Source organism: Lygodium microphyllum, chromosome 6, assembly GCF_053477565.2.
Source record: "Lygodium microphyllum isolate KBCC chromosome 6, Lygodium_microphyllum_v1.1.10, whole genome shotgun sequence".
Classification (NCBI taxonomy): Eukaryota; Viridiplantae; Streptophyta; class Polypodiopsida; order Schizaeales; family Lygodiaceae; genus Lygodium; species Lygodium microphyllum.
In genome coordinates, this window is record NC_141140.1 from 101312919 (window position 1) to 101457097 (window position 144179).

General features: G+C 40.6%; 2 protein-coding genes across 2 annotated transcripts; both read left to right on the top strand.

Annotated features, from left to right (window-relative positions):
- Positions 1 to 2961: 2961 nt before the first annotated feature.
- On the top strand, positions 2962 to 63377 carry LOC148034873 (nudix hydrolase 1-like). The gene is made up of 2 exons (XM_087679807.1): positions 2962 to 3198; positions 62766 to 63377. The coding sequence occupies exons 1-2, from the start codon at positions 3009 to 3011 to the stop codon at positions 63053 to 63055; spliced, it is 480 nt and encodes a 159-aa protein (XP_087535933.1). The 5' UTR covers positions 2962 to 3008; the 3' UTR covers positions 63056 to 63377.
- A 16247-nt stretch (positions 63378 to 79624) lies between these two features.
- On the top strand, positions 79625 to 82360 carry LOC148034874 (ferritin-like catalase Nec2). The gene is made up of 3 exons (XM_087679809.1): positions 79625 to 80141; positions 81101 to 81329; positions 81710 to 82360. The coding sequence occupies exons 1-3, from the start codon at positions 79756 to 79758 to the stop codon at positions 82082 to 82084; spliced, it is 990 nt and encodes a 329-aa protein (XP_087535935.1). The 5' UTR covers positions 79625 to 79755; the 3' UTR covers positions 82085 to 82360.
- Positions 82361 to 144179: the final 61819 nt, after the last annotated feature.

Consider the following 144179-nt stretch of genomic DNA (forward strand, 5'->3'; position numbering starts at 1 on the left):
TGAAGCAAAAGTTTGAGATGAAGGATTTGGGAGAGCTGCGTTATTTCTTGGGCATTGAGGTGATTAGATCACCAAGTGGGATACAGCTCTTGCAGAGGCAGTATGGATTGGACATGCTGTCCAAATATGGGATGACAGGCTGTAAGCCTATTTCAGTTCCTTTGGAGCAGAATGTGAAGCTGAGCGCAGATGCAGGTGAGCTTCTGGAAGACCCTACTATGTACAGACGCATAGTAGGAAGCTTGATTTATATGACTATTACCAGGCCAGATTTGAGCTATGCTGTTGGATTGGTAAGTCAGTTTATGCAGGCTCCAAGGAAATCGCATTTGGATGCGGCTAGACGCATACTCAGGTATGTGAAGTCCACATTGCAGTATGGACTATTTTATGAGACTGGGGTTCAGATACAGCTGCATGGATACACTGATGCTGATTGGGCTGGTAGCATTTCTGATAGACGATCTACCAGTGGATATGTGTTCTCTTTTGGGAGTGCTGCAGTCACTTGGAGCAGCAAGAAACAGCCTACAGTTGCCTTGTCCAGCACAGAGGCTGAGTACAGGGGTGCAGCAATGGCTGCATGTGAGGTAGCTTGGTTGCATAAGCTACTTTATGATATGCATCAGTCTACAGATGGGCCAGTTGTCATTTATTGTGACAACATGAGTAGTATACACTTGGCAAATAACCCAGTCTATCATGCTAGAACAAAGCACATTGAGGTGCATTATCACTATGTGCGGGAGAGGGTTTTACTAGGTCTTATTGATCTAGTTTATGTCAGCACAGAGGATCAGGTAGCTGACATATTCACGAAGGCATTGGGCGCAGAGAAGCTGCGCAAGTTCAGAGACCTGCTTGGTGTGCAGGAATTGGGATTGAGCTCGAGGGGGAGTGTTGAGATATCGAGCTCCACTCGTGATACGCCAGGGTGACCGTTGTGTATTTATGTCACCGACTTGTCAGTTGCAGATGCGGTTGGTACACCGCCCCTGAATAATAGCTACATGATAGCTATCCTTATCTACTCTAGTTCGTGGCTCAGTTAGTATGCCACCTTAGTTAGTTGAGTTTGGTTTGAGACCCATATATAGGGTTCTTCTATTTCTTTGTACTTGAGTTCTTTTGGCTTACACAACTAAGAAGAGGAAAACTGTTTTTCAGCCTCCACCCTTGTGTGTCTTCCCCCATTGTGCAAGCAAGAAAGCTTCAAGCGAGACTCCTTCCTTCTCTCCCACAATCTTGACAAATTGTAGTTGCTATACTTGTTTATGATTGCCACATTTCTTTAGTGGAAAAGCAAGGGAGTATGATGCTTGCAGGTGGATGGGGATTTGCTAAGAGGATAGTAAGCCATCTTCAAGAGTACGGAGAACATCAATGAATTATTTGAGACAAGGAGAGATTTGGGAAGAGGATAACAAGTTGCCTTCAAGCATATGGAGAATAGCAGTGAAATATTGTAGAGGGTAGGAAGTTGCCTTCAAGAATATGGAGAATAGTGAACCGTGGCACACAAGAAGAGTAGACCTGCTGATTGTGGAGCATGGTAGAGAGTATGGTAGATCAGAGTAGAGATGGCTTTTGCTATGGAGTATGGTAAAGAATGGGGGTTGCCTTGTAAAGAGCAAAGTATACTAGAGAGAGAGAGAGTAGAGTTGCTTTTGTTGTGTTGTATGGTAGAGATTGGAGTGAACCATAATTGTGAGGTACAATAGAGGGGGAGGGCAGGATGAGATTGAAGGCAAGCATGCTAGTACTGTGTTGCTATGACCATCCTCCTTTTGTTGGGGAAGGCCTAGTGTTGATCCATGGCATCTCATGTGATTGTCCAAAATGAATTGAGTGCCTTGGATGTGGGATTTAGTTGAATTTGAATTGATTAGTGTTTAAATCTGAGTCATTTGAAAAGTAAGAAATAATGAGAGTGTTATTATGATGATGCTATGTATTGGTTGCAAAACATGGCGGCTGTGTATTGATATGAAGACCTTTCTCGTTTTTGCAGGTGAGAAGCATTCATGCTGCTTGCTGTGGGGACCAATAGAGTAATAGCAAGAGAAGAAAAACAAAGTGGGCAATTAGAAAGGAAATGAAGTTTTTTTGTTTAAGGTAACACACCATTTAGTGATCAAGCATGAAGGAGCCTTGGGTGTTTGTTGAGTGTCTCACTTTCACTAAAGGTATGCAAGTGGACCAACAAAAGAACATTCCACAATATAAAAAGAGTGTGCTGAATAAAATGTGATTTTCTTTTTTAAAGTAGTTTGAAAGGGTGCCATCATTGGGCCTTGACACTTGCAAGGATTTGTGCCATTACTAGCAATTGTTTACTAATTGGTCCCTTCACCCTAGCTTTGTGGTGCCTTACCATCGAGGATGGAGTTTGGAGAGCTTGGTATTAAGCCCAATCATGGAATGGTTCAAAAATTGGTGCATAAAAAAAAACTTGCAAGAGCATTTATTCAATCTGGCTTTGAAATGTTGTTCCGATGTGTGGCATCTTCCTAAGGTTATAAAAAGAGCATTTATTCAATCTGGTTTTGAATTGTTGTTCCATTTTCTTGGGAATGACATTTAGAGATGAGGGAAATTTCGATGTTTGGATTTTTAAAAGGTTATATAAAGAGCATTTATTCAATCTGGTTTTGAGTTGTGTTCCATTTTCTTGGGAATGACATTTAGACATGAGGGAAATTCGGATGTGTGGCATCTTCCTAAGGTTGTAAAAAGAGCATTTATTCAATCTGGTTTTGAATTGTTGTTCCATTTTCTTTTTTTTTTATAATGCGGTGTTATATTGAATTAATCCAAAAGAAAAAGTTTACATCTTCCACCAAAAGGGGAATGATATTTTCATTGGAATGATATTTAGACACGAGGGAAATTCCAATGTCCGGGATCTTCCTAAGGTTATAAAGTGATAGAAAGGTTCGCATTTGTTGACCCACAGTCCACTGTCGTTGTCTCAGATCAATAATTTTACTGCGAGGCGAGCCGAGGCTATGGCCGTCGAGCAAGGAGCTTCCTTGCAGCCTGTGCCTGCTGGTTCTTTCGATGCGGCGTTGGCCCCGCGGGTGGGCGTTGGCGTGGGGGTTCTCATCGTCAAGGCAGGCTCACTGGTGCTGGTGGGCCGTCGCCGTTCCTCTCTCGGAGACGGCCAGTTCGCTCTCCCTGGCGGTCATCTGGAATTCGGTATGTCTGTTTCTCTCTCTCAGTCACACATCTTCTTTTCTTTAGCCAGCACCACACCTTCTATGGCAGATGAGCTCTCTTTGTAGCCATCGTGGCACAAGTGCGGGTTTGCTTCATTAGCAGCAAAAAAGGGGATTACGTCGTCCACTACATTGGGAATGCAGAGACTCAGTAATCATGTCAATCTTGTTTCCTTCGCTTCTAAGGAGTAGTACGACTCACTGCTTTCTTCCACCCTTGGCCTGCTCAAGATTGTGATTCATGACGTCAGGTTCTGGCTCGAAGTTGCACGGCTTTGTCTTACTCCAAGGAACCTGCTTCATTATTCTCCAAAGTTACATGGCTTTTTTTGTTGGACATTTTTCTAGCCTTGATTTCAGGCTGCAGACCATGGAGATTGCCTTTGGCGCTGACGGAGATTGACATCTTCGAGTGGAGACATATGCAAATATTCTCTCTGCACCCGCACATATTTCTGCATCCTTATACAGCTTTCTTCACTGCAGATATTTTTGTGTTTCAATCTCTTTTTCTCTTTCTCTCTTCTCTCTCTGTTCAGTCTTTATCTTGGTTATTTGCTTCCGCATTGCTTCACTCTGATATGGTATCAGAGCATTGAAGGATTGACCTAGGGTGGACCCACCTGAAAAGGAGATTTTAGCGTGACACAAGGTTGCGTTTTAAGCGTTCAAGTGCGAGTAGGAGGGCTGTGCATCAAAACAAGACTGAGACGAGTGTGGGTGTGCGAGAAAGGAGAAGATATGCTGAAGTTGCTGCTGGTTTTTGCTGTTAGAGAAGGAAGAAGGCTGTGTTTTGGGCCCTCAAGTGCAGATTTTACCTTTTCATGAGTGAACAGGAGCCCTAGCAGACTGTATTTTCACAGTCAGAAGGGGCTACTTTTTGTGCAAGCATTGCAGGTGAAGATGTCTTCTGAGATTGAGACGGAGTTTCAGGTGATCATGGACCGAAAGGTGTCCGTCATACCGACTCTTCTATCATATCAAAAGCTCGATGGCAAGAATTACCGCATTTGGCGGGTCATGATGCTTGCCATTCTAGAGTCATATGATTTGGCGGAGCTTGTTACGGAGGCTATTCGTTGTTTTTCTTTGCAAGACGAGTCTAGACTCTCTGCTAGTGATAAGGTGGAGTTGGTAAAGGCTTAGGCACATTGGGATAAACTTGTGAGAACAAGAAGACAAAGTACAACCCTTAAACATTAGGGTTGTAAGAGGGTGTTCACATCTGAAGTGCGTGAAATATGATAAGTGCCCAAAACTGTGTAACATAGGCACATAAAATAAAAGGAATAAATTTGGGGAAAAAAATCTATTGTACGGAGAGTAAAAAGTGCCCTAGTGTCCTATTGAAGATTATCGATACTTCTTTGTGAGTGTAGGTGTGAGTTAAACCCAACAAACCTCCCTGGAGTAAAGAGTGATCAAAATACAAGGGTCATCCACCAAAGGAGATCAAATTTAAAGCCTCGCAAAAGGCTTCAAATTTGTCACGAGGAAGAGCTTTGGTGAAGATGTTTGTCGCATTACTAGTGGTAGGACAGTAGATAAGGCTGATATCTCCTGTATGTAGCCTCTCTATGATAAAGTGATAATGAATCTCAATGTGCTTCGTGTGTGCATGAAACGTTGGGTTCCATGTGTTGAGATATTTGCAATCACACCTATGTGGTCTCTTTGTATGAGGCAGTTTGGACTAAAGATATGCAGGTTGCAGGAATCCCATATGCACAGAGAGGAAAAACTGCTATTTATCTAGCAACTATAAAGCATTGTACTTGACTACCACTTTTTCATATATGATGAATACAATATCATGATGCTTTTCCATCTCAATTAGTGTCTTGGTCATTGTCAATCTCAACTCAAGATTGTGTTTATGAGTCTAAGCTTTCATCTTGGAACCTGATTCACTTGAGTAACAGTTGGTCAAGTCTTCAGTCTATGTCATCATGAACTTAATCTTCATCTTCCATCCACCATAGCTATGCTCTAGATCTGCATCTTTCGCATGGTATCAGAGCGCAACTGAGTATGGCTTAGCGGTAAATCCTAGCTCCAGCATTGCACAAATTGAAAGTTGCTGCCCATTCTGCGCCATATTTTGGTTGAACAGTTCGCGCTTCCTTTGCGTGCTGTGATTTGGTCTGTGTCCATAGGGCAACTAAAGTTCATTACCCAAGCTTTCTTCCCATCAAGTCTTGTGCAAAATGGTTATGTCCATGAATTGCACGAGCTGAAAAACCAAGCTGCTTTTTGCAAACCCTAAAGGGCAGCCATAGCCCTTGAGCTCAAAGCTCATAAGTCTATTCAATTTCTCATTCCTTTGGGCTCAACCAATAATTTGCAACTTTGATCTACTCAGTGTCTCATTCAAATCAGTAAGGGAAGTGAGAAATCAAAGCTCAAGAATCAACATCAAGTGCTTGAATTACATAGTATCTCTTGATATTAGTGTAGTGCTTCTTGGCAATTGTGTTTTTTTAACACATTCAAGGTCATCTGGATTGCTGGTTATTTTCAGTTATTAGAAGCTGATTCCTAGTTATACTCATGCCAAACATGGTCTTTAAGTGGATGCTTCTCATGAAGAGTAGCACTACTCTTGTTGCTCATTTCAATTACATAGAAGATGTTTTTAGTCTACCTGCAAGAGGAAATGGAGCTGCTTACACTCAAGTGTAATCAATGATTCCATCTAAAGATTTTGAAGACACTTTAGCTACCTTGGTTATCATGCAAACTTCAAAGATGACACCTTTGCTTGAGGGGGACATGGACATAAAGACTAATGCAACTAATGCAAGCAAAGTCAATAAAGAAGAAGACCAGGCGTAAGGGTGTGTTTACACCCGAGCACATTTAAAGGCACAAGGGCCTTTATTCCCAACAACCTCCCACCTAAAGGCAATGCGCCTTAAGAGGAGAAAAGAATCAGCTAAGTCTAGGTATGTACAAAGCTGAAATACATATATCTATCCAACTCCTATCATCTGCCGGCAATGAGCAAACCACTCTGCTGGAAGACCCTTCGTGAGAAGGTCTGCAAGATTATCATCTGTATGCACTTTGACAAGCTCAATGCTCTTGCTGTCAAGTACATCTCTAATGGAGTGATACTTTACTTGTGTGTGCTTTGTCTTTGCATGAAAGACAGGATTCCGTGCTAGCATGATAGCACTCTGACTATCACAATGGAGAACAGGTAACTTTGTAATGCCAAGCTCTCCCACTAGATGTGAAAGCCATAAAGCCTCCTTGCATGCCTCAGTGGCAGCCACATACTCTGTCTCTGTAGTAGACAATGCAACACACTTTTTAGCCTGGAGATCCAAGAGATTGCTCCTCCTGTGAAAGTAAACACATATCCAGAAGTGGACTTCCTGCAATCCGCATGACCAGCATAGCTTGCATCCGTAAAGGCAACAATAGATGGCTTCTGCTTCCCAATGCAGATACACAACTCCTTTGTGCCTTTGAGGTATCTCATAATACCTTTCACTGCATCCCAATGCTTCTTCCAGGGGTTGCCATGTATTTGCTAACCACTTCCACTGCAAAGGCAATAGCAAGATGTGTAGCAACCATAGCATACATCAAACTGCCAATAGCTGAAGCATATGGTATCTTGGCCATTTCAGCCTTCTCATCATTAGATGTAGGGCTGTCCTTTGCAATGAGTTTTACATATGGAGGCAATGGAACCCCAATTGTTTTCCCCCCCTCCATATTGAAACGTTGCAAAACCTTGCAGATATACTCTTGCTAAGATAGATAGAGTAATCCTTTCGACCTATCTCTGAGTATTCGCATGCCAAGAATGTGATTTGTATCACCAAGATCCTTCATGTCAAAGCTGCCATGAAGACTTTGCTTCAGTGAGTTCAAGGCATGAGTATCCTTGCCAGCAATCGGCATGCCATCTACATACAAAACCAAGATAATTAGGCTGCCATTTGCTGCCTTCTTAGTGTACAAGCAGTGATCCACTTGACTTCTATGGAAACCTTGAGATTGCATTAATGTATCAAACTTATGATACCATTCTCTTGGTGCTTGTTGCAGCCCATACAAACTCCTTTTGAGTTTATATACCATCTTTTCTTTCCCTTGTTCAACAAACCCTTCAGGCTGTTGCATATATATGCCATCATGCAGATCACCATGTTAAAATGCAGTCTTTACATCCATCTGTATAAGTTCCATATCTTTAGCTGCAACCAAGCCCAAAATGGTTCTCAACGTAGTCATCTTGACTATAGGAGAGAAAATCTCATCAAAGCCAATTCCATGCTCTTGCTTGTACCCCTTTGCAACCAATCTTGCTTTGCACTTTGGTGAGGAACCAGAAGTGACCTTTATCTTGTAAACCCATTTGCATGGAAGTGTTTTTTTCCCTTTAGGCAACTACATCAAGTCCCATGTGCCATTTTTCTCAAGAGATTCAATTTCTGACAACGTGGCTTTGTACCATTTCTTGCTATCTTGTCTGTCCATTGCTTCCTTGAAGCAAGACGGTTCACCACAGTCGGTTAATATGACATATTCAGCCACATTGTTTGCACCAGGAACAAATTTGTCAGGTTGTCTAGTAGCCCTAGACGATCTCCTAACCCAATGATCATTGTTTGCTGGTTGTTCATGCAAATTTCCATTTTCAGCATGTTGTCTTGGCATTTCAGCCTACAAATCAGCATTAATAGCTTGTTGTCCTGGCTGTTCCTGTCAAAAGTGGTGCAACAATGGAAGCATAAACATGTGCTGAAATAAACTGCTGATCACAAGACAAAAGAAAGGAAAGAGATAACACAATACAGATGAGAACTCAGATGTATGCTCGGGAAATGGAATCCATGTACTAAGACATGAGACAGTACAGATACAATGTGAGTCATCGGCTGTGGAGGCACTGGCACCTGCTCCCTCTCTGCAAGAACTGTCCAGTGATGAATGAATGAATGAATGGATGGAGGAGGGAGCCAGACTATATATAGGACAAATAAATGCGCAAAATATGACGGATCAGCCAACATTAAATGCTGGCCGGCTAGTTGCAAATAATGCCCAAACCATAATAAATAATGACAAATAAAATGCCTAAATAATCTATGTGCCCAGCTTGTTGAACCACAAGTCCAGACTCAACCATGAAGTGACTAATTTGCTAACACCCTCTCTCAGATCATAGGTGATCTGATACAATACAATATACAATGATAATGTTGCATCATAGTACATACAGCAATGGCTACCAGAGTAGAACCATGGATACCCAAGTAGTGGGTGCGCAAGCCACCACCAAGGTGCCTCGGAGAGAACCTGATGTCGATGTCGATCGTACCAGCTCCTAAAGATAGAGAAGATCATAGTAGCTCTCAATGTCTATCAACAATGCCCTTGATGTAGCATACGTGACCATCTTGTCACCAATGCCGCAGTGCAAAAATGACCATGGATTCCCCTTCTTTAGCCAGACCGCCAAAGTGTCCTCTCATGTGATCTCAAGACGAAAGCCACCCGCTCTCTGTCAAATAACCAGCCCATCATGAACCTGTATATCAATCCTAACTCGAGGATTTGTACCTGCTAGACTTTGGTTGATGTGTCAAGGATGTCCCTCTCTAGATCCTGTGCATTTGTATAGACATATAGATGAGGAACGGCTGCCCCATCTCACCACCCTCTCACACTCCCTCTCTGGCACTGGAGAGTCGTGAGGGATGTCCGCATCACCACCACTAGAAACTAGCTGAGGAAGGGGCGGGGCTACTAAGCCCTTCCCACGATCTGAAGAAGAGGATCCCTGTCGCACCTTGGACTTCGCCTTGGTTGGAGGATCGGAATCGGAATTTGAGACAGATAAGAACTTGTCGGAGGAGTCCACATCCTGCTTCGTCTTCTGCTCCTTTTTCTTCCTGGAAGGCGCTAACTCAGTGCAGTCCTTTTGTAAATGACCTTTCTTGCCACAGTGGTAACACTGGGCCTTCGACTTCTTTATTTTTAAAACCCTCTCTGAAGCTGCAAAAGTATCATTGGAATCTCCATATAGCATATCATCAGTGAAGGTGCACAAAGGATCCATCTGTAGGGGATTTAGAAATAAGTAGAGAAAAGAAAGGATTTGGAGAGGGAACACAGCCAAACCACGAGCACAGACTACAAAAAACAAGAGTTCACACAGTATAACCCAAAATCTGATCGAAAGAAGCCAAAATCTGCTGCACAAAGTCAAAAAATCAGCTCAAAACTGCTAGAAACAGCAAAAACGGCCTGTGTTGCCAGTCGCCCAGGCCAAAATAGTGTTGAAAACAGCAAAACGCAGGCTGCACACTGCATAAACATGTGTAGGGTACTGTTGCTAGTAGCCTGATGATGAAAACATAGGCAACAGGAGGTGTTGGACAGCAGGCGATGGCAAATCTGCAGAAAACGCAGGTCAAACAGGTCTCCTGTTTAGAGCTGCAGCCGCCTGATTAGAAAAGGGAAAAAGAGTCCTGAAATCAGCAATAAAACACAACAGAAACACAAATCCTAAAATCTGATACCATGTCAGAAGTGGTGCAGCAATGGAAGCATAAACATGTGCTGAAATAAACAGCTAAACACAAGACAAAAGAAAAGAAAGAGAGAACACAATACAGATGAGAACTCAGATGTATACTCGGGAAATGGAATCCATATACCAAGACATGAGACAATACAGATACAATGTGAGTCACTGGCTGTGGAGGCACTGGCACCTGCTCCCTCTCTCCAAGAATTGTCCAGTGATGAATGAATGAATGGATGGATGGAGGAGGGAGCCAGACCATATATAGGACAAATAAATGCCCAAAATATGATTGGTTGGCCAGCATTAAATGTTGGCCGATTGGCTGCAAATAATGCCCAAACCATAATAAATAATGATAAATAAAATGCCTAAATAATCTATGTGCCCAGCTTGCTGAATCACAAGTCCAGACTCTTGACTAATCTGCTAACAGTTCCTGCACATGTAGTGGCTCATTATCATGGGCAATAGCTGGCTAATAATTTACAGCATCACTTTTTGCATTTACAGGTTCATTTACAGCAGGTATTTGTTGCTGTACAACGGGCACATTTTGCTGTCCAAAAGGTATTTCTTCCCGGAATATAACCCTATGGACCTCCTTAGTCTTTTCGGGCTGTTTATGCATGCGATCTTCCTAAAAGATAACATCATTGCTGCGTACTATTTTTCTTTTCTCGAGATCCCACAATCTATATTCCATTTCACCCTCGTCACCATATCCTAGGAAAATGCATTTACAGTACTTTGGCTCAAGTTTGTTGTGTTTTTCTTTATGAATGTGCACAAAAGCCTCGCAGCCAAACACTTTCAGATGAGCATATGAAGGTGGCTTGTCCGACCACGCTTCTTGGGGAACTCCCCTCCCCAAAGATCTGTTTGGTGACCAATTAATTAAGTGAATGGTGGTCATAACAGCCTCTGTCCAAAAACCATGGGGTAATGTAGTATGAGACAACATCGTACGGACCTTATCCTATATGGTCCGATTCATACGCTCTGCAACTCCATTTTGGGGTGGATTATGAGGGGCAATGAGCTCCCTCTTATTAGAGCGAAGACACTTGAGTGTCTTATCTGTTTGATTTTTAGCCAATGCCAAGAATTTTTAAAATTTGTCAAGCACTTCATCCTTGCTACGAATAGGGTAAACCCATACCTTCCGTGTAGCATCATCAACAAAGGTGACAAAATATTTCTTTCCCCCTAAAGATAATCCTGGCATCTGACATACATTTGAATGTATTAACTCTAGAGGATAAGATTTTAAAGAAAGAGACTTTTTGTGAGATGTCTGTGCATGTTTATCGTAAATATAATGATCATAATGCTCAAAATCAGCATAACGAAGACAAGGGAAGTAACCCAAACGAGAAAGCACTAGCACTTTCATTCTGTTTGACTCATGTGTCCCAACTAGCCATGCCACAAAAAAACACTTGGTTGCTCGGTCACGGCGACAACATGGTCACGCACACTAGATACATGAAGTGGATACAAAGTATCACTCTTGCATCCTGTCACGAGGACGTGAAAATTTGATGCTTTGCTTATGTGTAATTGACATTTGATTAAAGGATTAATCAAATGTGCAATTAAAAGATGCACGTGTTGCACATGTGGGGTGCAAGCTATTTTTTCACAGTTTGAAGGCCGAAGGACCTTGTGAAAGGATGGGTGTCAAAGGCAAAAGTTGTAACAAGTTACAATTGTTAGATTCTAGGTGAATTTTGGTGTCAGTTTGCCCCTAGGACCATTAATGGGCCATTAAGTGTCAATGGTGACACTAGAGACTAGGCATTAATTAACGGATTAATGCTTGTCCAAGGGTCAATTAATGCATGGGATCACTTTGGGTTGCAAATGGCTCAGCCAATTAATTTTTGGATGGGCAAGGTCAATTTTTGAAAATTAATTCAGCCCTTAATCCATGCTTAGAAAATTGAAAATTAATTTAGCCCTTAATAATTTTCAGCCCTTAATCCATGTCTAGAAAATTGAAAATTAATTCAGCCCTTAATCCATACCTAGAAAATTGACCTTGCCCATCCAAAAATTAATTGGCTAGGCCATTTGCAACCCAAAGTGGTCCCATGCATTAATTGACCCTTGGACAAGCATTAATCCATTAATTAATGCCTAGTCCCTAGTGTTACCACTGACACTTATGGCCGATTAATGGTCCTAGGGGCAAACTGATACCAAAATTCACCTAGAATCTAACAACTATAACTTGTTACAACTTTTACCTTTGACACTCATCTTTTTCACAGGGTCCTTCGGCCTTCAATTGTGAAAAAGTAGCTTGCACTCCACATGTGCATCTTTTAATTGCACATTTGATTAATCCTTTAATCAAATGTCAATTAAACATAAGCAAAGCATCAAATTTTCACGTCCTCGTGACAGACCACCCACTTGAAATCCTTGCAATCGTCCTCGATTGCACTGTAATTTGTCAAAGCAAACAATATTGCATTGGAATTTTCACAAGACATCATAGTCAACACAACATTGGCCACTGTTGGCTAACTATCTCATATGCCGACCATTTGCTGAAAATTTCTAGCCAACATAAACATAGCATAAAGCTCAACAATTGTCCAGAACTGTTGCCAAAAGCTCATCGGATGCATCCCAAACTCTTGTTTCTCAATAGTGCTGACTACACAACCATAGTAAAGCATAAACCGAGCCGAAACTATGGCTGAATTGTCAATGGCATTCAATACACATGCTGCTGTCCATAGAACCAGCTGAATACCACTGAAACTAATGATTATACACTGAAAACCAATAGTCGGTAATCAGTCTCTCATGATCATAACTTGATGCAAATGTACAGTTTCAGAGTTGCAGTGAAAACCATACCCATCTGCATACATACCATAGTGATTAGTACATTGAATAGTGACCTCATGGTAGACATACTGTGAGCACAGTACCTTGGATGCAACTGAGATCCACTATACACGAGAGCAGTCCATTCCCGGAGGAGTGGAAGTGCTACCTCCCCCTTGAGTATCAGGTGGTACTTTGGACCCTTGCCCTGCTGAACTTGAAAGAGCCCGATCCAAAGTCGGCTCTAACTGAAAGGCATCAAGGTAAAGCTGCAACAACTGAGGATGGTCTGCCAAATCATCCTCTTTCATCCATTTAGCATCCATTGGTAAACAATTGTGAAACTTCACCCAATAGCTTATGGAAGTTTTACCTTTGATCTTTTCTCTTTATGTGCCAAAATCTGCTCGGATACCAATATCTCATTCAGCTCCTCTACATTGGACGGAATTTCAGCAGATACTTCCTTAGGCACATCAGCATAAAAAGGCCTTAACAAGCTCACATGAAAGGCATAGTGTATCCGCTAGTGTAGAGGCAATTTCCATGATAGCCAGCATTAAACGGAGCATTTGCATGACCAGCACTTATTCCTTGAGCCCCAAAAGCACGACGGGGTACCGATGCTTGCCCCTATACGTGATTTTGCACACCAGGCATCATACCAATGCCGCTATACATCGGATTATGCATTCCATGAGCCATACCCGAGTACATTGGGTTATGCAAGCTATGCATTGGTTGCTGAAAGTTATGGGGAGGTGTGTCATACATTCCCACATTCAGTCGCTCACCCACCATAGCATGAAAAATTGTGCTACCACCAGAGTAAGCTGGCTGCCCCAAATTCTCATGCAAACCTTGCTGTCCAAAAACCATAGGATTAGCATTTACATCATGAACTTGCATTTGCATTTCTTTCCCAATTGGCACCAACTGCTTTTCACCATGAGCATCTTTAGGAGCATCTTGAGAAGGCTTTGGCTTGTTCTTCGGTGCATCTTGCTATCCCAAAGTTCTAGAATAGGATTTTCTCTTCTTGCCCTTGTTGTCATTCGTAGGAGTGTTCAAAAACCGAGTAAACTAAGGATCTTTTGCCAATTCAACAAAGATATTGGCTGTTGCCCTCATTCGATTCTTAAATGCATCATTGAATTCTATTTCCCCTTGTTGATCATCATCCTCTTTTTGCATTGAGGGTCCAACATCTTGGCCATCAAGCACATTTTCAGCATGCTGTCCATGATTCGTGCCTTGTCCAAGATCAGGCATTGCATTTCCTTCTTCCCCATGTGAATGTGCATCATGAGAGGCATCATTACTGCTTGATTGCATCCCACTGTATGAAGACATCTTGCTGTAATTTCTCAGCTGAGCACAAAGATCAACACTAGCACAAAGCTTTGGCTTGCAATCAGGTGCCTTGGGCCCACCAAATCAAGAGATTTGATGTATCCCGGCAACGGAACCTTGAAACCAGCCTTCCTTCTTGGAATGGGTGGTGATAACCTGATTTAAGAGTTAATTACAGCAATAAATAAATGCATATAAAATGAAACACACACTTTACCATAACATTCTTGGATAGTAGGCTCCCTGTTGGCCCCAAAATTGGTGCCCCTTGCGGTATTTCTTTAGCTTTCATTCAATTGGAAGGAGTACAACTTGAGATTCTTCAATCTCCTCCTGCTAACCAATTGCTATTGCTGTCATAAATGACTAGCAAGCCTTTTGGGTCATTTGCCCCTTGATTCACCCAGGACGACTTCTCCAATTTGACCCTTGGCTGGCCAAATATTGTCCTAAATCAATTCGGGATGGGCTGGCTCCTGAAATCCCTTGATAATCTTCAATTATTAGCTGTTGATTTCAGTCCCTTGAGCCTTCAATCTGTGACACGGATCCCAAGGTGGCGACTAAACCCTAATTTCTGCTGTAAATTAGGGTTTACTGCAGAAATTACATATCAGCCCACCAAAAATGGCTGAAATCTCCTCCGAATGGCTGAGAATTGCTGAGAATGGTTGACCGTAGGCTGATGGAGATGAGAGAATGCTGTAAAGAGAGAAAATTCTGAGATTTGTCGCGAAAAACTGATCAAAATCAGCTGCTGCCTTGTTGTACCAGCCCCAAACGGATGCACCAACAATAATAGGAGCATCAGAGATTGTGATCTTCAGGAGAAAGTGCATCAGCAGCAATTGCCAGCTTCCCAAGGTCAAGAATACGCAATCTCCATCACCAAAATGGTCTCCAATGGCTGGGAATTGGCCCCAAAAGCTGGCAGCAACAATCCAACACCTCTTTCCAACAGCTCCAAAATGAAAAAAAACGAGATTTTCCTCTCCCTTTAGCCCTATTTAGCCTATAAATGGCTGGAAATTGCTGAAAATGGATTAAGAAAGCTGCCACTTGGCAAAACTTTCCCATGCAAGTGGGGGAAAGGCTAAATAGGGCTGAAGGGAGAGGAAAATCTCGTTTTTTTAATTAATTAATTCTGAAAATTAATTAAATGACTGGAAATTGCTGAAAATGGATTAAGAAAGCTGCCACTTGGCAAAACTTTCCCATGCAAGTGGGGGAAAGGCTAAATAGGGCTGAAGGGAGAGGGAAATCTGGTTTTTTTTCATTTTGGAGCTGTCGGAAAGAGGTGTTGGACTGTTGCTGCCAACTTTTGGGGCCAATTCCCAGCCATTGGAGAACATTTTGGTGATGGAGATTGCATATTCTTGACCTTGGGAAGCTGGCAATTGCTGCTAATGCACTTTCTCCTGAAGATCACAATCTCTGATGCTCCTATTGTTGTTGGTGCTTCCGTTTGGGGTTGGTACAGCAGGGCAGCAGCTGATTTTGATCAGTTCTTCGTGACAAATCTCAGAATTTTCTCTCTCTACAACATTCTCTCATCTCCTTCAGCCTACGCTCAGCCGTTCTCAGCCATTCGGAGGAGATTTCAGCCATTTTTGGTGGGTTGATCTGTAATTTCTGCAGTAAACCCTAATCTACAGCAGAAATTAGGGTTTAGCAGCCACCTTGGGATCCGTGCCAGAGATTGAAGGCTCAAGGGACTGAAATCAGCAGTTGATAATTGAAGATTATCAAGGGATTTCAGGAGCCAGTCCATCCCGAATTGATTTGGGGCAGCATTTGGCCAGCCAAGGGTCAAATTGGAGAAGAAGTCCTGGGTGAATTAAGGGGCAAATGACCCAAAAGGCTTGCTGGTCACTTATGACAGCAATAGCAATTGGTTAGTAGGAGGAGATTGAAGAATCTCAAGTTGTACTCCTTCCAATTGAATGAAAGCTAAAGAAATACCGCAAGGGGCGGCAATTTTGGGGCCAATAGGGAGTCTACTGTCCAAGAATGTTATGGTAAAGTGTGTGTTTCATTTTATGTGCATTTATTTATTGCTGTAATTAACTCTTAAATCAGGTTATCACCACCCATTCCAAGAAGGAAGACTGGTTTCACTTATGACAGCAATAGCAATTGGTTAGCAGGAGGAGATTGAAGAATCTCAAGTTGTACTTCTTCCAATTGAATGAAAGCTAAAGAAATACCGCAAGGGGCGGCAATTTTGGGGCCAATAGGGAGTCTATTGTCCAAGAATGTTATGGTAAAGTGTGTTTCATTTTATGTGCATTTATTTATTGCTGTAATTAACTCTTAAATCAGGTTATCACCACCCATTCCAAGAAGGAAGACTGGTTTCACACCCTTTGGCAATCACTCTAGATCCCTTATAGATCTTCCATTTTCCATCACCAAAGATGGTATCTAGCTGCCCTATGCTAATCAAGCTCTTCTTGAGCTGAGGTACATGCCGTACATGCTGAAGTGTGAAGACAGAGCCATGCTGAAACTGTAACTGCACACTGCCAATACCTGCAATCTCACATGCATAGTTGTCCCCAAGATGGATAACACCATGTCGACCCCCTGTATAGGCAGAGAACCACTCACGATGAGGGGTGACATGAAAGGAAGCACTTGAATCGAGAATCCAGGTATGCATGTCATCATTTGTACCTGCAAGTAAAGCATGTGGATCAAAGTGTGAAGAGACAAAGAGTACGTCACTCCCACTATCACTGTCATGAGTGACTACATTCACCTCTTCAATTTTGACACTGCTTTTCTTAGGCTGAGTGTCTTTCTTCTCTTCCTTGCTATCATCTGTCTTCTTGCCCTTTCCTTTCTCTTTCTTCCATTTGTAGCAGTCACATTTATAGTGACCCTTCTTGCCACAATGATGGCATTCAACATCTTTGCCACGTGATTTACTGCGTCCCTTGCTATCATATTTGCCTTTCTGCTGTGATCTGCCCCTAGTATGAAAAGCACTAGAAGACTTACTGAATGCATTGTTTTGCCGATTCATTTCTTCCATGAGTAGAGCACTCTCCACATCAGCATACAAAAGGATCACATTAGAATTGCTCATAGCAGTCCTGAATGTATCCCAACTCTCTGGTAGAGTGCAAAGCAAGAAAGTAGCCTTAAATTCCTCATCAATCATGAACTTCAAGGCAACCAGTTGGCTGAAAATGGAGTTAAACTTACTCAAGTAAGTAGACATTGCTGTACCTTCTTTCATACGCAAATCCATAAGCTTTTTCAGCCAATACACTTTGCTTGCAGCACTCTTTTGTGCATATAGTTCTTCCAGTTGAGTCCATATAGCATATGCAGAATCCAAACCTTCAATGTTAAATAGCAAAGCATTAGAAATCGATAGCTCGATGGTTGAGCGTGCAAGCTCATTTAACTCATCCTAATTGTCCTGTTCTATATCTACAGGCTTTGCCCCTTGTGTTTTGATCGGCTTTGCCTGCTTCTTTTGCAACAGGATATTGTAGCACTGCTTTTGCCAAATTGCAAAGTTATGTGCTCCTTCAAGTGCATGAGATGGTTGAGCGTGCAAGCTCATTTAACTCATTCCAATTGTCCTGTTCCATATTTACAGGCTTTGCCCCTTGTGTTTTGATTGGCTTTGCGTGCTTCTTTTGCAACAGGATATTGTAGCACTGCTTTTGCCAAACTGCAAAGAATCAGAAGCACCAAACCATGTGCTACAGCATTTCACAATTGATTACAGCTGTTCCGAGGGCATATTCATCGCATTACATGAGAAATCCCAAAATTTAGCTGCAATTTCTATTGTACTGTACCCACGGGGATAAAATTTGACACGCACGGTCAAAGGCCCTAAAATTTTTGTGCTCAAAGCATCAACCACACATCTGCATTTTCTTTGTCATGTATATAATAAGCCAATTTTGCCAAAATAGAGCAATTTCAGCAAAACCCCCAAATTTTACCAAGTTTTGATGTTCAAATTGCGTGAATTCAACCTGTATGTACATAAAATGACCAAATGCTGCATAGATTTTGCCCAAACAGCAAAAGCCCAAATTGCACGGGGTCCAATGTGCATCAATGTCGAGAAATTGGGTAAATTTCAGCCCAGTTTGTGCATGTACATGAAAAGCCCCAAATGTTGGGGACAAAATGTCACAAATTCCTGCAATTTTTGAGATAGATAACACTGTTGCATCTTGCTCATATCAAATCTGGACAAATCCCCAAATTTTCCAAGTCTTGCATGCTCTAATTTTAGTGAAATTGAAAGAATTTTACTAAAATGTGAAAAGCCCCAAAATTGCCAGGCAAATGTGCACCGACTTTGTAATTTCTGAGTCAGATTGTCCAATTCTGTGTTAAGATCCCAAAATTCGGGGAAAGCCTTAAATTTCTGGGCCTAAACCTGCATAGATTTCCACACTTTGCTTGTGCGTGTGAACACCCGGAGGAGAGGAGGTAAAAGCAAACTCAAAATTTGAAAAGAAAAAAAAGGATGTGACGGGGTCTGTTGACCCCGTTCGACCGCGCTGGACCATCACGCATCGACTGCTGCCCCCGTCATGCGCTGGCTACTGCCTCCATCACGCGTTGGACCTGCGTGCTGGTCGTCAACTGTTGCTGGCACCGTTGGTCTTCTACTCGACCTGCTCGCTGGTCTTCTGCACGACCTATGCTACACATGTCGTTTGCATGTGACCACTCTGCCTCACTTGTCGAGTGGACTTCTGTCAGTCCTACGACCTGACACTCCTTGGAAACGCGAACCTTGTAACCACTGCTCTGATACCAGTTTGTAGTGGCGGGTTAGGCACGAAGATCGAGACAGCAGGAGTTCCTTAGGCACGGAGAGACAAAGAGAGCGAGAGAGAGAGCAGAGTAGAGAGTGAGCACGTTTTTAGGTACAATGACGAGTGTACCACTTTAGGTTTTTTAGATAGATATATATGTGTAAGTATAAGTGCTAAGGGTGTGTTCATACTCGAGCACATTTAAAGGCACAAGGGCCTTTATTCCCAACAATGAATTTTTACCGACTTTTTTAGCCTTGTATTGCCTAGCCCAAAATACTCATGTCATAAGCTTGTAAACTCCTCATGTAGCCTTGTACTGCAGCCTTTGTACACTTTGTGAGGCCCCTGTTACAGCCTTTGGATGTCCACCATGTTTGTGGTATCCACACTTAGTCTCTTCTGCGACAGCCTCTGGTGTTTTGCCATGTTTATGGTGTGCCCACACTTTGTAGGTGTTGCTCTCACTAAAGCCTCTACACACTTTGTACTTTCTGGTTGTGATTGAGGAGGGGTGTTGAGATATTTGCAATTACACCCATTGTGGCCTCTTTGTATGAGGTAGTTTGGGATGAAGACATGTAGGTTGTAGGAATCCCATATGCATAAAGAGGGAAAACTGCTACCTATCCAACAACTATAAAGCATTGTACTTGACTCACTTTTTCATATATGATGAATACAATATCATGATGCTTTTCCATCTCAGTTAGTGTCTTGGTCATTGTCAGTCTCAACTCAAGATTGTGTTTATGAGTCCAAGCTTTCATCTTGGAACCTAATTCAATTGAGTAACAATTGGTCAAGTCTTCAATCTATGCCATCATAAACTTAATCTTCATCTTCCATCCATCATAGCCATGCTCTAGATCCGCAACTTTCACACCATGCCACTGCAATGGTACTTTGACTGTCAGTGAACAAAGGAGTAGGCTCTGTGATAGATACATCCAGATCAGCTAGCAAGCATCTAAACCATACACATTCAATTGTGATAGTGAAAGTTATCTTGTATTCAGCTTCACATGATGTGGCAACAGTGGATTGTTTCTTGCTAAGCCAAGAGATGTAAGATGAGCCAAGAAAGAAACAATTGCCATTAGTGGAGTGACGAGAATCATGATCACCAACCCAATCAGAATCATTGTAAGCATGTAAGTGCAATGGTCCTCCCTTGGCATAAAGCAATCCAAGAGTCTTGGTACCCTACAAGTAATGGAAAACACACTTGACAGCTTGCCAATGTAACATGTGTGACTGATGCATATATTTGCTCAGGGCTGAAACTGCAAACTGTATGTCTGGCCTAGTGTTGCATAGGTAGATAAGGCATCCAATTGCTGGAGCATATGTGTGGGTATCAAACAAGTCACTGTCATCATGCAATGACAACTTTAGTCCAGGTTCCATTGGTATACAGATTGGCTTGCAATCCTGTAAGCGAAACCTCTTAAGAAGTATACAAATGTATCTCAACTGTGATAAACCAATGTCTCTAGCATCATGAATGAACAGAATGTCCAAGTAATAGTGCAAAGGTCCCAAATTTGACATCTCAAAAGTTTGCTGTAAATTTTGTTTAAATGCTGAAATTTGATCAACATGTGTCCCTGTAAGCAAAAGATCATCAATAGATAGACATATGACCAGCAAGGATCCCCCCTCTTTACATACGTAAAGGGTAGACTCTAATGAGCTGTTTATGAACCCTTGGCTGAGTAAAAAGGCATCAATCTTTGCATACCAAGCTCAAGGAGCTTGTTTTAATCGTTATAAAGCCTTTTTCAGCTTACAGACCAAGTGTTTGGATCCCTCATTTGCAAAACCAATGGGCTGATGTACATACATTTCTTCTTGAAGTTCCCCATGTAAAAATGCAGTCTTTATATCTAGCTGATGCACAGTCCATCCATAATGGGTAGCCAAAGCAACTATAGACCTAATGGTAGTCATGCGGGAGGTAGGAGCAAATGTCTCCTCATAGTCAATGTCTTTCTTTTGTGCATAGCCCTTGGCCACAAGTTGGCTTTATATTTGTCAATGGATCCATTTGCATTCCTTTTCAGCTTATAGGCCCATTTTGTTCCAATGGCTTTCTTCCCAATAGGCAAAGACACTAAATCCTAGGTTTGATTCTTTATGATGGAATCAAACTCAGCTTGCATTGCTGCCATCCAATGCACACTATGTTGTGCATCCTAATAGGAGCATCCAAAATGACTATCTTTCAGTCTATAAATACCATGTAGGCATTTGTCTAGCCTCTTGATTGTGTACAAGCTCTTGTTGAATTTCAGATTCATCACCTTGCTAAATATTCAGATCAGCCATGGGCTGATTTTCTGCATTACCCAATGGAGTAGCTAGTTGAACATTAAGTTCACTTGCTGAAGCTCTAGCTATATCACCAAATGAAATGGGTAGCAGCCCTTCAAATACATCATTGGCAGCCTGATATGTGTCAAAACCAACAAGAGATAATTTTGATTTTTCATCAAAGACCACATCCTTACTGACAAATACCTTGTTAGAGACAAGATCATATGATCTATATCCTTTGTTCTCATTGCTGTACCCCACAAAAATGCATTTGATAGCCTTGTTATCCAACTTCTTCTTGAGTACCTTGGGAATGTGTGCATATGCAAGACACCCAAAAGTACGAAAATGGCCAACATAAGATTTTCAACTGTTCCAAGCCTCAAAAGGCGTGATATTCTTTAATGCCTTGGTGGGGCATCTATTTAAGACATGGCAAGCACACATAAGTGCTTCCATCCAAAAACTGTGACAAGCTCTTTGCTTTCAGTATATATCTGGCCATCTCCATGAGTGACCGATTCTTCCTCTTTGCAACCCCATTCTGCTGTGGAGTATAAGCAGTAGTGTACTGATGAACAATGCCCTGTCGCTTCAAAAAAGAATTCACCATAGAGGACATTTATTCCCCCCTAGGTCCAAATGGAGAGTCTTCACCCTGCTGCTAGATTGGTTTTCAAAAAGTGCTAGAAAGGCCAAAAATGCATAATACAATTTTAACTTTTTCACTAAAGAGTAGACCCAACAAAAGCGAGTGAAGTCATCAATAAAAGTGACGAAATAGTAACAACCATCCAATGACTTTGTCTGCATAGAGTCACATACATTTGGATGCACAATTTGTAACGTGGAAGTGACTCTAAAAGCAACATCACGGGGGAACGAAAATTGATGCATTTTTTCCAAAATACTGTGTAAGTGCTCAGGAGGTTTCTCCAAGAGAGGTAAGCCATTAAGCATTTGTGTATGTTGCAAAAGCATCAAGCTACCATAGTTTACGTGCCCCATGCGAGCATGCCATAACTCCGCCTGTAACATAGCGGGAGTAAGAGTGGACGATAAATAGGTTGATTGATCAATTGAAAGAGCATCCAACTCATATACTCCGTGACATAGAGTGCCAGTCAAAACCAAAGTCATGTGTTTCTTATCTCTCACTATGCATTTGACATTATCAAAGGTGATATGCAAACCACACCGTGCCAAAGAAGAAATTCTTCTTTATACTTGGCATAAACAAGGTATCCTGTAAGTAGAGAATAGAGCTATCAATGGTTGTCAGCACAATCTCCCCAATATCTCTAATAGGGTATGATGCATTGTTGGCACATTGTACAGACTTGCCAACCGGGGCTGCAATAACAGAAGCAAACAAATATTCGTGAGATGTGATGTGCCTAGATGCACCACTGTCAAAAAACCATGTGAGTGCATCCTCAGTAGAGCTAAATGCTCTATCAGCCCAAGAAGAGTCATAACTGCATGTGTAAAAACAATAGTCTCTGTCTGCAACAAAGGACGATGACTCAGTAGTAGTGGAAGGTGCATCAGAAATAGACATCTTTGACTCCTTCTCCTTGGCTCTACGCTTTCTACACTCAGTTATGTAGTGGCTTGGCTTGTTGTAATAGTGGCACTTGCCCTTCTTGGCTTGCATGTCCCCTTGTTTCGTATTGCCTTGTGAAGTGCCTGAAGTCCTAGAGCTCTACAGAGCATTCCTTGATTGGTTGGCCTTGTTCTTTTGCCATGCTATAAAAGCTTGCTTAGAGGCTATAACATTCACACCACTGTTCTTTCGTGTCTACTCAAGGAAAGTAAGTGGCTGTGGGGCAATCCTCATGGTGACGTTCAAGGCCGTATGAAAGGCCAAGTACGAGGGTGGCAATGAATTCAAGGTGGTAGATATCATGTGTGCGTTTGAGTAATACTCATCAACATTCATAAGCTGCTCATGCAAGTCTTGAATTTTATTTAGGTGATCTTGCATAGAATCATCCTCATCCATCTTCATTGTCTCAAGCTCTTTCTTCAAGAAAGAGATGCGAGTCGCATTCTTTCTAGCAAAAATTTGCTCCAAGGTCAGCCAAGCTTCTTGTGAAGAAGCTGCAAACTGAATGTGAGGGATAATAGACTGTTGAACTGCCAATGCAATCAACGGCAAAGCTTGTACATCCCGTGTATCCCATGCCTTTAGTGCTGTTGATCTCTAGGGAAATTGTTGAGATGGAGCAGGCTGAACAGGCTAAGCTATCCATTGTCCATGTCCTCTTGGAGGAGGAGTAGCAAGAGCCACAACTTCGGGCCTAATTTCTTCACTACTGATATTTGTCCACGTCCTCTTGGAGGAGGAGTAGCAGGAGCCACAACTTCGGGCCTAATTTCTTCAATACTGACATAATCCCAAAGATTCTTCGCAATTAGCACATTCTTCATCATGAAGAACCAGAGTGAATAGTTGTTACTATCCAACCTATCCTCCTTGGATATGTAAGTGAATACATCACCTCCCTGATTTGCCATGATAAACAATGCTAATCAGAGAGCAAAAGAGCAACGTCTCAAGCTGGACCAACCTAGAAATCTCAGAATTTCTAGAAATTACAGCAAGTACCTTGCTGTAATCAGCAAATTAAAGCACACTCTATCAAAATTGTTTGAAATGCATGCAGTCCAAGGTGCAATAAATGCTCAGCAGTACTATAGATGCAAAAGCCCCAAAATTTCTTGTCCCAAAATGCTCAGAATCAGTCTACTTCAGACTGAAGCTGTACTACATGTGCCAGTGTTTGATCAATATCCAAAATTTCTTTACCCACTTGCTAAGAAATCTCGGGCAAAAGCACCTCCTCGAGGAATAAAATTTAATTGAAAAATTGAATTTAAAAAAAAACCTATGCTAATCCAAACTTTTCGTTGAGCACTAGCGCTCAAGCTGGTGTTTGGCGGCATGTGCAGGTGGCGCGCTAGGGAGCTGGTTGGTGGGATAGGCCAAGCGGTGACTAGCAGACTAGGCATCGTAGGTTGCAGGGGTGGTGAGGACAGAGGGCCGACGGGCAAGTCGCAGGCGCAAGTCACAGGTCGCAAGTTGCAGGTGTGCAGGTCGGAGGCAGGCATAGGGGGTTAACTGGACTAGAGCTAGGCGGTGTCAGTGGCAGACGTGTTGGCAGCTGGCGGGCGCCTGTGCTAGTGTAGGCAGTGTGGGCGAAGTAGCACTGAGGCGTTGTAGATCAATAGGTCAGTTGGTGGGGACTCCTGGAGCAGGCGGCGACCTCTAAAGCAAGTGTTAGCTGGTGGTGCTAGTGAGCAGCTGACTAGATTAAAACCAGAGCTAGACCCAATGCTGTTGGTTGTAGAGCAGAGCTGGACCCAATGTTGTTGGTTGTAGAGCAAAGAGAGAGAAGACGGAGTTGAACTCAACTCTGATACCAACTGTGAGAACAGGAAGAGATTGAAGCTTAGCTGAGAGTGGAGTAGATAGTGTAGAGTGTGAGAGCGCGACACCCAATACAATAATCTGAAGTGTAAGATGCAAGTACAAAGTACAATCGTTAAACCTTAGGGTTGTAAGAGGGTGTTCACACCCGAAGTGTGTAAAACACGATAAGGGTCCAAAACTATGTAACATAGGTACATAAAATAAAGGGAGTAAATCTAGGGAAAAAACCTCTTGTACGGAGAGTAAAAAGTGCTCCTATGTCCTACTGAAAATCGTCGACACTGCTCTGTGAGCATAGGTGTGAGTCAAACCCAACAAAACTCAATGCTTGCATTCGCTCGTTTTTCTCTCTCATGTACCATAGTTGTTATCTCTCATATCGAGCATTTGACGGTGGCCGAGGAGATATGGCTAGAGCTTGATTAGATGTACAATTGGATGACCGTCATGAAGCGAGTTTCTTTGGAAGTGCAGATGCAGACCATGAGTGTCGATAAGTCATATTCTTTGCGGGAGCATATCAACAAGTTGAGGCAGCTTCAGATGCAGGTTCAAAATGCAGTGAAGATGATCACTTCTAAAGACATGGCGATAACTCTTCTTTCACAGTTACCACCCCGCTTCAATGGTTTTTATTCCGCCTTGATTGTTTTAGGGTTATTTGAGACTCTTTGGTGGGAAGAGTTGGTTTCTATGGTCTTGGACCAAGAGAAGCAACTAAAAGGGACCAATGCTTCTAAATCTAAGGCCTTGGTTAGTCAGTCCTATCAGAAGAAGGGAAAGGACCTAAAGAAAGAAGGAGGACAAATCTAAGAAGGACAAAGAAAAGGAGTCTACTTGTCATATCTGTGGCAAAACTGGTCACTGGAAGAAGGATTGCCTTGACGAGGAGAAGAAGGAGAAGGAGAAGAAGAAATCTTCAAAGGATTTTAGAGCAGTAGCTGCTCCCTCATTAGCTACTTTTTTCTACTTGGAGGTGGTTGAGGATTCGACCCTGATGGCTTTTGATGCTGCATTCATGGTCCCATACACTCGGGAGTGGATTGTTGATAGTGGTGTCTCCCGGCACATGACTCCTTCTGCAGGTGTTGCTCATTTGTAGCCTTCATATGGCCAAATTCTCATTGGTGACAGTTCGTCTATTCCTGTATAGGGGCGGGGAAACATGCATATTATTCTAGATGGATGCAGTGGTGCCCATATATCCGATGTACTTTATGTGCCGGCCTTGGGGTATCATCTTCTTTCAGTGCACAAGATTTGTGTCCTCGGCCTCTTGGTCGAATTTGATGAGGATTCTTTTTAGATTCTCGATTGTGGATTGAGATAGGTTCTTTCTTTAGGTTATGAGGAGAATGGAGTCTACAAGTTGCAGTCTTCTTTTGCCTTGACTTCTCTTCTTCTTACCTCCCAAACTCAGTTTGAGCTTTGGCATGCTCGGTTTGGCCACCTCAATTATGGTTACTTTTAGACGACATCCAAGGAACAACTTGTTCGAGATTTGCCGAATATTGTGGTGAGCCAGCTGCCTTGTGTATCATGTATCCATGGGAGCAAACTCATGATGCTGTTCCTAGCAAGGCTTCGAGGCGGTCTTCAGCACCCTTGGAGCTTGTTTCTACCGATCTTTGTGGACCAATGAGGACGAAGTTCCTTCAATAGAGCTTGTATTTCATGCTAATTGTGGATGATTACAGCACGATGATATGGGCTCATTTCTTGAAGCTGAAGTCAGAGGCTTTCTCCAAATTTGAGGATTGGTTGCTCTTTGAGGAGAAGTTGAAGACCTTACGATCGGATAAGGGTGGAGAATTTGTTTCTAATGAGCTTGCTCGTTTTTGTGCAGATCGTGGTGTTCGCCAGGAGTTTGCAAATACAAACACCCCTTAGGAGAATGGCATCTTGGAGCGGAAAAATCGTAGTGTGATCAAGATGGCCCGTACCATGATGGAGCATTGTCAGACACCTTAATGTCTATTGGATGAGGCTATGGCTACCGCAGTCTGTATCCTTAATTATTCCCCTACTTCCACTGTTGTTGATATGACACCATATGAGGCGTACTTTGGGTCAAAGCTAGATGTTTCTTATTTTAGGTTTTTTGGATGTGATGCCTATGTTCACATCCCGAAGACACAGTGTGACAAATTTGAAGTGACTTGCAAACGATAGGTGTTTGTGGGCTATAGCTCATAGTCTCAAGGCTATCGATTGTATGATCCTATTAAGCGGGATGTTTACGGAAGCCGTGATGTTCGGTTCGTGAAAGTTCCAGCCTCAAAGGGGGGGTGAGGAACACCTTGTTCTTGGAGATCCTGGTGATAGTTGGGCACTAGCGCCTGTTCCTATGGAGTTTGTGCCTTTTGAGGACTCTTTTTTGGATGAGGAGCTTCGTTCTAAGCCATCAGATTCATTAATTGCTCCCCTGCCATTGGTGGACCTTCCAAAAACTTCAGCAGATGAAGAGCGATGAGGCAAGATCCGGCCTCCTCCTCGTTGGGTTTGTGACACTCTTTGTGATGCAGGGATTGAGGGGGTCCCTACGGAGTGGTAGCTGCGGGATGGCCCGCGGCTTTCTTGGAGGAACCGAGCACACCATATTGTGCTTGTTTACACTAATTATTGTTTGATGACTTGTGTCATGCAGGATCGGGAGCCCACTTCCGTGAAGGAGGCTTTACAACATGATCATTGGTGGAAAGCGATAGAGTAGGAGTTGGAGTCGATTGAGGGAAATGGCACTTGGTATCTCGTGCCAAAGCCTCCTCATAAGATCATTGGAGTCAAATGGGTCTTCAAGACCAAGTACCGCAATGATGGCACATTGGACAAGCACAAGGCCTGCCTTGTTGCTAAAGGTTTTGCACAATGCCCAGGTATTGATTTCCATGATACTTTTGCCCCTACAGCTCGGATGGCCTACGTGCAGGCTGCAAGCCACACAGGTGCAAGTGCAGGTGCAGGTGTAAGTGGCAGGTTGAAGACAGGAGTAGGTCGCAACCATCTTCATGTTAGGCTTCAGCAGGTGACATGCAATTCCTGGGGAAGCAACGTCAACGTAGGTGGCAAGCGATGCAGGCAAGCGACATGTAGGTAGGAAGTGACTGACTGGTAGACAGTTGATGGGCAGTTGCAACAAGTCAATGCAGGTTGCATGTTGCATGACTTGTCGACATGTGTTTAAAAGAAAAGAAATTATTATTATTTTTTTGGTGCTTTGTGGGCTGTCACGTGTGCATAAGCACAACTTAACAAATATCAGAGATTTGGCACGCTTTTACAAGGGATTTTGGCGTATCCTTGAAGATTTTACTTGGCTGAGTAAAATTTGTGGAATTTTTCACTCTCTCGAGTCTCAAAAAGTGGGCCTTTTCACGTAATTGCAGAAATTGCAATGGGATAGATACAATTTCTTGAAAATTTGACACATTGGACCCCGTACAATTTGGGGCTTTTGCAAAATTACAAATTTTGGATCAAAATTGGTCTTGGTATGTACTTGCAATGCAATTTCTATGCGAATTGAGCACATTGGACTCGGACACATTTGGGGCTTTTGCAAAATTTGTGAGATTTTGCCAAAATTGGCTTGTGCAATCCATTCGAGAGTTATGTTTGATGTAATTTGAGCAGTTCGAGCAGAGAAATTTTGGGGCTTTTGACCGTGGGAGTCAAATTTGTGCTGATGGATGCGTTTGGAGCAGAAATTGCAGCTAAAATTTGGGGCTTTCTCATGAAATTGATGTATTAGCCCATGACACAGCTGCAATTGCTTGTGGTGTGCTGTAGCACACATTTTACACCTCTGAAAATTGATTTGCAGATCTGAAATTTCTGTAATTACTTAACTTTTCGTTGCTGGTTGGTACTTGCTTAGTACCTTGGTCATTTGTGTGATAGTTGGGCTCACATTTGTTGTCTTTTGAGTCACTTTTTAGCTTTAAATCATGGCTGGCAGCAATTTTTTGCACATTAAGAAGCTTGAGGGTGCACACAACTTTGCTATATGGTAGAAGCAGTGCTATAATGCCGGTGTGTAGAAGAAACAGGTGAAGCCCATAAAGACAAAGGGGGTAAAACGAGCAACCATGGATCCAGACGAGTGGGATGAGTTAGATGAGCTTGCATGCTCTACCATAGAGCTTTTGGTGTCAGACACTTTGCTCTTCAACATAGAGAAATTGAAATTTGCTTATGATATTGGCAACAACTTGAGGAGTTAAATGCTCAGAAAATTGCAGCCAACAAGATTTATTGGTTGAAAAAATTGATGGACCTTTTTACAAAGGAAGGTACGGCCATGTCTGTACATTTGAATGAGTTTAACTTTATTTTCAGCCAGCTGATTACTTTGGAGTTTCACGTTGACGAGGAGTTCAAGGCAACTTTTTTGCTATGCACTTTACTTGAAAGTTAGGACAGCAATGAGTAATTCTAATGCTATGTTGCTATATTCAGATGTGGAGTGCTCTTTACTCATGGAGGAGCTCAATAGGCAAAATATTTCAGCAAACAAGTCTTCCAATGCACTACATACTAGAGGTAGATCCGAGCAGAATGGCAACTCTGACAACTAAGCATGCAACAAGTCTTGTGGTAAAAATGTGGAGTGCGATCATTGTGGCAAGAAAGGGCACTTTAGGCACGATTTCTTTAAGTGGAAAAAAGAAAAGGGCAAAGGCAAAAACACTGATGATAACAAAGATGAGAAAAAGGATAGCCAATGAAAAGAGAGGAAGTCAGTGTAGTGAGTCATGAGAGTAAGAGTGGTAGCGATGTACTCTTTGCTTCTTCTTTTAGTGCATAGTCATTGATTGTAGATTCTGATGATGACATGCACACTTGGATTCTTGATTCAGGTGCTTTATTCCATGTAACACCACACCTTGAGCGGCTCTCTGACTATAGTGGTGGTAGATATGGTGTTGTACACTTGGGAGACAACTATGCATGTGACATTGTAGAAATTGACAGTGTTTAGTTGGCATTTCAGCATGGTTTAATGTTCACTTTGCATAATGGGAGGCATGTATTCCAGCTATAAGCACAAGGCAACTAGATGATGAAGGCTATCACACCGCTTTTGGGGATAGCAAATGGAAGATATGTAAGGGCTCTAGGATTGTTGCTAAATGCTCTAAAAGTGATACTTTGTATCCATTACATGTATCTAGTGTGCGTGATCTTGTTGTTGGCATAACCGAGCACCCAAGTGTGGCATAGCCGATTGGGGCACATGAGTTAAACCGGAATGAAAGTGCTTTCTCGTTTGGGTTATTTTCCATGTTTGAGGTATGTTGATTTTGACTAGTGTGATCATTGTACACATAAAAAGTTTTTTTCATCAAAATCTTTATCCTTTGAGTTGATACATGCAGATGTATGTGAGATGCTAGGGTTGTCTCTAGGGGAAAATAACTATTTTATTGCTTTTGTATAATCTGCTCCAAAATGGTGTCACAGAGCATATGAATAAGACCATTCAGGAGAAGGTCTGTACCATGCTGTCTCATGTTACATTATCTCATGGATTTTGGGCAGAGGCTGTTATGACAGCTATATACTTGGTAAATTGGTCACCAAACAAGTCTTTAGAGGGGAGAGTCCCTCGAGAAGTGTGGTTGGGCATATACACACTTGAGAGAGAGTTTGGTTGCGAGGCACTTGTGCACATATGCAAGGAACAATGCAACAAATTGGAGCCAAAATCCTATAAATATATTTTTCTAGGATATGGTGACAAGGGTGAAATGGGGTATAAATTATGGGATCTTGAGGAAGGGAAAATTGTACGCAGCAATGATGTTATCTTCCGAGAAGGTTGCATGTATAAATAGCCCGAAATGATAGAGAAAGTGAGAAGGTTTGTGTTCCAAGAAGAAATATGTGTAGGATAGCAAAGAGTGTTCGTTGTACATCAGCAAATACTTGTTGTAAATGACCCTATAAATGTAGGGAATGATGCGGAAACTGATTAGCAAGAAGTTACCCATGATATACTGTAGTTTCAGCAACAAAATGTGCCATTGGAACAACCAGAACAGGTAGGACAGCATGCCGAACCCTTTGAACTCAATGTAGATTTGCAGGCTGAACAATTAGCAAACATTGACCATTAGGTCTGTAGGTTGACCAAAAATACCAAACAACCAGATAGGTTTGTTCTTGGTGCGAATTACATTGTTGATTATGTCATGTTCACAGATTGTGGCAAACCATCGTGCTTCAAGGAAGCAATCGACAGAGAAGACAACAAGAAATGACATAAGGCTATGTTGTCAGAGATGGAATCTCTAAAGAAAAATGGTACTTGAGATTTGGTGTGTTGCCTAAGGGGCAAAAAATTCTGCCATGCAAATGACTTTACAAGATGAAGGTCACTTCTGATTCCTCGCCAAAGTACGAAGCACAACTTGTTGCAAAAGGGTACAAGTAGGAACATGGGATTGATTTTGACGAGATCTTTTCTCCTGTAGTCAAAATGATTACTTTGCGAACCATATTGGGCTTGGTTGCATGTGAAGATATGGGACTCATACAGATAGATGTAAAGATTGCTTTCTTACATGTTGATCTGCATGAGGATATATATATATGCAACAAACAGAAGGTTTTGTGACTAAGGGGCAAGAAAAGATAGTATCAAGGATTTAAAAGAAGTCAAGTGACTCATTGCTTTTATAGCAAGAAGACAGTAGATGGCAGCCTTATTATACTGATTTTGTATGTGAATGACATGCTGATTGGTGGTAGGGATGTTCATGCACTAGATATATTGAAGCAGAATCTACATAGTAGTTTTGATATGAAGAATTTTGGCAATGCAAATCATATTCATGGCTTGTGTATACTCAGGGATAGATCAAAAGGTCTTCTTTATCTATCACAATAGGAGTATGTATCCAAGATTTTGTAGCATTTCAATATGGAGGGGGAGAAAGCAATTGGTGTACCATCGTCTCCATATGTGAAACTTAGTGCAGAGGACACCCTACATTTGATGATGAAAAGGTTGAAATGGCCAAGATTTCATATGCTTCAGTTGTGGGTAGCTTGTTGTATGCTATGGTTTCTATACGTCTTGACGTAGCATTTGCAGTGGGAGTGGTTAGCAGGTACATGGCACATCCTGATAAAAAGCCTTCAAAAGCAGTGAAAGGTATCATGAGATATCTTAAGGGCACAAAGAATTTATGCATCTGCTTTGGAAAGCAGAAGGTATCTATTGTTAGCTTTACAGATGCAGACTATGCTGGCCATGCTGATTGCAGGAAGTCTACTTTAGACATCTATTCACCCTCACAGGGGGAGTAGTTTCTCAGATCTCTAGGGTATAGAAGTGTGTTGCTTTATCTACTACAGAGGCAAAGTATGTGGCTGCCACTGAGGCATGCAAGGAGGCTTTATGGCTTTCATGTTTGGTGGGAGAGCTTGGTATTACTGAGACTCCTATCCTCCATTGTGATAGTTAGAGTGCTATCATGCTAGCACGGAATCCTGTCTTTAATGCAAAGAAGAAGCACATACAGGTGAAGTATCACTTTATTGGGGATGTACTTGATAACAAAAGCATCGAGCTTGTCAAGGTACGTACAGATGATGATCTTGCAGATCTTCTAATGAAGGGTTTTCTAGCAGAACAGTTTGTCCATTGCCAACATGTGATGGGAGTTGGATAGTATATGTATTTCAGCTTTGTACATATTTAGACTTAGTTGATTCTTTTCTCAACCTTAAGGCATGTTGTCTTTAGGTGGGATGTTGTTGGAAATAAAGAGCCACCGTGCCTTTTATGCGTGCTTGGATGTGAACACACCCTTAGCACTTGTACTTTAGTACTTTGCATATAACGATTACAAAAACCTAAGAGAGATACAACTCTTTGTACCCACACGTCGTGCATCCCACTCTCTCTCACTCTCTACTGATGCTCACTCTTTCTCTCTCTCTCTCTCTCTCTCCACCATTGCTATTGCTGAATATTGAACCTTCATTGTGCATAGGCCACCATATTAGTGTCACCAATTGATACTTTTGGCTAATAAAATCTCTTAGGCCAATTTCTGGCACTAGATATCACCTAGTATGTGTGCAAAATTACTCTAGATAACTTTTGCCTTTGACATCGGTGATTTCCTTGGGTCCTTGTTTGGCTCGTAAATATGAAATAATCTCAATTTCACTTTACAAGTGCAACATATACTTAAATGTTTGATTAAAAATTAATCCTGATATTAAGTAAAGCAATCAAAATTTCATGTCCTCATGATAGCCCTCCCTCTTGAAATCCTTGCAATTGTCCTCGATTGCATTGTCGAATGCATCAAAAGCAAAGCACTGTACTGGAATTTCTATAAGGCATCATAGTAAAGACATCATTGGCCATTGCTACCAAACCATGCTGTTGTCGAACACATGTTGAAAATTGCCAATGAGCATAACCTAGCATAAGACTCACCAAGAATCTCAAAAGCATTGCTAGAATATCATAAGATGCATCTATTACTCATGAGCTTAACTTATTTGGCAAAATCAAACCATAGTATGGCATAAACCATGGCTGAAACATCAATGGCATCACAACACATGCTGTTATCCATACAATCAGCTGAATACCACTAAAATTTGATGACCATTTTATCACAAATTAATATAAGATAAACAATTTGTAATAATAAAAGCCAATGATCCAATGCTGATCATAACTAATACTACACTGAGCATAAAGTGGTGCAAATGTATAGTTCCAGAGCTGAAAATTATTAAACCATACCATATACATACCAAACATAGTGACTAGTACATTGAATAGTGATCTTATGGCAGACATATTGTCAGTTGTAATACCTTGAATGTATGCTGAATACATCCGAGATCCACTACATCTAGAGCCGTCCATCATTGAGGAGTGGTGGTGCTAGCTCAATCACGAGCATCAGGTAATACTTTGGACCCTTGCTTTGTGAATGTGACTGAGCCAAGCTAGCTCTAACCGAAAAGCATCAAGGTAAAGCCGCAATAACTCATAATGGTTTGTCAAGTCATCCTCCTCCATTCATTTGGCATCTATTGGCGAATAGTTTTGAAACTTTTGGTGAATAGTTCTGAAACTTCACCAAATACCATCTACAAACCCTACCCTTGATCTTTTGCTCTCTGTGTGCCAATATTTGCTCAGTTACCAATATTAGATCTAGCTCCTCAACCTTGGGCTGAATTTTAGCAGATACATCCTTTGGCACATCACCATGAAAAGGCCTCAGTAAGTTCATATGAAAGGCATTGTGTATCCGTTAGTGTGGAGGCAATTTCAGCCGATAACATACTGTCAGAGATCATAGCCTGTTTCAGGCAGGCAGCAGCAGGCAGCAGCTGCACAGTCCAGCTGCACAGTCGGACTGTGCAGTCGGACTGCCACGTGGCAGTCCGACTGCCTGCAGCTGATTTTTATCAGGCTGCGCCTTATTTTGGCGCCCCATCCTAGGCAGATTTTCGCCTATTTATTGCTGACGTTTTCAGCAGTCTGGCATTCATTCTCTGTCGCAGATTACAGACCGGTGCCGTGCAGATCTCTGTCTCTGTTCGCAGATTTCTGACAGCAGACAGTGCAGACTGCAGCAGACTTCGAGGTGGACAGCAGGTCGCATCGTCGAGGTGGAGACACGCAGTCCAGCGCACTGCGCCCGTGTATATCTTTGTATTCAGCATTCTTTATACAGCAGATCTTCAGTGTACACTGTCTCTTTCTCTCCCTTCTCTCTCTGCGTTCTCTCTCTCTCAGTCCTACGCTTCCGCACCGCTGCACTCTGACATGGTATCAGAGCAGTGTTTGAGGGCTGACTGAGCGCAGAATCAACCTGAAGAGGAGTTTCCATCGCGACACAAAGTTGCGTTTTTTTTTGCGTTTAAGGGCAGACAGGAGGGCTGCGCCTTGGAACAAGGCTGAAACGAGTGTGGGCGCACAGGAAAGGAGTACAGGTGGTGGATTTGCTGCTGTTTACTGCTGTTTGACGCGGAGAAAGTTTGAGTTTTCAACCTAAAAGTGCAGGTTTTGCTTTTTCATCGCCTCCGGCGGGTGAAGGAGCTTCGGGACGCTGAAGAGCCTTAGCAGGCTGAGTCTACTCAGTCAGAGGGGGCTGCTTTTGCGTTTGAGAAGGCATTGCAGGTAAAGATGTCTACAGAGATGGACTTGGAGTTCCAGGCGATTATGGACCGGAAGGTGCCTGTCCTACCGGCTCTTCCTACAGATCAGAAGCTCGACGGCGACAACTACCGCATTTGGCGCGTTATGATGTTGGCCATTCTGGAGTCCTATGATTTGGCGGAGTTGGTACAGGAAGATATTGACCGGCCCTCGGTAAGAGATGAGTCCAAACTCTCTTCCGATGCTCGTACGGAGTTGGCCAGGGCCCAGTCTCATTGGGACAAACTGAATGCCAGGATTCGATCCTTTCTTTTTCTATCATGCACTACAGCCGTGATCGCTCACATCGAGCACTTGACGGTGGCTCGTGAGATATGGCTGGAGCTTGATCAAATGTACAATCGGATGACCCTGATGAAGAGGGTTTCTTTGGAGGTTCAGATGCGGACCTTGTCCGTCAATAAGTCTTCTTCGCTAAGGGAACACATTAACAAGCTAAGGCAGCTACAGATGCAGGTTCAGAATGCGGGGAAGCCGATCTCCTCCGAAGACATGGCGATTACACTCTTGTCCCAGTTGCCGCCACGATTCGGTACATTTTACTCTGCCCTTATTGCTTCAGGGCGCGAGTCTACTCTTCGATGGGAGGAGTTGGTTCCTATGGTCTTGGACCAAGAGGAACAGTTAAAGGGACAGAATGCTTCCAAGACGGAGGCGTTGACAGGTCAAGCCTCTCAGAAGAAGGGGAAGGACCAAAAGAAGAAGAAGGGGGATAACAAGTCCAAGAAGGACAAGGAGATGGACAAGGACAAAGACTCCACATGCCATATTTGTGGAAAGACTGGCCATTGGAAGAAGGATTGCCCTGACAAAGACTCGAAGGACACCAAGAAGAAGGACACCAAGGATTCTGGAGCGGTGGCTGCACCCTCATCAGCTGCATTTCTACATTTAGTTGTCATTGAGGACGCTTCTCCGAATGCTTCTGATGCTGCGATGGCGGCTTCCCAATCTCGAGAGTGGATTATTAATAGTGGTGCCTCACGGCACATGACTCCTTCATCAGATGGTGTCGCCCAGCTGCGACCTTCGCGTGGGCAGGTTCTCATTGGAGACAGCTCTTCAGTTTCTATTGCAGGTCGGGGTAAGATGCAGCTTATTCCGGATGGACGAGGTGGCACCCATACTTCAGAGGTTTTGCATGTACCAGGATTGGGGTACCATCTCCTTTCAGTCCATAAGATTTGTTCCCTTGGTCTTCTGGTGGAGTTTGACAGTTCTACAGTGCGAGTCCTTGATCGTGAGTCGAGGAAGGTTCTATCATGTGGATATGAGGAGAACGGCATTTACAAACTGAAGTCTTCCATTGCCCTCTCTACTCTTCTTCTTACCTCACAGTCACAGTCTGAATTATGGCATGCTAGGTTTGGTCACCTGAACTATGACTATCTTCGGAAGGCGTCACGGGGACAGCTTGTTCGAGGGTTGCCGGATATAGTGGTGAGCCAGCAGCCATGTGTCTCCTGCATAAGGGGGAAGCAGCATAGGGATGCCATTCCCCACACCGCTTCGCGGCGGTCTACTTCACCGATGGAGTTAGTATCTACGGATCTATGTGGCCCTATGAGGAATGAGTCCCTGCGTGGGAGCTCGTACTTCATGCTGATCGTGGATGACTATAGCAGGATGACATGGGCCTATTTTTTGGCACTAAAATCAGAAGCTTTCTCGCACTTCAAGGATTGGCTTCTCTTTGAGGAGAACCGATCAGGCCGGAAGTTGAAGACCTTGCGATCCGACAAGGGAGGTGAATTTGTCTCTAATGAATTTGCTCGGTTTTGTGCAGATAGAGGAATTCACCAGGAGTTTGCCAATACGAATACTCCACAAGAAAATGGTATTCTCGAACGGAAGAACCGCAGTGTGATCGAGATGGCGCGCACCATGATGGAGCACCGACAGACCCCCCAGGTTCTGTGGGCCGAGGCTGTGGCTACTGCAGTCCACATCCTTAACCGATCTCCTACTTCGGCCGTGGAAGGGATGACTCCATTTGAGGCGTATTTTGGATCGAAGCCAGATGTTTCTTACTTTCGGGTCTTTGGGTGTGATGCCTATGTTCACATTCCCAAAGGTCACCGTGACAAATTCCAAGCGGCTTCCCGCAAACAGGTATTTGTTGGCTACAGCTCCCAGTCCCAAGGCTACCGACTCTATGATCCCGTCAAGCGGGATGTATATACTAGCCGTGATGTGCGGTTTGTGGAGGTTCCGGCTTCTTCAACGGGGGAGGAGCATCCCGTTCTTGGAGATCCAGGGGAGAGTTTGGCTCCTTCTACAGTTCCACTGGAGCCTGTGCCGTTTGATTATGATTCTGTTTCTGACACAGAGTCTACTGTTCCACCGGATCCTTCTGAGGAGTTACCACCGGTGGACATTCCAGAGTCTTCTACTGATGGAGAACGACGAGGGGAGGTTCGGCCTCCTCCTCGCTGGGCCCGTGACACACTCCGTGATTCAGGGATCGAGGGGGTTCCTGAGGAGTGGGGACCGCAGGATGGTCCGCGGCGGTCACGGAGGCACCAGGCGCATTCTTCGGAGCTTGTTTGCTCCAATTATTGTTTGATGTCCCGAGTTATGCAGGATCGAGAGCCCACCTCCGTGAAGGAGGCTTTACAGTCCGCCCCATGGAAGAAAGCTATGGAAGCTGAGTTGGAGGCTATTGAGAGGAATGGCACTTGGTCACTTGTGCCACGCCCCCCGAAGAAGAAGGTGATTGGAGTCAAGTGGGTCTTCAAGACCAAATATCTCAGTGATGGTACTTTGGATAAGCACAAGGCTCGCCTTGTTGCTAAGGGTTTTGCCCAGCGCCCAGGGATTGACTGTCATGACACCTTTGCCCCTACAGCTCGTATGGCAATCATTAGAGTTGTTCTTGCTTTGGCTGGCCATAGGAGATGGCCTGTTTATCAGCTGGATGTGAAGTCGGCCTTCCTGAATGGTGATTTGAAGGAGGAGATCTACGTTGAGCAGCCTCCTGGCTTTGGTTCTTCGGACGGGAAAGTCTACAGGTTGAAGAAGGCCCTGTATGGTCTCAAGCAGGCCCCGCGAGCTTGGAACGAGAAGATTGATTCGTTCCTCCAGACTCAGTTGGGATATCGGCGGTCCAAGGCCGATCCGCAGCTGTATGTTCACACTTCCGAGGATGGTTGTGTGCTGTTTGTATTATATGTTGATGATTTGATTGTCACAGGTGATGATGCACAGCAGGTCCAGGAGACAAAGTCAGCTTTACATCGGACGTTCGAGATGACGGATTTGGGGCTACTCCATTTCTTTTTAGGACATGAGATTTTTCAGTCTCAGAGGGGGATCTTTCTCTCCCAACAGAGATATGTACAGGAGCTCTTGGTGTCTTTTGAGATGGATGATTGTCGGGCCCTCTCTACTCCTATGGATCCGAACTGGAAGGCCACTTCCTACTCAGCTTCTCCTTTGGCGGATGCTTCCCGCTATCGACAGTTGATAGGGTCTTTGATTTGGCTTCTCAACACCAGGGTTGATCTATGTTTTGCTGTTGGGCTCTTGGCAGGGTTCATGAGTGAACCTAAGACGGTGCATTGGCAGGCTGCTCAGAGGATACTTCGGTATCTGAGGGGGACGTCTGATTTGGGGATTCATTACCCCGCAGGGACAGATGGGTCAGATCTTGTACTTGCAGGTTGGAGCGACTCGGATTGGGCCGGTGACGTGGACCACAGGCGGTCTACAACAGGTTACTGCTTTACTTTGGGTGCAGGTGTTATTTCTTGGAGTAGCAAGAAGCAGCCCACGGTAGCCCTTTCGTCTACTGAGGCGGAGTATCGGGCCGCGTCTTCCACCACATGCGAGGTTGTGTGGCTTCGGAGACTGTTGGAGGAGCTTGGGTGCCCCCAGACTCGTCCTACATTGCTGCGATGTGACAATGAGAGTTGCATTGCCTTGGCGAGGAATCCTGTTTTTCATGCCCGGACGAAGCACATTGAGATCCAGTACCACTTCATCCGAGAAAAGCTTTTGGATGAGACCATCACTGTGGAGTATTGCAAGACGGAGGATAATCTTGCGGATTTGTTTACGAAGGCGCTTCCTCAGGCTCTACTTCGGCAATATTCCAGATCCCTCAGGCTTCTGCCCTGTCCAGGCTCTGAGAGGGGGTGTCAGAGATCATAGCCTGTTTCAGGCAGGCAGCAGCAGGCAGCAGCTGCACAGTCCAGCTGCACAGTCGGACTGTGCAGTCGGACTGCCACGTGGCAGTCCGACTGCCTGCAGCTGATTTTTATCAGGCTGCGCCTTATTTTGGCGCCCCATCCTAGGCAGATTTTCGCCTATTTATTGCTGACGTTTTCAGCAGTCTGGCATTCATTCTCTGTCGCAGATTACAGACCGGTGCCGTGCAGATCTCTGTCTCTGTTCGCAGATTTCTGACAGCAGACAGTGCAGACTGCAGCAGACTTCGAGGTGGACAGCAGGTCGCATCGTCGAGGTGGAGACACGCAGTCCAGCGCACTGCGCCCGTGTATATCTTTGTATTCAGCATTCTTTATACAGCAGATCTTCAGTGTACACTGTCTCTTTCTCTCCCTTCTCTCTCTGCGTTCTCTCTCTCTCAGTCCTACGCTTCCGCACCGCTGCACTCTGACACATACATCATTGATCCTCTCCAACACTTGGAACGGCCCATAGGATCTCATACTCAGCTTTGGGCACAATCTCTCTTTGCCCTTCATCTTTTTAAGCCTTCCTTTTCGGATTTGTCCTTTTTCTCAGCCCTTATTTTCAAATCTTCCCTTTTCTCAACCTTTATCACTTTGACATTTGACTTGACATCACTATCTAGGAATCCTGCATCCTTTCCATGCAGCAATGTATTAGTTGTAATAGCAGTTTCTATAGCTATGACATATTGGAACAATGGATTTAATGCAAAAGTTTCCGAATTCCCTTCGGCAAACCACATACATACTTCTCCACTTGCTCATGAATGGGAGCTGACCGATAAGAAGTAATAGGTAGCAAAGCATCCCAAAACTTCATATTGTATTAGTTCGAGTTCTTACAATCTTTTGCATCTAACTAGCTCCATGCTGTCATTATGCCCACTTCAAATGTGCTCGTCAACTAGTTTGCAGCAAACATTTTCTTGAACTTAAACTAAGTAGAAGTTGCTCTTCCCTAAATTAGAAGTGCAGACTACTACTATAGTATATTTCCCTTCAAAAATGTGGTTGCCTTACGAAGTTTAGAGGCCACAGAAGCTATGGAACATGGAGTCCTTGGCTATCAGCTCGGTAAGAAAAGGAGTCATGTGGTATAGGCCATTAGGCTGCGGCTCACTGTGAGCAATCACTAAACCTGTCTGAGAGTCAAGGACCTTGACTATGGTCGTTTTAAAGAAAATTTCTCGCTCCAATTGGCAGAGTTGCTGAATAGATAACAAGTTTACCTCAAGTTGAGGGACATGGTATACATTGTCTAGCAAAGCCAGATTCGGGACCCTTGTTAGTGGTAACACTAGTGCAACCTTGAGCCTGGATCTTTAGGAGTTGTTTCCTATGCGGACCTGCTCGATTGCAAGGGCTCGGGTACGGAAGATGTCCTCTATAGGAGTCATGTGATATGTAGCTCCACTATCCACAATTCAAACATGTGATGGTGTGCTTAGCTGTAACGAGTGGGCCTTTGTGGTAACCTCGTCGAGAGGCAACTCAGAGATGTGGACAAGACTTGTATCAGATGTCGCTACGGAAACGATGTGGGCCTCTACAGACCAGTCAGACAAGCTCTCTGAAGTTGAGAACGTTGTCGATTGAGATGGCTGACCGGTGGTAGTGTGAGTCTGACCTTTCCATTGTCCCTTGCCATCACTGTGCCTCCTTTGATAGGGGTTGTCCGACTGAGGACCGGGGGTTTGTGACTTGGGTTTTGATGCTGTGTCTCTTTGCCTTTGATCGACGCTCCTTGTTAAAATGGTCGGTCTTTTGACAATGTTGATAATACCTATTCTTCTTAGGTACATTTGGCTACCCGGGTTTGAGTTGAGACTAGGAGTTTCCTTGTGATTTCGTTGCTTGATTTTGATTTTGATTTGAAGTTTGATTTGGTTTACCCTTCCCTTGCTGCCCCTTCTGAGGATGAGCAATAAGAGGCCCCTTTGAGGGATTATTCATATGAAATTGATCGAATAGCAGTGCATAAGGCAATAGTTGACATTCAAATTCATAGAATGTGGGTAAATTGGGCAAAGAAACCACTTGCTGCACTAAATTGAAGTATTTACACCGCAGCTTGTTAAGAAACAATGTGACTTGATCGTGAGAGGGCTTAGGAGTTCCTGTAGTGGAGAATTTGGCAAGGAGACACCGATACTCAGCCAACCTGACTTTAAAGTCATCCCAGTCAGAGATTTTGAAGTTCTGAACCTCATGGTCAAGATTTATTAGACGGGTCCTATCTCGAGTTGCATAGTGGTCAGTCAAGTGTGCCCATCACTTTGACGCTAAGTCAAAATGCTGAAGTTGAGAACGAAACTTAGGCAATAAGCCTCGTATTGGCTTGGCAATAGTAGAGACATTCCTAGCCTTCCATGAGCGGATGACCTCGTATGGAACAAGTGCGGGATTGGGTTGGGGTTTCAATCCCTAGACAAGATTCCATAGGTTTTGAGTTAAGACATGTCTCATCAAGTTGGACCAAGTTGTAGAATTTGGCGTGTTAAAATAAGTCTTGTCATTGAATGCATGTTGGGTGGAAGATGAGATAGAATCATGAGGTGTCGGGAATGTGGATTAAGCTTGGTGGTGGTGGTGGTGGTGGTGATGTCTAATGAGGAGGAGGAGAGGGAAGAGATGGATAGGTAGAAATAGGATGTGAGTGTCCAATGAGTGCCAATTGATATGGAGATATAGGAACATGAATGGTTCCAAAAGGTGCCGGTGGAGGTGGAGGCACTGGGACACGTAAGCCTTTTCCAAATGTTAGCTGGAACACAGGATAATGATAAGAGGGTCCACTAGGTAATGCCATGGAGGCAAACTGTGGTACCAATTGATCCACACTCGGGAGAGACTGGGGGGAATACCCAGGCTGCAATGATCCCAAAAGTGTAAGGAAAAGGTGGAACATCACTTGGCTAAGGAAGAGATAAGGTCTTAACAGCTGTGCCTAAGTTTGAAGGATCCCCCGGTGTGGTGAATGAAAACACATGTAATCCTACATGAGAGGCAACATGCGGTGTACTTAATGGAGGTTGAAAGGATATGGCAGCGGAATAAGAGGGTGGGATGGGAGGGAGATTAGATGGATTTGTGATAGATGTAGATGTGGGAAATAATGTGGATTCCTTTTGTTCATTAAATGCATTAAATTGAAAAAAGGATAATGAAGATGCACCTACTTCATTTTGACCTTTGAAAACAAAATTGTTTGAAGGAAAAGAAGAGGAAGGAGTACTTACAGTTTCTTGTTTCAATTGTGTACTTAGTCTTGAGTTTATAAAGAAATATGTGTCTTTCTCATTACTCATAAACGAGAAATTATTTTGCATACGTCCATGATGAAAATCATCCATACCAATAGGAGAAGGGGAATCATCATTAATAGAATCTGAAATGGTGGATATACCTGACACTGGAGAGAATAAGTATGAAGGCAATGTAGTGTACTCTATGCCAGTTTCCACTTGCGGATGGCCAGTCCTAAGTGAATGTTCGGCCCTTCTTGCATGGTCACTAGATTAGTGCACCAAATCTAAAGGGCGAAATTTAGATTGACCTTCTATCTGCTGCTCGGCTTTATGCATTAAAATGAGATCGTACTTAGTTGTAGTGATCTCGTAAGGTTGTGGAACTCCATGGTAGTCCAATGTTTGTCCGGCCATGTTAGGAGCTTGTGAAACAAGTTGTGAGGTCCACTTCGACTCGTTCCTCGATGGATTTAGCTCCGATGTGAGAAGTGGTGCAAAAGTAGTGTTCAAAGTCATCTGCCCTTCTGTTTTTTTCGTGCTTCTTGTGTAGAGCTTTCAGATCAAGGTCTAGGTTTCTCTCAGAGAACTAGGCTCTGATACCATGTGAAGAAATACCCTAACACAGAAGCACAAATAACACCGTAGAACAAAGCACAGACTGATAGAAGAACACAATGAGGGTTTTAAGGGTAACTCGGAGACAATGAATACAGAGAATGAATGAAGTGATATGACTATTGAATATATAATGCTCATGTAGCAAACACACTATGCAGTGAATGAACACTGTACCTTGAACTCTTGTATCTGAAGAATCAGGGCAGGACTTTGGAAAAAATCGATATTTTTAGTAAAGTAACCCTTATTTATTCAATCTATAAGTAAATGAGGTGGGGAGTATGTCGTACTCCGAACGGATGCTGAATCGCAGCAAGGCAACTTTTGGATGTTGAACACCAGTAAATGCAGCCATGGAAGGCTGAATTTGATGCGGACTACAGTGTGTAAGAGAGAGAAAGACTAAAAACGTAGGTGAGGAGAGAGAAAGACAAAAAATGCTGGTTGCAGGAGAGAAAACAACAAACATAGGCTGCAGGAGAGAGGACTAAAAACGCAGGAAAAACTAGCAGTAGCAGTCAACATGCTAAAATCAGCTCCGAATAGTGTGTGGTAGATTGGAAATATGCACCAGATTGTTGTAGACAGCAATGGCCAGCTTGGATTGTGATGTCCTCTACGTTCGGGGTGTGGACAGCAAGCTGAAATACTTGAAATATGCAAAAATGAGATTAAGGCTAAATGGAGGGCAGCATACCTATTTATAGAAAGTTTGGGCCCTCCCAAGTGGGTTTGTGCTTATGGGATATAGACACTCTAGGAACGCATTTCTTTTTAAATAAACAAGGTTTCTTCCTTAATTAAGCATGTTTTGGGGCTGTTTAAGTGAAGCTAATGTATTTTTAGCTCAATAGGTTAGACACCTAGTTACATTGATCTAGGTATATAAGGTGTAAGAGACCCAGTTTAGGGCATCTAGATATAATCAGGAACTGACTCTTCACCTTCCTCTCAAGCTTATATGTTGCAAGAGTTTTATTCTCTTTTCTTTGATAAGTTATCTTAGGAGTTGCCCCCCTCACGATCCTAGGATTTCAAGATCAAGTTAGTTCTAGGAATAGAATCTCTCTTAAAGGCACCCTACCACATGAGCACGAAGGAATTTGAGGAGCTCCAAACACAAATTCAGGACCTTTTAGAGTGAAGATTGATTTAGGTCAACTCTAGCTTGTTCAATGCTCTAATCTTATTGGTTAAAAGAAGGATAAGGCCTTGCGCTTGTTTGGATTATAGGGCACTCAATAAGCTCACCATAAAAAACAAGGTTTCCTTCTCGTGGATAGATGAGCTTTTGGATCAGCTTGCAGGCTTGGTGATTCCTAATAAGTGAGATTTGAAGTCTAGTTATATGAGGAGGAGAACCACCCTAAGAACAAGAATGATGGGCATGTCCAATTGCAAACTTACGAAATAAATAGCCTCCATGGTAGATGTAAGGAAGATTGTAACTTGGCCTTAGGAGAATTATATAAGGACGAGAAGCACCCAAAGAAAGCACCCAAAGAATAAGAATGATAGGCATGTCTAGCCAAAATCTTAGGAAATGAATGGCTTCCATGGTAGCTACAAGGAAGGTTGTAACTTGGCTTTAGGAAAAGCAGCCTCCATGTTGGTCCCTAGTGGAAAGCCCAACCAAAGAGGGAAATCAAGATGGGAGAGCTTAACCATATAGGTCTTTGCTCTCTTTCATCAAAAGGATAGAGCTTGGAGGGTCTAGTTCCAAACCAAAACCACAAGTAAGGAGCATAAGTATTACATGAGACCATAGGACATGCATATCTCAACTGGTTTTCATTGCAGCTTTGAAACTGTACATTTGCATTAGTGTCTGATCATTGGATGATCATTAGAGGCTGATTATTAGTTGCTAGCTTTAGTATATGGTCATTAGTTTTTAGTGATATTCAGTTGGTTGCATGTGAAGTAATGCATTGATAGTATGGCCATGGTTTATGTTAGTCTATGATTTACTATGGTTGTTTTATGAGGACACTTTTGAGACAAAGTTAATGGATGCATTCACAGTGGTTTTGACAGTAGTTAGAGCTTCTTTTTGGTTAGTTATGACTTAGTTATGAGGGTTGGAAATTTCAGCATGAGTTGGATAGTAGCATGTGAAGTAATGCATTGATAGTATGGCCATGGTTTATGTTAGTCTATGCTTTACTATGGTTGTTTTATGAGGACACTTTTGAGACAAAGTTAATGGATGCATTCACAGTGGTTGACAGTAGTTAGAGCTTCTTTTTGGTTAGTTATGACTTAGTTATGAGGGTTGGAAATTTCAGCATGAGTTGGATAGTAGCATAGTAGAACAATAGTGGCGGATGCTCTTTGACTATGATGCCTATGCTTTTCTTAGTTCAGTGTTAGTTTGCTGTTTTCACTTGGCAGTGCAATTGATGACGATTGCAAGGATTTCAAGGGGGTGGTATGTCATGAGGATGTGTATTTTTAATGCTTAGCTTTGACATTATTAAGTTGTGCATATGTGAAATACACATATAAAATGAATGTTAGTTAAGTGATGATCAATGGGGGAGGGGGAGATTGGCGAATGTTATAATAAGTTATGCTTAACAGGTACTAGATGGTAGCTCGGTGTCAAAACTTGGTCTAAAACCAACTGATGAGTGCTCAGGATCACTTGGTTGATGGATTGGCCTATCCAATTTAATTGTTGGCTAGTGAGATTGTCAGAAGGATGTGAAACTTTATTGCTTTGCTTAGCATTTGATTAAAAGCTAATCAAATGTGCAAATGTGACTTAAATATGTGAGGTGCATGTGAGGTGCATGTCAATTATTTCACAATGTGGGACTCAAGACCTGGGGATATCGGTTGGTAACAAAGGCAAAAGTTGTAATAAATTATGTCTAATAGGTACATTTGTTTATTAATTAATGTTAGTTCTGGGCCAATGAGTGCCTAGGATCACTTGGATGATAAATTGACCTGGCCAATTTAATTGTTGGCTGGTTAGATTATTTGTATTAGTTTACTAATTAATGTCAGTTTTGTGCTAATGAGTGCCCAAGATCAGGGTGATAAACTGGCCTTGCCAATATAATTGTTGGTTGGTTAGATTATTTGGAAATTCAATTTAGAAGGCTGCAACTTGGCAAAACTTGCCTATGCAAGTTTGGGAAAGCTGAATTGGGGTTGATGTTGTGAAGGTATGGTCGTAAGGTGAGCTGAGAGTGCAGGGAGTTGAGAGCAGTAGAGTGAGAGAGAGAGTGAGCACGACACTTGATGTTCGGTACAATGACTTGTGTACCACATTTTAGGTTTTGAATATAAAGTGTAAGGGTGCATTCACACCGAACACAATAAAAGGCACGGTGACCCTTTATTTCCAATAACCTCCCACCTAAAGGCAACGTGCCTGAAGGTAGAGGAAAGAATCAGCTAAGTCTATGTATGTACAAAGCTAAAAGACATATACTATCCAACCCCCATCATCTGGCGGCAACGTGCAAACTGCTCGGCTGGTAGATCTTTCGTGGGAAGGTCTGTATGATTATTATCTGTATGTACCTTGACAAGCTCGATGCCTTTGTTGTTAAGTACATCCCTGATGAAGTGATACTTCACTTGTATGTGCTTTGTCTTTGCATGAAAGACAGGATTCCGTGCTAGCATGATAGCACTCTGATTGTCATAGTGGAGGATAGGAACCTCTGTAATCCCAATCTCTCTCACTAGATGTGAAAGCCATAAAGCCTCTTTGCATGTCTGTGTGTCAGCCACATATTTTGCCTTTGTAGCAGACAGTGTAACACACTTTTGCAGCCTAGATATTCAAGAGATTGCTCCTCCTATAAACATAAACACATATCCTGAAGTAGACTTCCTGTAGTCAAGATGGTCAGCATAGTCTGCATCCGTGAAACCAACAACATATGACTTTTGCTTACCAAAGCAGATGCACAAATCCTTTGTGCCCTTAAGGTATCTCGTGATACTCTTCACTGCTTCCCAATGCTTTTTGCCAGGATATGCCATGTGTCTGTTAACTACTCCCACCACAAATGCAATATTAGGACGTGTAGCAACCATAGCATACATCAAGCTACCAACAGCTGAAGCATAAGGTATCTTGGCCATTTCAGCCTTACCATGATCTGATGTAGGATTGTCATCTGCACTAAGTTTCACATATGGAGGCAATGGTACACTAATAGCTTTCCCCCCCTCCATATTGAAATGTTGCAAAACAACAGCTGAAGCATAAGGTATCTTGGCCATTTCAGCCTTACCATGATCTGATGTAGGATTGTCATCTGCACTAAGTTTCACATATGGAGGCAATGGTACACTAATAGCTTTCCCCCCCTCCATATTGAAATGTTGCAAAACTTTGGTAATATACTCCTGCTATGACAGATAAAGAAGACCCTTTGATTTGTCTTTGAGTATACGCATGCCAAGAATGTGATTTGCCTCACCGAGATCTTTCATATCAAAGCTATTGTGTAGACTCTGATTCAAGGAGTCCAAGACATGAACATCGTTGCTTGCAATTAGCATGTCATCTACATACAATACCAAGAGAATTAGGCTGCTATCTGCTGCCATTTTGGTATATAAGCAGTGATCAACTTGAGAATGATGAAATCCCTGAGATTGCATAAATGCATCAAATTTGTGATACCATTCACGTGGTGCCTGCTTCAGCCCATACAGACTTTTGTTGAGTTTACATACCATGTGCTCTTTTTCCTTGGCAACAAAACCATCAGGCTGTTGCATATAGATTTCCTCATGCAGATCACCATGTAAGAAGGTAGTTTTTACATCCATCTGTATGAGTTCGATGTCCTCAGATGCAACCAAGCCCAAGATGGTTCGCAAAGTAGTCATTTTGACTATAGGAGAAAAGATTTCATCAAAATCAATTCCATGTTCTTGCTTGTACCCTTTAGCAACCAAGCGTGCTTTGTACTTGGGCAAGGAACTAGAAGTGACTTTCATTTTGTAAACCCATTTGGAGGGTAGCACTTTTTGTCCTTTTCGTAAAAGTACCAAATCCCAAGTGCCATTCTTCATGAGAGATTCCATCTCTGATAGCATCGCTTTTTGCCATTTCTTACTATCTTGTCTATCCATTGCTTCCTAGAAGCATGATGGTTCACCACAATTTGTTAACATGACATAGTTAGCCACATAGTTGACTCCAGGAACAAATCTATTTGGCTGTTTTTGCACTTTGGTCAACCTACGGACGCAGTGGCCAATATTTGCTGGCTGTTCAGCTTGTAAATCTGCATTAACAGCTTGCTGTTCTGCAGGTATAGATTGTTGTATAACTGGTTCAGGTTGTTCCAAGTGCACATGTTCTTGCTGAATTTGTGGGACATCATGGGCAAGATCTTGCTGATCATTTACAACATCATTCCGTGCATTTTCAGGGACATTTTCAGCAGGTATTTATTGCTGTCTAATGGGTATTCTTTACTGTCCAATTGATACATCCTCCCGGAATACAACCCTTCTGAATTCCTCTGTTCTTTTGGGTTGTTTGTGCATGCGATCTTCCCGGACGATGACATCATTGCTACGTACTAATTTTCTTTTCTTGGGACCCCATAATCTATACCCCATTTCACCTTCATCACCATATCCTGGGAAAATACATTTATAGGACTTTGGCTCAAGTTTGCTGCGTTCTTCCTTGCGTATGTGCACAAATGCCTTGCAACCAAACACTTCCAAGTGTGCATACGAAGGTGGCTTACCCGACCACGCTTCTTGGGGAACTCCTGGCCCCCCCCCCCCCAAAAGACCTGTTTGGTGACCGATTAATCAAGTGTACAGTTGTCATAATAGCCTCTACCCAGAAACCATGGGTTAAAGCAGCATGTGACAACATTGTACGGACCTTGTCTTGAATGGTCGGATTCATACGCTCTGCAATACCATTTTGGGGCGGATCATGAGGAGCAGTAAGCTTCCTCTTAATCCCTTTGCTGTCACAAAAGTCTTGAAAGGCTTTGGACACATATTCTCCACCATTGTCAGAGCGAAGGCATTTTAATGTCTTGCTGGTTAGATTTTCAGGAAGTGCCAGTAATTTTTTAAATTTATCCAAGGCCTTGTCTTTGGGACGGATTGGATAAACCCAAACTTTGTGTGTGGCATCATCAACAAAGGTAATAAAATACTTTTTTCCCCCTAAAGATAACCCTTGCATTTGATATACATTTGAATGTACTAACTCTAAGGGTGAAGACTTTAGAGAAAGAGATTTTTTGTGTGACGTTTGAGCATGTTTACCATAAATGCAATGATCACATTGTTCAAAATCAACATACCTCAAACACGGTAAATAACCCAAACGAGAGAGCACTATGGTCACGCACACTAGATACATGCAAAGGATAAAGAGTATCACTTTTGGACCCCTTGGCAAGAATGCAGAAGCCCTTACATATTTTTCATTTGCTATCTCCAAAGGTGGTGTGATAGCCTTTATCATCTAGTTGCCCTGTGCTGATCAAGCTCTTCTTAAGCTGAGATACATGTCTCACATTATGCAAAACAAACATGGAGCCATGCTGAAATTCAAGTTTCACACTGCCAATACTTGCAATTTTACATGCATAGTTATTCCCCAAGTGGACAACACCACGTACAACACCTTTGTAGTTAGAGAAATACTCATGATGTGGTGTGACATGAAAGGACGCACCTGAATCAAGTATCCAAGTGTGAATGTCATCCTTAGAATCTACAATCAATGCATGCGCATCCAAAGAAGAAGCTAGAAGTACATCACCGTCACTGCATTAAAATGAGTGACTTTTTTTTTTGCAAGTAAAATGTGGCTAATTATATTACTCAGAAAAACTGATTACAATAGAGTGCTCATGCTCAATAGACTAGCTGGAGCTGATGTAAAGTCACAAATACATCATATATACAAGCCTCTCAAGGCGGTCTGGGGGGGAAATGGGGGCAAGAAGCCATTGGGGGGGGGGGGGGGGGCATATCGCCAACTGGGGCTGCTTGCTTGCATCACGAAGAACAGACGCTGGCCGCCCCAAGTACACATGCAGTGACCTCGGAGCTCCTGATAAGCCCTGGACTCGCCTTGCACCTGATCCCATCAGCCGCAGAGGAAGTGGGTAATGGAGGTTCAGGGCTCTGCTAAGGTCGCATATGCTGAAAGTTTCTCTCCGCCGAAAGCCTCTTGACACCGCGCCTTCCATATATGCTATCCAGTAAGACTCCCTATGATCTCCCATACCTCCCAGCGGTCTGCTCTGGGCTCCAGTACCTGGCGGATGGGTAGAGTCTCCAGATCGGCCACTGTGCATGACCCTGCCTCGATCATGAATATCATGTCCTACATCCCGGCCTCATACAAAAGGTGACGGCCCTGGTTGACTGCCTGTCAACAGAAGGCTTCCCATGAGATACACCCAAGGCTGGGTACTATACGGCGAAGGATGCGGCATGCTCCTCTCCACACAAGCTGCGCCTCCTCACATGACCAAAGGCAGTGCTTTGGGTTTTCCAAAGGCTGTTGTGTGTAGTGGTTACAACCTCCCTCCTGCATCTGGGCAAGCAAACTTCCCACCGCCAAGTCTTCATAAGCCACCAGCCATAAAAAGTAGGACACTCTCCTCGGCCTCCAGCTATCCCATAGACGGCGCCAAAAGGTCCGTCAGAAGGGCTCCGTGATGCTGTGCTCTGCCTAGTGCTTGTTGTGTGACGGCGCCCAGTTCATATCCCCCTGTATTAATACATGTCTGCCAATCCTGGCAGTGTACTCTAGGAACTTGGTTGGCTTCTTGGCGATCGTAGAGGCCGGCCATAGCCACTCTCCTGGATTCCACTCCACTTCATCAAGTGGTCTGCCCTCCCAGATCCAAAGGCGCCACTCCCTGAGCTCCTTCCAAAAAATATAGGGGTCCAGTCGCCATGTCTTCCCCTGAAGGCCCACCACCCGAATCCTCCTCTACGAAAGGGTAGCAATCTCCTCATCCTGCTGTCCTTTGTCAAGGGCCAGACGTCCCCCCTCTTGAACAGCGAAGAAAGTCCCCTGCGGAGCGCTACCCACTCTACCTGCCACCTGAAGGGGGATACGTGCTGGTGAAAACCTAGCTGCCCATATCTCCCTGGGCTCTATTGGCTCTCATATCGGGGGAGCAAGCCACTCCCGAGGTATTGTTGCATCTATCTCTCTTCTCCTCAACTCCACTCCTCTCTGGCAACTTGATACTCATTGCAACACCTCGTCCTCCATCCTGTACACCTCCCGCTATGTCTTGATAGTACGAGTCGGGCCGGCCTCCCATCCAGCCCATTGGATGTGGAGGCGCTCACCTATTTGTGCCCCTTCTCGATCTTTGACCTGGGGGTTCTAGATAACCGGATGACGGTCTATTTCCTCCTGGAAGCCTTGGGGGCTCTAGATTAGGGCCTTGTGGAGGCCCTGCCACACGTGGAGTAAGCTGCGAAGGAAAGGTGATCTGGGGGGGTGATCTGGGCTGTCGTGAAGATCCATCTCAGGGACGGCCTCCACTCACCGCCAAGCCTCGGTCTACAATTCTCGAAGGCTCTCCTGCAATAAGATCTTCCAGGTCTGCCCGTCTGGTGTGAGACCGTGGATAACTAGCTTGCCTAAGAGGGCCATACTCTGATACTTTGGGTCTATGATCCCAAGCCCTCCCTCTGACCTATGTCGTATGATGGTCGCCCACACCACCTTGGCCCTGGAATCCTTGGAGCCATAAAACCCTGACCAAAGGAAATTCCACACTAGGCGACGAAGCTGCACTATGCACGATGAGGAGAAGCACCAACACGAGGTGATGTACCAGGCTGTCGCTAGGAGAACCTGGTTAACCAGCAGGGCTCGTCCGGCTAGTGAGAGGCGAACCGTGCTCCAATAGATCAGTTTCCTTCGAATAGAATCAAGGATAGGAAGAAATTGTTGGGCAGGAGTGATGTCGAGTCCCACCTGGAACCCTAGGTATCGGACGGTCTGCCCTTTGCTCACCCATCTAAATCCCAGGTGGATGGTCCACTCCGTGTTGGAGTCTGGGTCTGTGAGGAAACCAACTGACTTTCGCCAGCTGATTTTTACTCCCGCTGTAAAGCAGAACACATCAAGAACCAGCCTCACTCTCTCCAACATCAACTCTTCGTCCTCTATGTAGAGGACTGTATCATCTGTGTACTCTGAGTCTAACAACTCAATCTCCTTTCTCACTGGAAGTTGGAGGCCACATAATCCGCTCACAGGTGACTTGAGGAAGTGAGACATCGTCTTTGCGAAGAGTAGGAACAGGTATGGGGCCAGGGGGCAGCCCTGTCGAACCAATCTCTCCAGCCGAAACTCCTCCCCTCGCCTTTCGCCTATGAGAACCCTGCTGGTGGCCGACTTGTACAGGCCGGAGATCCCAGGAATGAAGGCTTGGGGGAATCCCAACCTCACCATGGTGCCTTCTAGGAAATCCCAATCCACCTTGTCATAAGCTTTCTCAAAATCCAAGAGTAATACTGCCAGTCTGTGCCCATTGTGCTGAGCCCACTCTGTCACCTCAAAGAAGGTAAATACATTGTCTAGGATGCTCCTATCCTAGACAAAGCCTGTCTGTGTGTCACAGATGATATCTGGAAGCATGGGGCATAGTCACCTGCCAATAATCTTTGCCAATGCCTTATAGGCCACTGACAATAAGGTGATCAGTCTCCACTGGGAGAGCTCCAAGTGGTCTCCCCCTTTGGGAAGAAGACTGATAAGGCCTGCTGAGAGACTCCTTGGCATGTGTCCTGAAGTGAAAATTTCCTGGAAAGCCATTAGTAGGGGGTCCTTCACCACTTCCCAGTAGGCAGTGAAGAAGGCCTTAGAGAGGCCATCCTCCCCCGGGCATTTTTGCCCATCTTGTGTATGGAAAGTCTCCCCTAGTTCCTTCTCTGTGAAGGGGGCTAGGAGGGAGTGTCCCATCTTCTCTGTGACGAGGGACGGGATGTGATCCCATACCCGTTGTCTACATCTCTGTTCTCTAGTTGGAGCTGTAAAAGGCGCGTGTAATAGTTGGTGTCAATCTCCATCACCTCATTTGGGCTAGAACGGGTCCTCCCATACTGATCCCGAAGGTTGCGTATTTGCTCTTCTGTGGTGCGGGGTTGGTGCGCCTGGAAGAACTTCCTACACATCGTGTCCCCTTCCGTGCCTAGAATGCTACTGAGATGCGGAAAGAGAACTCCGAGCGCCTGTCCTCTAGGCTAGCAATGGCTGCTCGCGCGCGCACCTCCTGTGCATGGAGGGTGGGATCCCCTGGTGCCTCCTGCAATAATCTCTGCATGGTTGCAAGGTCCCGCCGGTGTGCTCTCTCCTCCTCCCAACACTGCTGCTTGGCTTGTATGGTTGCCTCTTGGCAGATTCTGCTCGACTCAACTAGGACCTCTGCAACCTCCTTTGCTATCCAGTCCCTCCTGTCCCACTCTCTGGTTCAAATTTGCTCTGTCTGTCTCGTCACCTCCTCCCTCCTATAGATCGAGTCAGGGATCCGACAGGATCGTGTGTCTAGGGTAGATGCTGGGGGGTCAAGTGTCAGGAGAACGGGCAATGATCGGACAAAGTGGTGCCTGCCAACTGCTCAATCTGGCCTCCATGAGAGCCTCCCCACTCTCCCACATAAAACGTGTCCAACCACTCCAGTAGGACTTCACCTAGCCGTTTGTATCCCCAAGAGAAGTCCAACGGCCTCTCCCTCCTGTGGAAGGCAGGGTCTTTCCAGGCATCACGTGCTCCGATTGCGAGTAAAAAGACCTCCCATGCCTCCTGCTCCTCCCCAGCCATACCCTGGTAGTTTGTGCCTTTGCCCTGCTGGTCCTCCAAGGCTTCCAGGTTGTTGAAATCTCCTCCAACAATCCAGGAGTCCATCTTCGATCTCCACCCAAAACCTGCTACGTGTCCTAACCTCTGTAGGGGCATAGACATTGAGGACTCCAATACACGAGTCCCCAATATCCAATCTGATCCATAGAGCCCTTCTTTGCTACTATCGTCCCGTGGTCTCGTACACAGGCGGTGAGACTCGGGCCAATAGAGGTGCATACGCCTCCACTCTTTTCGTGGGCATCTATGGCGTGCTTCCAGTAAGTGTGCGAGCTGCTTGGAAATACCTTCCCAACCCGTTGGGCCTGGGTGGGGTTGAGCTTGTGCTCCTGTAGAAGCAAGATGTCGATCCGTCCGGCAAGGGCCGGTTGCAACTCCTGCCGAACAATCAACTTCCTGGAACCACGTGCCCCACTGTAGTGGAGATTGTTCACATTCCAGGATGCAAGGTGTAGGCTCATGGGGAAACTTGTGACTGACCGAATAGGCATCTGTTCGGTGTGGAGGCTGCCGATGAGGAGGAGAAACTATGGGGCATGCAAGTACGCTTTGCCGTAGGTCTAGACGGTGAACTCCAATCCCTCATGGTAGCCCTCGGCCGGACCATAGGGGTGATAGATGCTCTAGGTGGTACTATCAATGCATCTATCAGCCATGCTGAGAGTCGTGACTCTGTACACTGGTAGAAGTGCGCCGCCTGTGCCAGGGGCCACTCGATCACATCCCGCGAAGCTCTCCACTGTGGAGGGGCTCGAAAGACAATGCTCAAGTGTGGGACCTCGGCACCAGCCCACTAGTTAATGTCCATCATGCAGCCAAGCCATTGCTGTGCAAACAGTGCTAGTCCTTCTTCTCCTATCCATTGGGAGATGTGGTCCTCCATCTGACTCTTCAAACCCTTCTCTATCTGTGTCGTCGTCCAATCTCTTGAGTGCGCGGACTGAAAGAAGAAAGCGTAGTTTGGTCCATCTAGTGGTGCTAGTAGATGGACCTTGCCCCTCTTGGACTTACGAACCATGAAGATCCCCACCTCTAGAGGTAGTAGGAACGCTCCGCGACTCTCAGGTAGGACCATGGGCCACTGCGGAAGAACCATTGGCCACTGCGGAAGAACTCTTGTGGCAACAATTGTGCCTGCCTCAGTAAAGTGTGACGGGCGGAAGAACTGTTGGTGCGAGGAGGATGTGGGCGTGAGTGGCTCATCACCTTGTATGGGAGGAGAAGAGGTGGGTCTAGGGGGGATCACCTGAACTGGGGGGCGGATTGGGGAGGGGGGGATGCGCGGCGGGGGAGGTGGTGGGAGGGAAGAAGATCGAGGGATGGTGGGGGAGTCGGAGATGCATGGTGGGTGTGGGGGGGGGGGGGACTGGTGGCCTTCATAGGGGGGGCCGTGGGCCTGGGTCAGTGGGGGGTGGGTGGGTGTGGGATCTCAGGTGGGGTAGCCTGTGGCGCGGGTGGTGGATGTGGGGGGGGGGTGCGGTCCTGCCGGGTGGGGTGGGTAGGGGGGCTGTGGAGTGCTCTATCGAGGGGGCGTCACTCGCCCTCTTGCTCCCTGTTGTTGAGGCTGCGTTGGAGGCGCTGGCTGCGGCCCCCCTTGCCGTCTCCCTCTCTGTCGTCTCTGGACCCATGTGAAGTCGTCAGCATCCACCTATGGGCCTGTCGGCGAAGCCGCCTTGGCTTCGAAGCGCGTACAGTCTGCTGCTTGATGCCCAAAGTCATGGCAGCGCAGGCACTACTGTGGTTGCCTGGTCATAGTGATCTGCTGCCTAAAGGAGTGACCTCTTGCCTCAATCTCCAAAAACTTGGGTATTATCATGAGTGACTACATTAACTTATTCTATTTTCACATTACTCTTTTTGGCATGCTGGTTGTCCTTGTTTTCAGCCTTGTTGGCTTCATTGTTTTTGTTTTTACCCTTCTCTTTCTTCAGCTAAAAGTAATCCCTTTTGTAGTGCCCCTTTTTGCCACGATGATGACACTCTACATTCTTTCCATGAGATTTGCTGCATGCTCAATTTTTAGAACTGCTATTATGCTGAAATCTGCCTCTAGTGTATAATGCATTTGAAGACTTGTTTGCTAAGTTATTTTGCCTATTGAGTTCTTCCGTAAACAAAGAACTCTCCACATGAGAGTATAACAACTGAGCATTCGAATTACTCAAGGCTATCGTGAAAGTATCCTAACTTTCAGGTAGGGTGCATAGCAAGAAGGTATCTTTGAACTCTTCATCAATATGAAAATCCAAAGCAATCAGTTGATTGAAAATTGAGTTAAACTCATTCAAATGTATAGATGGCTATACCCTTTTTCATGCGAAAGTCCATCAAATTTTTCAGCCAATAAACCTTGCTGGCTGCACTTTTTTGAGCATACAATTCTTCAAGCCTTTGCCACATTGCATATGCTGAATTCAGCTTCTCAATGTTGAAGAGCAAGTTGTCTGACATTGAGAGCTCAATGGTAGAGCGAGCAAGCTCGTCCAAGTCATCCCACTCGTCTTGTTCCATGTCTGCTGGTTCGATTCCCTTTGTTTTGATGGGCTTTACATGTTTCTTTTGCACCAAGATATTGTAGCATTGTTTTTGCCAGATTGCAAAATTATGGGCACCCTCAAGCTTGTTTCCAGCCATAATTTGGAGTCCCAAATTGACTAACCAGTCACCAAAGACAAGCCCAAATATGACATAAGTGACCACAATGCACAAGAGTACCTACCAGCAATGAAAATCCCAAGATTGCAGAAATGTTCGGTTCTGCATATGAATTTTCAGAATTAAAAATGTTGTTTGCTGCATTCCTCAAGCAATTTCTGACACAATCAGGGACCAAGCCAACAATTACATGTGAAATCCCCAAAATTTCACTGTAATTTTTGCTCCAAAAGCATTACCGAGCACAAATTTGAAAATTTGGGTCAAAAGCCCCAACTTTTTGAGGATAATCTGTTCAAAATTGCATCAAGCAATTCTTGCACAAATTGATGAAATTTTACAAAAGTCCCAATTTTTTCGGGTCCGATGTGTACAAATTTCACTGAAATTGAAGAAATTTCATCGAAATGTGAAAAAATCTCAAAATTTCATGGTCATTTGTGCACTTATTTTGCAATTTTTGAGTTAGATTGTCCATTTCTGCATTAAAATCCTCAGATCCGAGAAAACCCCAATTTTCTTGGGCAAAATTTGACTTTTTCCCTTTGCGTGTGAACGCCCAATAACTGCAGAAGTTCAGGAAAAAAAAATTATTGATGACTAACAGGTCAAGTTTGTGACCTGTCCGGTCACGCGTGACCTGTTCAACAGATCGTCGCCAGCCACGTGAGTTAGCCTGTTTGGTTGTTGCGTCCTGCCCGTTACGTCTGCAGCCTTGTCATGGTGTCTGTCGGTCACGTCTGCGCTGAGTCCGGTTATGTGTCACCTGGGCCTAGTTGCTTGTAGCGTGTCGCCTACAACAGCGTGATCGCCTGCAGCCTGGTCGCCTACAACGTGTCGCCTACAACGTATGACCTACTAAATGCTACCCGTCAAGCCTGTGTGGAACTCTTGCGACACCTGCAACACCGCCCGTTGGTCCCCGATTGCCTCTCTTGCACCTGCTAAACGTTGATTATTGCTATCAACACCTCTCACTTGAGGTCGACTAACTAGCTTGTCCAACTTCGGGAAGTGTGCACAACCTGTGTGCTTTGATACCAGTTTGTTGTGAAGGTATGGTCGTGAGCTGAGCTGAGAGTGCAGGGAGTTGAGAACAGTAGAGTGAGAGAGAGAGTGAGCACGATACTTGATGTTCGGTATAATGACTTGTGTACCACATTTTAGGTTTTAAATATATATAAAGTAAAGTGTAAGGGTGCGTTTACATCCGGACACAATAAAAGGCACGGTGACTCTTTATTCCCAACAGTTGAAGGCTGAAAAACTCTAATTTTTGCGTTGTCGAGTTGTTGCGAAGAGAGGTTGAGTTGCTGCTACTTGCTTTTGGGGCCATTTCTTTGCCATTGGAAACAGTTTTTGTGAAGGCAGCTTCTTTGAATTTTCTCTTTGTACAATATTCTCTCTCTTTCTCCAATCATTTTCTAACTTTGCTCAAGTTTTACACCAATCTAGCAATTGGAGGTGGAGATTTTGGTGAATCTTTGTTGTAAACCCTAATTGATAGTAGAAATTAGAGTTTGATAGCCACCTCATGAAGTGTGGCCAAATTTGAAGGCTTCAAACTTGAATTTTTAGAGCTGAAATCGGTGTATTTCAAGAGGGTGAAGGTCAATTCCCTACAAATCAAGGAGTAAATTGATTTGAAGGCTTATTGGTTATTTATGATAGTAAGAGGGCTTGGATTAGTGGAGGAGATTGAAGAATCTCAGTTGTACTTCATTCATTTGCAATACAAGTTGAAGAAATATTACAAGGGGCACCAAGTTTTGGGGCCAACAGGCCATCCAATGTTCAAGATTAAGTGGTAACATTTGCATATTTAGTTTATGAATTTTATACTTATTGTAATTAGTGTTAAAATAGGTTATTTACTACCCTATTGGAGAAGGAAGAGTGGTTTCATGGTTTTGTTGTTGGGACATCATAAGATCCTTGACTTGGTGGACCTGAGGCACCTAATTGAAGGCTAGAAGTTTTGTGCTAGTGCTGAAATTGTGTTCAATTGAGTATTTACAAGAAGTATGTCATCTTACAGTGAGATGGGAGCAAGCAGTGATGATGTATCTCCTTTTGAAACTGCACATAATGAAGGGCATTTTTTGATGACATGATTGTCTACTCAAAGAATGAGACACAGTAGAGAAAGCATTTGGACATCTTGTTCAATAAGCTGGGTAAGCATAGACTGGACATTAATGACAGGAAGAGTGAAATTTTCTCGGACGAGATTAACTTTTTGGGGGACAGTGCATGTGCTGATGGTATTTATATGAATCTTGCAAAGATTGATTTGATTGTCACCATGATATATATTACTGTGTTAGATTCCATGAAGATCAGTATGTTGTTGATTTGCAATGGCAAGAGGCATGACCACTTTGTGCTTAGAGATATTTTTTTGATGATGCATGGACTATTGTGTGTCACAAAGCAATTGAGATCTAAAGTAATTATCGAGAGTCATGCTCCTCCTTAGGTAGGACATAGAGGGATTGATGCTACAGTTAGAGTAGTGGAGCATTTCCTTTATTGGCCTTCTTTGAGAAGTGATGTCAAGTAATTTATCAGGATATGCCCGCATGTTAGAAAGTGAAGTATGATAGGCAAAATATACCAGGTTTATCGCAATCCTTGTCTATTCTATATAAGCCTTGGTAGAGCATTGCTATGAACTTTATCTTTGAGCTTTCTAGGATACTTGTAGTGAATGTTGGGATATGAATCATTATTTGTAGATTCAGTAAGTATGTCCATTTCATTCCAGTAAGGAAGAAGATAAAGGTCGATCATATGGCACGCTTATTTTTGCAACATGTATTTCAGTATCATGGCATGCTAGAGTCGATTATCAGTGATCAAAGCCCTCATAGTTCCATTGGCAAAGCTCCATGTGAGGTTGTGGAAGGTGGCAAGAAAATGCCCCCTATTTTGCACACAAAGGACAAGATCTTTGAGGCTGATTGGTATGTAGAAAATATGGATGCAAGCAAAGGGTGATGCAGTCTATGCAAAGGTTAAGTATGCTCTTCAAAGGCCTCAAGAGAAACAAAGGAAGAGAGTTGATTGCCACAGATGTGCTTTGCAGTTTGCAGAGGGTGATTTTGTGTTGTTGCATTTTGAAAAGGTAAGACTGAAAAAATGAAAGGTAAAGAGAGGTTGTATCCAAAGTTGATTATGAGATATTATGGGTCCTTTCAAGTATTGGAGAGGATCAATGATGTTGCTTATAGGCCGAAATTGTCTTCATATTAGCAATACACAATGCCTTTCATATGAGCTTGTTGAGGTCTTTTCATAGTGATGTGCTTGAGGATGCATCTGTTGAAATTCAGCCAGAGATTGAGGAGCTAGATGAGTTTTTGGTATTCGAGCAGATTTTGGCACATAAAGAGAGAGATTAGAGATAAAGTTTCTAGAAGGCATTTGGTGAAGTTTCAAAGCTATTCACAAGTGAATGCTAAGTGGATGGAGAGGATGATTTGACAGACCATCCTCGGTTGTTGTAGCTTTACCTTGAGGCTTTTTAGTTAGATATGCTTGATAGGTACTAGGTGGTACCGGGTGTCAAAATTTGTATCCAAAGCTAAGTATGTGATATTATGGGTCCTTTCAAGTATTGGAGAGGATCAATGATGTTGCTTGTAGGCTGAAATTGTCTCCACACTAGCGGATATACAATGCCTTTCATGTGAGCTTGTTGAAGCCTTTTCATAGTGACATGCTTGAGGATGTGGATGTATCTGCTAAAATTCAGCTAGAGGTTGAGGTAGTAGATGAGATTTTGGTATTTGAGAAAATTTTGGCACATAAAGAGAGGAAGATTAGAGCTAAAGTTCCTAGAAGGCATTTGGTGAAGTTTCAATACTATTCACAAGTGGATGCTAAGTGGATGGAGAGGATGACTTAGCGGACCATCCTCGGTGGTTGTGGTTTTACCTTGAGGCTTTTAAGTTAGATATGCCTAGTAGGTACTAGGTGGTACTGGGTGTCAGAATTCGGCCTAGAACATTTAATTAGTCATTAGTGCCAGTGGTGACGCTAGGAAATTTGCATTAATTAACCAATTAATACCAGTTTCGAGCTAATAAGCGCTTAGGATCACTTGGGTGATGAATTGGCCTAGCTAATTTAATTGTTGGTTGGTTAGATTATTTTTTTGGACATAGAAAATAATTAATAAAGTTGTCAAATTGTATATTCTGAAAATTAGTAAAATGGTTTGGATAATACTAGAAATTCAGTTTAGAAGGTTGCCACTTGGCAAAGCTTGCCCATGCAAGTTTGGCAAGGTTGAATTGGGGTTGAAGGGAGAAAAAAAATCTCGTTTTTGCATTTTGGAGCTATTGGGAAGAGAAATTGGGCTATTTCTTTGCTTTTGGGGCCATTTCTCAGCCATTGGAGACCATTTTGGTGAAGGTAGTTGCATATTCTTGACAAAGGAAGCTAAGATCTCATAAATCTGGCACAAAAAAATGCATAAATGAAATGTTGTGCCTAGCCCACTAAAACACACCCAAACTTACTCATGAGCTGACTAATCTGCTAGCACTCTCTCTCAAATCATGGGTGATTTGATACAATATAGTGATACAATGATACAGGGAGGTGCCATTTGGGAGAGGATAGGAGGAGAAGAGAAAGAAAAGAAGAGAAATTAGAGAGAGATTATAGCTAGAATTCAACAAGACTGCACTTGGCATAAGTTCACATGTAGTGTAAAGACAGCTGATCACAGAAACAATTGCTGAAACCAAGGAAAACCGGATAAGACAATATGAAATCAACCAAAACTAGCTAGAAACAAACCAAAGACAGCAAAAACAGCCTAAAAATATCGTTGCCCATCTTGTAGAAAGATGGAAAGCTTGAAAACAGACACTGGGAATCAAAATGCAGGAGGCAGCAGCATTAAATGCAGTCAACGCAGGTTGAAATCTGATCGCAACAGCAAAATGTAGGTATTGATGGAACAAAAAACACAGGGTTATGGGGCAATAGGAACTGGTATCAACCAGGCTGAAAAATGGTCGCAACAAACATAGATGATCAGCAGCAGCAGTTCGCAGTCCTATACCAACAACAAACAGCAGTCCAGGAGCTAAAACAGGGATGTTTGTTGCCATGTTAGAGGTGGGTGCAGCAATGGAAGTGTAGAAGACTGCTGTCATAGATTGCACAACATGAGAAAAGAGAAACAAAAGAATATTGCAAAGGGAAAACTCAGAGATATTATTAGGAAATGGAATCCATATACCAAGACATGAAACAATCGGATACAATAGTGAGCACTGGCACTAGCTCCCTCTCTCCAATAGGACCTGCAAGTAATTGAGTATGTTGAGAAATGATTGAGGAGGAGGCAGTAGTGGCCAATAAATAGGCCACAATTGGGAAAAAGTTGGCCAGTAATAAATGAATAAAATAATCAAGTTGCCCAGTTCAATAATGGCTAAAACCTCATAAATTTAGCACCAAAAAATGCAGAAATAAAATGCTGTGCCCAGCCTACTAAAGCACATCCAGAGTCCAGACTCATGAGCTAACTAAGCTGCTAACAGATTCATAGCTAACCTGAAAACCCTAAACAAACAGTCCACCTATGGACAAAGTTTGAGTGCATGTCTGAGGGTTACACACATATTTCATGAGATTGCAAAAGACAATGTCAGATTGATACAACAGGAGTCCGGAGATCAGAAAACAGTGGAAGGAAGAGGAAAACAGCCAATCAAAATTGGTAGAAAACAACTCTCTTCTTCTTTGACAACCCTTCAGGCACAAATATAATTTCTAGATGTCCAAAATGAGGGAAAAACATACCTTGGTTTGTAATCCATACACAATAAACCCTAATACATTCACAAGACAACTTGTGCTCTTGGGAGGAAGAGGAAAACAGCCAACCAACATCGGTAGACAACAACTTTCTTCTTCTCCGAGCAACCCTTCAGGCACAAAGATAATTGCTAGATGTCCAAAATGAGGGAAAAACATACCTTGGTCCCCATTCCATAAACAAAAAACCCTAATACATTCACAAGACAGTCTGTTGTTGTGTTTGCAGGAAAACCCATGTGGGCTGTATATTGTATCATTGTTTATTGACTTAAAATTGGAATTTCAGGGAACTTAAGTCTAAACCTAACTATTGTGCCCATGGAGTTATGGCACATTTCTTTCTCACTGCAACATTTTGTTCCATTTCCCAGTAATGGTGCAAACACTTTGTTCTATAATTAGGAAGATGAGTCGTTCAAGAAACTTCATTCTAAGAGAAAAGACAGAAGTTGGTGGTTTCCTAAAAAACTAGGCTCACACACACACACACACACACACACACACACACACACGGAAAAGAGCTACTCTTGAAGCTGCAAGCAATCTGTTTTTCTCGTGGGTGCTTGATCTGTATGTATGCTCAAATTTGGAGGCTTATTATTGAAGAAACTAGCTTATTTGTCAAAATGCAGGAGAATCTTGGGAGGAATGTGCTGCACGGGAGGTTGAGGAGGAGACAGGTCTGGCTATTCAAAACATTCGTTTTGCATCTGTTACCAATAGTATCATGCTAAATGACAAGTGCCCATCACATTATATCACCATATTCATGCGAGCAGAGCTCTCAGATGAGAATCAAGAACCTCAAAACTGTGAACCCACAAAGTGTGATGGGTGGGAATGGGTTCAATGGCCTAATGTACAGCAACCTATTTTCAAACCTCTACAAGATTTAATAGATAGTGGGTACAAACTACATTGAGTTACTCCTAGAGACTAAACACGGGAGCTAGCTCATAAAAGAGAGTAGTAGACTGTTGGACATGGTAACATCTATGTAAGGAATCATGCTTTCTTGAGGAGGCTGTCTATGCTACATGAGGAGTATTAAACTATATGAAGATCATCGTGAAGGGGATATTTTTTGGCAGATTCTGCTCCTAGCGGTGGCTAAGGTTGGACTGTTCTCCAGTTCCAACTCTTCGAATCCATCGTCAGTGAGGAGACCATCTCTGTGTGCTTTCTTGCAAGCATGAAACACGTCTCGTTATTATGTCACTTTGAATCTATTGCCTTTTGACTAATATTTTAATTCTGATTTTCAAAATTTCCAGCCACATTTCTTTAACCTGCTAGGCACCTACCTGTATAGCAAAAAGTTTTAAGAGGTTCTTGTCTTCCTGAATGAAGAGAAATCTACAGGCACAATTGATAAGTGAAAATTGAAAATCAACTTGTTTGATTACCCCAACATGAGTTGCGACTTGCATCTATGATCCTCCATGGCCTTGAATGAAACTGAACTGTAAAGGATGTGTTTCTTAACAAAACTTATATTGACAGACATGCATGAGCTTGAGACTTGAAACATGTATGAGCTCGAGACTTGTCATTTTGACTAAGCATCCAACCATTTCCTCGTGTGTCGTGTCAACCCTTTGTGGTCTACTAGACCATGAATAACAATGAGCTTCTCACTGTTTTAGTTCTTGTTGTAAAAATGTAAACCTTATCAAAATGCCTTCTTACTTTATGGAGGCAGCATCATTACAGTCCTGCTGCTTCCTTTGTAGGATCATCTTCTCTAGGATGTTCATGCTTTCTCCAGCAACAGCCTGATAGTCCTCTTTTTTACCACCAAACACACTTTCATACTAGTCATTATGATGGCAATCATACCTGAGTCTTCATACAGAGAAGCGGCGTAACCAGCTCTGCTGTCGGGTGCATGTGTTGGACACATTTACTGAATCAAGGATTCTCTCTCTCTCTCTCTCTCTCTCTCTCTCTCTCTCTCTCTCTCAGAAAGACCACCACAATACACATCAACTTGTGCACTAGGGTATGGGCACAGTTGAGATTATGCAGGGCTTCCTTTCAGAAAGGGAGTACCCCCCGTTAATGATCGTACAGACTTCAGCGCATTTGCCCAGAACAAATCACCTTGGTTGGTCTGTAGCTTCAAAACGATGCAGCAAATTGCATAAATGATTGCGCCCACCTTAAACAGGGCGACAATAATAATTGAGGGTCCGATCAGCTTCACATGCTTGCTGGTGTGATTTGGGAGAGAATCAAAATTTTTGGGCAAACGTACCCCCTTGCAAATCGTAATCGTTGGTAGAAATAGTGACTTGATGGATGGCTGGTTAGCCAATGCTCTCTTTGAGTAGCACTATTAATTCTTGCTCTATTGGAGTTCTATTGGGTAGAATGTTGAATAGAGTACTGGCTAATTTGCATGGATTGATCAAAGAGAAAAGTTTCTTGGAAGGCGTGGCAAGTTCATTTTATAAATGATAAGGCAATCAATTAACACAAGAAGAATGATCTTGTAAGGAATGGCATGAACATGTGGAAGATGTGGTTGATGGCCACTTAGTGCTAGCTAGGTTGCTACCATTTTAGGATGTGAAGGAGATTGGGCACATGGTGCTCGCAATCCATGAGTACAAAGGCGTGATAGTAAACAGACTCTTCATTAATAAGACAACCTTGTGTTATAATATTTAATTGGTCTAATACATTTTTAACTTGTAAATGACCAAAACATATTCTAATTCTCAAAAATTGGAAATTAAAGCCATGCCAAAAAGAAACATCACATCACATGATGAACATGGTTATCAAACATGGATCATGTCCCTAATATTGTCATAATTTGACAAAAAGGACATTGATTTTCCATTCAAGCATGAAAAAGCATCTAAGCATTAGCATGTCCTCCTTTCAAGAACCATTATGATACAATTGTCTTTCTTCTTAGATGACTCTCTATCTCTCTGTACATGTATATGTCTCTTTACATGGGCAGAGAACTACGAAAGATATGTTGATGTAAATAAATGTGTATGCCCTTGAAATGTTCCATACTTTTATAAAAAGGCCCCTTCCATTGTAGTAACTATCACCTTTCTTTTTTGGTGGATCCTTAAGACCTTGCAAACGTAAGGGAGGATTGGTCCACATCCCTAGTTGCAAATGTGGCAAATGTCCTACGCTCACTTGAAACTAATGTTGTACTTGTCTCAAGCCCCTTCTAGTAAGTTTGTATGGCTCTATAAGAGTAGAAGGGATTTTAAGGGGCCAAGTCCTATAGTCCTCATGGGGGTGCATAGAAGACAGAGCAAAGTGTTCTCGGCAACTTGATCAGGCATATGGAAGAATAGACTCCAGGGGGCATGAAAAGAAACTCCCTTCTTTAGGCTAAATGCATTCATGTGGCCCCTAATGTTGAAGAAGCTCCTATTAAGAGGCTAAATGCATTCATATGGTCCCTAATGTTGAAGAAGCTCCTATTAAGAGGGATTATTTCTAAACACATTGCTATGTCTTCCCTGTCTTCTTTATGCAAGAGATTTGAGGAAAATGAGAAGCATCTATTCTAGGACTATCCTAGAAAATGGTTATATGATGCCAACTAGAAGGACTTTGGATTCACTATTGTCTTCTTTTGTGACAAAGCTAGTTTAGATGAAGCCAACCAAAAGCTTGTTTGCCTAGTAATTGGAATAGCTTTGAAATTTATTTGGCTAAAAGAAAATGATGTAGTCTTTGAGATGGGGTGATGCAGGAGATATATTCTACGGTGGATTTTGTGATTATATTTATTTACTGGGGCTCGTACACAAGGTGGATTCCTTGTGCGAGAAGCTGATAGGGATGCCTGTCCTTTTCGGGCGTCAGATTAATTTAATGTACATGTGGGTGATTTTATAAAATACATATTAAATTAATGGACGTTTATAAGTTTAGAGCGCGCATTCGAATTAAATTAAGGTCAAGACGATAGAGTTCCAATCTATTTAATTACTTTGTAGCTAAAGATTGCTAGGTATTCACTTTTGTTGGGTTTTATTTAATTATTTTTTAACAATTGTGAATGCTTCAGTTGTGATGTATAGAGCAGGCGACGATGGCGTTGGGTAGCACCGGGCAATAACGTGAATTCAAATGCGTAGAATAATTATTATTTTTTATGGACGCGTGCCTTATTACTAAAGGTATGGCATCAATATTTATTCAAGCAATTGACAAAATATTTATTATCTTGTATATGTATAGGCGCTTGGTTAAATATTTCATTATTTGATATTTGTATTTGGACACAACCCGACTTTTGGACGCCCAAATGCCTTACTTTATATTTAGGTAAAAGCAAATGCATGTTATTTGTAAAATGGACTATTTTTGAGCTTAAAGATAAATAAATCTATAAATACATGCCTTGTGAAGCGCTCACATAAGGCATGGGGGGAAATTGCACCCAATTTGTCTTTTTGTCTCATGTCATGTAAATTTCATTTTGCTTTTTACTTGTAATTATGAAGGTTTGTAGAGTTCTTTGTTCTTGAGGACCTTCCGGTATTCGCTATGCAAGCATACAACATTTGATCTATGCACAAGTAATATCAGAGTGAAGCCGAGATCAAGAGCTTTCAATCGCTTACCATCTCGCGCGAAGGCGAAGCTCTTAGAATGAACGGGCTCTACAAGCTGTCTCGCGACGAACTGACAAGACATGTGTGTTCTTGGCGGTGAAGAACCCCTTGCTGTACCCTCTGATCGCAAATGACCTCTCACAGAAGGCAGATGATGTTAGCCTGTGCTGCGCACTCTCACAGATGACTACTTATGAAAATCATTTACAAGTCGTTTTTATTCATAGAGAAGTAGACAAGAGTTTTATGAAGTTTGAGTTTATAAGCTTGAGAAGCTTAAACAGAGCTTAAGTTCTCCAAAATTCATGATCTGTGGTGGAAGAATGCACTCATAGGCGTTGATTCAATCAACAACGTGCCGCCGTCTTGCGCTGAATAAACGAATTGCTTAAGCTTTTTTTAAAAAGCTTAAAGCTATTAAAGCTTAAATATTTAATTATCAATCTCTTCCATGTTTATACCGTAGTATTCTCGAACCGGTTTGCCAGAGCCGAATATGGAGCAAAAATTAGATCTAATCATGATGTAGCTTCAAGAAGAGTGAAGGGCATGTTAAAACTTGTAAGCACAATTGGCTACACTTCAACAATCCACTGTCGATCAAGACGGAGCACAACCTAAAGATATTATTCGACGTATTATTGATGCGACATTAGATGCATAGGCTCTTAGGAAAGAGACCAAGATAAGTAAAAGAAATTTTAAATTTCATACTTTTAATGGGGAACGTGATGGCAAAATTGTTCTTGCTTTCATTAGTCAGTTTGATGACTATTTTCATGAAGAGCAATATGCTAAAAAAGATAAACTTAAATACGTCACTAACCATCTAGTAGACAGAGCATTATTATGGCGGATTGTTGTCCATAAGAGCGTTGATTGTCTCTCTACTTGGGAAGCCTTTCAAAAGAAAATTTTGTAGAATTTCCTTCCACCTCGATTCCATGAGAAAGCTATCAAACAGTGGGATCTCTTACAACAAAGAGATCATGAATCCATCCCGTAATACATTGAGCATTTTTGGAGTATCTTACTTTAACTTCGAATGCTTGAAGATGTTCTTGAGGCGACTCGCAAGTGCAAGTACATGTCCGTGTTTGCTTGGTCACTTCTATGCGGAAGTGAATATGTTTAAGTCAAAGACCTTGGAGGACGCGATTTCTTTAGCACATGATGTGAAGGATACAATTCATGGACGAGAAAAGTGTCTACAATAATTTTTGGTTAATGGTAACTTTGGTACAAAGCAATTTAATTCTAACTTCCAAAGATTCAATCAAAATCACTTTGCTCCTTCTTCTTTTTGTAAACCTTGGACTCGACCTCCGGCTTTACCATAAACTGATAATTCAAACCCTAAGCCTCCCCTCTAGCCAAATCCCAATATACCCAAACTTTTAGCCCTTACCAATAATGTCTCCAAAGCAAAGCTTATGGTTTGCTATAAGTGTCATCAGTTGGACACTTAGCAGTGAACTGTTAGTCCAAGAAGCGAGCTGTTCAAATCAATTACTTGGGAGCAATTGAAGATGAGGACCATGAAGATATGCTAGACTTAACTGAAGATGATGATATCGGTGATGCTTCAGATACTTTACCAAGTATGCCAAATCCTCATTCATTATTAACAATGAAATATTTTGTGCATGGTCAAGAAAAGATTGTTTTGCATAATGATGGAAGCACACATGATTTTATTTCTGCAAAGTTGGTAAAAAAATTGAATTTACCTACTGTTTCAACTCATTATCACATAAAGGCTGCATTCTTAAGCACTAGATACAATGGTACACAAGAAGTACACGATTTAGAGATTAAAATCGGTGATTATATTGAGCGTAGAAATTTCTTGATTGTACCTTTGCAAGCTAGTGATATTATTTTAGAAATGCCTTGGCGTCACAAATATAACCTTGACATAGATTATTCCACACATTCCATAAAAATTCATTTTAATGGAACACAAATCACATTACATGGATTACACACTTTTGATAAATTTTCCTTGCTTAGTCACATACAAACTAAATGTGCATTGAGAAAATGTAGTAAATCATATTTAGTATGGGTGAATGAAATTGAAGCTAAGGAAAATCAGATACATCGTAGGCATGTACAATTTCTTTCACAATTTAAAGATTGTTTTGCTACTGATTTACCACCTACACGTCGTGGGGTCAAAAGTTATTATTTTTGATCGTGATTCTAGATTTTGTAATAATTTTTGAACTACTTTGTTTGCTAACTTGGATACTAAGATTGATTTCTCATCTATATTCCATCCTGAAACCAATGGGCAAATAGAAGCTACTAATAGTACAATTCTAGATATTTTACATGTATACACAATCTCAAAATCACAAACGTGGGACATACATTTATATCTACTTCAATTTGCATACAATAATACACCACACACAGCTACTCATAAAGCATATTTTGAAATCATTTATGGACATAGATTGCCTACACATGTTACATCATTGTCGAATAAAGTTAAAGCTACTGATGATATTGCTAATATGCATGCTACTATTTTTTCTCAAATTAAAGGCATGATTGTGAAAGCCAACAATAATACAATAAACAACCTAATAAGAAAAGACAAGCCGTGAGTTTCAATATTGGTGATTATGTTTGGTTACGTATTGAAAAGAGAAGATTGCAAAGTGTTGAGAAACACCATGTTGTTAAATTAGCACCTAGGTTTTATGGACATTTCAAAATAATTCACAAGATCAATGACAATGCATTTAAATTAGATTTACGCAAACATTGGACGATCCATAATACTTTTCATATCAGTTTGCTATGACCTTTTAGAGGCCAATTACCTGTCCACCCTATTTATGAAAATCGTCCTTTGTTAGAAGAAGAAACTGAAATCCTTTAACCTGAAACTATTCTAGACATTGACTTTATGATCAATAGAATTTGTCGTAGATATTATAGATATCTGGTTAAGTTTAAAAATCATCATGTTGAAGAGGCCCAATAGATGCACGCTCGCGACCTAAGTGCTTACCCCTGAGTGCTCGCTCCATATTGAGCTTATAGCAATTGAGGAAAATTGCTATCCCGCCTCGGGGGTATGATACCAAGAGGCATATTCCACGATGGATTTCGTGATTATATTTATTTGTCAAGGCTCGTACATAAGAAGGTGGATTCCTTGTGCGAGAAGCTGACAGGGACGCCTGTCCTTTTCAGGCGTCAGATTAATTTAATATGCACGTGGGTGATTCCGTAAAACACACATTAAATTAATGGAGGTTTACAAATTTAGAGTGCGTACTCGAATTAAATTAAGTTCAAGGCAGAGTTATAACCTATTTAATTATTTTCTACCTGAAGACTGCTAGATATTCACTTTTATTTGGTTCTATTTAATTATTTTCTAACAATTGTGAATGTTTCAATTCATATGTAGAGCAGGCGATGATGGCGTTGGGTAGCACCGAGGGCGATAGCATGAATCTAAATGCCTAGAAGAATTACTATTTTTGATGGGTGCGCGTCTTATCACTAAAGGCGTGGCGCCAATATTTATTTAAGCGTATTTTTTTAAAAAGCGCTTGACAAAACATTTATTATCTTGTATGCGCATAGGCGTCAAGTTGAATATTTCATTATTTGATATTTGTATTTGGACATAGCCCGTGGATGCTCAAATATCTTACTCTATATTTGGGCAAAAGCAAACACAAAAGCAAAAGCATGCTATTAATTGTAAAGTGGGTTATTTTTGAGCTTAAAGATAAATAAATCTATAAATACATGCCTTGTGAAGTGCTCACATAAGGCATGGGGGGGAGATTGCATCCAATTTGTCTTTTTGTCTCATGTCGTGAAATTTTCCTTTTGCTTTTTACTTGCAATTATGAAGGTTTGTAGAGTTCTTTGTTCTTGGGGACCTTCTGGCATTCGCTACGTACACATACAACATCCGGTTTGCGCACCATGGGGCCTCATGAATCCCTAAATGAATGCCTAGATTCCTTGCTATATGACATTCTTGTGGTTTCGAAGCTTCTTAGGTGGGCTCATCAAATCTCTGAGCTTTTTTGGTAAAAGCTAAGCTCTTAGGCTTAAGGTTTGCTCGCATCACAATGATGTTGTAAATATTTACTTTTATTTCTTCAAGTCAATACAAGTATCCACATTATTAAAAAAACTATTATTTTCAAGACTTTTTAAGAACCACCTCATTTTACCTATAGGTAAAAACAACTATCTTTACTATATCATAATTCACAAAACTTCCAAATGTGAAACCGAACCTAAATGACACTTATATAGTACTCCCAAGGCTCCTAATTCTAGATATTTGAAAATATATAAAGCTACTCAAACCAAATATGAATTTTTAAAATATTAGTAAAATGAGATAACAAAAATAGCATCTTGAAATAGCACAAGTTGAATTACATATAAACAATATAAATATTTGCACGTGATTTAAGGTTATTTGCTTGGGTAAGTTACTCATGAATATATGTGTGCATCACATGGGTTCAAAATAAGGTATTTTTAAAATACCATTTATATATATATTTTTACAAACAAAAGGGTGTCATATAAAGGGGTTATTTACAGATTTAATAGAAAATGGATATGTTTTATTCAAGAAAAATTCACAAATAAGGATATTTATAAATAGGCCTTGAACGCACGTGATGTAGAGGATATACATATAAGAACTTCCCTCTTAGGTTTAGTAACTCCAATATGACAGATTTGCCACTTTGATAAATTGCCTATTCACCCTTTTTTTGGTTGCTTCATCTTGGCAATTTCATTTGGTCATGCTATGAGTATGTGATCCACATTTTGCATCCCTTGAAACATTTCGATTGCTTTTAAACTATAGCTTTATCTTTTATGTTTCTAAGCTTCAAGGTTGAGAGAGAGAGAGAGAGAGAGAGAGAGAGAGAGAGAGAGAGAGAGAGAGAGAGAGAGAGAGAGAGAGAGAGAGAGAGAGAGAGAGAGAGAATTTAACATTGCCAAATAAAATCATTTTCTCATTTTTTGTTTCCTTTTTGGATTGAGAAATTGGCTAATATGTTTTATTTGAATTAAAATGTCTATCTCAATGGATTCGAAATACTTTCAATTTATCATTGAGCTAAGCCACAATCGCCATGTACCAACTTCTACCCTTGCGGAGATCCCATAAAGAATTTCCCTTATTGGAATTGCATGATCTTTGACGAGGAATTGATATATTTGATTTGCATATGGTCACTCTAAGATTAGTTGATTGTTAATTTTGCAATTGTGCCAGAGGTAATTTCAACTCAAGGGAAGGGAAGGGTTGCCAAGCAAGAAAGAATCCAAAATTATTGCTTGTAAATCATGGTGGCATCTAAACACATTGAAGTTCCTTCTCACATGAAACAAAATGATCACAAAGTTATGCTTGAGGGTTCAAATGGATTAAAAATAGAGACTAGGCCAAGTCTAGCCATTTTATTCAACAATTCTAGAAATAGTCAAAATGTAAGCTAGAAAAGCATTAGGTGGCAATTAAATTTTTATGGGATGCCAAGAGGACTTCCTAAGAGCCGCTTACCAAGAGCAAATAAGATGATCAAGAGGGGAGTACTCTAGTCCTATGGGTTGACCAACATTAGCCATATGTCACTAGAAGGCTTAAAATATTATGTTGCCATGCAAAATACCCATATATTTTAGAAAAAAATCTAGCAATGGAAACCTATGGATGTTGCCCAAAATATATGCCACTAAATAAGGTGCATTGGAAGGCTATCATGGGTGTCTCCACATCCAAAATCATACCTTCCCCCATTTGTTTAGTTGTACATATATGATCCCAAGAAATTCAAGTAATGCCACAATGCATAAAGTATTTTTTCCACAACATTAAGCATATTAATCTCATGAATTCTTACAAGCAATCTTTGACTAGGGTAGTAATGGATATGTAGTATGAGGTCATGGGAAACGTAATCGTTTGGGGAACTCAAGGTGCACATGAAAGCTCATGAAATATGAGTTGAAATGCAATCAAGTAGTTTCTTGGGTAAGATTTATGAGAGGTTATTTGTGCATATTAATGTGCAACCATGAAGCTACAGTAAAAAATTTCTCATATGTCCATCATTCTACAAATATTATCCTTGTTAGCCTCAAGAATATGAAGGTGTGATGTGTCAAGGCTTGGCCAACTAATTGTTGTTGCAAAGGGAGAGACAAACCATTCATATCACCATTTCCTATTAGATGGGATAACATGGCATCACTCCTATGGACGATCCCTAATTGATAGTGTAGAGAAAGTTTGAGTTTTTTGGGTCCAAAAATTATCTTTTGCATGAGTTGGGCCATAAAAGACCAATCTAAATGATCAAAAACTTTCTCCGTGACCAATTTCACTATCATTATCTCTTGATTGGTATATTGAACATAGTTTATTGCCATTTGTAAATTGATAATATTATGCAAAGTATTTTGTCCTTTGATGAACCCTTATAAGGCAAGCTACACTATCTTTGGGATACGTTGATGGAATTGATTAGCAAGCACCTTAGGAAAAATCTTATATCTACCACCCATCAAGAAAATAGGATGCCAATGTTTTCGAGACGTAGGTGAGAGTAGCTAAGGTAACAATTCGATAACTTCCATTTTCTAAGAATTAGGCATATCCCAAGCACGCGCGCACACACACACACACAAAGAGAGAGAGAGAGAGAGAGAGAGAGAGAGAGAGAGAGAGAGAGAGAGAGAGAGAGAGAGAGAGAGAGAGAGAGAGAGAGAGAGAGAGAGAGAGAGAGAGAGAGAGAGAGAGAGAGAGAGAGAGAGAGAGAGAGGCCTTATAATCTTTGAATCATAGTACATTTTTTTGGAAAGACAATTAATATGTGTAGATGAAAAATATTTTATGAAAAGAAAAGGTTATTACTAGGAATATGGCTTGTATTGAGGCACAGCATGATTGTGAAAACAAGCGGATCGTAGATTGCATTTTTCTAGGTTTTTGACATTACTACATTTTATATTAGAAAGGCAATTAGTTTGTGCTTCTAGGATCTATAGATTTGGATCATGTTCTTGTAGGGATACACCATATACTTGGTGTTAGGTCTCAACAAACCATGAGTCATATCTTGCATATTTCCAATCGTTATTTCGTCAAAGGAAACCTATCATCGTATAAAACCCCTAACATGGTATGCTAGACTTTTCTCCAAGAGAGTACAATATTTGAGGGTGATTAAATCTTCTTCATGATGCTTAAAAAGATTGGACTATGACTTATAAGTTGAAGTGTTCAAACCACAAGGGAAAACCAAATTTTCACATGACTAATGCTGTGAAAATTGGGATATGAAATCAATTTGGTTGGTCATGAAGAGTTAATACCTTTATAAATCTTTTGAAAACCAGAACTTCTACATGAGCTAGAATCTTTGTATACTATTATGAGTATAGAAAACTAGGCATCCTCATTCAATGAATTTTTAGCAAAGTGGAAGGATCATCCCAAAAAATTCTTTCACTAGTCACGTAAGTATGGGCACTAATGGACATGTACTTGCACACTGAAATAGGCCTACTCCAAAAGGCACAGGTTGGGTTCAAGGATGCCTCTCTAGGACAATCATATGAACAAGAATCTACACATCAATGGGTAGGTATAGGCTAGATATGAGTGGCCACAGTCCAAAAGGAGGTTATACTATAGTTATTGGCAAGCTATCATATTTTCTAATACTTAATAGAGGTGTCTTCATTGACTACAAGGTTGATCTACCTATGCATCAAAAGCTCATGCAATTCTTCTTAAGAGTAGAATTTGAAGTAACTTGTGTGATCTCAATAATGGTTGTAAATTTAGATGGATTATTAGAGCTAATCAAGCCTCTATATTTTGGACTATAGGCACTAAAAGATTCACTAGTCATCAAATCATCAATAATTTTGCTAGAGGGAAATAGAAGCCCAAAGAGAAGCACATCAAAGTGACAGGTCATAAGTGTTATGAGACCAAGCTATAGGACAATTCCTAGTTTTTACACCTTACAATTAGTAAAAAAATGGGAGGGTGACATTTATAGAAGGCCTTGCATTGAGGTGCTTGAAAGTAGAAGTGGATTTCAAGCAAATCGTGCAAGAGGAAGACTAGATTAATTAAAAAATTGGGTAATGAAATTTTTTCAAAGATGTAATGTTTATTTATTACATGTTGCAATTAAATATGTCTAATTAAAAACTAATTTATTGTAAATATTAGTTCTTTGAACATTGAATATTTTGCTACATTGAAGTAGATATGAATAATTGTTAATATTGGACAAATAAATGGAATAGACATCTACAAGATCTTTTTGGTAAAGAGAAATGAAATGGAATATTTTAACCTTATTTGTATGATTCATACTACATCCACAAATTACAATTGACTTTTAGTAATGAAAAAATTTCAAGTGAGTTAGGAGGCCACAATTTTAGTCAAGATTGATGATGCCATGATAGTGAATATTTCCAAGAAATTAGAAAGAAAGAGTCATAATACTAAGTCATATGTATTCAATTCATTGGAAGTACACATTTTGCTAGTCAATATTTTTGTTATGGAAGTAATGTTAGTGAGACAAATATATGTATCATATAAATACAATTATCTTAAAATACAAATGTTGCACTTGTGTAGTGGTAAGTATGCTCTAATGGAGTTATGCACATTGAATGCTTAAGTTTCAAAAGTTTGTTAGACACTAAATGCTTTAACATTGAACATTTAGGTTGTAAGATTTTTATTAGGGAGAGCAAGGTTAGTAAGTCAAATATATGTTTATTAACACTACACTTTTCTTAAAGTTATAGTGTTGCATTTGTGTATTAGTAAGTAGGCTACATTGAAAATTTTCCACGTTGAACAATTAACCCTCAAAACTCGATTAGACACAATGATTTTGTGGATGTGCTATCAAGGTTTGAACCCAACAACTAAACTCAACCAACATTGAAACCATTCAGGTCATCGCCCTATTTGCTTGGAAGCTTCTTTTCAATATGGAGGAGACTTGGAGGAAGATTGCTCTAAGATTGACTGGCAATATTGACCCACCATCTTGACAACACGTTCCTTAGTTCTCTAGAAGGAGAACTATACATTACTATCACTTTATGAAAGTATCATTTTAAGTTTCTTTATGCAAAATAAATTTGATATGTTTGAGACAATTTCTTCTCTTGAAAGAGCCAACATTTAATCTCCTTAGATGGTAAGGTTGTAATAAGAGGCAAGTGCTTGTCTGTTAGCATCAGAGCCAACTCATTGTCATATATTCAAAGAGACCAATTCATTGGAAAGCATGTGGATTGTGTAGGAGATCACGTGTCTAGGTGTGGTGCAAACACGAAGAGATATTGGTGCATAGAAGTTAAACAATGTTTCAATGGGCTTTCTTAATGGAGGTGGATACTAGTTATATTGAAAGTATTTTTATACATGGCTCTTGTTATTGACTACAATAAGGTTAATGAATTATACATTATTCTCATTATTGAATATCATAATTGGTAAGTTTGCTTTTTGTTAGGGTAGTAACTTAATTATACAAGAAGTTTCTATGAGGTTGTAATATTCATGATATCTTAATGAGTGGTTTGATCGGTTTTACATTCTACAATGTAATATAAAGCATATAAAATCATGGCTACTAGAATGATTATTCTAGTAACTAGTACAACAATTATTTTTAATGCATAAATTCCATATATCAAGAAATCAAAGTCTTTCTATCCTTGTGACAAGAAGTTAAGCTCTAGTAACGTCTTTAAGATTACTAACATGGAAACAAAAATGTTAGGGTTGAATCAATTGTGATCGAGGCAACATTATTAAAGGCAAGTAACTGTAAAAGTAATTTGATGAAGTAACAAGAGAATAATCATTGGTAGAAGTAACTATAAAGGTAATCACAAGTGAAAGGTAACTATGCAACGTAATGTGTTATGGATAATCTAAGTAAAGGATAACAATTGAAGTGTACAACATCGAAGTGATGTCAAAGTGATTCGTATGGCAATTGCAAGTAAAGAATATCATTTCCAAACAAGTATAACCATGGGAAAGAAATGGAAAAAGTGATTTATATGAAGAATGACAATTGGAAGTGATTATAAGTGGCAACATTCTTAGTAACATGTTTGTAATTATAAATAACCATTTTACACAAGTTTATTGACTTGTGGTGGAGGGTTAATGAATGAAATGATTAACTATCCACATGCACACTCATGTTACTGTGGACCCACCCATTTGCATGACGATTTGAGGAGAGAGATTCTAAGTAGCACTACATGCAAGTCGATGGACTAGTGATTGCTAGTCTAGCAAGTTGACATTCAGATGTCATGTGAAAGTTGATGGAGGGAGGCCCCATAAGCTTGTTAGGTGAGAAATTAGATATATATATATATATATATATATATATACACATATACATATACATATATACATACATATACATATACATATATACATACATATACATATACATATATACATACATATACATATACATATATACATACATATACATATACATATATACATACATATACATATACATATATACATACATATATACATACATATATATATACATACATATATATATACATATATATATATATATATATACATACATATATACATACATATATACATACATATATACATACATATATATATACATACATATATACATACATATATACATACATACATACATACATACATATATACATACATATATATATACATACATATATATATACATACATATATATATACATATATATATATATATATATGTATATATATATATATATATATGTATATATATATATATATATATATAGAGAGAGAGAGAGAGAGAGAGAGAGAGAGAGAGAGAGAGAGAGAGAGAGAGAGAGAGAGAGAGAGAGAGAGAGAGAGAGAGAGAGAGAGAGAGAGAGTTGCAAGGATAACTTTAAGAAGCTACATAGAATTTTATCTTATAGAATATGTGATGAAAGTTTGATTTTAGACTTTAAAAAGTGAGATGAAATGTTTTTGAAATGAAACTTTCTTGCAAGGAAAATACATGGATAATGTATCGACCAACTAGAGTGCGACAATGGCTTACATTGTTTATAGATGTGCTCAAATTTGAGTTCTTACTTTGAAAGTGCTCACTATAAGAACTTTACACTACTCTTACTTTTTATCAATAGATATAGTAGTTACCTTTCTATTGATAGAGCAATATCTATGTTAACATTTGATGCGACCTTGTTTAGAAGTGTTTGAATGTTTCTACTCACACAATTAACTAATAATTTATATTAACATTAACTACTAGATAATGTGGCTCTTCAAATCTATCTTAAATCTTATATATATTAGAGTAAAGTCAATCTAGAGATTTTCCTCTTGTGAGTGGCAAAAAGAAACATGGCAACCTTCTTGTACCATAGAAACTTGATTTTATTGATTTGTACATGTAAATTTTCCTACATGTGTTATGGCTCCCAGTGCAAGATGAGGAGCCTAACCTAGTTGCCATGTTATTGATAGTTGGGATAATGAATGGAGTACCCTATCTACTTTTGATGGAGTTCAAGTTGGTGTCAATATCCTTGTTCATGGAAAACTAAGGTTGAAAGTAAAATGAATTTGAAAATGACAATTACATGGAATTTGCTTGAGAAATACCTAGAAATTTTTGACATAAAGCATTTTCTATAGGCTACAAAAAATGTGTTTTATGAAAACCATTTTTAGTAATAGGTACAACGACCTTTAACTCGCAATTTTAGATGGACTTTTGAAGTGAATACCATACAACTATCATTTTTATAACTAAAATTTTTGTAAAATTCAAGGTTTTAGACGTTCTTTTGTAAATTTCAAGGCTTTTTTGCTTTATTGTGCATTAAACCTAGGTTTAGTGTACTCCCACCTTTGAATTTGAAATATACATTTAAAACTAAAATTAAGAGGTGTGGGCACCTTCACAATTTGTGGGATTTTAGAGCTGTGTTGTGCTAGCGTTAATGGGGTTAATGGCACCCTTACATGACATGAGTTTCATTGTGGTCACACCTCCTTGCTCAATATAAGCTTTTTGTATAAAACAAGAAAAATGATTATTAGAAAGTTGTAAGAGAGTTTTGTTTGATTGGATGTTGCATGCCCTTCATGGACAAATGCGAGGCATTAACCCCATTCGCCTTGAGGTAGCACGGGCCTTTTCGACTGGTTTTGTCAGGGGAAGTGAGGGGTAAGAAAACCCAACTCCCATTCTCCACACTAGGTATGGTTGAGCACCGGGGGAGGGGGGGGCGAGGTCTCACTACCCCCACTCCCCTTGGGTGCAACCAGGCCCTTAGGATATCTAGGATATCTTGTCATGCTTGATGTCACGAGACTCTTGTCTCAAATCCAACAACCCCTGCACTTTATATATAAATATATCGAAATGGCCGTATAAGTTAGGAATATAAGTGCTTTTACCTCTGAAAAATTTCATTGGAAGGTGTTTGTTTGGGGAAGAAAGGTCTTTTGGAGGACTGGTGAGGGGTCGTTTAACGTTAGATAAGAGGATTCTGTGGAAGGACGGACGGATGGTTGGGTCAACCGTCCAAAAGAGAAAGAGAGGGACGGAAAAGGAAACTGTGGACTGGATCCGCTAACGTGCGGGAAAAACGAGCCGCAGGGGTGACACGTGGGAGGCCCCGAGGGAGGACGACGTGGTGGAGCGCTGGGACAGGGAAACCCCCTCCCCCCACGATTGAATGCACAGGAGGCGACACGTCAGCGGGGGCCGGGGGGGACTCTCTCTCTCGGCTATATAACTGCATGGATTTTCACACTGAGTGATAGACACTCGAGCCTGCAAGCTTTCTATAAGTAGTTGCTGCCACTTATACCACCGATTCATTCTTCTCTGTCTGTCTGTCCGTCTGTCTGCCTGTCCCTGTCTGCCACAAGCATAACTCAGCCATGAGAACCCCCCCGCTCTCCCTCCCCTACCTCCTCCTCTTACTCCTGCCCCCCTTCCTACTCTCTCCCTTCCCGGCCTCCGCCGCCAAGACTCCCCCCGCCCCCTCCCAAGAGCCCGCATGCCGCCTCCAGCCCCCCCCGGGATCCTTTGAACCCAAGCAGGACCTCACCCCTGACGACGCCAACCTCGTCCTCTTCGCCCTCAACCTCGAGTACCTTGAGGCCGAGCTCTTCCTCTGGGCCAGCTTCGGCTATGGCCTCGACCGCATAGCTCCTGAGCTCGCGGCCGGCGGACCTCCTCCCATCGGCGCCCAGGAGGCTAAGCTGGATCCTGTCACCCGGGACTTTGTCCAGCAATGGGGACTCCAAGAAGTTGATCATATAAGGTGCCTACCTATTTTATGTAGGTTTTGAAATACTCTAAAGTTTTGAGGTAAAATGAACACCACGAAACTCGACTACGTACGCCTCTCCTACAAATTTATGAATGATAGATTAATCCATATTAGTATCCCGTGATAGTATTTTTATTACTAAAATCTTTATCAGGACATGATATTAATAGTAATTATGACTTGTTATTGAAACATAATTATATCTTACAGCACAACGTCCATGGTTCCGGCTGTTTTTGTGCAGAAAAAATACATTATAATCGGTTCATTGTTCAAAACATATAACAAGCACTATTGTGACAATATTCTTGTCAATTCTCCAAACCTAATAACGTATAACATGCAAAGTTAAAACGTCAGCTGTAGCATCCACAGGCCCTTGAAGACTGTATTAGACAAAGTTGAATTTTTTACAGTAATTAAGAGTTGTCATGTAACTTGCAGGATACTTAGCAATGGCATATTGCATTACTAACATCTGTTTATGCAAATAGTCTAATATATTTTGAAAACCAAAATAATGGCAGGATACTTAGCAATGGCATATTGCATTACTAACATCTGTTTATGCAAATAGTCTAATATATTTTGAAAACCAAAATAATGGCTAAAATAGGCTAGAGTATACTTTGGAATGCAAATATAGTATTTCAGTGATACAAAGAATTAACATATGTATTGTCTGCTAGCATTCATATTGCCAGTGCATGATCATGGGTTGATTTATACAGGCAAAGTTATGATATGTATTGTCTGCTAGCATTCATCTTGCCAGTGCATGATCATGGGTTGATTTATACAGGCAATCATAACTTTAAATCAGAGGGCTATGATATGTTAAAAAATGGTGTCCAAAGCGTAGCATTGGTTAAGTTTGGTTGCTTGATTACCTATGGATATTTTAAATGATGTTATGGTGCAGAAGACTAATTTTCACTTCCCTTTGGCAGGGTAATAAAGGCAACGATTCCCAATGCCTTCCCAAGGGTGCAGTTGGATATAAGCAAAGCTGTGTTCGCACAGATTTTTGAGAAGGCTATGGGCTCGAAAATGTCGAAGCCTTTCGACGCATATGCAGACAGCCTGAGCTTCCTCTTGGCCAGCTACTTAGTACCATATGTGGGCCTGACAGGCTATGTTGGAGCAAATCCCATGCTCACCACGGCGACCGGGAAGCGGGTAAGCACTGTGATGACAGGAGTTAATTCTGCTGAAAGACTTGCGCTACTCTTAGATATGAAAATTATGAGCATGGACATTGGAAACAGCTGAATTTAACAAAAAGAAAATCATGCTCATCTATATATGTTTTACATTCATGCTGCTTTCCATGTGCTGCCCACGACCATGCTGCAGAATGATAAAATATTCACTGGAAAAAAATACGAGCATGAACACGTTTGAAATTACAATCATGAAATGTAACGGATTGGCAAAATTTGAAACAATAATGGGAGGCAAATTAGGGAGGGAATGTTTAATAAACATTGGGGTGGTAGGTGGTTGGTTGGTTTTTTTAAAAAATAAAATAAAAAATAATATGTGTGGGTTGGCGGCAGTTGGTGGCTGGGCTGTTGGCGGTGGAGTCTGGCCAGGATGCCCAGATCCGAGCCCTGCTTTACGAGAGGAAGAACGAGAGCGCGTACGGCTACACGGTGGCTGAAATCACGGACAAACTGTCACAACTGAGGAACGAGCTGGGCCACACGCTGGTAGTGGATGAAGGGTTGGTGGTGCCCTTGTGCTTAGGTGCCGCAGGAAGGACACACGGCAATGCGCTGTCGGGCGATAAGTATTCCCTTGGCTATGCCCGGACCCCCGAACAGATCTTGGGCATTGTCTACGGCACCGGCAACCCATCCGTCCCAGGCGGATTCTACCCCAAGGGGGGACGCGGCTACTACGCTGAGCTGTACCTCCACCACAAGCCTTGAAATACATTTTCCACATCCTTCCATGAAATTTTATTTACTTTTTACCATACATAAAAGGGACCGACCTTTCCTTTGTACATGGGACGGGTGCTTCTCCCCCCCACACCATCATCATCATCATCATCATTATCATTAACCAGCTTCAGCTTTAATGCTGCTATGGCCTTCTGTTTGTTTGTTAATTGATGTGCCTACTGTTTCTGTAGTCTGTAACACTCTGCATGTACTTGTCCTTCTGAGAATAAAACTATATACATTTTGAGGGTTTTGCCGAAATCCCATCATCCATCACCATTTCACCTGACACAGCAAACCCCATCATCTGTTAATGATCATTTCACCAGTTTTTGATGCTCTGCTGCTATGAGATCAGCCTTTGCTGGGTAGTCCATGTGCTTCTTGTGTCGTGCCCTTTTGGAATGGAACCATCCCTAGAATGTCTCATAATTATCTGGAAGGTAATATTATGACGTCGAAGGAACCACCAGTAGCGACATTGACCGGTTGGTGATCTTTAATAACCGATTGTGAAAATAGATTCGTAATGGCACCGGTAGATAAATTGAGCAGTTGGTGATCTTCAAGAACCAATTGTGAAAATACATAAACTTATGATGGTCTTAAAAAGTAGTACCGGTTGACGAATTGAAATATTATGAGCACCAAGAACTTGAATGGTGAATATATACACACAATTATGTATAGATCTTCAAGCAGCACTACTCATGATCTTAATGTATATCGACGGTTACTCTTGTTGAAGAAGATATTGTTCAATGTATCTACCAATTGTGAAAATACATAATGATCTTCAGAGGAGTTGTGAACCGAGATTACTACTGAGCCTTTAGAATATAGATTGAAAAATTATGATAGCAATCGTACTTGAATAGTCATGAAAATAGATGGAACGATCTTTTCGAACTGTTGGAATTTGTAACATGGAAATGAACCTTGGAATATGAAGTACTTTAAAGATATCTTAAATTGGATTAAATTTTCCTGAAGTTCAGAAGGTTGTAACATCGAAGTTGCGATGCCACAACAGTAGCAAGATGTTCTCCCATCGATGTTTAATGTTTCAAAGATGCTACAGTCATTTATAAATAAGGTTCCCATCCAATTGCATTTATCTATAGATAATGGTTCTGATTTATTGGCAATCTCTGTTAATTACAGCATCGACATTTCTTCCCAGAATGCGCTTCATCAGCTCCGATTTCAAAGGGTGCTGATCAATTCCTTTTCAGAGAGGATGTGCATTGTCCATCAATTTTATTTGAAAGTATTGAAAGATGTGGAGACTATTTAGAGAGAGAGAGAGAAGTATTCCCCATCGATTTTTATGTAGCGGCGACTGCTTTTCATTTTTTGTTGGTTCCAAGTTTCCTATCAAATCCCGTCCTTCGAACTATTTAATTTGATTTTGAAAAATGCTCCTTTTTGTCCTTCAATGAAGGGTGTAGTAAAATCAATTTGTTTCAAATCCTTTCGTTTGAAAGATTTATAGCATCGTTTTTATCCAAATAATCTTTTTTTAATTTGAAGTAACGTGGGTACTACTAAATTAATTTGTTTCAAATCCTCACGTTTGAAAGATTTATAGCATCGTTCTTATCTAAACAAATCTTTTTTTTTTTTGAAGTAACGTGTTACTTCTAAATTTTATAATAATAAATCGGACATTAACACGTCCAAAAAAGTCTTAACCACCCAATATTTGATGAGACACCCAATATTTGATGAGAATGACAAATCTTTTTTTTTTTGAAGTAACGTGTTACTACTAAAATTTATAATAATAAATCGGACATCATAACATGTCCAAAAAAGTCTTTAACCACCCAATATCTAATAAGAATGAGATTTTAACATTTTAATTTTGCAATTAGAATACTCCTCTAAAAGTACAAGAGGAAGATCGGAATATATGATACCACCACCCATTTTTCGTAAGATATGTTCAAATGAGTGCGAAATTTTTTAGTAATATATATCTTGAAACATTCATTTGGGATACTTATATAACTTGGGATGGTAAAAATCCTCATTCTATTTATTTGAAGTAAAAAAGGTTTTGACAAGAGTCGGAAATAACATGTGCAAAAAAGTCTCACTCTAGATTTATAAAGCACCTAGGTGAGAATGGACCCATTGGTCATGACAATGACCATATACTGATGTAGGAAATGTTGTCATGAATAATTTCTTATGATCACTTTGTAGGAAATCTTGTACTCACAAATGGTTTTAGTAGTGGACCATGCATTTAACGTAACGTCGTTCATATACATGGAGTGAGATGTTACACATGGAGTGATGTTGATTGTTTGATGTATGGAGCAATGTTGTATTGTTTAATGATCATGTTTGCAAGAAATCCTCTTGTTTGCAATGAGACCATACATTTGAAGTAATATTGATTCTTTGTGATAATCTTTGTGGAAAGTGTCATCCAACATGATTGTTTGAACCCATGGGAGACGAGCAATTCCTAGTCGTATTCATGGTTTCCATGGGATATTCAATGGAACACATGAACACTTTCTAGTCACACATGGTTTGCATGGGATATTCTTGTGTGATGATTCATAAATGCTAATGTACGTGACATTGGTCCCTAAATTTGGTTAGCATGATTGGTAGAACTCATGGATGAAACCATGAGTGATATTCCATGGAGTACATGAACATTTCCTTGTCACACTCATGCTTTGCATCGGAATGATTCAAATTTGTGTCACAATCATGGTTTGCATGGGAATGATTCAAATTTGTTTTCATGATTTGTAAACGGACGGGATGTACAATAGAACCCACAGAACACATCGAGACATAATCCCCACCTCATGATTTGTACAAGATGTTCTATCTTGTTGATAGAACAAACCCATGGAAAGCATGGGATGTTCCATTTCATTGGTAGAACTCATGAAAGACTTACACTTCCTAGTCCCCCCTCATGAGGGGCTCATGCCATGGTTCATGAATGTTAACATAATGTTTGAGTGACTAAAACCACCAATGTGCGTACATGGTAAGATGGATGTGAAGTGCATGTACATAGTAAGGAATGAAATTGCCATGGTTCACAAATGTTAACGCAATGTTTGAGTGACTACAACCACCAATGTGTGTACATGGTAAGATGGATGTGAAGTGGATGTACATAGTGAGGAATGAAATTTTCATATATTTGTGCAACATGATTTACTTGTTTCCAGTGTTATTGAATGCTACAATAATTGACTAGTAAGTTGTTAAAAAATAAATGCACACAAAAGTTAAAACATAAATGCCAATGCTAAACTTAAGTCACATGCTTATTTAATACTAGGCAACAAGAATATTGAAAATAGATTACCAAGTGTTTTGAGTGCATGTTGAATTGTTTATTGATTGGCCTCTAGTTGAAAGCTAGAATATTGCAAATAGATTACCAAGTGTTTAGAATGTATATTGCCAAGGAGATGAAGTAGAAATTTGGATGAAACAAGTGAAGGTATCTACTTATTAAATACTTAGTCACAAGCTTATTGAGCACTTAAGCCATTAGGATCTAGGCCACTATTTTAAAGCAATTATTTTATTTCAACCATGGGTCTCATGGGGAAACTTACATAATAAACTATTGTAAAAATTTGAAGTATGATGTTGTGAATTTAATTTAGGGGTGTATGCATCTAGAAACACTTGTTTATTGACAAGGTTTTCAAAATGCGATGAAGCAGATTGAAATTGTTGTATTATTGGGGCTAATTTTGAGGGCAAATGAGCATTTACATTAGTACTAAGTGCTCTGCTTGGTCTCCTCCTAATGCTTTGTATCGAAGTACCACTATTGTTATCTTGGTGATTTGCAGTGAAGCTCAATTTAGTACTTCTCTATAAATGTAGCAATATATTTAAATATTTTTTAAATGTAATTTTAGGGTGCATCTAAAATTAAACTAAGAATGCTATTCAAATTCTTACTTGTATAGGAAAATGCAAGCAATATCCCTACTTAAAGCAATATCAAAGTGCAAAGAAAGGATTAGTGCATAATATAAATTTATGTATCTCAACAAGTAAAGTTACATACATTTATCTAGTAACATAGATTCATTGTCTCACATCAAATAGAAAATATAACATCATTTTTCAAAGTGTAGTTTTACTTGTTGAAAACTTCAATATCTAGAAAGAAATGAATAACATTGTCCATTACGTACATAAATTTGACTTATATATCCATCGTTCTAAATTACTTTATATTAATCATTGGAAAGATAACTTCCTCTTTCTCCTTGAATTATTGAAAGCTAAAGTGGGTTGAACAACATGCAAGGGTAATGTGCCATGTCCTCTGTCAGAATGTGTTATAAGTATCGATTATTATTTTTGAGTCGCTTTAAGCATTTCAAAAGGAAACTACCTTGAAGATGAGAGAATAAAATAAAAACAAATAAGCAAAGACACCAAAGATAATAACTTTAATGATAGTGAAATTGAAATAACACTTGATGTGGAGAATTTAAATTCAAATAACTTTTAAGATAAAAATACAAAATCAAAGAAAATATTAAACATTGTCATTTTTAATTGTTTAAATCTTTCGAGTTTGTCAATGGTAAAATTAATACTTAAATGTGAATATAATTAGAGACAAATAAGTACTTAACAAATAAAACTAATTTCAATGAAGCACCATTTGAAATTATATATGAGCATGTTTTGAATGTCATAAGAACTAAATACTTTAAGTAGACAATGAAAGACGTTATACAAACCAAACCAAATATTGATAGATTGTTAAAATAGGAAATGATAGATTTTTGTAGAACTTCCTTGTATACAATGGGGATGATAGTATTTATCATATACTCTTTATCACTAAACAAGACCTTCAATCCATGTGGTGATTTTACTTGAGAGAAACTATATATGAATATGTTCTAAAGGTTGAACAACATGCAAGGGTAATGTGCCATGTCCTCTGTCAGAATGTGTTATAAGTATCGATTATTATTTTTGAGTCGCTTTAAGCATTTCAAAAGGAAACTACCTTGAAGATGAGAGAATAAAATAAAAACAAATAAGCAAAGACACCAAAGATAATAACTTTAATGATAGTGAAATTGAAATAACACTTGATGTGGAGAATTTAAATTCAAATAACTTTTAAGATAAAAATACAAAATCAAAGAAAATATTAAACATTGTCATTTTTAATTGTTTAAATCTTTCGAGTTTGTCAATGGTAAAATTAATACTTAAATGTGAATATAATTAGAGACAAATAAGTACTTAACAAATAAAACTAATTTCAATGAAGCACCATTTGAAATTATATATGAGCATGTTTTGAATGTCATAAGAACTAAATACTTTAAGTAGACAATGAAAGACTTTATACAAACCAAACCAAATATTGATAGATTGTTAAAATAGGAAATGATAGATTTTTGTAGAACTTCCTTGTATACAATGGGGATGATAGCATTTATCATATACTCTTTATCACTAAACAAGACCTTCAATCCATGTGGTGATTTTACTTGAGAGAAACTATATATGAATATGTAAATTGTCAAATGAGGAAATGAGACACTATGATACTATTTGTAGAACTTTCTTAAATACAATATTGATGGTGTTAATTACCATATTCTCTTTTTCACTAAGCAAGACCTTCAATCCATGTGGTGATTTTACTCAAGAGAATGCAACGTAAAGTTTCCCATGAGTAAAGTTTGGAGTCTTTAAATATAGCTCCAAATATGATAGTGTCTATCCTTGAAATTATTATTTGTTGTTACAAATGCTAAATGGATAGGAAATTGCATATGTTTCATTGAGAAAGGGAGTTGCAATGTAGCTGGGATAAATACTCTTTTCCCAACAGTGGTTCATGTTATTATCTTAGCCTCACTGTCCTTTTTGTTAACTGCCTTACATATAAGTCTAGTGCAATTGCATAGACCTTTCATAGGATTTCTATTTTCTAAGCAACATTATTGGAGCATTTATCTTTTATAGAAAGACATGAGGAGGAATACCTTTGCCAAGGGTAGGAGAATTAAGAAATTCCATAGAGTACAGGAAGGAGTTCTCATCAATCCCCACAATAGAATCAACACTATAATATTGTTCGACCTCTCTTGGCAACAAGTGCAATGCATGATTATTTAGCATTTTCACCCCACTATTTCAACATGCAAGAATGGTATGCTGTCACAGCGTGTAGGGTTGAAGGTCACCGCAGGGGTTTGGCAAGAAAATAGGACAAGATAGATGGAGATGTGTCTTCAAGAGATAAGTACATTACAATGAATGTTTGAAGGTTCAAGGGGTACTTCATGGTCAATCACAGGGGTTTGAGAGGGAAGAATGTATGGGGATTCAAGAGCAGTCTCCAAAGATGGGAGAGATAAAAGAAGGGTTGAAGGTTTCAAGCCAAGTTCTTGAAGATGTTAATAGAGCTTCCAACTGAATAGCATGGTGAAGGTAGATTCAGGGAGAGGAGTAGACGGAAGAGAAGGAGTTTGAAGAAATTAAAGAGGTAGAAGAATACTCCAAAAAAGAATTAGAAAATGTAGAAGCCTAACAGAGATGAAGCTTGTCAGTTTATTCCTGCATTATGAGAAGATAAAACTCTAATAGGAAAAAATATGTATAAAATAATACCTTCCTCTACACTACTCAGATCACCAATCTGATGCTTCCATTGGCTCCGAAAGGGGGGTAAAATACCAGGATACCTAGCTAGAATTCTGACAGATCACTCCTTCATCTCCCACTTTGGAGTGCTATTCAATGTTTGAAAACAACGATCGCGCTCTTTCGCAAATCTCTCTTTTTACATAAAATCCTCTCAAATTAGCTAAAACTACATGCTTTCTTTTACATGTTATCATAATATAGAAGTTGTCTACAATTTTTATGGATTTTTTACAACAGATAATATCTAAAATATCAAAAATTGGCTAAAACTTGTCCAAAAATCTAATATTTTTGAACCATGGACATTAACACTAATGTCTAAAATGGCATTGGCTCTCTAAATCAATAAGAAAGCCACACTCTAATTTTTTTTACACGGTGTGTGCGTAGCGGCATGACAACACTCACTAAAAAATGACCTATGATCGTTTATGCTATCCACATCTTGATAGATACATTTAACCAAGTCCTGCATTGACCCCCATTTAATACCATTATGGCTAGAATTTATAGCATACCATCATTATTTGAAAAACATTTTCAATCTCCAATGTTTTATAGCCATTCGATAAACTGATGCCTATTCACTGTTACTCGCATGCTCTGTGTTAGTTTCAAAACCTTGATGTGCTACCACAAATTGGAACAACAAAGAGTTGCACTCACAATTCCTCACAACTACCCTTTGGTATAGCATGTAAGATTTGCCTAAAATCTCGACCAAGAAAAACAACCTCCAAATGGCTTATCACTATGCATTATTGATGCCAGGAGGCATATTCCATGGTGGATTCTGTGAGGTTTTTCGATGGATTCCGTAAAACTACATTTATTTGGCGGGGCTCGTACATAAGGTGGATTCCTTGTGCGAGGAGTTGATGGGGACGCCTGTCCTTTTCAGGCGTCAGGTTAATTTAATGCGCACGTGCATGATTCCGTAAAATACATATTAAATTAATAGACGTTTATGAGTTTAGAGTGCACTCGAATTGAATTAAGGTTAAAATAGAGTTCCAACCTATTTAATTATTTTGTAGCTGAATACTGCTAGGTATTTACTTTTGTGGATTTTATTTTATTATTTTCTAACAATTGTGAATGCTTCAATTGATGTGTAGAGTAAACAACGGTGGCGTTGGGAAGCAGCGAGCGATGACATGTATTTAGATTACCTAGAAGAATTATTATTTTTGATGGGCGCGCATCTTATCACTAAAGGTGTGGTGTCAATGTTTATTTAGATGCACTTATTCATTAAAACACTTGATAAATATTAATTATTTTTGTATATACATAGGTACTCGGCTTAATATTTCATTATTAGACATTGCATTTGGACACAACTCGATTTTTGGACGTCCAAATGCTTTACTCTTTATTTGGGTAAAAGCAAACACAAAAGCCAAAAGCATGCTAATTGTAAAGTGGACTATTTTTGAGCTTGAAAATTAATAAATTTATAAAGACATGCCTTGTGAAGTGCTTACACAAGACATGGGGGGAGATTGCACCACCAATTGGTATTCTTGCCTCTTGTCGTGCAAAATCTATTTTTTCCTTTCTCTTTCCTTTATGAAGTTTTGTAGAGTTCTTTGTTCTTGGAGACCTTTTGACGTTCACTACATGTGTATACATCACCCGATCTACACTGTCGGAGGGGTTTTTGTTGAAAGGTCGTATCAACCGGGGATCAGAGGTAGAAGGAAGTGGAAGATAGGAGATGGAAGATATGAAAAAGAATAGACAAGAGATAAATACGACAAAGACAAAGCACAATGAATTGAATCAATATGTATTGACAGAACCTGAAATCCCTTGTCTGGTACTACTCAGAAGTAATCTCCAGGCATTAGATCTCCTGGAGCTCCTTCGTAGATAAAAAACGTGGATCAAAATAACAACTCCTTCTCTACTACTCGGAACCCAAATTTGATGGCTTCGTTGGCTTCAGAAGGGGGGTAAAACCGCATGACACCTAGTCAGGGATCTCCCAGATCACTTCTTCTTCTTCTTCCTCCAGTTCCAAGTGCAGTTTTCAGTCTATCAATAGCGATCGCGATGCCTGCAATTTAAAATCCCATAACTAGCTAAAAAAGCAACTTGCTTTTTGCATGCCATCCTAATCTAAAAGATTTTCTGACTCTTTAGATTTTTTAAAAATAAATAATATCCAAAATATCTAAAATAGGCTAAAATTGTCCAAAAATCTCGTATTTTTGGACCATCTATGCCATAGACTCTAGCATTAATGACTTAGATCATATTGACTCTCTTAATTAATAAGAAAGTCGAATGATGATGCATTTCATACTTTTTCACACTGTCCGCATAGTATCACGATAGGACACAAGTAGTATCAAAGCGAAGCTGAGATCAAGGGCTTCCAATCGCTTATCATCTCGTGTGAAGGCAAAGCTCTTGGAATGAACGGGCTTTACAGACTGTCTCACGGTGTTTCGTGACAAACCGCCAATACCAGCTTAAAATTATTACTCTTTTTCTTTAAATCTTAAAGTTTTAAGCTTTACTAAGACTTCAAATTCAATTTTAAATCTCCTCCGTAGCGGGTGTTTGTGTTATTCCCAAACCAATTTCGAAACTCCAGCAAGCCTCTGCTCACACCTGCAATTTGGTAGAGTTGATTCATAGCAAGCAAGCTGTCACACATAGTCTATGCGGAAGAATTTTTCACTTGGAAGAAGACCGTCATCAATTGTCGTATCGGAAAAAAAAAAAGCAAGCCTTGTAAACCCAAATTTGAGCTACGCTCATCCTTCTAACGAGATTTCGAGTGTGTGAGGTTGTTTGAGATTTTTACAGGATGTCCAATCAAAACATGGAAGATTTTATGGGCGAAGGTGATTTGCCAGAGTCGACTTTGGAGCAAAAATTGGACCTAATCATGATGCAACTTCAAGAAGAGCAAAAAGCACGTCAAAATTTGCAAGCACAACTGGCTATACTTCAACGATCCACTATTGATCAAGACGGAGCGCAACCTAAAGATGTCATTCGACGTACTATTGATGCGACACTCAATGCACAGACTCTTAGAAAAGAGGCTAAGATAAGTAAAAGAAATTAAATTCCGTACTTTTAATGGGCAACGTGATAGAGAAATTGTTCTTGCTTTCATTAGTCAGTTTGACGACTATTTTCATGAAGAGCAATATGCTGAAAAAGATAAACTTAAAGGCATTACTAACCATCTAGCAGACAAAGCATCATTATGGTGGATTATTATCCACAAGAGTGTTGATTGTCCTTCTACTTGGGAGCCTTTCAAAAGAAATTATTGCAGAATTAGAAAGCCATCAAACAGTGGGATTTCCTAAAACAAAGAGATCGTGAATCCATCTTGCAATACACTGAGCATTTCTGGAGTGTCTTACTTCAACTTTGAATGCTTGTGAAGGGGAGCTACAAAGCTCTACCCCGAGACCTACGAACTGCTTATTGATCAAGCATTTCAAGCCGAGCGGCCATGGCTACCTCTCACATAGCGACACGCAATGCCTACCTTAGGGATGTAGTGAGCTTACCTTGATGCTCGATCGAGTTCCCTCCTCTCTCTTGCACTCCGGTAGCTCCACGATCCTTGCGGCAAGATCAAGCAACCTCAATCCCTCTCCGTCAAGCTCCATCCTCCATAGCCACGTGAGAAAAGAGAAGAGAAGAGAAGAAGAGAAGATGAAGAGAGAAGATGGGGAGCTTCTTCTCCACGATCCCTCACTCTCACACATTCACTCCCTCACTCACTCACACTCCCTCAATCCCTCACTCAAGCACAAGCAAGAAGGCAAGAAACAAGAGAAGAAGAAGAAGAAGCTTTGGCCACACACAAGAATGATCTTCTCATTCACTTTTGAACTTTATATACATGCCCTACTTTTTGGGCGATCATCCCCACTTTTTACATAGTTGGCCATTAGCCTAGGCCCTCTTTTCCTATTTCCCACCATTCTAACTTATCCCATTCCCAACTAGTGCATACAATTTGCACAGGAGTGAGCCTAGCACTCTTTTATAAGGATTCGGGGCGCTTTCACAATTAATGGTGCGCTTTTACTCTTTTCTTTTCTCGAGGCGACATTGAGGCCTTCTGGAGAGGTCGTCATTCAAAATTTTCAGGGTCTAACTTCTAGCCGAGGCACCTTTTCCTTCCTTTGTCATGTGCCCTTTTGGTTATCTCCTTTTTCCATTTTCCCACTCCTCTGTGCTGCGGTAAACATTACCCCCTCCTAGCTGAGTGTCAGTCCCATGGCGCTGTGGTGGGGAGTAGTGGGGTAGTTGGGGTTGTTGCTAAGTGGAACTGGTGGGTAGATCACCACAATCAAAAGATGCTGTTGTGAATGAGAGGTGATGGAGTTTGATTAACGATGATCGGGAGAGATTTTGGTGTGGTTTAGACTTCATGAAGATGCTCGGCATTTCTCACACAGTTGTAGCTCCCATTCTGCGATGGGCTGATAAAGGTTTTGCATGGGCATCTCTAATCCTATTCATTGCCAGCCGGCTGTTGAGAACCATGTAGCCATGCATCCCATGTTGATCCGAAAGCACTTAATCAATAAGGAATCCGCAGGTCTAGGGGTTTGAATATACATTTGGAGAATATGAGATTCCAAAATCTATACCAATGGTGGGTCCATCATTGAGTTTTCCTTTTGCTTGATTTGGTTCAGTCATGGTAGCCATCAACAGGCAGATGGTCGGCTACATCAAGCATGTTGGTCCATCCAACCATCGGAGTATGAAAAAGCTCCTGCAGCTGTTGTAGTGGTGTCATGTCCGACTCATGGAAAAATTCCTGGTCATTGGCGGATGTCGTGGATGGTCTTCTTTAGCTGGGTAGCCATTCACTGAGTCACGATCATAGCCTGCAAGAGAAAGTTGTGCACTCCTTAAGGGGTGTGTCTGTCTCACGGTCTGGTATAAGTGCATGTGTAGTGGAACTGGGAGATGGGTCTAACCTTGGGTAAGCCCTTGGTAATGTCCCACACTTGAGGACCCAGTTCGTGTGTTGTTGGAGGTGCAGTGCAAAACTTAGGGCGACATGTCTGGAAGTCCTGCCCTTGATGTGCCCTAAGTGTGAAGTGGGGGAGGGGCTAGGTGTAAACCCTAGGTGTAGTGAGTGAAGTGAGCTCTCGTGCTTTTTCCTTTTCTTTTTTTTCTTTTTCTTCTCTTTTTTTTTTGGAAGAATTGCATACAAGGAAGATGTCATGGCTAATGCCTATCACCTTCAGCTGGATTACGAGGCGGTCGCAAGCATTGGGATAGGAATGCGTGACTTTGTAGATATTCTTTAATACCGTCCCGGGCCTTCAGAGGTGTGGATGACAAGAAAGGATGATTGCACCTCGTCAAGTGGGTATCACATATATCCTCTAAGATTTCTAGGCAAAAGGAGGGAAGCAGGGTTGCCCTCGTCATTAGTCTAGTTATGGCTCTACTATCTATCCCTAGGTTGATGTAAAAAAAGAGTGGAGGGAGGTGGGCTTCCTCGGCTGTGGGTCTTTGCATTAGTAGAAACTTGATAAGCCTAAGATAATTACATGTAGTTAAGAAGGTTGGATCTGGGCAAGAAGAAAAATCTGCAAGGAAGCAGTTGATAGATGGGAGGAGATTCTCTAACCTAAAGACTAGGCATTCCTCGGGGCTCCGGGAATTAACATTATATATCTTAGGAAAGTCAAAATCCCCATGAATATTTCGATCATAGTCAACTCTATGCCTACGGGGGTAGGGCATGTAGATGGGGTCGTTGCATTCTTCAGGGAGTGAGCTACAGAAGGCGGTCCAAGCATCAAAATTGGTATCCCAAATCCTCCTTCGCCACTTCGACTGTGCCTCGTAGCCTTGGACGGTTTTGGGAACCCTGTTTACCTTGTCTTGCCAGTACTCTTTAGGCTCTTGCCTCCATCTGGTTATTATGAGACTACTTTCCTCTATCCACCTATTTGCAAGATCATTAGCCAGATCCTTGATCTTGGCCAGAATACCTAGAGGCAAAGCACGGTCCAGAGAGTGTGGATAAGCAAATGAAAGTTCAAACGGCCTCATCTGGAACTCCTGTTGATGCCATATGACCAATTCCTGAGGCCAATTGATAGGATGGGGATCCCCCCGTAGTGGCACAGGCTCTTCAGGGAATTGTCTTGGCAGTGATCGTGCTCTGCGTTGGGCTTCCTCTGCTAGTTCTTGTCTTCTTCTTCTGGCTGCCACAATGTGCTCGGGCATATGGGCATCTTCGGGCTCTTCAGGCGGGAGGGTTGGTAGAGGCGGACTGGGCATTCTTTGTTGCTCTTCTTTAGCATCCTGCTCAAAGTTCGGACCCTCTTCGACATTCTGCTCGACAACTGATGGAACAGCTTGTGGTGGTGGTGGTGGCTGCTCATGCTCTTCAAACCCAAGTTCCTTAAGCTCAAGAGTGGAGAGGCCGGCACGGCGTAGGTAGTGAAATTGCTGCTCTTTTGTGATTCCTATGCCTGTTGGAAGCTCCCGTTCTTGAAGGCCATACTTTAGTGCTCGAGTGGTCAGTTCTAGCTTCCTTCTTACCTTCTTCACTGTATCATTGCCCTCTGCATGGGTGACATGTAGTACTGTGCTGAGGAAGGCTTGCCTTTGTGTGTTGGCACATACATCAGCAGCTTCTGCCCTGGACTCCGCAAGCACTCTCTCGCACTCAGCCACCGCCAAGTGTTCTGTTAAATCCCTAACTCTTTCAAAATTGTTTCTTTTCCACTCACTGGCTCTCTCGTCCATCTTCTTTCTTCCCTCCTCCAGCTCACTTGCCAAGGTTGTCACAACCTACTGCTGCTCATTTGTTAAGAACCAGAGTTAATTCCTTTCCCTAGATTTTCGAGCCAGCTGTTCTTCAGCAATTTCTTTTGCCTGATTTACAATGGTGAATCTTTTTTCTGTCTCAGCAAATAGCTTTGACTTTTCTTGCACAAGCTGCTCGTGATTTTGGATCTCTGCGAAGTGCAATCTTCCTTGGGTGAAGGCCATGGCCATGAGGCCCTCTATGTATCCCTTGGTAATCTCCAATGCATCTTGCAGTGGTTGTGCCTCATTCTGCAGCCTTTGTGCTTCTGCTGCGGGAACTCCCGGCCTTTCCTATTCTAGGAACTCTATTTCCCTCTCCAATCTGTCTTGTTCTTCAAGTTCATACCATAGCCGAAAAGCTATGGCATCTTCTTGTTGCTCACTTGGCTCGCCCTCCTGAGCTTCTATCTGTTTGTACCTTTCCAGTTCGGCAGTTCTCTGTTGCAAGTTAGCATACTGCTGCACTAGTAACCTCAAGCTTCGTTGTTCTGCCACCAGGTTTTGCTCTTCATCTTCCAGCCTTTGTCTTAGGTAGCTCTCATTGTTCTGGGCTTCCTTGGTCTTTGCTTCCAGCTGATCTTGTAGAGTTTTCACTTCCCTTCTTCGGTCGGCTCCTTGCTTTGAAACTTCTAGCCTCAAGGCTGTCGAAGTTTCCTTTTCTTTCTCTAACTCCACCAGGGCTATCTTCTTTTCTTCTTTTGCCTTGTCCAATTGTGCTAGAAGCTCAGCCACATAAGCGTCATAGTCGGCACCAGATGGCATGGGAGTAGGTGCTGTAGTGCTAGAAGCTCAGCCACATAAGTGTCATAGTCGGCACCAGATGGCATGGGAGTAGGGCCTGTAGTGGTTGATGCCTCTAGCTTCTATCATTTTGGATCTTGCCTAGACTCGGCATCTACGCGGCAGGTGGGCCTTTTTGCTCCGGCTTCTGGTACAATTTCAGCCACTTTACTGACAAGTAGCTGCATCATGTTCATCAATTGGGCCGTGTCTAGAGAGGGCATGGGTTGCAGGGTGGTTGTGGTTGTGGTGTCGGTTGGTACTGGCACAAAGGAGGAAGGCAGGGGGTGCAGCAGGGACTTGCCCTTGCCTACAACTACTGGGGCCATTTTCACACTGCCACTTGCTTCAGCTTCATGGTGGGGACTCAAAGGATCGATCTCTCCTTCCCCATGGGTTTCTTTAACAAATCTATGAGTGGCCTCTACCAACTCAGCAAGTTCTTTCATTCTTAGTTCTTTGGCTTCCTCCTCTGTCCTTCGTTGCCTCTCTTCTTCTACCCTCTTTGATTCTTCTCTAATTTTTTTGAGTTATTCCTCTTCTTTTTTCCTTCGTTTCTCCTCCACCCTTCTTGACTCTCTTTGAGCCCTCTTCATCTTGGCTCGCTCTTCTTTGCTTAGTCTTTCTTTCTTCTCCTTCTAGCTCTTGTCACTCTTCTTTTGCTCCCGTGGTTTAGCCGCTTGAGTAGGTGGTACCTCCGGCTCTCCTTTGTCGCTTATTATCCTTTCACTCGAGCCTTCTTCCTCGCGGTGATGTGAGCTTTGATGCACAGCTTGCTCTTCATCTACACTACATCCTTGATAGCTTCATGGATGATTTCCATCAGGACACCGCCATATTTGATTATGGAGGCTTTCAAGCAGGCTTTTTCCTTGCGGATCGCGTATTAGAAGTAGGAGATTCCCCACCAGCTGGTACTGCGGCTGGAGCCAGGAGCGCGGCTGAACTCTTGATTGTTTTCTGCACAAAACCGTTCCAATCCACCTCCTCTGGAACTCCTGCAGCGATGCTCTCTAGTAATGGCACCCTGATTCTGTTCATTAAAGCATTGTATCTCTGTCCTGAGAAAAGGGTGTGGACCATTTGAGCTTGCATCTTTGTTGTGGGGTCTGGAATATCAGCCAAACTGATTCCATCCACTGTGTGCACGTCATCTTTTTTGACTCCCATCATGGTATATACATCTCTTCTTGGGCGCCTCTCCTTCTTGGACACAAGCCCCAGGGCTTTCACGACAATAGCTGCATTAAGGGGCACTTGCACCCTTCTTTCCTAGTCACTAGTCCTTACTGTGACCATGCCTTGGCTTCTACCTTCATCAAAGCTCTTTAAAAAGTCAGCGCACATGCTGTAATCTACAGCCTGTCTGACCTTTTCCACATACTTTTGGAGGTTGCATTTATCCACCAACTCCTTCACTGCCGGCTCTTCCAGGATGGCATTGTCTAAATTCAGGGTATGTTTGAACATGAACTGGTGGCTAAATCCACGTGTCTCAACACTGATCCCATACTTTGTTAGCTCCTCTTTAGTGAATGGAAGTTTACCCCCCCTTTTCTTGTCCTGCCATGGTAGGTGTCTGTCATTACACCATGCCAATATTAACGTTATGAATTGACTCATCACTAACAAAAATCCAAGAAAGAATACGTGTGACAATTTGCCGTGCTGCTTCAGAGGTATGAAACTTGGAAATAATTTAAAAATATCATCTATTTCCTCCTTGCATTCTTTCCTATTTAAATTCAGTTGATCATTTTCATCCATCACTACACCTTGCTACATCACTTGGCTCTCACTTTGCTCCGCTCCCCTCCCCCTTAAGTTTTAAAGGAATCCTTCCTAGGATTAGCAAGGGAAGAAGGAGGACTCACATGGACTTTGTGGGGCGAGTTACTTGGCCAACAACCAACTATAGAGGTTAGGGTTATAATCAAGCTGGGCATGACGATCAAGTTCACATGGTCGTATGGAAGCTTGGGTGATATAGGTCAAGACATCATGAAAGATGTCCCCGGAGTTGAGGCGGCTAGCAACGTGCAGTTCCTCTTCCGTAAGGAATTGGTCAATGCAAGGGTGAGAGCGGAATTTAGGTGACGGGAAGTGCTTAAAAATAGCTAAAAATTATGAATATCAAGGGAAAAATATTCACCTTCAAAGGCGGCGGCTCGATCTAGGACGATTTTAAGCGTCAAAGTGCTTTAAAGGCGCCCGAGCGACACTTGTTGATTTTTCATAATTTTTCAGATAGTCGTGCGGGTTGACACGAGCTACTGGCCAATGCGGGGTGCTAAGCCGGACGCCCAGGATTTTTCAGAGCTCAATTTCGAGTCCGGACGGGGAAATAGCCACAAAGTGGGCAAGATTTGAAAAGGTGGACCAAAGTTTGGCCAAAGTGGGCATGACCCTTGGGAGCCCAAGAAATTTTATGCAACATGAAAGATAGCATTGAATCGTGGTGAAAAAAAGAAGAGGATGAAGGCGCCATCACGTCCGATTTTTGCGCTCCATGGATGATGATGCTCCCTCCTGCTTGTGAGCAACCCCCCCAATCGACATTGGGCATTGATTCTCCTCTGAACCCTGACTCTATCACCGCCCTTCGCTCGCACAATGATGCTCTCTTTGAAGATCTCTGATTTCAGTCTTTCTCTCTCCTCCCTCTCTCTCTTCTAAAGGCAAGTTCATGTGGGAAGAAGAAGGAAGAAGAAAGAATGATGGAGGCTTGTCCCACATGGATCGGATTGCTCCACGGGCTGGAAATGGTGATTTGTGATTGTGCTAGACATGAAGTGCTGCTGATTTCCAGATTTGCAGCCATGGATATGAAACCCGAAACACGCAAATAAGCGGTAATTTAAAATTTTCAAAGAAAATTTGAGATTCTATGGCTTTTGATTGATGAAATGTCGTTCATGTGGGCTAAAAATTGTGTATGTTGCTGTTTTTCATGAGTTCTTGCTGGTCATAATCAGGAAAATCAGAAAAATATGCATCATGTGGTTCAAAATAATATGCTAAAACACGTAAAACATGAAAAATCAAGGGAAAATGATGGTTTTTCGGCATAAAAATGGGAAAGTAAATAGGAACATCAACTAAACTTTCATTTTTCTGCAAGAAGGAACTAAGGGCCACAGCCCCTAATCTGTTCTTAATTTTCAGTAATTAAAAAATGGGAGAAAATGGAAAAAATGGCAAGAAAAGGGTGAAAAAACCCTAAAAAATAGGGGAAAAATACATTTTGGGTTTCGAAAAATAAGGATAAATAAGAGCAATGTTTGTGAATGTTTGTGGGGATTGTTCAACCCCACCTTCTTGTTCTAGTGTGTCTTTCTCCATTTTTTCCACATAAAATGATGGTAAAATACCCTATAAATCTATCCAACGATGCAATATTTAAACAGGGAAGGGTAGAGGAGTTGAAATATGTCTAAATGCCGTGTGAGATGATGGGAAAGTTGCTGATTTCTATGCATAGCGTTTAGGACGGATGATAATTAAAATTAAGAGCTTAGTAGCACGAGGATCACCTCGGTGCTAGGCCCATGCAACGAAGCACGAACGGTAGTTGGAAACTATTAAAAGAATATTTTGCACTTATGCACGATGCTGTTTTGCTAAATGTTTGAGCATTAGGCATCCACCAAATGCATAGAGCATGAAAAGAATTTAGAAAATATCAGTGACCAGCTCCTGGACATGCATTGCAATTGGTTTATTGGAACCTGACCTACGATGAGAGGCAGTGAGGTACCCATGCTGTAGGCTAGTCGTGGGGTCTAGGGGAAAGAGAAGTAAGGACAATGGTACATTCCTGGACACGCTTATTTGGTACCTTGAGCGACTTTTGTGCGAAATGTTTAGATGTTGAGCGACACATCGAGGGGCCAATCCCCAAGGTGTAGGAGAGTTGCAGAGGGTTGACGGCATTCAGCCGTAGGAAGAACCCCATGTGTATGCGATTCGAGCCTTTTGGCTATGTGAAAGGGACTTCCTCTGAGGAGTAATATTGGGTTAGGATCAGTTGGACTACAACGTATTACAAACGCAATGTTTAGGAAGGCAGAGATTTTGATAGACGCTCCTGGCCGCGAGGCCGAGGGGTTGTCTTGTGCGTAGTGACGAGGCCCGGCTAGTGCATGAGCCAGTGCCGGCCCGTTTTTAGGTCCATCAGTGGTGCGTTTGCCGGGAGCCGCTTAAAAGTGGCGGTTCTCGAATCCTGGTTGTTTAGGGACCAACTAGCAGTTTATGCCAAAGGATACTGAGATTGATCCGTTATTTATTGATAAGCATCGTCTAGCAGAAATCCAAAAGCAAGAAAGAGACGAAAGAGCTAGGCGATGTGCTAAAATTTTTAGGAGATATTCTCCTAAGCGTAGCGGCGCTGAACCCTTACGAGGGAGTGGATCTAGTGGTCTTGGGGCCACAAGCAGTAAGTTAGGAGAAGGTGGAAGCTCTAGTGCTCCCCTTCCTTCTATAAGCCAGTCCACGTCAAGTACGGGAGGTGTAACCCCACTGTCCCCTATTCCTAGTGCAAATCCAATCCTTGTCATGGCGCAGCCTATTGCAATTCCAGCAGGAACGACGGATTTGCCGGCTCTAGGTTACCCGCTACCCATTTTTAATGGGTTAGTTGAGGAAGATGCAGAACTCCACATTAGGGAGTTTCAAAAGCTGATGTTTAATTGTCGCATTCAAGAAAAAGGACATTTAATGATGTTCTTCAATATGACTCTCAAAGGAAGAGCCGCTATATGGTATCATGGTTTAGAAGCCGGAACCATATTGAATATTGATTCATTTTATGGAGCTTTTCGAAGGGAGTTTGCCCCTGAAAGGGGTGGACAATATTGGTTGCGTGTACTTAACGTGACCCGCCAAGAACCACACGAGGATATTCGTGCTTATGCGAAGAAGATAAAAGAGGTTTTCCGTAAGTTGGACACCTCTATTCCTATCCCCGCAGCTGCCCAATTGCAATATTTCCTACATGGTTTGGACTTTAATATCCAATTGCAGTTGAGTAGTGTCCCCTTGGGGGATATAGATACTGCCATTACACGAGCACAAGAGGTGGAATCCCGACTACAAGCAGCCTATGCTTCTCGAGGCAATTCGAACATGGGTTTAGTATTGGGAAATAACGTGGCAATGGCCAATGGCAGTAGTGGTCAAGGGATAGCGATGGCTAACCCTAATGGGAGAGGGAACATGATACAGAATGTCCCGTTATTACCAGCTCCCCCTAGCATGTCGATGCCTACGGACAGTCAAATGATTCCAAATGGTGGAAGCCAGGCGGTCAATTCTAACACCATGCCTGTGGCTCAACAACAGTGCCTAATCGAATTGTTAGGCCGATGGAATGACATGGTAATGACCAAGGCTATGAGTCGAGTTCTTCCAATGTTCTTGGCGAGGTTAAGGACATGATGAAGCATTATACCGACATGATTACGGAGCAGTATCGGCAAACAGCCGTTGATGTCAACTTCCTTAAAAAACAACAAAATTTGATAGGAAGTAGATACCCAGAGGAGGGTGCACCGTCGAGGTTTAGTTGCAAATGGTGTGGTGGGCAGCACTATCCAAGAAATTGCCCAAATGTTAAGTGCGACATTTGTGGAAAATCTAGCCATTTAGCAGCTACTTGCTGGAGTAAGATCAGTTCCCTCCAGCGAGGAAGTCGGCAACTAGGGCCTGTTAATCATCGTGCCCAAGGAAATGATTCCCAGCGAGAGGACGGGCCTAAACAAATACTTCAATGACCAAAGACTACAGTGGAGGAGCTACCAAGTGGTAGTGGGGTTAGTTTGATTGAGGCTGTACGCATTAACGATGCTGAAACCTCGAATTTGCAAGCTGTACTTACAAGAGGTCAAAAGGGTAGAGAGGCCGACAAGGATAAGCCTGTCGACGAAAACCCTAAACAAGGCGACAAGGGAACGCAAGTTTTGGATCCTGCCATGGAAGGGGGACCTTTGAAGCCCGTAGAGAGTAAAGCCAATAATGAACCATCAAAGAAGAAGGTGAAAGTTAAGAAAGAGGCAATAAAGCCGGTTCAGCGACCTAAAGAGCGGATGGTTTGGCGTGAAAAGCGAGCTCTATCGAACTATCATGAATTCGATTTGGCGAGCTCTCTTTGCAAAGTCAAGCCGGATGTGAATCTCTTATAGCTTATTAAGCTTTCCCCAGGAGTACGCAAGGAATTTAGAAAGATCCTACGTACCGGGTATATCGTAGAACCTTTGGGTATTGCGCGAGTTGGTGATGACTGGTTCGAGCATGCTGAGAAGTATTGCCCAAGGGTTGCAGCCTATGTCGACGGGATATTAGTAGATTATGCCATTGTCGACATGGGATCATCTGTTAACATTATGAGTTATGAACTGATGGAAAGGTTGGGTCTTGCGATCCAGAAAGATACCTCCACAATTCTCAGAATGACAGATGATAGTTTGAGACAGCCAGAAGGCTGCATTACTAAGGTCCATGTCACTGTTGCAAATGTAGAATGCCTGTTGGACTTTAGGGTGATTCGTTTTGCAGGCCGTCCAAGTTACCAAGTATTACTCGGACGACCTTGGATCTTGCAAGCGGACTGCCAAGTAGATATACCCGCCGGTCGACTAATATTCGGTAGAGGTGCCCAGCGTGTGGTGGTTGATGCTTATCCTGAGTCCCCGCAGAGTGAGAGAGCTCCTCTATCTTCTACAGAATTGGAGACACTAGAAGATTTATCTGCCAGTGAGACATCATCGAGTGATGAGTCTAAAGAGGGATCCACCACGGAAGACATCTATCAGATCACTTTGAACGAGCCGATAGAGGGCCAAGATCATATAAGAGATGCAGATGTTATCGAGCTAGACCTTGGTACGCTTGGTGATTCACGGCCAATCAAATTAGGTTCTATGCTCAGCTCAGCAGAAAGGGAGGACTATGTGGCCTTGATCCAGGAATTCCCTGATATCTTTGCCTGGAGTTATGATGAGTTGAGAGGCATCCCTCCTAGTCTTGCTGTTCATACAATTCCGTTGAAAGAGGGCAGTCATCCTGTACGGCAGAAAGTAAGGCGTATGCCTTTCGAACTGAGGGACGGGCTGTTTGAAGAGTTACAGAAGCTTCGAAAAGCGGGTTTGATTTTTCCTGTGCAACACACGGAATGGTGTTCGCCAGTTGTGATTAGAAAGAAGAAAAATAATCAAATCCGTTTATGTGTAGACTTTAGGGAGCTGAATAAGCAGACAGTTAAGGACTAGTACCCGTTGCCTTTATTGACCAGATTTTGGATCAATTAGCGGGTAGGGAGATATATTCGTTTATGGATTGCTTTGCAGGATACAACCAAATGGCAATTGCAGAAGAGGATAAGTTGAAAATAACTTTTATCACTGTATTTGGTACTTTTGCATACCATGTGATGGCCTTTGGTTTATGCAATGCGCCTGGTTCGTGGCAATGAACAGCAGATAAGACATTCGGTGGCATATCCCCTGAAGAGTTGAAGGTGTTTATTGATGACTTAGGGGCCGCCACCGTGAGAGTGAGACAGTTGATCATTTTAAGAAAATGCTTCGAGCGCTGTAGACAATTCTGCATCGCCCTAAACCCGCGGAAGTGTGTTTTTGGAGTGCCTTATGGGCTGTTGCTGGGTCATGTGGTCAGTTCGGTAGGAATTGCGACAGACCCTGAGAAGGTTAAAGTTATAGTTGCCATGGGTCCACCACGCACTCCGAAGGAAGTTCATAGCTTTCTGTCTTCGGTTGGTTACTACCGTAGATTCATCAACGCCTTAGCAGAAAGAACGTTGCCGCTTACAAATTTATTGTCCTTTAGCTGTTCGTTTGTATGGGGTGACCCTTGTAAGGTAGCATTCGAGGATGTGAAACAGGAGCTAGCAAGAGCGCCCGTTTTAAAAGCACCTAAAAGAGGTGAGGTGTGGATCTTCTATTAGATGATGCTAGGCCTACTCCTTGTGGATGTCATGCCTTGGTTCTGTCCTAGGGGAGGGGGAGCATTGTGCTGAGTTTTATTATATAATTGTTTTGTATCAGTTTGATGCTTCTTTGGTTGTTTATGTGCAGATATGTTCGTGGATTCGACGGACTGAGTCGCCCTATCCCGTGGTCGCCAATGAGAGCGGAATTTAGGTGACGGGAAGTGCTTAAAAATAGCTAAAAATTATGAATATCAAGGGAAAAATATTCACCGTCAAAGGCGGCGGCTCGATCTAGGACGATTTTAAGCGTCAAAGTGCTTTAAAGGCGCCCGAGCGACACTTGTTGATTTTTCATAATTTTTCAGACAGTCGTGCGGGTTGACACGAGCTACTGGCCAATGCGGGGTGCTAAGCCGGACGCCCAGGATTTTTCAGAGCTCAATTCCGAGTCCGGACGGGGAAATAGCCACAAAGTGGGCAAGATTTGAAAAGGTGGACCAAAGTTTGGCCAAAGTGGGCATGACCCTTGGGAGCCCAAGATATTTTATGCAACATGAAAGATAGCATCGAATCGTGGTGAAAAAAAAGAAGAGGATGAAGGCGCCATCACGTCCGATTTTTGCGCTCCATGGATGATGATGCTCCCTCCTGCTTGTGAGCAACCCCCCCAATCGACATTGGGCATTGATTCTCCTCTGAACCCTGACTCTATCGCCGCCCTTCGCTCGCGCAATGATGCTCTCTTTGAAGATCTCTGATTTCAGTCTTTCTCTCTCCTCCCTCTCTCTCTTCTAAAGGCAAGTTCATGTGGGAAGAAAAAGGAAGAAGAAAGAATGATGGAGGCTTGTCCGGCATGGATCGGATTGCTCCACGGGCTGGAAATGGTGATTTGTGATTGTGCTAGACATGAAGTGCTGCTGATTTCCAGATTTGCAGCCATGGATATGAAACCCGAAACATGCAAATAAGCGGTAATTTAAAATTTTCAAAGAAAATTTGAGATTCTATGGCTTTTGATTGATGAAATGTCGTTCATGTGGGCTAAAAATTGTGTATGTTGCTGTTTTTCATGAGTTCTTGCTGGTCATAATCAGAAAAATCAGAAAAATATGCATCATGTGGTTCAAAATAATATGCTAAAACACGTAAAACATGAAAAATCAAGGGAAAATGATGGTTTTTCGGCATAAAAATGGGAAAGTAAATAGGAACATCAACTAAACTTTCATTTTTCTGCAAGAAGGAACTAAGGGCCACAGCCCCTAATCTGTTCTTAATTTTTAGTAATTAAAAAATGGGAGAAAATGGAAAAAATGGCAAGAAAAGGGTGGAAAAACCCTAAAAAATAGGGAAAAAATACATTTTGGATTTCGAAAAATAAGGATAAATAAGAGCAATGTTTGTGAATGTTTCTGGGGACTGAAGCATGAGGATTTTCCTCAGTTCAACCCCACCTTCTTGTTCTAGTGTGTCTTTCTCCGTTTTTTTCACATAAAATGATGGTAAAATACCCTATAAATCAATGCAACGATGCAATATTTAAACAGGGAAGGGTAGAGGAGTTGAAATATGTCTAAATGCCGTGTGAGATGATAGGAAAGTTGCTGATTTCTTTGCATAGCATTTAGGACGGATGATAATTAAAATTAAGAGCTTAGTAGCACGAGGATCACCTCGGTGCTAGGCCCATGCAACGAAGCACGAACGGTAGTTGGAAACCATTAAAAGAATGTTTTGCACTTGTGCACGATGCTGTTTTGCTAAATGTTTCAGCACTAGGCATCCACCAAATGCATAGAGCATGAAAAGAATTTAGAAAATATCAGTGACTAGCTCCTGGACATGCATTGCAATTGGATTATTGGAACCTGACCTACGATGAGAGGCAGTGAGGTACCCATGCTGTAGGCTAGTCGTGGGGTCTAGGGGAAAGAGAAGTAAGGACAATGGTACATTCCTGGACACGCTTATTTGGTACCTTGAGCGACTTTTGTGCGAAATGTTTAGATGTTGAGCGACGCATCGAGGGGCCAATCCCCAAGGTGTAGGAGAGTTGCAGAGGGTTGACGGCATTCAGCCGTAGGAGGAACCCCATGTGTATGTGATTCGAGCCTTTTGGCAATGTGAAAGGGACTCCCTCTGAGGAGTAATATTGGGTTAGGATCAGTTGGACTAGAACGTATTACAAACGCAATGTTTAGGAAGGCAAAAGTTTTGATAGACGCTCCTGGGCCGAGGGATTGTCTTGTGCGTAGTGACGAGGCCCGGCTAGTGCATGAGCCAGTGCCGGCCCGTTTTTAGGTCCATCAAAGGGTGGGCTCATCTAAGTGTATGTTGCGTGTAATGGTCAAAATCCTAAACGAAAGAGGTGCCACATAAGTAGAGTCGTGTTCAATTATTTTGATTGCCCTTGTTTGCTCGGCATTGGTCATGATGCGGCAGCCTTTTTTTTCCCATTGGAGTCGCAAGGCATACCACAGTTGTAAGAATGAAGAATCAGAGCTGGCAAGCTGCGTGAGCTCCTCCAGTTCTTGTTCAGGTGCAGAGCGAGCAGGCTTGTGGTACGAGGTAATTAGTCTTCTGAGAATGGCTTGCTCCTTTAAGATTTCTCCATTAGCGATTAATTCGGCGGCAATTTTGGGGAATTTGACGGTCATAAATTCGTAGTCTTCCCAAGTGCATGGCAACACACGAATGTCAGAAGCAAGGGGTTCATCGAGAAGTCCTAGGTCAAGCCTCTCATAGCTCCTAGCAAATGTGGTGAAGGTGTTATCTAATGCCTTGATGCATGTCACTACATTATCTCCCGAGGTCTCAGCAAGATCCTTGGCCACTGAAAGAAAAGATTGTCTTTCATACGAAGGACTAAGACCTACTGGTGGTGATGGTGCAATTGGGCTAGACATTGGTGACTCCATTGATGGCGTCACAGATGGGACTTTGCACTCAGAAGCACTTTGAGATGTTGCAGGGGGATCTAGTGGCATAGGCGGTGTGCTGCATTCTATCTGAGTCGGCATGGGGGTGCTCAACTCCTTTGACTTGGATAATTCTGGGGCATCTAGCTTTGGGCGATAAATATGTTGGGATTCATTAATCACAACCGGTGCTGGTCCAGCTTGCTTTGTAGCCTCGACTCCGTATGTGCAAGCCTCTCTAGTTGGAGTGAGGTTGCTTAGAGTTGAGCCTCTTGAATGTCCACTCTTAGGCACCCATATCATGGGGTTGCCCTCATAGTATCCTTGTGCTCGCAAGAGATCTTTGGGGATCCATCGCGGCATGGTCGTGCGCCTACGTTGATAGCATCTGAGTTGCCTCTTAGGCTGTGACTAATAGTTTTTGCATTTAGAAGCACGTTTTTGCGGTTTACAAGGAGGTGGCCCTTGTTGTTTTGGCACCCATATGAGCGTGGACTCCTTGGCCTTGTGAATGGCCTTGGTGGGCTTGGTTCTAGTAGTTTGAGCGTGGGATGAGATATCACAAACCTTCTCCCTAGGCTTGGTCATAGGCGTGGTCGTAGGGGTCTCTATCGGTGGCTTTGCAATTGTAGAAGGATCAAGATAACCCTTGCTGAAAGTAGTCACTATGCGCACATTGCCTATAGCAAAATGGATGCAATCTAGGTTATAGTCCACATTGCAGTTCATCTGCCTTTTAAAAGTGCGACCTAGTAGTGACTTATTACCGGCCTCTTTAGTGTTTGGCAACACATAAAAGAAGACTGGTATACTTTAGACAACCACTTTGCATTTTCCTAAGAGTGAGTAAGTGTTGCCCCCAAATGGGTTGAGTTTAGCGTTTGTGGGCTGTAATTTAGGTTGACCAATGCGTGTCCAATGGTCATGCGTCATGATATTATAGTCGGCGCCTTCGTCGATCAAGGCATCAAAAGAATACGTCTGTTTTGCAGTGACCGTGATTCGTAAGTAGGCAAGTGCCACTGCTTCTTCATCTTGATCTGTCAGTTCAGTAATAGTGGCCACGCAAACGTTGACAGGGGCTTCAAGCATAGGTGGCTCGTGCAACGGATGGGAAGGATGATAGTACTTTTTCATGCGACTGCCATTGAAAAATCCTATTCCTTCACCTTCTAGCATCTCCAATTCAACATTGCCTGTTCTACTAATTGTACGTACTCGGAAAGGTCCTAGTCCTTGAAATTTCATTTTATGTTTGTGACCCTTCACAGAGTATAGTAGAACAAGGTCCCCTTGATCAAAGTTGCGTTGTTTGACATGCTTGTCAAACCACATCTTTCTTCGTGCCTTCTCACAAATCAGAGCATGGGTGGCTAAGAGTCGAGTCTTCGTGAGACGCTCTAACTCCACTAAGCGGTTGGTCCAAGCCTCTCTTCCCTCCCAATGCTCTTGGGCTGCTATCCTTAAGCTAGGGACAAAGAACTCTAATGATAGAATGGCCTCCGTTCCATAAGTCAGCCTAAAGGGCGTCTGTCCTACAGCCGTCTTATAAGCTGTACGATAGGCCCACAAGGCCGCCATTAATTTGTTATCCCAGTCACTTCGTGATGTGGATACCAGCTTCGTAAGCATGTTGACTAGGATTTTATTTGTGGATTCTGCTTGGTCATTTGCTTGAGGGTAATAGGGCGAGGACCTTCTATGAATGATTAGGAAGGTCGAGAGCAGGTGGGATATCACTTCATTAATGAAGTGCGTATCCTGATCACTTACTAGTTCAATTGGACAACCAAAACGTGAAAGGACCTGCTCCCACAAGAACTTCGAATTGGCAAGGTTGTCATAATGAAGATCTTACCTCTCCTCATTAAAGTGAAAAGTAATATTCAATTTGAATTTTGGTGGATACTCGATTGCCTCCCTCCATCGTTTCTCCATCGTTTCTCTCTTCTTTTTTTCTCCTCCTTATTAGTCTCTTCTTTGTTTTTGTTCTTGCTTCTAATCATATCCTTAGCTATGGATCAATCACCCAATGATCTCTGTAACTCAGCTATGGATAAATCATCTAATGATCTCTGTAGCTCTCATAAAAGACCTCTCTATCATCTTCATATTGAGTTGGACAGTGAGTATGAACCGATAAGAAAGAGAATAAAATCTATCACGGTTACAGAGTCTATGAAACATATACTGAGGTTTGAAGGAAAGAAGAATATTAATCTTTGGTTAGATGGAAAGCTATATCCCAAAGATCCTAGCAGAAATAGCACTCCTCCTTTCTATAATAGCTCCTCATTAATGAGGTTTATTGGTGATGGCTACAATGGATTTTTAGGTTATACACTTAATCTTGTTGCAGAAAAGGATATCCTTGGACTAGAGAATCATCTTTTGATGAAACACAATATAGAGTTGTTGCAGAAGCTAGAGGATTGTCAGCAAAAAATTCATTCATTGGAAAAGCGTATCAAAGCTTATCAACAAAAGCAAACTTTACTAGGCCTTCGAAATCGACAAAGAGCTCTTAAAAATATTGAGAATCTCAAACGAGGAGGAGGAGGCTGTGGTAAAAGAATCCAAGCAGCAAGGTATATTTTTTTTCACTTGAAAAATCTTAAATATGGCTTTATTTAAACTACTTGCATTGATTTGTGATGTTAATTTTGCTTAGATCTCTTCTACAACCAAATGCAAGTGAAAGAGATTCTTTAAAAGCAGCTCAGTTTTATTATCATCTTCTTCCTTCAGTAGTTTCAAAGGATATTTTGGAGAAGAAGAAATTTAAAAAGGCAAAGAAACAATGCTTGGAGTCATTTGTGAAGGATCATTCTTTGGATTCTGAGTTAGTACAGAAGACACTGGATAGCATTAGTATCAGTCGAGATGCTTATATGCAACTTTTCCAGCTTTTACAATCAAATATGAAGCAAGGACATGTACACAATTGCATACTTCCGAAACCATTTGTGGTTAGGACTATCAGACAGAGAGTTAATAACAAAGTGATGGAGATTCTAGGTGAGCCTTTTCATATCAAGGCTAGCTTCAAGGGCAAGAAAAAGGAGGTTACATTCAATGAATTTAACAATATTTTCCTTGACTTGCCCACCCTACAATGCTTAATGATCAAATTTTATGACTTGTCAGTAGCAGAGGCACAGGGAGTGGCTAGATTTGTGATTAAACTTGATGAAAGTGAGATTCTGAAATGTAAAAAATTGGAGAGAATCTCTATCACCTTGATGAATAGAGCACTTTCGTCAGGTCATTGCAATCACTCAACATCATTTAGTGTTCAATCTGAATATAACATCTGGTGGCTAGGAGCATTTGAGGTAGATACTGAGAATTTTGATATACTATATTGGGTTTTTCATCAAACATCAATACCTAATGTTATTCAAAGGCAACAAGCAGGAGAAGAGATATTTGTTGAAGGATTAGGGAACTACAGGATTGAGTGGCACATAGCTGGTGACCTAAAGACACTCAAATGTATGTATAATGTATCAAAGGGAGCTAACTCGAGATCTCCTTGCTTATACTGCATGTCACCAGCTGTAGAGTTAAACTCAAGCAATTGGAATAGAGCTCCCTCTAGGCACAATAAGGATCCACAGTTTAAACCAGTCTTGGACATTCCTTTATCGAATGCCCATATTTGTACACTTCATGCACTTTGCAGGATAATCGAAAAGCTTGTTCATCTCTATATAGGATTTGCATGGAAGTTGAAGCCATTATCAACTAGAATAGATGCTATAACAAAGGTTGAAAAAGTTATCTCTGCAATTGGTTTGCATGGTGGCAATGTTGTTATTGAACCAGATCTTCAAAAGTCTAAGGATGGTAATTGTGTCCCAAAAAAACCATCTATTGGTGGAGTGAAGGCTAGAAGGTTTCTAGGCTTTCATGGGAGACTTGGCAAGATAAACTCGAGAAATGGTGGCTCAACTATTAAATTTAATCAGTGGAAATCCCTACATAATGCAGTTAAGGATCACACTGATAATGGACAAGCTCGAAATAGAAAAGCTAAAGTTTGGGAAACACTAGACAAAGTGTTTTTTTATTGTGATAAGACTGAATGGAATGATGATGATCTCAAAGACTTTAAAAACCAATTGAACCTTTTCAAAAAGGCGATGACAGAAGCTTGGGGTGATCAACACTTTACTCACTATATGGTAAGAAGTTTGTATATGTTTGTTTCTTCATTGTCGAACTCATATAATGTTTTTTAATAACTTTCTTTATTTGTTGACTATGCAGCATATTCTATACAACCATGCTCCATACTTTATTAAACAATATGGATCTCTATCTATCTGGTCAACCCAAGGTATGGAAAAATCACATTATCAAGCAAGAACAAAATATTTCAGACATACAAGACATGGAGGTGGAAGACACAAAGCCAACAGTTTATTAGAGGTCTTTCAATGGTTCTATCGACAAATTTGGCATAAATTCAAGCTTAAAGATACAACCACATCAAGCAGTACATCATCTTTAGCAAGGACTATACAAATTGTTACCCAAAGAAGAAAAGATAGATATTTAAATTCTTGCGCAAAGCAAATATTTACAGAATGGTTACAAACCAAACAAAGAGTTGGGAAAAGATGGGTTTCAAGAAACCCTTAATCTTTGGCATCTTCTAGTCTGATTGTGTTGTAGAAGGGTCCTTAGTTTCAGGCACCTCAACAAGGCCTTCAGAGGAGTCCTTGGTTTCAGGTAGCTCGACAGGGCCTCTAGAGGAATCTTTTGTTTCATCCCACTCAATAAGACCTCTGTATTTCAAAAACTCTTGTTTTCGATAGCCTGGAAGAAGCTTCAAATTCTTGCTATATCCTACATAAGAGAGCAAATAGGAGCCAAGAACTCCAAAATATCCAGCTCTAGATCCACTGTATCCAGGCATGAAGCCAAAAACTCTTATGGCTTCTTCCTTCTCCACCAAAATGATCTTGTCCAAACCTCTGCTGAAAACTTGAGATCCAATTACCTTTGAGATAGCTCTCAAAGCCATTATTTGGTAGACTTGGAGAGCTTGACAATCTACTATGATATATTACAATTGTTTGATTGTTTAAGTTTCCAATATAATGGCCAAGGCTTTGATTTTTTCCAAGCTTCATTGGCCTAGAGCCCTTGGCCCTTCCAAGAAAGTTGTCCAGATCTTCAATCTCAATCTATAGAACAAACCACAACAATACAAGATATAAGATATTTATCTATAATGCATAATAAAGTCTAACATAAACTCAATGGGTAACTTCAAATTATATTTCATACCTTAGGGTGTTCATCTTCTTCAAGAAGACTATCATCATAAAGATTTATTGAACTCTTGGGCTTCTCATCTGATGGAGACTTCAATCTCTCTTCATACCCTACATCATCAATATGAAGTTTCTTCTGGACCTGCAAGAATTCTTCTTCTGTAGGTAGCCCCCCCTTTTCGTATTCTATGATCTGATTAATACATGTATGTAAGGCTATAGAGCTATCTTGGAAATTCTCTCCCTCAACATCAAGACTTGCTAGTGGTTCTTGTTCATAACCTATAAAATTCATGTCATTTTTGCCCCAACCTGCAAGGATTGCTAAGCAATAATCTTCTCTAAGATCAAAAAGATGTTGAATATCATTTAGCAACACATATCTCTTCTTGTTGATAAGATAAGTGGGAAATGTTGGAACACAGGCAAGAGGACTTAGCAAAATATCACTAACAGAGACATTGTTTCGCGTTTCACTGGTCAAAAATTGCAAATGAAGAAAAGAAACATGAACTATAAATAAATTCTATGGAAACACACAAATTGATGATAAAATCATTTTTGGAAAAGCTATGCTGCTTCTAAAAGATAGAAAGCACATAACATCTCTAATTGTTCAAGTGTTATAAAACATTCTTTCTATATTAATCAAATTTATTTTGTTAAAATGCTTGTAATAAAAAAATTTTGTTACCTATCAAAGATTGTTGAACTGCTCTCCACACAGGAAGCAAGGACCTTGAAGGGAAGTCGAGACGAAATTTTGGCAGAAAAGAAGACAATGTCGGAGAATTAGCTTTGAAATGCTTTTATATTGACCGTTAAGGATGTGGTGATAGTTCCAACGAAAAAGTTTGTGTAATAATGGAAAAATACGTGTACACGTGTCTCACTTAACACAGTGTATTAAACTCCTCAGAAGACGTGCGCACTCTCTTTTTCCAAAAATACGTCACACGTGTGGTACATAACCCTTTTCCAAGTTAAAAAAAATTCCGGTAAGCGAGAGTACGTCACACGTGTGTTATTAACACTTTGCGAAGAACGTTGAGTCCATGCAAATTCACCGCCTTCACCTTTCATCGCATTTCATCGCTACTCCATCTTTGTTTTTGGTGTTTCTTCCGGTCTCCAAGCATTTCCTTCCAATCTCCAAGCATTTCACTGCTTCCCCAACAAAGCAAACCTTCGAGCATATTATCGTCTTTAGGTTGAGATTGTGAAGAACAAGCTAAAAAGAAGGTATGGTTTCTGCATCTTGCTTTTCAATAACAGGCTCCATTCAATGCATTGTTTTGATACTTTTTCTTAATCCTTTATGTTATTATTAGCTTATGACCACTACAAAAGAATTTTTTCCACAGTGAAAGCATTCCTTAATATTGTGGATATTTAAGGAAATCTTCAAATTTCTTTCCTAATTTTGTGGATATTTTATGTAATCTTAAAAGCTTTTCTTGGATCAAAGCTCTTTTTTCTTGGTTTTGTCAATTTTTATGCTATTCATGAGCTATCCAGTGAAACGTGAAAATAAGGTACTTCAAGCAGGTCTCCTGGCTTAAATTCGCGTTTTACTGGACACAATGGACAACAAGTCCGATGAGACGCGAAAAGAAGCAGCTGCAAGGAGGCGCCTTGCTTGACACTCGCGTTTCACTAGACAGCTCGAGAAAAATTCAGCTGATACGTGAAAACGCCATGCAGCATAGATAAATCTTGTCTGGGACTCGCGTTTCGCTGGACATGCTGGAGAAGAAGTAACATATCTTTTTTTGGCAGATGGCTAGGACTAAGGCAACAGCAAGAAAAGAGAAGATTGATCCTAGGGATTTAGCATCAAAGATTCATCAGTCTTCAAAGCCTCAGAAGCTCTCTAGAAAGTCAAAGCCAAGGAGAAAGTTTTCTCAAAATTTCAGGTGTCTAAGGGAGATTCGGAAGGCAGTAAATGCTCTTGACAATGCAATTCCAAAGTTGTCTTTTCAGAGGCTTGTCAGGGAAATTTGTGACAGATATAGTTTGGATAGTTTCAGATGGACAAGAACAGCTCTTAATTGTATACAAGAAGCTATAGAGGATTTTCTAGTTGAGTTTTTTCAAGATGCCTACATTTGTGCTGCTCATGCTCATAGGCTCACACTCATGGACAAGGACATGGTGATTCTTAGGAGGCTAAGATATAGATTTTCAAAGGTCCTTGAGCCAATTCCCCTCACTGATATGAAGACATTTAATATCCTTAATGTGCCCCCAGCTAGAAGAAAGAAAGATGATTCTGGTCTCAGGGTTGAGGTCACCCATGAGAAGGATACAAGGCAACATGAAAAAGAGGAGAAGGCTAAAGAGGAACAAGCAGATAAATGGAGAGAGTATAGGAGGCAAAGGGTTGAAGAAAGGGAAATAGAGCAACTAGAGTCCTTTGAAAATGAGCTAGCCACCCTTCTTGAAGCAGCTAATCCAAAAGGATTCAGTGTGTTTTGTTTCTTACCTGGTGACTTAGGCAAAAGAACTGAGGTTATCTCCTTTGATGCTGCATGTGCTCAGATTCTTAAGGATAAAAGAAGAGAAGTAAATGACAGTCTTATTCTTGCTGGCCTAAGGTATGTCCATCCATAATTACTTATACTTTTTGATATTTTTTTAGCAATAAGATTTTTCTTGTTTATACTCACTATTTCTATGCCTTTTCTAGGTGTATAATGCATGAGTTTCCTTTGGATATACAACAAAAAATTGAGGTTTTTGATCCATCTATCTCATTCTTTATGAGGAATGAGCTTGATACAAGTTTTATTGAGCACTGGCTCAATTTGATTGACTTCGATACTTTGGAGCTGCTTATAATTCCATATAATGAAAAGTAAGTGATTCAATATTCTATTAGAGTTTTTGAGATTTTATCCTACTAATTTGTTGAGATATGATTGCTTTTAGTTCTCATTGGAGCTTGATTGCAATAGACCTTGTGGATAAGCAATGCTTTTTAATCAACTCTATGAAAGGAAGCCATGGAAATGCTAAATTGTAAGTTATATTATCCAAGGGATCCTTGATATTTCAATTCTTTTTTTTGTAAGTACTCTAAATTTCAACATATTTTATATACAGAGGTGCCAAAAGATTAATTGAAGAGCTAGAGAAAAGACCCCTTATGCCATCTGATTTGCTTGCAACAATGCAATATAGACAAGTTGCGGTAAGTTATTCATTAAAATAATTGAAACATGAGTTTATTCTATGAACTACCATTCGTCCTCTTTATAGTTTTACTTTGTGTTGGTGGTTGCAGTGTCCCCATCAGGATGATAGCCATTCTTGTGGGCTGGAGGGTGATTGCAAATGCTAGAAGAATGGTTAACTTTGTTTATCTTAATGATGATAAACATGTAAAGGTAATATGAAAGATGCTAAACTTTAAGATAGATATTAATTGCAAATAGTCCATTGATGATAAAAATATAGTCTATTGTAATAACAATAATGAACTAAAACTCTTTTTTCTATAAATGTGTGACAGTTTTCGAAGGATTGCTATACATCTGAGCATGTTTGGTACATCAGAGCAAAGCTCTTGAAGTATATAATGGTCAATTGTATACAACCAACAACAGAGATTGGTGGGGATTTGCACCATGAAGGAGATGCGGTGCCTATAACCACGGAAGGCAAATCCACAGCTTCAACACCTTCTATACCCAAGACATCAAAGAAAGGCGAAAGGACTCCTAGAAAGGATAGTTCTCCAAAAAAGAAATAGCTTTGCCATATCGTCTTGTAAGCCTTCATATATAGAAATTTGCCCTTCATCCCTTGTATATCTCATAGAGATGGCAGATAGATATCTGCTACAAAATTTGTACATGTATTTTATATTGATAGTAAAGATATCTTTTCTTGAATGTCATTGCAGTGTATTTTATTTTCTCTCCTTTTCGATATCTGCAAAAAATAAATTACAAATGTTTGTTAGTTAGAAAGTGAGATCTTGATATACATCTAAGTAGATATAATATGATATGAAAACTTACTCGTTTCTTGTCAAGTTGGAATACAAAGGAGCATGGTAGTTCAATGTCTTCATTTTGCAAATCCATCCTCACTTGATGTAGCGTACATGATTTTCTGATCTTTAAGATTGCAATAATATCCTCGTTGAACCAAATATCAAGATCCACTATAGGATCCTTGCTGAAATCATTAAGATTCTGGTCTAAAGCAACTAGACTACTACCAACAAAATGCCATCGACTATAGTAAAAGCTAAGGATAAAATTTTGAGTAGCAATCATATATTTACAAGCTATAGAGTCTTGATCTATCTTACATATAATTTTTCCTTCTGTCCTTGTATCCCATCCTTCATCAACAAATTGTATGATATGATCATATGTTAGTCTCTTCACTGAAAGCATGGTTTTTGTTATTCTTATCTCCATATTAGAGAAGAAATCAATAAATATATTAATAGGCATAAATAAAGTAACTTTGCTTAGCCTACTTGAGATATTAGATTTTAGTGCTTTCTGGATCTCAGAAAATATCTTACATCTATAGCCCTCACTAGTAGCTGGACTTGGCAAAGGCCACTCAAAGCTTGAAAAATCTGGCAAAGGAAGGAGTTTTATTGATCCCCATTGGCAACGCCGCATAGGAATAACATAAGAATGGTCATAAAAGAATATTCCATTCTCTGCAAGCTCTGTCTTCTTTCTACCTCTATACATTTCTTCTCCAATTGAACCATGTATAACATCAATAATATCAATTATAGATTCCACTGGTTGCCATTCCTCGAGATTAGAGGGATAGACATCTACAAGACAAACAAATATTATAATGGAAAAACCTAAACCATGTTTAAGAAAGGAAAAACTTTAAGAATCAAATTCTTACAATTTGGTCTATGCATTGGAAGCTTTGAAGATCCAGGTTTCAAACACAGCTCTCTATGCATGAACACATGTTGCACTAGTACCTCTTTGATACTATTCTTATTTGCTCCAAGCTTAAAATCTCGGATTCTGCCCTTCCAAGCAGAGATAAATGAGCTCTCATGTCTTTGCCTTTTTCCACGTTTTGCTTGTTGCATGGTGATCCAACTACCTTTGCTAATGATAGTAGGAATCCATCTTCCATCAGTTTGGAATGAGTTAAACACTGGTTGTGCCTTTGCAAGCTAGTGATATTATTTTAGGAATGCCTTGGGGTCATAAATATAATCTCGGCATAGATTATTCCACACATTCCATGAAAATTCATTCTAACGGAAAACAAATCACATTACATGGATCGCATACCTTTGATAATTTTTCCCTTCTTAGTCACACACAAGCTAAACGTGCATTAACAAAATGTAACAAATCATACTTAGTATGGGTGAATGAAATTGAAGCTAAAAAAAATCAAATGCATCCTAGGCATGCACAATTTCTTTCACAATTTAAAGATTGTTTTGCTGTTGATCTACAACCTAGTTTACCATCTACACATCCTGAAGATCATAAAATAGACTTAATTGCGGGTTCTCAACCACCATGTAAAGCACCTTATAGACACAATTAGATTGAACAAAAAGAAATCAAGCATAAGTTGAAAAGCTGTTGAACCGAGGACTCATTAAGTCTAGTAGTTTTCCTTTTGGTGTACATGTCCTATTAGTTAAGAAGAAAAATAATACCTATAGGATGTGCATTGACTATTGTGCCCTAAACAAGATCATTGTTAAGAATAGATATCTGATCCCTAGGATAGACGACCTTATGGATAAACTACAAGGGGCCACTATTTTTAGCAAGATAGATCTCAAATCTGGATATCATCAAGTACGATTGGACACACTTGACATTTTCAAGACTACATTTAGAACTCAGTTTGGTCATTATGAATTTATTGTTATGCCTTTCGATTTGACCAATGCACCAGCTATATTCAGTCGTATGATGAATCGTATATTTTTGAAGTATCAAAATTGTGTGATTGTTTTCTTTGATGATATATTGGTTTTCAGTAAGAATGAGAATGGGCATTGTGAACATCTATCTTTGATTTTTAAATTGTTGAAAGAGAATCAATTATATGCTAACCTTGACAAGAGTGAACATTTTCAAATCCAAATTGAATACTTAGGTCACATTGTTTCTTCTGATGGTATTTGTGTTGATCCTAAAAAGATAGATGCAATTTTGAATTGGCCAATCCCTAAAAATGTGCATGAGCTATGTTCTTTCTTAGGTCTTGCCAACTTTTATAGAAAATTTTTGAGAAATTTTTCATTACCTGCATTGCTTTTTGACGAAATTGTTAAAGAAAGGTGTTGCGTATCATTGGTCTGACAATCAGCAAAAGCCTTTTGATTTATGGAAACATGCTTTAACACATGCACCTGTTTTGCAATTACCTAATTTTAATCGACCATTCTTTCTAGTAGTCATCAGTGATGCTAGCGGATCAAGAATAGGAGCTGTCCTCATGCAAGATTCACATCCCATAGCCTATTCTGGTTGGAAACTTAAACCCTCTGAATTGAAGTATTTCACCTATGATAAAGAATTGTAAGCATAGTTCAAGCCTTATGTCAATGAAAACATTATCTAATGGGATCCGAATTTATGATCAAAACTGCCTAGCAAGGTACCAAATATCTCTTGAGTCAGCCACAAATTTCTGACTATCATATTAAATGGGTTGCTTTCATTCAAAGTTTTCATCCACTTATCCAATATTAACCCAGAAGAGAGAATGTTATTGCTGATGCATTGAGTAAAAGACCAAGTATCCATAATATTTCCGTTGTATCTTTTGATTCCCTTATTCCTATGAAGGATACCTATGACCATGACCCCAGTTTTCAAGCTGATTAGAAAAAATTAGTTACTAATAACTAGATTCCAATTGATTATTTGTCTTATTTTGATGGATTTATGTTTTATGAGAAAATATTGTGTGTCACTGTTCAATTTAGATAATTTGTGTTGCACAAAATTCATTGTCCTCCATATCAAGGCCATAGAGGCATTAATTTTGCTTTAAGAACACTGGCCACAAATGGAATATGATGTTTCTAACTTTGTTTCTGAGTGTTTAATTTTATCAAAGAGTCAAGCGACACCATGGTAAGCAATATGGTTTGTTAATGCCTTTACCAATTCCTGAACATCCATGGGAACATATTTCAATGGATTTTATAATTGGTTTGCCTAACTTACAAGCTAATTATGATACGATTTGGACTATAGTAGATCGATTTAGGAAACAAGCATATTTCCTACCATGCAAGAAAACATTAACTGCATGTCAAGTTACACAATTGTTTTTGAAGAATATTTTCACTAATCGTGGTTTGCCAAAAGTTATTACTTCTGATCGTGATTCTAGATTTTGTAACAATTTTTGGACTAATTTGTTTGCTAATTTAGGTACTAAGATTGATTTCTCATCTGCATTCCATCCTGAAACCAATGGGCAAATATAAGCTACTAATAGTACAATTCTAGATCTTTTGTGTACATACACAATTTCAAAACCACAAACATGGGATACACATTTACATCTACTTCAATTTGCATACAATAATACACTGCACACAGCTACTCATAAAGCACATTTTGAAATCATTTATGGACATAGATTACCTACACCTGCTACATCATTGTTGAACAAAGGTAAAGCTATTGATGATATTGTCAATACACATGCTACTATTTTTGGTCAAGTTAAAGACATGATTGCAAAAGCCCAACAATCATACACTAAACAAGCTAATAAGAAAATAAAAGCCACGAGTTTCAATGTTGATGATTATGTTTGGTTACACATTGAAAAGAGAAGATTGCAAAGTGCTGAGAAGGACCCTGTTGTTAAGTTAGCACCTAGATTTTATGGATCTTTCAAAATAATTCACAAGATCAATGGCAATGCATTTAAATTAGAACTAACCCAGCACTGGAAGATACTTAATACTTTTCATATCAGTTTGTTACGACCTTTTAGAGGCCAATTACATGTCCACCCTGTCTATGAAAACCCTCCTTTGTTAGAAGAAGAAACTGAAATCCTTGAACTTGAAACTATTCTAGACACAGACTTTATGACCACTAGAACTGGCCATAGATACTCTAGATATTTGGTTAAGTTTAAGAATCATCATGTTGAAGAGGCCCAATGGATGCAGGCCCGTGACTTAAGTGCTTACCCCTTACTGCTCACTCCACATTGAGCTAATAGAAATTGAGGACATTTGCTATCCCACCCATGGGATATGATGCCATGAGGCATATTCCACAGTGAATTCCGTGACCACGGTGGATTCCGTGAGGTTTTTTTATGGGTTTTGTAAAACTATATTTATTTGTTGGGGCTCTTACACAAGGTGGATTCCTTGTGTGAGAAGTTAACGGGAAAACTTGTCCTTTTCAAGCGTCAAGTTAATTAAATGTGCACATGGGTGATTTCGCAAAATACGTATTAAATTAATGGATGTATATGAGTTTAGAGTGCACTCAAATTAAATTAAGGTTAGGATAGAGTTCTAACCTATTTAATTATTTTGTAGTTGAAGATTGCTAGGTATTCACTTTTGTGGGTTTTATTTTATTATTTCTTAACAATTGTCAATGCTTCAGTTGATGTGTAGAGCATGTAGTGGTGGCATTGGGAAGTACTAGGCGATGGCGTGCATTTAGATTACCTAGAAAAATTATTATTTCTGACGGGCGCATGTCTTATCACTAAAGGTATGGTGTCAATATTTATTTAGGTACACTTATTTATTAAAGCACTTGATAAATATTTATTATTTTTGTATTGACATAGGTGCTCGGTTTAATATTCCATTATTAGACATTGTATTTGGACACATCCCGATTTTTGGACGCCCAAACACTTTACTCTTTATTTGGGCAAAAGCAAACATAAAAGCCAAAAGCATGCTAATTGTAAAGTGGGCTATTTTTTAGCTTGGATATTAATAAATTTATAAATACATGCCTTGTGTGTCAAGAATCGCGTGGTGGGGGGACTTGCTCAAGATACTGCGCCGAACACACACAGAATGCACAAGGAGAAGCTCACTCAAGAGACAAGAAGAGAGATGGAGGCCAAAAAGTTTTCTTGCTGATTTCTTCTTCTTCTTCCACACACTTTACAATGTACACAAAGTATAGATAAAATACAACATAAAGGAAAGTGGCCTACTAAGTCAAACAATGCATAACCCACTGCACTAGTCGACTGGCGCTATAACTATGCCAGCTGTAAATAGGTGTAACAACCTGAATATAATAAGTAATGAGTCAGTGGCCATGTGAGAGTCATAATGACTACCGACGTGCTAAGTGTAGACGTGTGGACCCATCTAACCAGGCGGTCCATCATCAATGTCTGCATGTGTTGAGCTTGTCATCTCAACGCTCCCCCTCAAGCTTAACTGCATCTCTGCAACTCCAAGTAAGCTTCGAAACTTTTGAAGCTTCTCTATACCCAATGCCTTCGTGAAGATGTCAGCTATCTAATCCTGTGTGTTGACATACACCAAGTCAATCTCACCTGTTAGTACCTTCTCTCTCACAAAGTGGTAGTGTACCTCAATATGTTTTGTCCTGGTATGGAACACAGGGTTCCTAGCCAACTGTATACTGCTCATGTTGTCACAATAAATGACAACTAGACCTTCCACGTGCACATCCAAATCAGCCATTAACTTTTGTAGCCATACTATCTCACATGCTGCAACAACAGCACCTCTATACTCAGCCTCTGTACTCGACAAAGCAACTGTAGATTGCTTTTTGCTGCTCCAAGCAACTGCTGCACTACCAAGAGAGAACATGTATCCACTAGTAGATCTTCTATCAGACATACTACCAGCCCAATCTGCATCTGTGTATCCAAACACCTGTACATCTGTACCTGCCTCATAGAAAATTCCATAATGTAATGTGGACTTCACATATCTCAATATGCATCTGACTGCATCCAAATGTGGCTTTCTAGGTACTTGCATAAACTGACTCACAAGACCAATAGCGTAGCTCAAGTCTGGCCTTGTAATGGTCATGTAGATCAACTCCCCCACCACTATTCTCCTAAACATAATAGGGTCTTCTATCTCATCCCCAACATCAGCACTCAACTTTACATTCTGCTCCAACGGGACTGAAAGTGGTTTGCATGCTGTCATACCATACTTGGACAACATATCCAAGCCATACTGTCTTTGGGACAGCCATATACCATCATCACATCTGATCACCTCAATGCCAAGGAAGTACCTTAGCTCACCTAAATCCTTCATCTCAAACTTATTCAAAAAATCCTTGACTTCAGCAATCCCACTATCACTATCACCTGTAATAATCAAGTCATCCACATAGATGACTATGATGACCAAACCTGCATCTCCCTTTCTCACATAAAGTGAGTGATCAGCATCAGAAACATAAAAGCCAATATTGACAAGATACTCTTTGATCTTGTTAGACCATGCTCTAGGTTGCTTGCTTGAACCCATAAAGTGCCTTCTTCAACCTGCACACATACGTGGGATGCTCTAAATCTTCATAACCTGCTGGCTGATCCATATATACTTCTTCCTGCAAATCACCATGCAAGAAGGCATTCTTCACATCCATTTGCTGCAACCTCCAACCTTTGGCTACTGTCAAAGCAATCACACATCTGACAATTGCCATCCTAGCAACTGGACTGAAGGTTTCATCATAATCTATGCCATATGCCTGGGCATAGCCTTTGCAACCAGCCTAGCTTTGTACCTACTAATAGAACCATCTGCATTGTGCTTAATCTTATAAACCCACTTACATCCAATAGCTTTCTTTCCCTTCGGCAATGATACTAGATCCCAAGTCTTATTGGCCTCTAATGCAGCCATCTCCTCATCCATTGCTGCATCCCAATGAGCATGACTAACATCCTCCTCAAAACATGTGGGCTCAACATCCTCAACTAGTTTCACCATATAAAGCATAATGGTGAGATGCATAACCTTCAAAACCAAATCTTTTAACAGGGTATCTGACCCTGCTAGATCCTTGTACCACCAGATCACTCAATGGAGCCTTTACATTATTATGAGCTCTCTGTACACCTGGTGTCTTGACAGAAGGAATACCCAGCTCATCATCTAAGCTCTCTGAGCCACTGGAGTCTCCATCAAGAACTGCATCAATGCCATCTGACACTTTATTCTTTCCTTTGTCTTTACCTGTAGTGCTACTAGATGCACCTGAAGATGTAGAGGTACTCCTTAGTGTCCCAAACCAAGGACTACCAGATGATGTCTCTGGTCCACTAAGAGTCCGTGATTCTTGCTTTTCAGCCTGCACATGAGTGTCATGATCATCATCATCATCCAATGCATCACCACTAGATACATACCAACTGCTCATTTCATCAAAGATGACATCCCTGCTCACTTTGAACTTACATGTGACAGGGTTATAACAGCAATACCCTTTCTGATCTAAAGAGTATCCAATAAAGACACACTTTTCAGCCTTTGGATCCAGTTTCTTCCACAACTCATCTGGCACATGAACATATGCAATGCAGCCAAACACTTTCAAGTGTGAGACATCAGGCTTCTTACCTGTAAAACATTCTTCGGGAGTCATACCATGAACTGCAACTGTGGGAGTTCTGTTCATAATATAAACAGCAGTATGAACAGCCTCAGACAAAAAATGCTTAGGCATATTCTTTTCAGCCATCAAGGCACGTGTAACTTCTGCAATATGCCTGTTTTTCCTTTCTGCAACCCCATTTTGCTGTGGGGTATACCTGCATGTGAACTGTCTCTTTATCCCATGAGACCTCAGAAAATCACTAAACTCATTTAAGAGGTACTCTCCCTCTCCATCTGACCTCAAGCACTTTACTTTCAAGCCTGTTTCTCTTTCAACTGTAGCCTTGAAAGTTCTAAAGTGCTCAAAAGCTTCACTCTTTTCCTTCATAAAATATACCCATAGCTTTCTAGAACAATCATCAATGAATGTGACAAAGTATGAACTGCCTCCAAGAGATACATTTTGTGTAGGCCCCCAAATGTCTGTATGCACAACATCAAGGATATTTCTGCTTACATCTCTGTCATGTGAAAAGGGTTGTCTTGCCTGCTTACCAAACTGACATGCTTCGTATATCTTATGAAATTCTGCAACTCTAAATGTAGGCAAACCTGTAACCAACCCTTTGGACTGCATTAATTTCAACCTTTGTACATTTGCATGTCCAATGCGTTTGTGCCAAATTTCAATATCTGCAACAACACCTTTTCCTTTAGCATACATAGCAGTATTCGTAGTAGGAATTCTAGCATCCAGAGTAAACATACGTCCAACTCTACTTCCCTTTGCAACTAACCTGCACTTTTCATTGAAGTCTTCTACAAAGCAGCCCTTTGCATTAAATCTGACTTGCAGTCCTTGCTCTACCATTTGACCAACTGACACCAAGTTCTTTGTAATAGATGGCACATGTAATACATCTGAAAGACTCTTTGTCTTACCATTATGCAAGGACAAGGGAACTTTTCCAATGTGTGAAATTGGGTGGCATGAATCATCACCCATCTGCACATAACCTGCATTTTGCAAATCTTGCATCTCTCCAAACCATTCTGCATGGCTGGTCATATGATTGGATGCACCTGAATCAACATACCAAACACCATCATGTGTTCCCTTTCCTGTAATAGCATTCAGCATATGCTCATAACAAACAGATGTTCATTTTTGTCTTCATTCTGTCGTGAAGATGATGCATAGTTTCCTTGCTGCAACTTATCACTGCGGATATCATCTTTCTTAGTATAACATTGGGCTACAATATGACCTGTTTTGCCACAGTAGTGACACACAATACCAGAGTTGTTAGAACCTCTGTTCTGCCATCCACCTCTTCCTCTAAAGCTCCCCCTACCTCTAAAGTTACCATGACCTCCTGAAACCTGCATATCGCCAAATTGCTGATTCAATCTATTTTGTTGTTTGTCACTACCACGTCCTGTACCACGGCCTCTTGAAGAGAACTTGCCACGTCCCCTTCCTAAACTGGAGTAGAAAGCTTGGACCTGTTCACCAACTTTTTTCAGATGTCTCACTCTGCATGTTGATCTCTTCAGTGATCATAAGGGAGACCAACTCATCGAAATTTGGAAATGGCTTTCCAACATATACAGAAATTACAAAATACTTCCAAGCCTTTTCATTGTTAAGTCCACCCAAGGTAGACGATACCAAATCATCATCATCAGGTATTGCATCAATCGCTGCCAAGGCATCTGCAATGCTCCTTACCTTCAGTGCATACTCATTGATAGACATCTTCCCTTTCTTCAATGTATTCAACTCTTGCTTGAGTTGAATCTTTCGTGTCTTTGTATTTACAGAAAACATACTTTCAAGTATGGTCCAAGCTGCATATGAATTCTCTGCATTTCTAATATGTCCCAGTATATTATTGTCAATTACTACACACAACCAATACATGATCTTTTTATCTTTTGCATTCCATTCCTTCCGTGCTTTTGTCTCTTCTGCAGTTGGAGGATCACTCACCTCCGGCTCCTTTTCTTCACCTGAAACAAACTCGTAGAGGCCTTTTTCAATAAGAAAGTTCATGACACGGAACTTCCATGATGGGTAGTTGTTCTTTTCGAGCTTCTCAATGATGGGGCTTCCACTATTCTCTGCCATTATCACAAAACTAATACCAAACAGCAAGCAAATCTTCTGCAACCCTCGACCTGTAGTGCACAGTAATACACCAGACAGCCTTTTTCACTGTCTGCTCAACAATGCACGCAATCTACAACCTGTTTGCAGATGAACCTTATATTTGCTTCTTGCAAACACCTCAAGAATTACAAATTCGCAATCTGTAACCTGCGCACCCACTTTCGGTCAAAACATCCAAAATCACAATGTACCTTGAAACTGCTACCCGTAACCTTGCGACTCTGAAACAAGGCCTGAAACGGCCTTAGATGCCCAAATCTCACACAACGCTCTTCTGCACACCAAATCTCACTGCAATCTAAGATTTTTGCTCGACCCTACTTCCGGTGCCTCCACAGGCACTATCCAAGAGAGAGAGTGGAAGAATGGGAGAGCTTCTTACCCGTGGCTTGCTTGCTTGAACCTTGCTTCTTCTCCTTCACTTCAGCCTTCGAAATCAGCCTCTCTCAGTGGCGCGGCTTTGATACCATGTCAAGAATCGCGTGATGGGAGGACTTGCTCAAGATGCTGCGCCGAACACACACAGAATGCACAAGGAGAAGCTCACTCAAGAGACAAGAAGAGAGATGGAGGCCAAAACGTTTTCTTGCTAATTTCTTCTTCTTCTTCCACACACTTTACAATGTACACAAAGTATAGATAAAATACAACATAAAGGAAAGTGGCTTACTAAGTCAAACAATGCATAACCGACTACACTAGTCGACTGGCACTATAACTATGCCAACTGTAAATAGGTGTAACAACCTGAATATAATAAGTAATGAGTCAGTGGCTATGTGAGAGTCATAATGACCACCGACGTGCTAAGTGTAGACGTGTGGACCCATCTAACCAGGCGGTCCATCATCAATGTCCGCATGTGTTGAGCTTGTCATCTCAACATTGTGAAACGCTTACACAAGGCATGGGGGGAGATTGCACCACCAATTGGTTTTCTTGTCTCTTGTCGTGCAAAATCTCTTTTTACCTTTATGAAGCTTTTGTAGAGTTCTTTGTTCTTGGGGACCTTCCGACATTCACTACATGCGCATATAGCATGCGATCTGTGCACCAGTTATGTCCTTTAGAGTCCTATCAAGCATCTCAAAAGTGTATCAATGCATCATGGGAGCTTCATCCCATAAAATAGGACTAGTTTCTTTCAACAATCCGGCAAGATTACTTCGAATAGGTATATTGTAAGTAGAATGGTTATTCAATTGTAAGGGTATTTTGAAGGGTTTTATGGCCATTTGGCAAAAGTAATGTGAAAATAGCAAAAGATGGTGTGGTCAGGGCAATGTGACCTTGACCACACAACTTTGCTAGTAAGCATTTATAGAGAAATATTTTTCTAAATCACGTGGATCATCTAGAAAAGCATTCCTTTGTCCATCGGTTAAGCATAGCTTCCAAAGCAAAGAAATTTTTCGCTTCTTCAATTCTGTCGTAAATCAATTCATCTTGTAGGAAAGGGTTTGCATAGTGATACATCCTCACCTCAAGTAATCTTGGATACTCAGCTAAGGTGCGACCATGTTGATGCAAAAGATCTTGCATATGCAACAATGCTTCATTAGTAGCCTCATCTTGCAAAGAAACATTTGGTCTATTTTGCAAAGATAATCGATGCACTATATCCTTAGTGAGTGCCTCAGTGAGTGGTACTAAAAAGTCTTCCCAAAGTTGACCAGGTCATGTCAACTCACAAAATATCAAAATAGAGACAAATATAATTCTCAGTTGCATACTGGTTTGCATTCTTGCAAGCACATATGCCATTCTTCAAGAGTTTCCAACATATCTTTTGCTATGCAAACTTCCTTAAAAGTAGAATATATGACATTATCAATTGTACGCAATGCCTCAAATGAAGTGCACCCCTTACAAACAATAAGGAGTAGATGCAAGCAAATACTCTCCCTACATGTAAGAGCAACAAAATAGATCCAACCACATGTATTTTCCTACTTTCTCTTTGTCCATATTTTTCTTTATGCATTCCAAACCAAACATATCGAAAACTCTTGATACAGAAGTGTGTTAGCCTTAGGATGCATACAATTGCAAGTAAACTACTTTGTGAGAGTTATTTTTCAAGAATTTTCACTTTTTATCACCTCATGAATATTATTTAAGTCACAAAAAGCAACACTATTTTCACCAAGTAAGTGCACTTGCAAGCGTTGAATATTTGGCTTCTCATTGTGAAGTTGATACTCAAATATTCACCAATATGGTTTAGAAGCAAAAATATACAGTGTATCCAAGTAGCTCTCAATTTCATTTATATCTTGCCTGCCCATTTCATTTGATATGGAACCATGTGTAGTTGTCAATCTAATGATCGCATGATCATGGCCCTTATAAATATGATTGTACAAATATTTAACTGTAGCAATTATGGAGCATAACTCTACATTTATGTGTAGTATTTTGGACTCAAGTGAGGATTGTATGGTACAATCTATTGATTATCGAGTATGTAACCTTTCACATTAAGCTTATTTCCATCATCTCATCGTTTGTACATAGGATAACCAGTATTATCAATTGTACTTGAATGGACGTATTTTTTTGTTTATCCCTTTGAACATTGACCATCCCTCATGCAATGAATTTTTTCATTTAACATCCCACACAGACCATGTACATTGCATTTCGTGATAATTTGATGTAAAAATGAGGAGTTATATTTATCTGAAAGTTCAGCATACACTAATCTATCATAGTGTTTTGGTTCAATGGGTTTAAACCGTGACTCTAATATCAATAGTGTGTGAGAACGAGGTAATTCTCTTTTTTAGAATTCTATCACAGAAACAAATCTAGCAACTTGATCAAAGAGTTATTTTTAAATTATTGATTGTATCACATCCTTATGATTCTTATGAAAAACTTGAGTAGTAAGATCTAGGTGATCATACGCAGTCTTGCTAAGCAAAAAAGCATTTGTGATTTCTATCCACTTAGGATTACATGTCATGGTTATAAATAGATCTAATTTTCCCTTGCTCCATACAATGGCTATAAAAGCTTGATATAACTAGTGCATGAACCTTGATCCGTGTAAAGAAAGATAGCAATACTTTTCTTTTGCATACAACAGATCCACTAACATGATTCTCAGTTGCATCCATTGCATTGACCATATTTTTCAATCCTTTGTATAATTTTGTTCTCAAAGCCACTTTATTATGATGATACCAAGCTAATCTACATTACTTGACGCTAGTCGGGTAGTTCACTATATGTATACCCTCTATATCACGTGAGTTCATCAAGGCCTATTTATAAATATCCTTATTTGTGAAATTTTTCTTAATAAAATATAACCCTTTTCTATTCAATCTATAAGTAACCCCTTTATATGGGACCCTTTTGTAAGTAAAAAAATGTGTAAAAATGGTATTTTAAAAATCCCTTATGTTGAACCCACATGGTACATACATATATTTATGATTGACATCCTCAGGTGATTCTACAATAAGCATAAACAATGTATTGTTGTAGCAAAAGACCACCACGCAAGAGGCATACATTATTATCATCACATACTTTAAGTCAAAAAGTGTAGAATTGTAATTAACACAATCCTTGTTATGAAGGACAATGGAATCTATATGTGAACCTACATCTCTATAAGGAATTCTAATATGCCATTGATAATCTCCATTTGGAAAGAGAAGAACATATAATATATGGTATATATGCTTAAAGTAAGTTAGATATGGTAACACAAGTGTTGAGAAATGCATATCCTTGAGAAGGTCTAGCTATGGAGGATGTAAATCAATGATAAGAAGCACGACGACTAAGACTAGACACTGACTGTTACTCAAGTGACTTAGGTTCCAATATAGATTAGCTTGGACTCATATACACAATCTTGAGTAGAGAGACAAGATTGAAAGTGCAAAGTACAATAGCATTCATCATTTAACTCAATGTCAAGTACATGCTTTTATAGTTGTAGGATGGTTCCCCTTTTCTCACTATACCTATGGGATTTAGGTAGCTTCTCCTAGGCTATTGCATGTCCATTTCCCTATTGCTCCATACAAAGAGACTATCTTAGGAGTGTGATTACATAAATCTCAACACCCCTCCTCAATCACAACCATAAAAATCACTGAGTATATAGAGGCTATCATGAGTAGAACTATGCTAAGTGTAGACATGGAAAAACCAACCATAAAGCTAGATGCTATCATAAGCCTCACTAAGTATGCAAAGGTTGTAGTGCACATGTTACATGAGGATTACAAGGTATTCATCTTCAAATATAACATTGCAAGCTTTTTGTGATTTTCTTTCAGCAAGACAGATCTTCTTTTCCTTGTCCTTCTTTACTTTAATGCTCAATGCTTTGCTTGAATCTTTTTTGACTTTGATCTTTTGGTTTTCTTTTTCATGGTCTTTTTTTCCTTTGACTACTTTGATATTCTTTCCATTGTTCTTCTTCTCCACTTTGCAAGCTTTGATTTTTTGGTCTCCCTCAAGAAAAGAGGTCACAAGCTTCGGGTTTTGCATGATGATCAAGGTGGCTGAAACATATTCATATTCTTTTGATAAACTCCTTAGTAGAACTTGAATACGAGCACCTCCATTTCTTCCTACAAGTAGAGTAAAAACATCTTCTATGTAGCACAAGTGAGAAAGAGTAGTTGTGTTACTCTTCATAAAAAATCCATATGAAAAACTTCATTCCCATGACTAAGGATTAGCCTCAAATATTTGATTTTTAACCTGAAAAAGAGTTGAAAGCAATTGTGTCAAAGGACACAAGACATAGCCGTGTTAGATAACACTTTGTAGTATGAAAAGATACTATGCTTGTTGAGTTTGATGCTGAGCTTGATGTTGAATCTTCAAAGTCTTTGCTGATTTGAAGTGGAGACTTTGCTGGAAACTGAATGGTTCAGTAGATCAAAGAATCAATGACTTGCTTGAGCCCATGGGAATGAGTAAGTGAAGTGAAAAATGAGCTTGACTAAAAATGACTATGGCCACTTTAGGGTTTCTGGATAGGTGACTAGTTTTTTCTTCACAACATCTCAAGGAGTGGATCATTCGGCATGAGATTTAAGTGGAAGGTAGCGTACATAGTTGGCTTTGGTTGTCTTATGGTCATAGGATGAACCGTGGACTACTTGTGTATTAAACATATGATAGGCTGACAATGTAGATCAGGGGCAGTGACAATGAATTTATGCAATGCCAAAGCAAGGATGGCTCAATATGATGGGTTAGGGTGTTGGGAAGTTGTGTCCTAAGTAGAGGAAAGATTTGGAAATGAAAGCTTGTGAAAATATTCCCTAGATGGAGAGATCTAGGAGCTCCAACAGAGGTAGGTATTGATGGCTATGGTAGTCAAGAGAGTATAGTGATGATGGAGTGAGGAGATGTAGTCATGAGCTAGAGCTGAGCTGACTAGAGGTTGTGGGGAGATGGAGGAGCAGTGAGTTGAGCTAAATCAAGCTCACCATGGCTTTGATACTATGTTGAGAAACACAAATCCTTAAGCAAGGTCTAGCTATGGAGGATAGAAGTCAATGATAAGAAGCATGATGATTGAGACTAAACACTGACTATTACTCAAGTGAATTAGGTTCCAAGATAGATTAGTTTGGACCTCATAAACACAATCTTGAATAGAGAGACAATTTTGAAACTACAAAGTACAATAACATTCATAATTTAACTCTATGTCAAGTACATGCTTTTATAGTTGTAGGATGGTTCCCTTTTCTAATTGTGCTTAATGGGATTTAGGCAGCTTCTCCTAGCTTGCTATTGCATGTCTCTTGCCTTGTTGCTCCATATAAAGAGGTTGTCTTAGGAGTGTGATTGGATAAATCTCAACAACAACATCCTTGGAAAGTGTAAACATGAATATTACAATGATCAATTGTGTTCTCATCACCTTGCCCATGTATGATTGTAGTGAAATCACTTATAGTTAGAACAAAATATTATTTGGAAGTGGTCTGCCGACTCTAAAAAATAGTCATTCTTACATCCACAGATGGATTGGCTTGCAGCATGCACCCACTGATCTAAATACTCTTGCATAAACATTGTGATCATGCATCATATGTTGAAGCTCCTCCAACAAATTAGGTAGAAGCCCAAACATAATCCCTACATGATTTGATAGCTCATGTTCAATATCGTAACTATAAATATATGCAAAATTTGACCTCTGATTTTTATTCACATTTGCTAAGAGTGTCAATGTGATGATATATTGATCCATGAACTCGAAAAACATAATCAATTCCATACTAAGTTAAAATCATATCTATTCTTGCACCCATTGAAACAAATGTGAGAGCATTATTGTAAGCATATATGTTCTTTTTTAATTCTCTACTATGTGGTTTTGAGCCATCTAACAAATTACATAGAGGTTCTAGTGGTAGCTGTAAAGATGGTAAAACCAAATTTCCACCCCTACAACAATGTTTCTCTATCCAATCAGAGTGCATACTCTTTGTTTCAAAACACCATAACTTGGCCATGCAAAGCTCACAAACCTTGCATAATGTTTCAAAACACCATAACTTGGCCATGCAAAGCTCACAAACCTTGCATAATGTTTCAACATTGTATATAAGTGGTTCTTGATATAGAAGAATGGTTGTTGATGAATGAACATCCAAGGTTGGCATTTCGTGAAGAATAAAACAAAGTCCACCATTTTCAAGAAGAAATGTAGGGTGGTTATTCCTGCATTACCCATCCACCACAACATTAGTATTACTTATATGCATATTAGTCCTTTGACCAATGTCAAGTGGGTTGTGTTCATTGACAATCAGGTGTGCTTCTAAAGATTGCATTTCACCATTGATAGTTGACAATCCATGATAATTTGCATCATACTCATAAGTTTAATTCATAGTCCTAATCGCGACTTGCAAGTTCAAATTGCTTGTGCAACTACCATGCCCTTGACCATCAACCAAGGGCATGCTCATATCCCACTCATATCCAAAGGAAATAAAGACACAAAATGACCTTGTTGCTTAAGAATGACATTGTATTCATGTCTATCACTTGCAGACATAGATATGTATATATTCTGTACATAAGAACTAGCTACAATATATGATAATTTGCATCATACTCATAAGTTTGATTCATAGTCCTAATTGCAACTTGCAAGTTGAAATTGCTTGTGCAACTACCATGCCCTTGACCATTAACCAAGGGCATGCTCATATCCAAAGGAAATTGCTTGTGCAACTACCATGCCCTTGACCATCAACCAAGGGCATGCTCATATCCAAAGGAAATAAAGACACAAAATGACCTTGTTGCTTAGGAATGACATTCTATTCATGTCTATCACTTGCAAACATATATATGTATATATTTTGCACTTAAGAACTAGCTACATGAGGTAGCACAATTTTGTTCTAAATCTTGCATTCTTTCTATCTTTACATCTCGTAACAATAAAAATATGTCTACATGCATTGAAGGTATGATCTCTATGTAAAGCATGTACCGGGAGCACCATTGTGAAAGGAAACCTAAGAGAAAATATAATGCAAATCAAATTAATGTGATCATTATTACCTCACCTTAATAAAAAACCAAAGAAAGTGCAAACAATAAATATGATCGAAATAATATGAGATTGTATAAATGGCAGCCATGTTATAATTGATCTAGGTATGAATTTACAAACCAAAAATATGACTTAAATATAAAAGCATATATGAATAGAGGCCTAAGGAAATATATAAAGTAAAACATAGCATACTGGGAGCATCATATATTACAACAAATCCAAGAGAAAACACTATATCTATATCTATATATATGTGATATTAATATCACAATATATGAAGATATTTCCAAAGATAAAAGAAGTTGAACATATTAGCAATTTTGGAAACTCAATTAAAGTTTCAAATCCTTTTACTTGATTGTTCATCAAAATGAAGAGGATGAATAAAAACGGTCATGGAACTATGGCTTTGAGGATGAAGCCATGTTATGATTCATTTGGGCTAACATGGGTGAAAATATGTTGAGATAAACTTTAAATAAGGCAACTTGTGCATCGAGGGAAACACTCTTTGACCCATGTAAGTTAACATATGTGCAAGCAAGCAACTCATGTACTCCACCCTCGATATGGCTACTACTTTTAGCTAGCTAAAACAACTTCTCCTCATGATCTCTAGAGGTTTTTGTTGGCCACATTTTTTAAATGTGCTCACATATTTCTCTTGTGTATCCCCTTATTTCTTCCATCTCACTTTGTAAACATGTTACATCAATTAACTTGCCATCAAGGATGATTAAATTTTTTAGGGAAAGAGATTAAGTCACTTTGATTTTTGGACAAAGTCTTTACTCCTTTCTCAATGGCATCCAAGCAGCATAAGATCCTCAAGGATCCAATGTTATCGTGATATTCTTAAACACATTTGAGGGTACAACTACTTGATATCTTCCTTGCCATATTCTTCATTCTACGCATAGTCATTCAAGCATTAGGAGTGTAGAGTATAATATCATGATTAAATGCATGGTCCCTGACATCGAATGACTCACCATGTTCTCTGTTGCGCAATTTAAAAAATGATAGATAATTTGCCACATGCACTATCCAAATAATACTTAGCTTCTATTAGGCTTGGTTCTAAGTTTTTCATTTGCAACATTAATATCGGAACACTTATAAACATGGTCAATATTCATAGAAGAAAGTTACAATGATTTACATTGGTTATTTCTATGGGCAACTAAAAAAACTAAATTCTCTACTAAACAAAGTAAATATATTAGCACGACCATAGAAATATGGCAGATATATAGCATACTAAATGCTTACTAGAGAGATGTACCATGTGTATTTGCAAGAAAAAGAAAAAGACTAAGAAAAAAAGTTGAAATATTAATGCTCTAGAGGACTATCTAATCAAAAGTCCTTCTAAGTGTTACTCAATCACCTTGAATTAGAGAGAGAGAGAGAGAGAGAGAGAGAGAGAGAGAGAGAGAGAGAGAGAGAGAGAGAGAGAGAGAGAGAGAGAGAGAGAGAGAGAACATGCATCTACACACTTTATGTACCAATTGGAATGAAGGCCCTATAATGATAAAAGGAAGAGCCTTTTAAACTTGTTAATTTTGTGCTTGAAGGGAACGAACTGGTAAACCATTTAGTATAATGAAAATAATTTAATTGAACTCAAAAAATCTCATGAAAATGAAAAGATGTAATTAACTTTTAAGATTTTTAGAATCTAATTAAAAAATGACAACTCTGATTGAAAACATAATCAAAATATATCCAAAATATGGCGATGGTTGATATTGTGCATATGTTGGGGATGGGGGGTAAGTGAGGCCAACTGTATAGCCATTGGAATATAAGCCTATTTAACTAGAACTAGCTTGTAACACCCTATTTTTCTAGTATATTGCAAGCAAATTCATTGTGTATATAATGCAAGGTGGGGGGGTAAGTGAGACCAACCATGTAGCCCTTGCAACATGAGCCTATTTAACTACTAAAAAGAAAAGAAATCACTTGTAATGCCCATACACTTATTTGCAAACTAATGCCCAATGCAAAAGAATTTTCAAGGTATATGGAGATTATTATTTATATAATTATTAACATATAAGAAAGTTGAGAGCACACCTTGAAAGAGTGAGGAGACGAAGAAAATACATTGAAAACATTTGTGCGATACCTACACAATCAAGCTATCTGCTTTTTTTAGTAGGTCAACTTAAAACTAAATGCTCTTGCAAGCAAAAGAAAAAGACCAAGTAATGAGTTGACATATTAATGCTTCAAAAACCATCTAATCAAAAGTCCTTCACAAAGAGAGAGAGAGAGAGAGAGAGAGAGAGAGAGAGAGAGAGCATGTGCACTTTAGGTAGAGTATCCAATGTGAGGGCCAAAGGAGGATGTATAACAAAATAGATTGAAAATACATCCCTTTCATAAGTCATAACACACCTAAGAAACTATGCTTAGTTTGTGGAGAAAGGGGTTGATGCAAGAGGGAGGTCTATTTTTATAGGGACTCAAACCCTAGAGGCATAAACAATAATTGATATTTGTATACACATTCTAACAATATTCAACCATTTAATGCTACATTTTTTAGCAAAGAAAAATAAACACATAAACTTAATTATAAAAAATAAAAATACCAAAAATAAATAAATAAGAAAACATACATAAATGTCTAACACATCAATAAGATATTAGATGCTAACTAAATTTACAATAAGACATAGATAAAAGATAATAATAAGATAGTAAAAAATAAAAGGTTGAAGAAAATATAGGTATATATGGTGAAAATTTAACATTGATGCTAGGAGGCATATTTCATAGTGGATTCTGTGACCGTGGTGGATTCCGTAAAACTATTTTCGTACACAAAGTGGATTCCTTGTGCGAGAAGTTGACGGTGACACATGTCCTTGTTGAGTGTCAGATTAATTTAATGTGCACGTGGGTGATTCCATAGCGGGTGATTTCGTAAAATACATATTAAATTAATGAACGTTTATGAGTTTAGAGTGCACACTCGAATTAAATTAAGATTAGGACAGAGTTTCAACCTATTTAATTATTTTGTAGCTGAAGACTGTTAGGTATTCACTTTTGTTGGGTTTTATTAAATTTTAACAATTGTAAATTGAGAGCGGATTTTTGAGCCCAAAATGTGCCTAAAATTTGCCAAAAAATCCGGAATTTAGGGAAAAAATATTTAACATCGAAGGCGGCGGCTCAAGCTAGGACGATTTTAAGCACCAAGTGAAAGACGGCTTTTAAAAGGCGCCCAAGCGACACTTGTGGATTTTTGACAATTATTCCGACTGTCGTGCGGGTTTTCAGGAGTCGCCAGTCAATGTAAGATGTCAAGCTGGACGCCCAAGATTTTTCAGAGCTCGAATCGGATGCCGGATGAAGAAGGAGCCAACAAACGGTCAAGATTCGAAGAGGTGGACATTTGAGAGGCCAAAAGGGGTAGTGTCTTTTGGAGTTTGGGGCCCCCTAAAAATTTTATGCAACATCTTGATAAAAAACGTGGAGAGAGAAGAGGCATGAAATCGTGAAGAAGGCGCCATCAGGATGCGCCCGATTTTTCGCTCCATCCATGGAGATGGAGATTTTTGCCTGCAAGCAACCCATACAATCGACAATGGGCTGATCTTCCCTCTCTTGACTGATCATTTCGCCGCCCTTCGCACGAGCAATGGCTGTGGGAATGAAGAAATCTGATTCTAGTCTTTCTCTCTCCTCCCTCTCTCTCCTTTAAAGGGCTGTTCCTGCGTGCAAGAGGAAATGAAGAACGCTCAAGGAAAAATTGTCCGGTTGGGACCGGATTGCTTCCAGGTCGATGTAGACATGAAGATTGCTGATTGTGAAGATGCTAGAGATTGAATGTGGGCTGACCCGCAGTCCCCCAGCAAAACCTAGATCCCGAAACACGAAACCTAAGTAGTAATTCAATTTTTAATGAAGAAAAATGAGTTTTTATGCCATTTGATTAATGAAACATTGTTCCCATGGGCTGAATATTCATTATGATGTTGTTTTCTATGAGTTTCAACAGTTTATAATCTGAAAATCAGAAAATCATAAGTGATATGGCTGAAATTAATATTATAAAACCCGAAAAACACACGTTTAAGGGGTAAAAATTGGATTTTTTGCAAAATAAATGGGAAATATGAGAAATAACACCTACAAAACCTGAAATTTTGCTGTCAAGGAATGTAAGGGCCACAACCCACAATCAATCTTAATTCTTAGTCATTTTTTGTTGAAGAAAATAGAGAAAAAATACTAAAAAATGGTGGAAAATGAGAGAAAATTAGGAAACGGTAAAATAAAAATTCCAGAAAATTACATGTGTGTTTGTGCAGCGTATAATGGAGGTAAAGCACGAGGTTGGCCTTGGTTTACTCTCATTTCTATGTTTCTGTTCATGTTTATCGCTTTCTTTGTAAGGGGATACACATAAAACGACCCTTTCACCTATCAACGAATGCAAAATATTAAACGACAGGGTGAGAGGGGAGGTTGAGCGTCAAAATATAAACTAAAATCTGGTTTATGTGTTGCATCATGCCTATAGGACGTTGTTTTAAAATAAAGGGAAAGGCAGCATGAGTGTAAGGCTCGGTGTCTTTTCTCATTACATAAACGCTAGCATGGAAATCATGAAAAGATTGGTTTCGCACAATGCACAATGCTGATTTTCTTCTGTTTGTGCACTAAACCGTTCACATTATGCACTATGCATAGTTCATGGTATCAACAGAAAAGCTCCTGGACTACATAGCACTTGTTTTCTTAGGACTTTGACCCACGATTGAGAGCGTAAGGTTATTCCTTGCCGTAGGATAGAGGGTCGGTTTCCTAAGGGACTGTTAAGTAAGGACACATGATATATCTCCTGGATTCGAAATGAAGAGTGGAGTTTGTTCGTTTGTTTTATATGTTGAGCAGCGCATCAAGGGGCCAATCCCTGCGATGTAGGAGAGCTGCAGTGGGGCCGTAGTGTTTCTACCGAGAGGTTGCCTCCATGTATGTGATTATCGTGGTATTTATTGCCAATGTATATGGGTTCTCCCTCTGAAGAGTTTATAGAAAGGGAAATGTTGGACTACAAAACTAAAAAACTATAAACGTATAGATTAGGCTTTAGGGTAGTTTGTCCTTTAGCAGTAGATTGATGCTCCTGGTCCGTGAGGCCATGAGGGTGTGTTTGTATATCATGAGCATGAGGTCCAGCTAGTGCCATAGCCAGTGCCGGCCCATTTTAGGTTCCATCATAAATGCTTCAGTTGATGTGTAGAGCAGGTGGCGATGGCTTTGGGTAGCACTGGGCAATGGTGTGAATCCAAATGCCTTGAAGAATTACTATTTTTGATGGGTGCATGCCTTATCACTAAAGGCGTGGTGCCAATATTTATTTAAGCACGCTTATTTATTAAAACACTCTTGTATGCGCATAGGCGCTCCGTTAAATATTTCATTATTTGATATTTGTATTTGGGCATAGCCCCCGACTTTTGGATGCCCAAACGCCTTACTTTATATTTGGGCAAACGCAAATGCAAAAGCAACAACATGCTATTTGTAAAGTGGGCTATTTTTAGGCTTGAAGATAAATAAATCTATAAATACATGCCTTGTGAAAAGCACTCACACAAGGCATGGGGGGAGATTACACCTAATTTTTCTCTTTTGTCTCATGTTGTGCAAAATTGCTTTTGCTTTGTACTTTAAATTATGAAGGTTTATAGAGTTCTTTGTTCTTGGGCACCTTCCCGCATTCACTATGCACGCGTACAACAACTGATCTATGCACTAAACACAATAGAAAAACAAAAATTCCAATTGAAAAATGTTAAATGACAATAATCAAACACATGATATATTAAGAAAAGTATAAAATAATAACAATAACACATGATATTTATATAATACTCATAAAAAAGTAATGGGAGGCATGGCAGCATGAGAGAGAGAGAGAGAGAGAGAGTGTGTGTGTGTGTGTGTGTGTGTGTGTGTGTGTGTTAACATAAACATTATCATTAACCGATTTATAAAAAAAGATTAGATTTGTAAATATTTTATAATTAAAAATATAAAATTTAACTAAAATATTAACATTAAAAATAACCAAACTAATAAGGTTAAGTCAATTCTATAGTCAATGATGATATTAAACATAACTTAACTAATTATGTTAATTGAATTTGACATTCGAGAATGACATTAAACACAGACAAATGAGCTTCAAAGTAATAAATGAGAAAGAAATACTAAAATCATATGTTCTTAATATCAAAAGGGAGATGCAAAAGCATAAATCCACATAGATGGAGCTAATGAATTGATGCAAATGTAAAAGAGTAGTAATGGTATTTAAAGCAAATCACAAATGTAAGGTGAGAGAGTATAAAAATATTTTCTAAAAACAAAAGAAAAGTGAAGGAAAAATAAAAAAATATTAATTATCAACCTTTAAAAATAAATATAAATAATAAAAAATTAGTTATGAAATATTAGTTTCATAATAACACACAATAATAAGAATGACAAAAACCAATAGTACTAGTATCATTATACTAGCAGGAAGGAGGAGGCAACTTGTTTGGGCATCAAGGTAAACTCACTACACCCCGGTAGAATCGAAGGTGCATCGGCTAAGGTGAGAGATAGCCATAGGTGTTCTCTTGAAACACTTGAACAATAAGCGATCTGTGGGTCTTAGCGGTTGAGCGTGAGCTTGCCTCTACATTTTGGTTCCATTGTTAGGATGACCAACAGATTCAAGCTTGAGCACTTGCATGCCTCAAATCAAGTGACAAGGTAAGGGTTTCATCCCCGAACCAAAGCTTGAGATAAGTAGGAGGTTTTGGGTTTTTAATCTTGGCAACAAGTAAGTATTTTAATTTTTCGATGATTAGGCAAGTAGAAGGAAGCATTTTAGTAATTTGCTTTTGATTTTTTTTGCATTTAGAGTAGGTTAGGACCAAGAAATTGAAGGAAAAAACTTTAGGGTTTTTGTTGTTAAACAAGCCCAAATAGGGCATAAACAAGGAGAAAAATGGAAAAAAAGAGTGCTTCGAGGTGTTAGAATCGCACGAGGAGTCATCGGGTAGATTAAGGCTAAGTCCATCAAGGGTTTAAGATCCTAGGAGAGGCAAAGAGAGACCTCATTTTTAGGTTCTGCATAGATAGAGAGAGAGAGAGAGAGAGAGAGAGAGAGAGAGAGAGAGAGAGAGAGAGAGAGAGAGAGAGAGAGAGAGAGAGAGAGAGAGAGAGAGAGCTTGTGTAAGACTTGGTGGTTCCAGCAAATTAATCAAAGGCCACAAGAGTTTTTGGCTTGGATGAGGAGTGTAGAAACCTTTTTGTACATCTCAGCTTGGATCTTGGAGAATCTTGCTATTGTTTAGGTGCCGATGGAATCGGACACAATCTGTAGGCATTCGATATGCATAATCGAACGCTTGGATGCCCTACACCCGTCTGATTCTAAGAATCAGATGGCCAACACTTGACCCCAACTTGATCACAAAAATCAGACTCAGACACACTAGACTCAGACATCCCAATAATCAGACCACTACCATGTGTCCGATCCTGAGATCGCATAACATAGAAATGCAGGAGATTCAACAAGTGCTACCCCTAAGAAGCAGAAATAGGACAAGGCCAGACATAGAGAGGAAAAGAGCACTAGAAGGTGATCTCACGTTGAGTGAGCTTCCTATGAAGTGACCACTTGACAACTCATCATTAGTACAGCAGAGCATTGCTACAATGGCAACCTTGTTACTTGTAGGTTTAGGAGTCAACCAGGGCTTTCAGAGCCAATCAAGAATCCCTATTGTGGCTAAGCAACTAGACAAGTACCAGCCAAACAATAACCCATATAGCTGTTAGATATGCTCAATGCCCCACCCTCATAAGGTGCCACCAATGATCCATGGTGCTCAAAGTTGTGCAAAAATTCTTGACAGTGATGGCAAAGCTGTCGGCAAAGGAGAAAGAAGGAACAACCTATATGAGCTAAGTGCTCTTACAGCCACCGTTGGAGTGGGCACAAGTAAGCTTTGGCATGAAAGGTTTGGACACATTGGATTTGCAGTGTTGAAGGAGATACACAAGCAAGGTATGGTTGCTCACCTACTTGCAATGACTAAATTGAAGGCAACAGAGAAAGGCATTTCCACAAGAAAGCAAGAACAGAGCACAGGCTTCTCTAGAGTTGGTGCATGCTGACTTGTGCGGAAAGATGCCTACACGGGCCTTGGGGGGATCTTCTTATTTCATGTTGATTGTCAGTGACTATAGTAGAAAGATGTGGGTGTACTTCCTTCATGATAAGGCTCAATTTAGTAAGTTTAAAGAATGGCTAACACTTGTTGAGAATGAAACAGGGAGAAGTGTGAAGAAATTTAGAACAGATGGTGGTGGTGAGTTCAACTCAAAGGAGTTTGAAGACTTTTGCAAGAGCAAAGGGATCAAGCGTCAATTGACGACGCATCACACACCTCAGCAGAACAGTATTGTGGAACGCAAGAATCGCACCATTGTGGAGATGGCAAGATGCATGCTAAAAGGCAAGGGATTGCCTAACCATTTTTGGACTGAAGCTATTAATACTGCAGTCTACATTTTAAATCGAAGCTACATAAAGGCTCTCAAGGGAAAAACACCTCATGAGGCTTACATTGGTAAGAAACCATCTATCTCACACTTCAAAATTTTTGGATGTGAATGTTATGTACACATTCCAGATGAGAAGAGAAACAAGTTACAACCAAAAAGCAGAAGATGTATCTTCTTGGGTTACAATGATGAGCAGAAGGCTTACAAATTACAAGAGGCAAAGAAGATCATCCCGAGCCATGATGTGGTGTTCAAGGAGTAGCTACATACAGTGGAGGAGGAGAAGGCAAGTTCTTCCACTTTATCATCAAGCGAAGAAGTACTCCACTATGAACTTGTCCCGAGAGCTATCCATATCCTTAAGGAGGAGGAAGCATCATCTTCAGATGATGAGGAAAAAGTTCACCAACTTGACATCACCCCACCAGAAAAGCCATTGCCATGTTGGGTGAAGCAGATCTATGACCACAATAATCCTATGGCCACATCTATTGAGGAGAAGGCAGACGGACCAAGGAGGTCTCAGAGAATAGAGGAGCAAAGGAGGGCTTCTGCTCACATAGTCAATATGGCCTTGATGGCTGAGATTATGAGAGAAGTAAAGGAGCCAACTGACTTAGAAGAAGCACTTGCAGATCTAGCATGGAAGTCAGCTATGTAAGCCGAGTATGACAGCATAATGAAGAATGACACTTGGGAGCTAGTGGATCGGCCAGCAAAGCGGAAGGTTATTGGCACCAAGTGGATCTAGAAGGTAAAGTACAAGGCTGATGGTACTTTAGAAAAGTACAAAGCTAGATTGGTTGCACAAGGATTTTCACAAGTTGAAGGGTTTGATTTTCAAGAGTCATTTTCCCTAACTGCCAAAATGACCACTATTCACATAGTACTTGCAGTGGCCAGTTTACCAAATGGATGTTAAGTCAGCATTCTTAAATGGTGACCTCAAGGAGGAGGTGTACGTGGCTCAGCCACCAGGGTTTGAGGGCCCCCCATTCTAAGAACAAAGTGTGTAAGCTGAAGAAGGCATTGTATGGGTTGAAACAAGCCCCCAGACCATGGTACCAATAGATAGATAAGTTCTTTTAAGCTTAAACTTCAAAAGATGTGCCTCAGATACTAACTTGTATGTTTACAGGGATGATGGAAAGTCTTAGTGATTGTCCTATATGTGGACGACCTTCTTATTATAGGTGACTATGAAGATATGATCAACCAAACTTGAAAGGCTTTGAGTTCTGAGTTTGAAATGACAGTTTGCTGCACTATTGTTTGGGTATTGAAGTCTAGCAAGAGCCAGGAAAAATCTTAATCTCTCAAAAGAAGTATGCATGGAAGATCTTGAAGGCATTTGGCATGATCGAGTGCAAGGAGATAGCTACACCTATTGAGGTGAATGCAAAGTTATCCGTTGAGGATACATTAGCACTAGTAGACATTGGGAGGTATAGGAGGATGGTCGGCAGTCTAATCTACTTGTGTAATACCAGACCAGATATCAGTTTTGATGTTGGTATTTTGAGCAGGTTCTCAAAAAAACCTCATAAGAGTCATTGGAAGGCTGGGATGCGGGTGCTCAGATACTTGAAGGAAACTCTTGACTATGGTATCACATACAGTTCCGGAACTTCTTGTGGGGAATTGTGACTCAAATTGGGCAGAAGACATTGATTCTAGGAAGTCAATTTCTGGTTATTGTTTCTCTTTGGGTTCAGGAATTTTCT

What these genes read in the sequence shown, in the direction of transcription:
- LOC148034873 (XM_087679807.1), top strand. Translation starts at nt 3,009, where the DNA reads ATGGCCGTCGAGCAAGGAGCTTCCTTGCAGCCTGTGCCTGCTGGTTCT. An exon ending in TGGCGGTCATCTGGAATTCG is followed by an intron (nt 3,199 to 62,765) that starts GTATGTCTGTTT and finishes GTCAAAATGCAG; the next exon opens with GAGAATCTTGGGAGGAATGT.
- LOC148034874 (XM_087679809.1), top strand. Translation starts at nt 79,756, where the DNA reads ATGAGAACCCCCCCGCTCTCCCTCCCCTACCTCCTCCTCTTACTCCTG. An exon ending in CAAGAAGTTGATCATATAAG is followed by an intron (nt 80,142 to 81,100) that starts GTGCCTACCTAT and finishes TCCCTTTGGCAG; the next exon opens with GGTAATAAAGGCAACGATTC. An exon ending in CCACGGCGACCGGGAAGCGG is followed by an intron (nt 81,330 to 81,709) that starts GTAAGCACTGTG and finishes GGTTGGCGGCAG; the next exon opens with TTGGTGGCTGGGCTGTTGGC.